The 144,179-nt window shown below is 42.3% G+C and overlaps 3 protein-coding genes and 1 long non-coding RNA gene across 12 annotated transcripts in view; 2 read left to right on the forward strand and 2 right to left on the reverse strand.

Annotated features, from left to right (window-relative positions):
* Positions 1-63,633: 63,633 nt before the first annotated feature.
* Positions 63,634-85,016, reverse strand: LOC142851546 (uncharacterized). Of its 5 annotated transcripts, none has more exons than XR_012910835.1 (5): positions 84,900-85,016; positions 77,197-77,323; positions 76,133-76,193; positions 64,292-67,510; positions 63,634-63,822 (listed from the first exon to the last, which is right to left on the reverse strand). XR_012910835.1 is itself a non-coding variant. In XM_075975285.1 (5 exons), the coding sequence occupies exons 1-5, from the start codon at positions 85,005-85,007 to the stop codon at positions 65,809-65,811; spliced, it is 1,806 nt and encodes a 601-aa protein (XP_075831400.1). In that variant the 5' UTR covers positions 85,008-85,016; the 3' UTR covers positions 63,634-65,808. The 5 variants fall into 5 exon arrangements, 4 of the variants coding, with proteins under 4 accessions (XP_075831400.1, XP_075831397.1, XP_075831398.1 ...); XM_075975285.1 differs by adding an exon at positions 67,829-67,923 and having other exon boundaries at positions 63,634-67,223; XM_075975282.1 differs by having other exon boundaries at positions 63,634-67,510.
* Positions 85,017-89,053: 4,037 nt separating this feature from the next.
* LOC142851548 (zinc finger protein 431-like) lies at positions 89,054-104,079 on the forward strand. Of its 2 annotated transcripts, XM_075975288.1 has the most exons (4): positions 89,236-89,395; positions 100,003-100,129; positions 100,333-100,393; positions 100,929-104,079. In XM_075975288.1, exons 1-4 carry the CDS (start codon positions 89,393-89,395, stop codon positions 102,328-102,330), a joined length of 1,593 nt encoding a protein of 530 aa, XP_075831403.1. In that variant the 5' UTR covers positions 89,236-89,392; the 3' UTR covers positions 102,331-104,079. The 2 variants fall into 2 exon arrangements, with proteins under 2 accessions (XP_075831404.1, XP_075831403.1); XM_075975289.1 differs by lacking the exon at positions 100,929-104,079 and having other exon boundaries at positions 89,054-89,395; positions 100,333-100,397.
* LOC142851549 (uncharacterized) lies at positions 100,643-112,992 on the reverse strand. Of its 4 annotated transcripts, none has more exons than XR_012910839.1 (3): positions 112,664-112,825; positions 101,461-102,157; positions 100,643-101,372 (listed from the first exon to the last, which is right to left on the reverse strand). It is a non-coding gene; the product is annotated as an uncharacterized LOC142851549 (long non-coding RNA). The 4 variants fall into 4 exon arrangements; XR_012910838.1 differs by having other exon boundaries at positions 102,030-102,157; positions 112,664-112,813; XR_012910837.1 differs by having other exon boundaries at positions 102,050-102,157; positions 112,664-112,812.
* Positions 112,993-134,589: 21,597 nt separating this feature from the next.
* LOC142851547 (uncharacterized) overlaps positions 134,590-144,179 on the forward strand; it is a 12,498-nt gene continuing 2,908 nt past the window's right edge. Inside the window, 3 exon segments of the mRNA XM_075975287.1 lie at positions 134,590-134,776; positions 143,658-143,784; positions 143,979-144,039. Coding sequence (XP_075831402.1) covers positions 134,774-134,776; positions 143,658-143,784; positions 143,979-144,039 — 191 coding nt within the window. The 5' untranslated portion in view covers positions 134,590-134,773.

The following is a 144,179-nucleotide window of genomic DNA, read 5'->3' on the forward strand; positions in this document are numbered from 1 at the left end:
CGTTCTCCTGTGCCAATGTGTTCAAGTGCATTTGATATTTTTATTTTTATATTCTTTTATTGTGGATGAAGTCAATTATTTGAACTCTCAAATATTTTTATTGTTATTATCTCTCTATTTGTTTGCTTATTTGTGGTTGTTCAACATAAGGTTTCGTTGTGTACCCTTGTATGCCCTGGGACTCACTTTGTAGACAAGACTGGCCTCAGACTCACAGAGAGTCATCTGCCTCTGCCTCCTAGTGCTGAGATTAAAGGCATGCACTAAACACCTTTTCTATATATTTATTTTCCTAATAATTTATTTATTTTCATTTTATTGTCATTGGTGTTTTGCCTGCATGTATGTCTATCTGAGGGTGTCCGATCTTGGAGTTACCGACAGCTGTTGACTGCCATGTGGGTGGTAAGGAATTGAACCTGGGTCCTCTGGAAGAGCAGTCAGAACTCTTAACCACAGAGCCATCTCTCTCCAGCCCTCACCTTTTTTTTTTTTTTTGAAAACGGGGTTTCTCTGTGTCACTTTGCCTGGCCTTGAATCTCAATCTGCAGAACAAGGGAGCCTTAAACTCACAGTGATCTGCCTGCCTTGGTCTCCCTGATCTTGGAGGTGTTTTTATCATCTCTCTGTCTGGCTATCTAGCTATCTATCCATTCATTTATTTATTTATTTTTTCTGAGACAGGATTTCTCTCTAGCTTTGGAGTCTGTCCTGGATCCAGACCTGGTCACAGCTGTACCTGGAAACAAACCAAAACAAAAACAAAGCAAAGCAAAGCAAAAGCCAGGCAGGACTGTCTGGTTGACCTTCCCTTTCCCCCTCCCCCATGGGCTCCTCAGAGGCGGTGAGGCCTCCTGCAGGGAATCCACAGAGCCTCTGCCCAAGGCTCTCCAGGGAACCCACTCTCTCCCTTTCCCCCAGCCCCAGGGCTGCTGGCCACATCTATCTCAGGCGTAGGTGGCGGGCATTCTGGCTATCCAGGACGTGACAGACACAGACACACAGAAGCAGGGAGGAACGGTGCCCACTCTCTCACTAGATGCAGGCATGCAGGAGGAACAATGAAAGAATGAGAACTGGAGAGATGGAATTTCTGGAATGTCCAGAAACCACATGGTGGGGATCTAGTGCCCTCTTCTGGTGACAGGGAGTACAGCACAGATTTGGGTTCTTGTGCTCCTGAGACCTACCCCAATTTAATACTGACATTATCCTATCATACCCTATATATCACATATAGGCTTGCTTGATATCACACACATACACTGCCTGCGTTTCTGCCTGACCCCTGTGAGAGAGCCTGGTACCTTCAGAAGACAGAAGATGGGGTGTGGGTCTGTCTGTCTGTCTATCTGTCCATCTATTCTTCCATAAAGTATTTATTCCTTTTTTGTTTGTTTTGTGACAGGGTTTCTCTCTAGTTCTCTCTAATTGAGTCAGTCCTGGAACTAGCTCTTGGAGACCAGAACGAGTGCTGGAATTAAAGGCGTGTACCACCATTACCCGGTTAGAAGTCTTTTTAAAAAGTAGGCAATCAGAGCTACAAATTTCCTCATAGGACTGATTTTACTGTGTGCCAGGGTTTGTGTAGGGTTTTGCTTTCATTTTCTTGAGTGAATCTCTCCCCCCCCCCCCGTCTCTCTTATTCTAGAGATCTGTTTTGTCTTCCATGAGCTCTGAGGGGCACTTGGCTTGAGTGTGATACACACACAGACTTACTATTAAGGAAAGTTCAAGATCAAGATCCTTTCCTAACTCTGTGACCTTGCAACAGAGAAGTTTCAAGGGGTGTGAAGGGTGTGCCTACTGACACTGGAATTCATTTGATCTGCTAGGCAGCAAATGCTATGGATTGTGTATGTGTGTGTCTCTGTTAGTTTAGGTGTCTTTCCAGTCAATGTTGGTGTAATTACCGTGCGTCTGTATATTCAGTGCTGTGATCCTTTCAAATGGTTGTGAAGGGAGCCCTAGCCTAGGAATGACTTCAGTGACGCGTTATTTTCCTTTCCTAACTCTGTGACTTTGCAACAGAGAAGTTTCAAAGGGTGTGAAGGGTGTGCCTACAGCTCCACTGGCCTTCCTTGACGTGTACAGCTGTTGCCTTTCCTGTCAACATTCTTGTTGGAGTTGGGAAATTGCTGATTTGAACTCAGCCAATTTCATGGAATAGCCCTGGCTGTCCCGGAACTCATTTTTATAGACCAGGCTGTCCTTTTGGTGACGTTCTATTTTTTTTTCTTCCTCTTATTTTTCTATCTGCAGTCAACATTGGTGTAAGGACTGTGCACCTGTATATTCACTGCTCTGATCCTTCTCTCCTTCGTTCCTTCGTTCCTTTCTTCCTTTCTTTCATATGTCTGCCCACTCACGAAAACCCAAAAATTTCTAGCCTCCCAACGCAATTAAAAATAACTAAAATTTTAGTAAACTGGCATTTAAAAAAGGAAGGAAGGAAGGCAGGCAGGCAGGCAGGCAGGCAGGCAGGCCTGGATGGTGGTTGTGAAGGGAGCCCTGGCCTAGTCATATCCTCTGCCATGACTGTAACTCAGGAGCTCTAAAGGGTCTGAGAAGCTGCTTTCATGCTTCTGCTGCTGGGCATTTATTTATTTATTTATTTATTTATTTATTTATTTATTTATCTGGCTTATGTTGGAGGGGAAGGGAAAGCCAAAGCCTTGTCCTATGGGCTCCACGCTCTCAGTAGTGTCTCATAAACTCGAGTGTGAGGGCCCATGTCTGTCATGTCAGCAGCACTCAGAAACTGAAAACACGAGGATCAGGAGATCATCTTCAGCAACTCAGCAAGTGCGAACCACCGTGGTGGGGAAACAGACCCTCTCCAAGAAATGACTAAAGTGACCTGTTTATTTTTTCTGTTCTAAGTGAAAATGTTCACAACACATCACTATGACGATATTATTCCCGGAAATGAAATCCGAGTGGGATTTTTGAAACACTATTTTTATTTCATTATTATTATTATTATTATAATTTTTTAAAAAAACTATTCCACGTCTGTTTTAATTTTCTCTGACTCGGTATTTAGTCTGAGAAGTGTGGGCTGAGGGCGTGGGGAGTGGGGTGAAGAAAAAGAACCACAAGCAAGCAAGCAAGCAGTGGCCATGGTGAAAGGAGACCTTAGATGGCAGGGAACTGCCGTTGCCGCCTCCCTCCCTCCCTTCCTCCCTCGGTCCCTCGGTCCCCCTCGGTCCCCCTCGGTCCCTCCCTCTCACCATGCCCTAATGGTTGCAGAAGCCCCTGGCCCATCTAGTCCTGTCACCGATCTGTCAGACACGCTCTTTGTTTCCCCGTGAGCGAGCGAGCGAGCGAGCGAGCGAGCGATCGGATCGATTCGCCTGCTTTCCTAGCTGCCTGTGGTCTCGGTCGTACTTTCGTTTTCGTGGCCCCGAATGTCCAGCCCGGCCCGCCGTTCACCGTGTTCGGGGGGGTGGGATGGGGAGGGGTGGGGGAACCGACAGGGGAGTTCCCTGTCCTGTTGTGGGCCCGTGCCACCTCCGGGCGTGAGCGTGGAAGGACGCTGTCACGCCAGAGAAGGTGAAGACGCCGCCGCCGCGGTCGCGGCCGAACGAGCGAGCGAGCGAGCGAGCGATCTATGGCGGTCGGTTGTCGGGCGCCCCCTAGCGGTGGCCTTTTTCTGCAACGCTCCTGGTCCTCGGTCGTTGACGAGGACGGGGCGAAATGGCTTTTGTGAGGCGGAAAGAATGACGAGAGTCCCGGCCCGGCAGGCGGGTGTGTCCCGGAGTCGGTGTCGTGTTTGGGGACGGTCGCTGTGTAGGAGGTTGTGCCGGAAGAGTCACCCATGGGTGTGTGCGTTGGGGATGGAACCCAGTGACGGGACCAGCTGGAGAGGGTGCTGGGAGACTTGAGCGGGTCGACCAGAAGGCTTCAGTCGTTTGCGTACTCCCGCTAGGTGTCGGGTCCACCCGGGCACAGGATCGGTGAAATACCTCGGCTTTAAAAGTTGCTTTTCCCTTGCTTTTTCTCTCTTCTAAAGAGCTCTGGGACCTGGCGACCCGAGGCCGAGAGGAGGCGATGGTTGATCCCGGCTTCCCCGCTGCCCCGTCACGGACTCGTTGGGGGTCTCAGACCTTTTTTTTTTTTTTTCCTTCCTCTTGCCAGGAACCCTCGGTCCTCAGCGGCGGGCCTTGCCATCCTGAGGCTGAGAGGAGGCCGTGGTCCCGGCTTCCTCGCCTCCCTGGTCCGGACTCTCGGAGCTTTTTTATTAATTTTCTTCCTCTTGCCAGGAACCCTCGGTCCTCAGCGGCGGGCCTTGCCATGCTGAGGCCGAGAGGAGGCCGTGGTCCCGTCTTTCTCGCCTCCCTGGTCCGGACTCGTTGGTGTCTCGGAGTTCTCCCCCGCCCCTTTCTCCTGCCCTCGGTCTTGCGAGAGCCCAGCGGCGGGCCTCGTGTTCTCGAGGCCGAGAGGAGGTGGTGGTCCCGGCTCCCGTGTTCACTGGTCCCCGGTTTCTTGGACTCGAGATCCCCCCCCCCAAGTTTTTCTTCTTGCCCTTCTCCATCCCTAGCGGCTGGTCGCAGGGTCCTCGGCCGGGAGGAGGCTGGGCGCCCGGCTTTCTGGCATGTCCACCTCGCTCTCTCGGTCCTTTCATGGTTATGAGGTCGACCAGTTGTTCCTTTGAGGGTCGGTTCTCTTGTTTATGGGGACATTTTTGGGACATTTCACCCAGCCTCACTTTCAGGAGTTCTGTGTGGTCTGTGAATGACTCCCCGTACCTGTTGCCATTCTTCTAATAATTGCTATCTGTCCTTATTGTACCTGCAGATAGGTGCTGACACGCTGTCCTTTAATTGGGTGACATTAAAGGACGCTAGGTGGCGGTCTCTCTTCCGAGCCTCACAGGGTGTGATTTTTCTCCGTCTAGCCCAGCCCGTGTCTCGCTGCTGTGCTTTCCTGTGAGGCTTTTTGAGATGACCGGCTTTCCTTGCCTTGCTTTTGCCCGTGGTGAAGCGTGTCAGGCGTCCCCGCTTCGTGGTTTGTCACCCATTCTGTTTGGATGGTGGGACCCGTCTCTCGATGCTTCTCCCTTGCCATCCCGGTGCTTTTTTGTTTTTCTTTTGCATGCGGGGACCAGGTTGTGGAGCTCCCGAGTCTCCTCCATGGTCCTCTGCTCCCGTGTGCCTCCCGAGCGCACCGGTTTTTTTTTTTTACCCCCCCCTCCCAGCTTGTGGAGCTCCCGAGTCTCCATGAGTCCTTTTTGGGTTGAGGGTGGCCCGGCCCTTCTGCTGCCTCATGTTATGTGCCTCCCGAGTGCACTCCTCTTTTATTGGATTCCCCGTTGACCCCCCCACCGCTCTTTTTTTGGTGTGGCGGTGTGAAGGGTTTTCTTTTTTTTTTCCTTTTTTTTTTTTTCCTGTGGCATGTGTTGGGTCTGTGGTGATCTCTCGCTCGATTCTTCCCGGTTCTGCTTTGTTGATCGATGTGGTGCGCTTGCCCTGTGTTCATTCGGGCCGGAGGCCTAAGCCGCGCCAGGCGAGGGACGGACATTCATGGTGAATGGCGGCCGCTCTTCTCGTTCTGCCAGCGGGCCCCTCGTCTCTCCTCCCCACCTTTACCGGTGGTGTGTGGAAGGCAGGGGTGCGGTTATCCGGCCCGAGCCCTGTGAAAGCCCCCCCGCACTCCTCGCTGTGGTTCGTGGGGGTTCCTGTGAGGCGCGCCGGGGGCTTTGTTCCCCGTCGCGCGTTTCGCTATGCCCACCGTGTGTGGGTCTGTTTGGCCCTCCTCCCTCCGAGCCGGGGGAGGGTCGGCTGATTGCCGCGTTACGTGCCCCTCCCGACCGGGCTCGTGTGCACGCGCCTTGCTTGCGATCCTCGTGGTGCTCCTGGAGCGTTCCAGGCCGATCTTCAGAGGTGCCCGGTTCTGAGCGGCGGCGGCGTTTCCCAGCTCCCTGACGTGTATGCCTCCTGTGTGCGGTACGGCCGTTAGCGGTGTTCCTCTGCGAGGTGTGTGATCCCGAGGATCAAGAAAAAAAGGGGGTCGAGGCGAGCGGGTAAGAGAGGCTCGCTGCGGTAAGATGGCTCTCTCACGGCCGTCTCGTGAGATCGGGCGAGCGGCCCACCACGCGCTGCCTTCTCCCGTAGGCGGTGAGCCATTGGGTGGTGTTGAGCGGTCGCGGCCGGCCTTTTAATTTTCTTCTCACCGTTAAAGGTGGTCCGTCGGTGACGGACTGAGAATGCCTCCCCGCCTGGTGCAGACCCGGTGGGTGTTGCCGGAGAGGCAGGCCTGGCTCTCGGGGGACCTCTTGTGTAGTATGCTTTTTCTCAGTCCGGTCCCCCCTGTCCGCGAACGCTCAAGAGTACGCCCCGGAAAGGAAGAAAAAGCCTTACCGATACCGCAGACCCCCCCCCCCCCCCCCCCCCGCCTCGCCGCGCTCGAGATCATCGAGCGGTGTGTGTGTGTCGCTTCCCCTGCTCTTGCGCTGCCGCGACCGGAGGCTCGTCGGGCCGGGTCCGTCCCGCCCGCCCTCAGTGAGAAAAAGTGCCTTCTCTAGCGATCCGATGAAGAGAGGGCGTGCTTGGGGTCGCCCCGGCACGCCCGACCGCCCGATGCACGTAGCTTCGGCCGGGTGCCCCTCGCCGCGTCCCGTCTTTGGGGGGGGAAAACCCGAGCGTTTGTGTCACCCGCTGCGGCCCGCGCCTCCTCGCTCCGAGTCCGGGGAGGAACCACGCGGGGCAAGAGAGCGTGTCGTGGATTCGGCTGGCGTGCCGTGAATCTGCAGAAAAAGCTCATAATCATTTTCATCTCAATGATGGATCTTTAAGATTTCATTTTAAGATATCTCGAGAGCAAGCCACTGATATTGTTAAAAAGTGCTCTTTGTGTACAGAACTTTTAACTGTTCCCCATTTGGGAGTTAATCCTCGTGGGCTTGCCCCTAATCATTTATGGCAAATGGATATCACCCATGTTTCTTCTTTTGGGCGCATGCAATATGTTCACGTAACCGTGGATACATATTCTCATCTCATTTTTGCCTCAGCTCACACAGGAGAAAGATTACGAGATGTTAAAAGTCATTGTCTCCAGGCTTTTGCCTACATGGGAGTTCCTAAAACTATAAAAACTGATTATGGACCAGCCTATACTAGCACTGGCTTTGCCAAATTTTGTTCTGAGTTTTCAATTTCTCACAAAACGGGTATAATTTATGATCCTCAAGGACAAGCTATAGTGGAGCGAGCGCATCGTACTCTCAAAGCCTATTTGCATAAAACAAAAAAGGGGGAATATGGTTCCACCCCCAGAGATCATTTATCTTTTATTTTATACATTTTAAATTTTTTGACTGTTGATGCTCAATCTCATACCGCCGCTGACAGGCATTGGCGGCCAGATTCTTCCGGGATGCCTCATGTCAAATGGAAGAATCTATCAGATGGCACCTGGTGTGGTCCAGATCCTGTACTGGTGTGGGGAAGAGGGGCTGTTTGTGTTTTCCCGCAGGATGCTGACAATCCAATATGGGTACCTGAGCGGCTGGTGCGTGCTGTGGATTTTCCTGTCCAGAAGCCTGAAGACAGGACAGAGCCGAGAGATCAAAGAGATTCTGGCTTGTCAACTGAAGAGTTGCGGGTTTCCTGAGGAGCTGGCTGCGGTGGTCCGAGTGCCAAGGATTGTTCCTTGCCCGTCTACCCATCTACCCATCCCATGATATCGGCAGCCACAGCTGTTGCTGCCAGAGCAGCTAAAGCTGCTGGATTTTTCATTAGTCAGTCAGTTGCTTCCTGCTAGCACAAAGGATACCTTCTCAGGACAGGTTGCAAATGCTGTAGCCATTCAAATTGAGCTAAATTTACATATGAATATTGCAGTTAATTTTGCTCTTGGTTGTGGTTAAAGACCACTGCTAAATGTTACAGTAATAAGCTTATTGCTGTTGTTTACGGACCCTGAGGTGTACAATTTACAAATTGGCTCTTAAAATTATTCTAGTTAGCTATACCAGGGTTATTTTCACCAGCGCTGAGACCTTACTTAAAGGGCTCCAATTTGGGCAGAATTATTAAGGATTGAGCAGGCACAGTCTCCTTAAGGGATGCTTACATATGCTGGAGCATCATCTTCATGGTTATGATGCCAGAGCCAAAGGCAAGCTCAGGTCAATGTTGCCACGTGGCAAGTCCTCTTAGCTATTGCCCCAGAGAATCTTTCAGCACAAATCTGGCTAAACTCGGTGATGGATGACTAGTGAGCCAAAGACGGGAAAGGCTTTTGGGGGGCTGCCTCAACCTAAGACAGGAAATGTGTTTTGACCTGGATGCTTTCCCATGACGGGTAAGGGGTATTGCCTGACGTCCAATGCCACCCAAGACAGGCCTAGTCATAATTTATACAAAAGGGGGACCTGTAGGGCCCTGGTCTCCCTTATTCCTGTGGTGCATTTATGAGGACAGTTTATGATCAACTACTAAGCTTCCTGTGTGTTTCTGTGCTACGCCTGCCCTGCCTGGTGGTTAGCTGCAGGGCATTCATTCCATTGATAATATGGTAATTTCCCACCTGCCTGGGCGGAGATCCTTGTGCTGCAGTCAGGTAGATAAAGACTCCCCCAACGCTGAATAAAGGGGCATTCGGCTGATCTCCTTTCGAATGACCCTGGTCTCTCTGTGTCTTCTTTTCAATCTCCAGGCCCTTGCCCGACTCGCGTTCGGTACAGAGGCGCGCGAACTGTACCGAGGGTGTAACACCAAATCGGGTGTTACAGTATTGCTGTGTTGTGTATTGTATTGCTGTGGTTTGTATTGCTGTATTGTGTATTGTATTGCTGTGGTTTGTATTGCTGTGGTTTGTATTGCTGTATTGTGTATTATATTGCTGTGGTTTGTATTGCTGTATTGTGTATTGTATTGCTGTGGTTTGTATTGCTGTATTGTGTATTGCATTGCTGTATTGTGTATTGTATTGCTGTGGTTTGTATTGCTGTATTGTGTATTGTATTGCTGTGGTTTGTATTGCTGTATTGTGTATTATATTGCTGTGGTTTGTATTGCTGTATTGTGTATTGTATTGCTGTGGTTTGTATTGCTGTATTGTGTATTGCATTGCTGTGGTTTGTATTGCTGTATTGTGTATTATATTGCTGTGGTTTGTATTGCTGTATTGTGTATTGTATTGCTGTGGTTTGTATTGCTGTATTGTGTATTATATTGCTGTGGTTTGTATTGCTGTATTGTGTATTGTATTGCTGTGGTTTGTATTGCTGTATTGTGTATTGCATTGCTGTGGTTTGTATTGCTGTATTGTGTATTATATTGCTGTGGTTTGTATTGCTGTATTGTGTATTGTATTGCTGTGGTTTGTATTGCTGTATTGTGTATTGCATTGCTGGGGTTGTATTAGTTACTCTCGAAATCTGGAGTCCAAACAGTGCAGTTCTTCACCGACTCTGTCCTCCCTGTTGGGAGAGCATTTCTCCACCCTAGGAGGCAATTCTGCATCTTCCCTGGGCGTGAGTAGGGTGTCAATGCAGTTGTGGGTAATGGCCTGCGGGGGGATACACGCCAGGTGTCCTCTGCCTCTTCTCTTAATTCTGCCTCCACTCTGACTGCTCTGTTCTGCTCTGCCCTGACGTGCAGATTTATATCAACTTCATCTAGGGTGAGCACAAAGAGATTTCCAAGGAGGACTGAAGGAAGGAAGGAAGATGGTGAGTACATTTGAGTCCCAGCTGCTTAGTGTCAAACTAATGAATGAGTGGGTGAATGAATAAAGAAATGAAAATCAGTGGTATTTTCAGCTATGGTAAATTGAGTTTTTAGTACATTTACTATAGATTGAATAATACGTAAAATGTTTGACTATGCTTATAGCTTTGTGACAAGTGTTTTGAATATGTTTTGCCTAATCCCTACACATACACACACACACACACACACACACACACACACACAACCATGGTCAACTTCCCACAGATTTACATTTTGTACAAAAAGAAAAGGATTTTTTTTTTCATGCAACAATCTGGGCACAAAATGGCATGTAGGATGAATGTCACCGGCCTCACACGTGGGAAGACAAGCAAACTGACAACTGCAGTTGACCTCTTTGTGGTGAGATGGCAGCATCACTTCTGTGTACTGATCTGCGGGTTACTGATCTGTCCCGTGGGTTAAGGCAATGGCATTTCGTCTCTAGAGGGTACCACCAAATCCTAGAAGACTGTGAGCAATTTTCATGATTTCTCTACAGTTGTTCCTTGTTTGCTTGTGAGTTGTATTGAAATGTGCATCTTCTTTAAAAGAGTTTTCTCTCCACCCTGTTAATCTCTTCCTCTGCGTTTTGTCATGCAGGATTTGCTTGCTTGCGGAGTTCCCAGTTTACTGGTGACAGAGATTATGGTGGCCCCTAGCAGAGCCTCTGCTTTTCAAGAGACAACCCTGAATAAGCCTGACCTCTCAGAGGTGACATCACAGTCATGCTCGAGTTGCTGTTCAGCAGGACCTTGCAAGGTCCAGGCCACTGCTCAGCTGCTGGGCTCATCCCCACTCGGAGCTCACATTACCTTTCTCATCTTGTAATTCTCTCCTAGCAGTAGAATTCCTAAACCCAAACAAAGGTGAGAGAGCAGTGAGAAGGAGTCCAGCTTTTGCTCCTTGTGGTGGGAAGTATTCCGTCTTAATGACAGATCTATGTTTTAGCAGAGATTGCCAGCAGGAAAATATGTCCCAGTTAGTAGATTTATTTTTCATTATGAGTACATTTAGTAATATCAAAATTTAGTAGTGTGGGAACAAATTTTCTGTTAAACTCAGAAAGCTGTTGACCTTTTTTACCAGGCAAATAATTTCCCAATTTACAGAATGCACAGAGTTTTGCTTTTCCTTCTGCTAAGCAGTACAGAATTGCATGGCAAGGCCTCTTCTTTGCACTCTACCTGTTGAAGGTGGTGGTTCAACTACTCCCCTTTCATTTCCTTGTCTCTCTTAGCTTAGGCATTGCCATGGTGATAGGCATCATTTGGAGATGTCTCTCATAGTAGCCCTAAAGCATTTAAGGGTGTTTGACCATTCCTCACAGGACAAGGCACAATTATTATTATTATTATTATTATTATTATTATTATTATTATTATTATTATTATTATCATCCAACCACCTTTACAGAGAAACTTTGTCTCTAACAAGTGCAAGGCACTTGATATTCTCTTCTGTATCATTTCTGCAAGTTCACAGTGGATTTCTTCTTTTATTGTTCAGGATTCTCAGCTGAATATGCTAATCTGTGTCAGGACTATAGCCCTCAAAGCATGGAGAAATTAAAGAAAACCAATGTTCTTAAATGAGTATTTGTTATAAGAAAACAAGAGTGCATTGGTTCTAACGTTTGTGATTTATGAGGATATAAGGCAGATCTCAGGGTCAACAGCTGAGTTGGGGATGCAGAAGAGGAACTCGTGTGCACACAATCCCAGGTATAATGTCCTTGGTGGCTCTGGGTTTGGCATTCCTCGGGCTTTGTCATTCCTGTGGATGATGGTAGGGTGATAACCTGAATTTCCTCCAAATGGCCAATTTGTGGATATCTTTCTTTAGAGTACTAAGGCTGCCACCTTGTGGTGATTCAAGGTATACGTTTGGAAGATGCTGCTTCCAAAATCCAAAAAAAGGCCAGGAAGAAGTTTAAGACATGAGGTCAGTTTATTTTCCCCCTAGGAGGAAGATAAGAGTGATCATGCTTTACCACAAAAGCACAGTGGTTAGGGGACGGAGGAAACTGTGACCAAAATTGACTACACTGTGGTAGACAATCATTTAGCTTCTCCTGTGAGACAAAGCCGTTAACAGGGGAGCCATCTTTCCACCCCCACACTTAGCTTCTCTAATCCAAGTCACCGCGTATGTAAAATATTACAATAGCACTTAATTCATCTCATAAGACCGTTGTGAGGAATAAGAGAATTATCACGCAGAGTCTGGAACACTCCTAGTAATATTTTAGCATGTGAAAAGCAGCCGTCTATAGGGTTCATCCTATCAGCTGCAGCACAAGTCTGTCCGTCTAATGCATATTTCTCCAGATTTTTCTGAAATACGATTTAAGCCAAAGACCAAGGAACTAAGAGATGTATCTTAATTCTGTAGAATTCTGAAGCATTTAGTCGTCTAAGGTGTGACTGCACAGTCGGTTCTGTGCGACACAGGCCCTGGGTGGTGACAGGGCAGAGGCTGATTGACACAAGTGACATTCAGACATCCCACGGTACCCCACTATCACTGCATCAGACCTCCTAGTGACATTCAGACATTCCACGGTGCCCCACTATCACTGCATCAGACCTCTTTGAATTGTGTGATTCAGACATTCCACGGTACCCCACTATCACTGCATCAGACCTCCTTGAATTGTGTGATTCAGACATTCCACGGTGCCCCACTATCACTGCATCAGACCTCCTTGAATTGTGTGATTCAGACATTCCACGGTACCCCACTATCACTGCATCAGACCTCCTTGAATTGTGTGATTCAGACATTCCACGGTACCCCACTATCACTGCATCAGACCTCCTTGAATTGTGTGATTCAGACATTCCACGGTACCCCACTATCACTGCATCAGACCTCCTTGAATTGTGTGATTCAGACATTCCACGGTGCCCCACTATCACTGCATCAGACCTCCTTGAATTGTGTGATTCAGACATTCCACGGTACCCCACTATCACTGCATCAGACCTCTTTGAATTGTGTAATTTCAGTCCTATGCCTTGGGAGTCTGCCACTGACATAATTCAGGTGTCTGTCCCAGGCAGCAGGCGTCCTTAGGAATCCAGATCAGAACCACCACCCACTGACCCGGAACAGCGTCAGCTGTAGATGTACTGCAGCAAGATGGGCCTGTGTCCAAGGCGCGTGGCTCCCTGAATATGCTCAGTCAGTCATTGTTAGACTACAGGAACTCATGGATCAAAAACCATTATATTATACTGAAACCAGCTAAACTAAAAGCCATCCAAAATCAAACATAAAATTAAAATGAGAATTAGAGCACATGTCTTCTAACAGTGATGATTGGTCCATTTTCTTACTGTCTGGAAAGTTATGAACAAAAATGAAATCAATTCCTATTCTCTGGTTTTTTTCTGTATCTTACGGGGAATAAATACAGACTGAATTTCCTTGATCTAAAATTACTACTTTTCCCCATTTGAATATTTTTTTTAGAATCTGCATGACATTTTAATTCAATAATATTCATGTCAATAGCCCTTATTTTGAAAAGTGTTGAGATGGTAAATACAGTGTATTTTGCTTTTCAGTAGAGGATTTTATTCTGTGATACTTTCTCCTTCACTTTAAGAAGAAGTATATAGATGATAGTTAACTTACATTGTTGATGATAACAATCTTGATGGTAACTCATGGATGATGTCCAAACTCATGTCACTTCTACGGTTACCTTCTAGGACCAAAGACATCCATGTATGACAATTGACCGTGATGATTCTACATGTCTAGATGCAGCAAATGGTCTTCGAGCATGTGTGCTGATGTCATTGACCTCACTTTGAAACTGAATTAGCTATGTGTTTACAAGACATAGCTGTCACTCACTACTCAGCCAGCTTCCAGCAGATCTCCACCCCAAACTTCAGATGCAAGTTATCAGTAACAGGTTTGATCAAGTGAAGAGGTTATTTCAGAGAATCTCGTCGATCCTGGGACCAACTCAATAATGATAGCCATGAAGACCCTGAAAGAAGACATAGAATCTAAAAATCTAGTCAATATCAGTGAGTGACAGATGAGGTGATGTAGAAGACAGGAAGCCTGTACGTGAGAGTATGGGAGACCAAGTAGCCAGAAACACCCCAACCAGCATGTAGGACATCAAGGAAGCTTTCTATGTGTTCTCTACTTCTCTACTGTTATCCTATATTCTGTCTTTTATATTTACCCTGAATTCTATTTTGAACTGCAAAAAAGTGCAATGATGTGATTGGAATCAACGATCTTCAGAAAAGTTGGAGTTAGGATATGATGGACAACATCTAGATATATATAAAATATAAAAAACTAATATATAAAATTTAAAAATAATAAAATCTTATTATAAATAACTACAGAACACTGAAAAATTACAATGTTAGGTATTGATTGATTCTGAGTGGTATCACCTGAACTCTATCCAGAGTCTGATGACTCCAGCAGCCACACTAATCTGCAGAAGTGAGAGTGGTAGCCACCATAAAGCTAGTTAGCCTGACCTGATGTGACCAGGGAACTATTGGTTTCCTCTCCCTCCTAGACTCTGAGAACTGCTTGATAACCTTTGGGTAAATGTTGTGCTTACATTAGCTGGGACTCTCTCTCTGATACCCACATGAAGCATCAGTTAATGTGTGTTTGTATCCCAGGAGGACTTGACAAATGGTGTAGAAACAAATAACTCATTTCTGGGAGTGTTTCTCTACTCTTCTTGGAAAGGCCAGCCAAATCTTATTGATGACAGCGTGCTGGAGGACGAATGATGGATGATTATTTCATATTGTGTTAGAGGAATGACTACGGCATCTGGATTCGCCAGATCAGCTACAAAGGGATAAGTTGGCTTCAGAGGAAGAATGTTCTTTGCTTTATATATGTGTGGATTATAGAACAAATATTTAGTTGTTGTAGCATGACAGTTCCCAAGAGATGTTTAAAAGAGCCAGTTCAAGTTCACTGGGACTTTCATTTGATTTGATTTGGTTTGATGAAGTATAGTGTCTAAGCAAGCTTGGACTGCTATAAGAAAATGCCTTATACTAAGCAATTTATAAAGAAGAGAAATCTGCTGCTCATCATTCCATAGCCTAGGACTTGCCCATTCTTGGGTGTGGCATCATCGAGTTGTGCTATTACAGCAGAATAGAAAAGAGCTCCCTCAAATTTTCCATTCAGGATAACACAATTAACAGCTTCATCTATCCACACATCCTATTGACCTCTCAATATGACAAAAATGAAAATTAGGTTCCATATGCCTTGTTGAGGGACACAGATATGAGGATAGTGGAGTGTCCTATACATATTCATGTCACGCCAGTTCCTGGAATAGAATGAGGATTTGGCTGATGCAATTAAAGAACAATCATGAGGCGTTTTGTTTGGAGGTCAGTGAGCCTTTCCTCAACAGAAATCTGTGCGTGGAATATAAGACCGAGACAGAGGGGAAGAGAATGGACAGTGGAATTTAACAAGGTCTCTACACAGCATTTATAAAGTCTGCTTTGATGGAAAATTTACTCTAAAAGCATCAGTTTCGAGCTTTTTGACCTTTGCATGGAGTTTTCTTAGCTTTCTCACTTGACCTTCACTGTGGCATTGGGTCCTCTTCTAGAATGCTCTGTGAGATTTGAGGAGGTATTTACTATTAGGGTCAAGTTTGGAGTTTATATAATGCTACTTTCCTTTTGCTTAAAATGTTGAGATTTATGTGAGTTAGACTAACACTCTGACCTTAGGCACCCAGCACTCTTTTCCCATTTGAAAATCTGCACTTCCTCGGGTTCAGCTCTTTATTGCCAGCAGTCTACCAGTCGATGTCTTATCTCTCTCCAACAAAGAGGAAACTGGTTCCATAACTACTAACAAGAGGGATTTAACTGAGAGGAACAATTTATTTTAAACTAGAGCAAGTCTAAAGAGTAAAAGAAGATACTGTATCATCAGATAAAATAGAAAATTTTAAAACTCTTACCATCACTTAGCAATGTGAGGAATCAATTGTAATACATTACATCTTCCTGCAGATCAGCCAGACCTAGAAATAAAATGGCTTGCAGTTTCTCTCCTTAGGGTCTTGACATCTCAGACACATCTCCAGGCATTATAGTTTCAAAGGACAGCATGCTACCCTGTGAGGTAGAGCACAATTAGATGGACTTCTTTTCTAATGTCTTCCCTTTTTACTACAATCTAAACACTACCTTCAATACATTGCCTGCTCCATTCTACCAGAGAGATCATTACTTCATGCCCTGGGATTGACTCCTTCATACCTGAAAAATAATATGTATTTCATGAGCAAGGCATAATGTGTAAAATCCCCTTTTGGTAAAACAGGCTGATTTCTAGGAAAACAGAGATATGAGGTTTGTTTTTCTTATGAGAAAGCAGGGTAGTAAAATCAGACACTTGGGAAATAGCTGAAGGGATGGGAAACAAGACTTACTTTTTGTGACTAATGGCATAAATTGTGGAACTCACTCCAGCACCATGGAAATGCCCCATTCTGCTGCTCTCCCTCATAGTCAGTCTATAACCAAAGGCGGGCTGGAGACCGTAGCTGTGGAGATGAGAATTTTCAGTGAACAGGGTAAATCTCGTCAATGGATTTTTTTTTTCCTTTCAGATCTTTAGATCACGGAAGGTAAAGTGTGAGCATCACATGCAGAGACAGATGAGTGGGAGGCAACTAACTGTAAATCTTACTGTCTATGAGACACTGCCCTGAAGAGCCTGCGAAGACACGGCCCATAGTGTTAAATGTCCTAGAAACAGCAAGAGGGATTCAGTTTAGAAACAGTTCAGATTGTATCATCAAAAACTGCTGTTAGTTGAGAAAGGACCTGCTGAAAGAGGAGGCTAGAGGGAAATCTAAGATAAGATGATCCTAGCACAGAAATAGCTCTTAATAATATCCATGACCATAACAAACCTTATAATTAAATGTATGAGCAAATGAGTATGGTTGAGTGGAACCAATTCCTATTCCTAACAGCTGAAATTTCCTTATGACCCTTGTTTTTTTAATCTATTATCTTTCTCGGAAAGCTTCTTGAACCTTAATCATCAAAACCTATGTGTAATAAATACATTTGAAAAATATTGATGTGATGTGACTTGCAATGTAGTGCAATTAATGTTAAAGAATAGGAGAGAGATAGAACAAATGAAACACAAAGAAGTCTTTAATTGATGTTTTGTTCTTCTGGTGGGTAAAAATAGCTAATGGGAATATGTATTATTTCTAAAGCTTAAACTAAGGACCTTATCTCTCACATCTTACCATTAACTAATATAAAATCCCTGAAATAACTAAATTAAACCATATTATAAGTACTCAGGGCTGTATAAGTTGGAGATATGCTTTTTATTTCTAAATCAGTATGTTAGAGCAAGCAATGTGTCCCACAGTTCACATTACACTTTGGGACAGTAAAAAAATTGAATTCTCCTCGCGAGTTCAGGCATATGAAGCCAGGAAACAAGGGTAAATAAATAAATAAACAAATAAATGTTGCTCCTTATTCAAAGGATAGCACAAAAAGACTTTGCAGAAGTGTGATCAAATACTGTCTGAAGAGTTGTTCCCAATGGAAAAGAAAAAGCAGTGGTTAACTCTATCTTTGAATTATCTCTTATCTATCACTCTATCTATTATCGTGTATCTATTTTCATTTTATCATCTATTTTCTGACACTCTCATTCATGTGCATCATCTATCTTCTGTCTTCCACCTACCTATCATCTCTCTAACATGACATTAAGATTTCCAGGAGTTGGTTTTAAGTGTTCTGAATTTGACGAATCCCAGTGTTGTAACACAGGTTGGTGCCACGCCAGCCTGGCAACTGTAGTTCTTCTGAGCGAGGGATATTGGGATTAACACACAATACAACTTCAGGTTCTGCAGACAAGCCTTTATTCCACTTTCTCACACAGTATAGATAGCTCTCAGCATGGGAGGCCGAGCCAGCAAAAGCAGGAAGCTCATCACCGTAACTCACATGGCTTAGGGGTAAACATCCTTAAAAACATTGTTGAAAACAACAGATTGTTCCTGTTTTCAACAAACCACAAGGGTGCAAAACAGATCAAGAGGGGATGCGAAGGCCTGTCCTCTAGGGACCCAACAGTTGGCAGTGGGACCATGAAGAGATGTTGTCATGTGTCCTCCCTGCACTCAGTTCAGATCAGGGATTCAGAAACATCATTCTTTCTCACTGGCACATTCTTCAGACGCCGTTAGGTTCACTCCATTGTGAAACATAATTCACTTTGCTTATAACACATGAACTTAAGGTTACATCTAAAGAGGACCTTCAGAGAAACATCTGGACCAGCGTTTAACAATTACTGGGTACCTTAGCTTAACCAAGTTGATACATAAAATCAATCCTCATTTTGCAAGAAAGTGGTAAATTACACACTGAAAGGAATTAAATGATCGACTTTCCATGCTGTCAGAGCTTGGATTCCTGGTTTTAAGCCTTAGCCTTCAATGGCCAAGTCATCTCTCTAGCCTCATTATTAGACCTTAATACTTGTAAATATCCCAGTGCTTATCATTACATAGGATAATGTACCTATTCCTCAAGCACATAAACATATGCAACATATCAAAATGTAGTTAGTCCATGACATGAACAATCCCAGGCTCTGGTGTCAGAAGAGAACAGTATATAGGGCTATTCCAGGTGAGGGGAGCAAAAGCAGGATATTCTAAAAAATACTTAGACCTTTTCCTAATTTGCTTCAAGGAATCACAACACAATGTTTGTTTTTATCAAAGAATTTTAGGCAGTGAGTTGATAAAGGTGAAAGCCATTCTTCCTATAATGTCTTTTTATTGTGGATAATTCCTAGCACACAAAAAGGACTATAACCAAAGCCTCAAATGAGGGATTGAGAGCTTATTGGAAATATAGTAAAATCATATTAGAAAAGGGGGCAATAAAAATAAAACCTGTATAGATTTAAGTAAATGCTGTCAATGGAAACTCCAACTAATCATTCAGTTTTTCAGATACCCAAATATCACCTGGTACTGCATGAAGGGAAGAGAATGGCTGTGTACAGCAAATTCAATCAGTCTTGTTGGTTGTTCAAAAAGAAATCAGGTGTTTTTTTTTTCAGACATTAATTCAGTGGTCTTCTATCACTAGGATTTGTGAGCTTAAATAAGCTATTTGCATTGTGGAGTTCTGTTTATTTTCATTGGTCATTAAATAAATTGGTTTTCACAGTTTCCTTAAGGATTAGACATGATTATATATGTAAGAGATTCAGATCTCAGAAAAACACAGACAATAATAGGTCCTTGCCTGAGAGGCTGTGAGACTATTGCTATACTTACCATTTTATGTCCTTCACTTGCCCATATGTTCCAGTTTTCTCCACTGGTATGATGAAACACTGAGCAAAGGCAACTCAGGAAGGAAAGTGTGTATTTTATCTTGTAGCTTAGTCTATCATCTAGAGAAACTAAGAACTCAAGAGAAGCTGAGGCAAACACCATTGGGGAATGCTGTTTACTAGTTTGCTCTGCCCTCTCATACTGAGTCAGGAATCTTATACAACCCAGGAACATCTGTCCAGTAGTGATGGAGGAAGGTCATTAGTTAAATAAAAAGAAACTGCTTGGCTCTCATTGGTTAGGAGATAGGTGGGAGGAGTAAACAGAACAAAATGCCGGGAGGAAGAGGAAGTGAGGTCAGACTCGACAGCTCTCTCCTCTCGGGAGCAGACACCTCAGAGAGAGACGCCATGACCCGCTCCCGGGCAGACACACGCGATGAAGGTCTGACCCAGAATGGACATAGGCTAGAATCTTCCCGGTAAGCACACCTTGGGGTGCTACACACAGATGATTAGAAATGGGCTAAATTAATATGTGAGAATTAGCCTAGAAGAGAATGGGCCAAGCAGTGTTTAAATGAATACAGTTTGTGTGTTATTTCGGGGCAAAAGCTAGCCGAGCAAGCGGCTGGGGTGTTGGGGACGCAGCCCCGCCGCCGCTCCACCAATTTCTACACAGTAGTGGCATCACACACAGTAGGTTTGGTACTCTCTCATCTGTCATCAATATAGACTCTGCTCCACAAACATGACCACAGGTCAAAATCACATGGTACTGCACAGACATAAGAGTATGGCTATGCACAGAAAAACCAGTCTTGTTAGTTGTTCAAATAAGGCATCATCACTATAGATATAGTCTCTCTCTCTCTCTCTCTCTCTCTCTCTCTCTCTCACACACACACACACACACACACACACACACACCATTAATAATGAAACTTAATATAACAGTTCAGTTTACATAGTTGTCTTGATTGAGAAATCTCATGATGATGATTTATTCTTTAAGTTGGTTCACCTATCCAAAAAGCAAAGTACACCTGAAATGTAGAATTGCATAGGAACAAATAGGCTCACTGAAAACTACAGAAGATACTGTTGGACATGCCAGATTAACAACAAGAGAAGACTCCAGCAGAGATGACCTGTGCACTGTTCACTTTGTCCCCTTTCTCTAGTTATGGGTTTGAAATAATTGTGTCACTATGAGTGATTACTAGAGAACATTGCCTTCTCTGAAGCTGAGCAGCAATAGAGTTTCATGCCTTTCTGGAAAGGAGAGATCAAATTTGGATAAATGTTACTAGAACACTATGTAAAAATGAAGAGATGAAAAGAGGGTGAGAAACTGAACAGCCAACTCAGAGCTTTGTCAGCTGATACCTTAAACCTTTGGAGATGGATGAGCTCATTAAGGCTTTTTCCTTCCAGAACTCAGTAACATTAGCTGTTCACATCGGATTAACCTGATTTCAGAGTTAAAGGCTCAAAGGCTGTTTTCTCTAAGTCTAGGGATTGTTTCATTAAATATTCACCTTCATAGTTTGGAAAAATTAAGTGAAAGCTTTTTGAGGTAGAAACTATTAGGAAAATAAAAATGCAGTAGTATATATATAGTATTTTTATTTTAAAATTATTACATGTGTAAATAATGAGAAATTAAGATTTTACTTTCTCTTATAAAAAGAATAGGCATCTTAATAAAAAAAAAGATCAAGTCAGATGAACTTTTGGAAGTCCAAAAATTAAAAGGTTCTCTGTCAAAACAGTTTTCTTTAACTATCTTTCATTTATTGTAATGTTCAATGGTATATTTATGAAATATTTAAAATATACATAATAGTGAAGTAAACATATGCAGAATAAGAATTTATGCACACAGGTATATCTATGTGGGTGTCAATTATTGTATAAAGTGATTGATGAAGAATAAACATCGTTGGAGTATAAAATCAGCCATTGAATACCTTTAGAATACAAAGTAATAATCAAACATTGAAAACAGTTGTTGTGGACCACATCTGGCTTCAGCAGAAGCAGCCATGATTACTCACAAATGACCTTTCAGAGCCAACCTGATGACATTTTGTCAAGGAAGGAAGGGGTGGTCAAGTACACTAAATCCTGAGCTGAGATTTTTACCTCTCCCTACTATGGCTTCTGGCCACCTCTGTGTAATTGTTCCCCATCTGTACATGATCAGGATGACTGTGAGCTGTCAGTGTATAAACACCACGGAAGGCTGAATGAAGGGAGAGCACCTTCTATAAAGCTATCAGGAAGTTGTCATCCATGCTGGGGTGAGACTTTTCAGGGGTGCAACTGTTTGGAGCTATATGCTTTAGTGATTTCACCCCTTCACCTATGCAATAGAAGGAAGCCCAATAAATTCACTGTTAGATTTTGAAAGACTTGGGTGGAATCATTCCCTGGTCCCATCGTTGGCTCTTTCCATGATCAGCAGATTTCTGTTCTCTTGTCCCAGGAAACATTTATAGAACCACAACTTTCTGACTCTCTAAAGTCAGTACTATCCTTCAGGTGTGCTCCTGATACTATGCACCACTCTCTCTCCTTCAAGACGTAATTGCAGCTCTGAATTAACTGATTAATATAGAAGAGTGCAGGGTACAGGAGACCGCAGCAAGAGTGACAGGATGGATGGCCATGCAGACCTGCCGTGCTCAGTTCAGGTTATAAGATATGTTAAAGGCACTTTGCAAATTTCTAAGTGCTATATTTCGTTTCAGATAATTTGAGTCAATGCTTTTATGCTTTCACATTTTAGAATTATTTTATTTTAAGCAAGTACACTGTGTATTCATAAAAGGTAAAGGTAAGAACTGAGTCAATATAAAAATCAATTGATCCAAGAAAGTTTTTTTACTGGAAAACAAGGGAAATTTGAAGCATAAATATGGTTTAACATTCATTTAAAATCCTCACTGTGTGTCTGCATGATACCCCACTACCCAAGTCTCATTTCCACCAACACTTTACTCCGCATGACACACTCAATATCCTCATTGCCTTCGGGAGCCACACACTGTTACAGAAACTGCAAATAAGTAATTAAGAAAGATGACTATTGATTGACTTTGTCAGAAATTGAATAGATATTGGTCTACTGAGGTTTCACTGGGATTTGAAGTTTTCAACTTCAGCTTTTCTGAAAGTGAATAAAGATATTCTAAAGTTTGAGTGTCAGCCTTGAAACATATTATATAGTATAAACTTATTAGGTAATTGCTATGTTTGCATCATTTTAATATATCTTCTTGGAAATAAATGTGACTTTATAAACAAGGGAGTATTGTGATGAGGGTGAAGGGCAGGTTCTGCAGTGGAAACTTGTTTGGAGATAAATCTTAGACACATTTCTCTTAACATGAGTAACCCGGTTCAGACTCCAAAACTAAATATAAGCAACTTATTTAGTAAGGAAAATTAACTGACCTTCCTTTCTGACTTTATGTAATGATATTAAACCTTCCTTATACAATATCATATATTTGTATATCATACTCTCCTTATTTATAATCACATGCAGTGTACACAGCAATCACTTTCAGATTAGCCCCACCACATCCCATGTGTCCTTGTAGTTCCATGTAAAGAAACTGTAATATCCCCAGATCTTTCTACTTTACTGCGTAATGAGATCATCTCAAACATGTGCTATTCTTAATAACCCTAGATTTTGTGTCCAACCCAAAATTTGTGGAAGAGAGAAGAAACAGACTGAACTGCTTATAAGGGGAATTACACTGCCTTATCCTTCTAATAGGTCAGTAAATGGCTGGGGCACAAAAAATTCCAGGTGATTGAGAAGAGCAATTCTGACATGAAGCCAGTCTAACAGAGCCAGGTCAGTGCCAGGCTTACATATAAAGCCTGCTGCAAGTCAGCTCAGTTCAGGGACAGTGTATGTGCTTGAGGTTCCGCAGGCTGGAAGAATGTCTAAAGAGAATGACAGTTCTGAGAAGGGTCCTAAATAGATCCCTGCTAAAAATTGTTTCTCTAAGTAATAAATGTGACATTTGAAGTGGCTAACTACCAATAGAACTACTACCACCAAACACTTTTATACTGCTCAGTAGTCATCTTAGCATCAACAAAATAAGAAGGTTCTAATATTCAGAATGTTAAAATTCTACCACACCATTGCTAATTTTTACCCCATAGCTCTAATCTACAAGCAGTCAGCACTACTGCAAAGTTATAAAGAAATAAACACAATTGGTGTGTTTACTTCCTGGAGCTGACTTCATTGATATCACCCATCTTTTATCTCCGAGTCACATGCCCTGTGTCAAATCCGTGGGTGTCTTGTCATTTACAACCAGCCAGCTTCCCATGCTCACTTGCTTTTCCAAATTCTATGTTAGTTCTACTTCGGCCCTCATCATCTTCACTTTTGCATTTGTAAAGGTGCCATTTTCTGAAAATCTTAATTTGTATTGTTCATTATAGAATTCCTGATTCTATAATCCCACTCCATTCCCCCTCTCTCTTGAGACTGAAGAGCTGTCCAGATTCCCTGCCCTGTGGGAAGTCCAGGTCCTCCCACTTCTATCCAGGTCCAGGAAGGTGAGCATCCAAACAGGCTAGATGCCCAGAAGCCAGTTCATGCATTAGGATCGAAACCTAAAGACATTGTCCTTGGATTCTCATCAGCCCTCATTGTCCGCCATGTTCAGGGAGTCTGGTCTCATCCCATGCTTATTCAGTTGCAGTCCTGCTGGCCTTGGTGAGCTCCCAATAGATCAGCTCCACTGTCTCAGTGGGTGGGTGCACCCCTCGTGGTCCCAACTTCCTTGCTCATGTTCTCCCTCCTTCTGCTCCTCATTTGGACCTTAGGAGCTCAGTCCGGTACTCCAATTTGGGTCTCTGTCTCTATCTCCATCCATCGCCAGATGAAGGTTCTAAGGTGATATGCAAGATATTCATCAGTATGGCTATAGGATAGAGTCATTTTAGGTTCCCTATCCTCAGTTGCCCAAGGTACTATCTGGGGACATTTCCCTGGACACCTGCGAGCCCCTTTAGAGTCAAGTCTCTCGTAATTAGGATATATATTTCTCTGCTCCCATATCCACCCTTCCTTTAGCCTAACCATCCCCTTCCCCCAAGCTCCCCCCATTCTCCCCTTCTAACATTTCTCACCCCATTTCCCCTTACCTCCATACCACCTCACCCCTAAGTTCCCAGTTTTTGCCCGGCAATCTTGTCTACTTCCCATATCCAGGCGGATGACTATATGTTTTTCTTTGGGTTCACCTTCTTATTTAGCTTATCTAGGATCACAAATTATATGCTCAATGTCCTTTATTTATGGCTAGAAACCAATTATGAGTGAGTACATCCCATGTTCATCTTTTGGGGTCTGGGTTACCTCACTCAGGATAGTGTTTTCTATTTCCATCCATTTGCATGCAAAATTCAAGATGTCATTTTTTTTTTACCGCTGAGTAGTACTCTAATACGTATATATTCCACACTTTCTTCATCCATTCTTCCATTGAAGGACATCTAGGTTGTTTCCAGGTTCTGGCTATTACAAATAATGCTGCTATGAACATAGTTGAACAAATGCTTTTGTCATATGATAGGTCATCTCTTGGGTATATTCCCAAGAGTGGTATTACTGGATCTTGGGGTGGGTTGATCATGAATTTCCCGAGAAATCGCCACTCTGATTTCCAACATGGTTGCACAAGTTTGCATTCCCACCAGCAATGGATGAGTGTACCCCTTACTCCACAACCTCTCCAGAAAAGGCTAATATTGTTGTTTTTGAATTTAGCCATTCTGACAGGTGTAAGATGATATTTCATAGTTGTTTTGATTTGCATTTCCCTGATCGCTACGGAGACTGAGCATGACCTTAAGTGTCTTCTGACCATTTGAACTTCTGTTGAGATTTCTCTGTTCAGTTCGGTGCCCCAGTTTTTAATCAGGTTAATTAGCATTTTAAAGTCTAGTTTCTTGAGTTCTTTTTATATTTTGGAGATCAGACCTTTGTCTGTTGCAGGGTTGGTGAAGATCTTCTCCCAGTCAGTGGGTTGCCTTTTTGTCTTAGTGACAGTGTCCTTTGCTTTACAGAAGCTTCTCAGTTTCAGGAGGTCCCATTTATTCAAAGTTGTCCTTAATGTCTGTGCTACTGGGAAAATACGTAGGGAGTGATCTCATGTGCCCATATGTGGTAGAGTACTTCCCACTTTCTCTTCTATCAGGTTCAGTGTGTTCAGATTGATATTGAGGTCTTTGATCCATTTGGACTTGAGTTTTGTGCATGGTGATAGATATGGGTCTATTTTCATTCTTCTACAGGTTGATATCCAGTTGTGCCAGCACCATTTGTTGAAGATGTTTTCTTTCTTCCATTGAATACTTTTAGCTCCTTTATCAAAAATCAGGTGTTCATAGGTTTGTGGGTTAAAATCCGGGTCTTCTACTTGATTCCATTGGTCGACTTCTCTGTTTTTATGACAATATCAAGCTGTTTTCAATACTGAAGCTCTGTAATAGAGTTTGAAGTCAGGGATGGTAATGCCTCCAGACAATCCTTTATTGTATAAGACTGTTTTGGCTATCTTGGGTTTTTTGTTTTTCCATATAAAGTTGATTACTATCCTCTGAAGATCTGTAAAGAATTTTGATGGGATTTTAATGGGGATTGCATTGAATCTATAAATTGCCCTAGGTAGAATTGCCATTTTTACTATGTTGATCCTCCCAATCCAAGAGCAAGGGAGATCCTTCCATTTTCTGGTATCCTCTTCAATTTCTTTCTTCAAAGATTTAAAGTTCTTGTCAAATAGATCTTTCACTTCCTTGGTTAGAGTTACCCCAAGATATTTTATGCTATTTGTGGATATCTTGAAAGGTGATGCTTCTCTGATTTCCCTCTATGCTTCCTTATCTTTTGTGTATAGGAGGGCAACTGATTTTTTGGAATTGATCTTGTATCCTGCCATGCTACTAAAGGTGTTTATCAGCTGTAGGAGTTCTTTGGTGGAGTTTATGGGGTCGCTTATGTACACTGTCATATCATCTGCAAATAATGAAAGTTTAACTTTTTCCTTTCCAATTCGAATCCCCTTGATCCCATTATGCTGTCTTATTGCTATTGCTAGAACTTCAAGCACTATATTGAAGAGGAATGGAGAGAGTGTACATCCTTGTAGTGTTCCTGATTTTAGTGGGATGGTTTTGAGTTTCTCTCCATTTAATTTGATGTTAGCTGTTGGCTTGCTATAAATAGCTTTTATTATATTTAGGTATGACCCTTGTATCCCTAATCTCTCCAATACTTTTATCATAAAGGGATGTTGAATTTTGTCAAATGCTTTTTCAGCATATAATGAAATGATCATATGGTTTTTTCTTTCAATTTATTTATATGATGGATTACATTGATATATTTTTGTATGTTGAACCAGCCCTGCATCCCTGGGATGAAGCCTACTTAATCACAATGGATAATTTTTCTAATGTGTTCTTGGATTCGGTTTGCCAGTATTTTATTGAGGATTTGCACATGGAGTTCATGAGTGAGATTGGCCTGTAATTCTCTTTCTTGGTTGAGTCTTTGTGTGGTTTTGGTATCAGCATAACTGTAGCTTCATAAAAGGAATTTGGCAATGACTTTTCTGTTTCTATATTGTGAAATACATTAAGGAGTATAGGTATTAGGTATTCTTAAAAGTTCTGGTAGAATTCCACATTGAAACCGTCTGGACCCGGGGGTTTTTTGGTAGGGAGTTTTTTTATAACAACTTCTAATTCATCGTGACTAACAGATCTATGTAGATTGTTCACCTGATCCTGGTTTAACTTTGGTATATGGTACTTATCTAAAAAAGTGTCCATTTCTTTTGCATTTTCCAATTTTGTGGCATACAGGCTTTGTAGTAAAATTGAATGATTCTCTGAATTTCCTCTGTGTCTGTGGTTATGTCTCCCTTTTCATTTCTGATCTTGTTAATTTGTGTATTCTCCCTCCACCGTTTCATTAGTTTGGATAGGGGGTTTGTCAATCTTGTTGATTTTCTCCAGGAACCAGCTTTTTGTTTCATTGATTCTTTGGATTGTTTTCTGTGTTTCTATTTTGTTGATTTAGTTTGATTATTTCCAGTCTTCTACTCCTCCTAGGTGAGTCTGCTTCTTTTTTTTTTCTAGAGCTTTCAGGTGGGCTGTTAAGTCTCCAATGTGTGCTTTTTCCGTTTTCTTAAATGAGCACTTCTATAATTTTATTTTTTTCTTCTATAATTTTATTAAATATATTTTCTGGATCGTCGAGCTGTACTTCTTCTCCTTCTTCTACCCCTATAATTCTTAGGTTTGGTCTTTTTATTGTGTCCCAGATTTCCTGAATGTTTTGTGATGAGAATTTGTTGGTTTTGCTGTTTTCTTTGATCAGTGTGTTTATTTTCTCTGTGGTATCTTCAGTGTCTGAGATTCTTCTATCTCTTGTAATCTGTTGGTAGTACTTGTCTCTGTAGTTCCTGTTCGTTTACCCAGATTTTCCATCTCCATCCTTCCCTCGGTTTGTGTTTTCTTCATTACTTCCATTTCATTCTTCAAGTCTTGAACTGTTTCCCTTACCTGTTTGATTGCTTTTTCTTGTTTCTCTTGGTTTTCTTGGGTATCTTTGAGAGATTTATTCATTTCCTCTACCTTTTTGTTTGTAATCTCCAATTGTTTATGGCAGTTTTTCACCTCCTGTTTAAGGTCTTCTATTATTTTCATATAATTCACTTTTGAGTCGATTTCTTCTAATTCTTCTGGAGTAGGGTGTACAATTCTTCTTATTTTGGGATCCCTGGATTCTGGTGATGTCATGTTGCCTTTCAGGTTGTTGGAGGAATTTTTGCATTGGCACCTGACCATCTCTTCCTACAAACAGAGCCAGGAGAGGCTTGGTGTCTTGGTCCAGTCTTTGCTGTGACTGACTCTCTAGGTGTATCTCCTCAGTGTAGAAGCATGATCCATTCCCGTCCAGATGGAACTCCTCAACACCTAAAGAGGGACGCCTGGTAGCCCAATGATCCGGGGACAAAAGGAAGAACGTGGCAGGCAGGACAGGGTCCAGTAGAACACAGGAGACCCTGCAGCACAAGCTGAAGGTGCCCGTGCTCCCTTGTGGGGGACCTTGAGGCCTGCCCGATAGGCAGGCACTCACCCTTCCGGGTGGGTAGCCTTAGTGTAGGAGCGGAACATATAACTGTTTCATTATATGTAATTTTGCTATGTTAAAATTAAAGCCTTTTTTTTTAACCAAAAAAGGGGAAATGATGGAGGAAGGTCATTGGTTAAATAAAAAGAAACTTTTTGGCCCTCATTGGTTAGAAGATAGGTGGGAGGAATAAACAGAACAGAACACTGGGAGGAAGAGGAAGTGAACTCAGACTCCACAGCTCTCCTCTCGGGAGCAGATGCCTCAGAGAGATGCCATGCTCCCAGCTCCCAGGCAGATGCAAGCAATGAAGCTCTGACCCAGGATGGACATAGGCTAGAATCTTCCCGGTAAGCGCACCTAGGGGCGCTACACAGATGATTAGAAATGGGCTAAATTAATATGTGAGAATTAGCCTAGAAGAGGCTAGATAGAAATGGGCCAAGCAGTGATTAAATGAATACAGTTTGTGTGTTGTTATTTAGGGCATAAGCTAGCCGAGCAGGCAGCCAGGGTGCTGGGGACGCAGCCCCGCCGCTTCATATTACTACAGGACAGGCTGCAGCTGTGAGAGATGCTGTGATAAACATGGACATGCAAGTTTCTCTCATAGCAATGGATCTGGTATATGGGTGGACACCTAGGAGTTGTGACTGGCCCATATGGTAGCTCTATTTTTCATTTTGGAGAAACCTCTGTACTGATTTCTTTCATGTTGGGACAAATTTCTTTCCCAAAATTGTGTACAAGGGTCTTTATTCTATGCACCTTGGCCAACACTTGTTTTGTTTTTTGTTTGTTTGCTAGCAGTGCAGAATGTAGAGAGAGAATATAACTGTGGGTTCAGTTTATATCTCTCTGATTGCTGGAGATGATAAATAATGTCATATTTTTTATTGGCCTTTTCACTTTATTCAAAGTGCCTGTTCGTTTGACTGTGTTTTTGTTGGATTGTTTACTATTTGGCATTTAACTTTTTTTGGTTCTTCTGGATGTAAGTCTCTGCCTGATGAGTAGCTGGCAAAAACTTTCTGCCATTCTGTCTCTGCAATTGTTTGAGTTTCCTTTGCTATGTGAAGATTCTCAATTTGATGTCACCCCATTTGCCAATTACTATTGCAGTCACATAGATTATCACTTCCTATCCATATATTTCTCCTATATGCCTTGAAATTTTTAGGATTTTTTCTTTAACTGGGTTTGAATGAAGTGATAGATAAAGACCTAGTTTCATTCTTCTTCATTCTTCATATATATATATATATATATATATATATATATATATATATATATGCCCAGTTTTTTCATCATCAATTTTTTTAAAGCTAAAATGAAGTTGTGAAAAAATAAACGCACATTTTTGGTACTTTTCTAACATTTCAATTGCTCTGGATGTGTGGCTTTTTCCAAATCATCTATTCCACCATCTTCTTGATCACTCTTGTGATAGTGAAATGTTGTATGTTTGTATGACTAAAATACAATTCCAAATTAGATATTTCAACACCCTCTTCTTTCCTGATTGCTCAGAATTGCATTGACTATTTAAGTCTTTTGAATGTCAAAAGCTTTGGTTTTTTTTATTCCTATTTCTATAGATGATGTGGTTGTGATTTCTTATTAATAAAGAAACTGCCTAGACCCATTTGATAGGCCAACCCTTAGGTAGGCAGAGAAAACAGAACAGAATGTTGGGAGAAAGAAGCTGAATCAGGAGTCACCATGGTTCTCCCACTCCAGGCAGATGCAGGTTAAGATCATTCCTGGTAAGCCAGCTCGTGGGCTACAGCAGATTATTAGAAATGGGCTAGTCCAGGTGCGAGAGCTAGCCTAGAAGAGGCTAGATAGAAATGGGCCAAGCGGTGTTTAAAAGAATACAGTTTCTGTGTAATTATTTTGGGTAAAGCTAGCCATGCGGGTGGTGGGGTGCTGGGGACGCAGCCCCGCCGCTTCTTATTTCAACAGATGGTGCCCGACGTGATGGACTAAACCCACTTAAAAAACTTGAGAAGGCTTAAAAATAAGGGAGAGAGAGTTTAACACATATTTTTGCTGTTTGTTGGTGGTGTGCTGTAGAGAGATTTCCTGATTCGGCAACAGCAGCAGAAAAAAAGCTGTGTCATTTTAAAGTGTGGTTTCTGGGCTGTGCCGCCATTGTGATCTCTGTCTGGCCCCTGTGGGAGACAGAGCTTTTAAATGGAACATTTGGAGTAAAGCTCTACGGCTTCCTTGATGGCAATGTGGACTGCTGTGTGCCTGGAACTGTGTGTGGCTCAGGGGCACCAAATGGCTCTGAGGCAGGAGCAGCTTGGCTCAGCTCTGCCATGCTGAACTTTGCTGGTCTCAGGCACGAACTACCGTAATTACCATAAAAACAGCGCAGTTAAGGTTTCGACTGGGCAGGACACAGGCAGTACCGTATTACTTGTACATGGTGCAACTTAACTTTTTAAGAAGTGCTTAACATTTTAAGAAATGCTCCTGGATATTAAAAAAATGTTACAGATTCACAATAAAACAGATTCAGACATAAAAGACCACACTGTTGGATGAATGTACATAGGCTTGAGAGAGAGAAGAAAAAAAATATAGAGAATAAAGTTAATGGTTTAAAAAAAAAGGTAAAGTCTTTAAAGAGACAGAGTACAGATAGCTAAGAGATTAAAAGAAATAAAGAAAAATAAGCCACGTAAAAATGGAAAATTCACAGAGAGTCTGGATTATGTACATTGTGTTTTCTTTAAAATTTTTTACTGTGAAGGAGCTAAGTACAGAGAGACATTTCATTATATGGGCTGCTAAGCTGAACCTACACATATGTTCTAAAGGTATCTTGACTTCGGAATTTGGGTCTAAGGATATGATGCTTTGGAAAGGGTCTTCTTTTGTTTTCACAGAGGACCAGACCCTGTGGATTGCATCTATCCCAATTTGGTATGATAGACCACGACCTCCTGAAAAGTTGCTGTGAACATCTTCAGAAAATTAATTCACTCAACTGCCAACTGAGATGAACCTGACACACAGGTTACACCCTAAAAGATTTGATTAACAGCGCCCCCATTCAGCAGGAAGCAGTTTGGAGAGAAAAAACTGCGCCCATGTTCCCAAATATTGTTTATAAATGTTCTTTTACATTTAAAGGGGGAAATTATATAGGTATGAATAATTTGCATTGGTGTGGATTTTAAGGTCAATTTTGTTATATGTATATGTATTTCTGATCTTGATTAAGGTATTGTGATTGTGTAATTCATTTAAAAATGTAATGTATAATTAAGAAATATAGCTTAATGGATAATCATCAATAATAGTCAAGATTGTAGTCATGTTAGTTAGATTTTCTAGATATATAGAGATACATTTCAGTTAGATAGACATTCTTCATATCTTTCAAAGACTGCAGAATATGGCATTTAATGTTTTAATAACTTAGGACTTTTCATGACAATGAGACATATCTGCTCCTGGCAGCACCAATCTACTTCAAGAGGAAGATGGGCATTGAAGAGGATCCTTATGGAGTTTGATAGCCATTTGGGAAAGAAACTGTTCTTGCCTGGACTGTTGCATAAACTGGACAAAGAGAACCCGCAGAGAGAGGACTGCTAAACTTGCCTAAAGGTGAGATGGTCTTTTGGGGTTCCTGACTCATGAAAGAGTCTGCGAGACATTCTGCAGGACACAGCAGAAAGTGACTGAACTGTCTTTGGAATTTCCTGCTTGATGAAAATGTCTGCTGGATACTATGGGGTGAAGGCTGAAGATGGATGCCCCAACGGTATAAAAGAACTTTGGGGCGAGCTGCCCACCAGCACAGAGGCCTGATCTCTCGGCCCCAGGAGAACCAGTGTTGGGGTGAGTTTCTGGCCCGCGGCGCCAGCTGGGGACTGGGACCTCAGGGGTTCCTCGGCCCCCTGTCCTTCTTGGGCTCTCTGCAGGGCCTCTACTTCCTGGGTGCTGCCTCTTTCTTCCTGGCCCACCCAGCTTCCGTCCAGAGCCCCCCCCAATTCAGCCCCACCACCCTCTTTTGGCGCAGTGGCATTGCCCAGCCCAGCCTGTCTGGGCGCTAGGTCCCAGTCCTCGGGGCGCCCAGGCGGGCTCCAGTTCCTTTGTTTCTGTGGCCTGCCTGCACCAAGCAGGGTAGGCGCTTTGTTTGCGAGCTGCCCAACCAGCACAGAGGCCTGATCTCTCGGCCCCAGGAGAACCAGCATTGGGGTGAGTTTCTGGCTTGCAGCGCCAGCCGGGGACGGGGAGCTTGGGGGTTCCTTGGCCCCCTGTCCTTCTTGGGCTCTCTGCAGGGCCTTTACTCCCTGGGTACTTCCTCTTTCTTCCTGGCCCACCCAGCTTCCATCCAGAGCCCTCCCCACTTCGGCCCCACCGCCGTCTTTCGGTGCGTGGCATTGACCAGCAAAGCCTGTCTGGGAGCTAGGTCCCAGTCCTAGGGGCGCCGGGGCGGGCTGCAGTTCCTTTGTTTCTGTGGCCTGCCTGCACCAAGCAGGGTAGGCGCTTTGTTTGCGAGCTGCCCAACCAGCACAGAGGCCTGATCTCTTGGCCCCAGGAGAACCAGCGTTGGGATGAGTTTCTGGCCCGCAGCGCCAGCCGGGGACGGGGAGCTCGGGGGTTCCTCGGCCCCCTGTCCTTCTTGGGCTCTCTGCAGGGCCTCTACTCCCTGGGTGCTGCCTCCTTCTTCCTGGCCTACCCAGCTTCCGTCCAGAGGCCTCCCCACTTTGGCCCCACCGCCCTCTTTAGGCGAGTGGCATCACCCTGCCCAGCCTGTCTGGGCGCTGGGTCCGAGTCCTCGGGGAGCCAGGGCGGGCTGCAGTTCCTTTGTTTCTGTGGCCTACCAGCACCAAGCAGGGTAGGCGCTTTGTTTGCGAGCTGCCCAACCTGCACAGAGGCCTGATCTCTCGGCCCCAGGAGAACCAGCGTTGGGGTGAGTTTCTGGCCCGCGGCGCCAGCCTGGGATGGGGAGCTCGGGGGTTCCTCAGCCCCCTGTCCTTCTTGGGCTCTCTGCAGGGCCTTTACTCCCTGGGTGCTGCCTCCTTCTTCCTGTCCTACCCAGCTTCCGTCCAGAGGCCTCCCCACTTCGGCCCCACCGCCCTCTTTCGGTGCGTGGCATCGCCCTGCCCAGCCTGTCTGGGCGCTGGGTCCGAGTCCTCGGGGAGCCCGGGCGGGCTGCAGTTCCTTTGTTTCTGTGGCCTGCCAGCACCAAACAGGGTAGGCGCTTTGTTTGCGAGCTGCCCAACCAGCACGGAGGCCTGATCTCTCCGCGCCAGAAGAGCCAGTGTTGGGCACGGAGACCTGATCCCTTGGTGCCAGGAGAGCCAACATTGGGGAGGCCGCGTTGGGTAGGCAAGGAGACCTGATCCAGTAAAAGAAGATCCATAAGGGAGCAATTGGAAGAAGACATGGGTAGACGCCAAAGCAAGAATTCGCCCAACAAACTGAAAAGCAACATGAAGCCACCAGAAACCAGCGACCTCACAACAGAAGGACATGAACACCTTAATCAAGAAGGAGAAAAGATTGACTTCATGAAAGTGATTGACGCCCTTAAACAGCATGTAAAAAACGCCCTTATAGAAATGGATGAGAAATATAACAGAAAGTTTGAAGAATTGAATAAATCAGTGAATAATACCCTAGAAAACCAAGGAAAAACAATCAAACAGATAATGGAAACAGTTCAAGACTTGAAAACTGAAATGGAGGCAAAGAAGAAAACACAAACAGAGGGCCGGCTGGACTTGGAAAATCTAGGTAAACGGATAGAGACTACAGAAACAAGCATAACCAGCAGAATACAAGAGATAGAAGAAAGACTCTCAGATTCTGAAGATACCATAGAGAAAATAAACACTAAGAATCAAAGAAAACAGCAAGTCCAACAAACTCTCATCACAAAACATTCAGGAAATATGGGACACAATAAAAAGACCAAACCTAAGAATAATAGGAGTAGAAGAAGGAGAAGTGCAGCTTAATGGTCCAGAAAATATATTTAATAAAATTATAGAAGAAAACTTTCCCAACCTAAAGAAAGATATACCTATGAAGGTGCAAGAAGCATACAGAACACCGAATAGGCTGGATCAAAAAAAAAAAAAACATCCCCTCGTCATATAATTATCAAAACACAAAGCATACAGATAAGGAAAAAATATTAAGAGTGGCAAAGGAAAAAGGCCAAATTACTTACAAAGGTAAACCTATCAGACTTACACCTGACTTTTCCATGGAAACCATGAAAGCCAGAAGTTCCTGGATAGATGTACTGCAGAAACTGAGAGACCATGGATGCAAGCCCAGATTACTATACCCAGCCAACTTTCATTCACTATAAATGGAGAAAATAAAATTTTCCAGGATAAAAACAAATTCAAACAATATGCAGCCACAAATCCAGCCTTAAAGAAAGTAATAGAAGGAAAATCACTAACCAAGGAGTCCAACAATGACCACAATAACTCAGACATCTAGAGACCCTTCATCAACACAAACCAAAGAAGGGAAACACACAAACTCTACGACTAAAAAAAAAATGACCGGAGTTAACAACCACTGGTCATTAATATCACTTAATGTCAATGGACTCGACTCACCTATAAAAAGGCACAGGCTAAGAGATTGGATAAGAAAACAGGATCAAACATTCTGCTGTTTACAAGAAACAAACCTCAACCACAAAGACAAGCACCTACTCAGAGTAAAGGGTTGGGAAAAGGCCTATCAAGCAAATGGACCTAAGAAACAAGCAGGTGTGGCCATACTAATCTCTAACAAAGTTGACTTCAAACTTAAATCAATCAGAAGAGATGGAGAGGGGCATTTTATATTCATAACAGGAACAGTTCATCAGGATGAAGTCTCAATCCTGAACATCTATGCCCCTGATATAAAAGCACCCACGTACATAAAAGAAACATTGCTAAAATTCAAGGCAGCCATCAAACCGCACACACTAATAGTAGGAGACTTCAACATTCCTCTCTCACCAATGGACAGGTCAATCAAAGAGAAACCTAACAGAGAAATAAGACAATTAATGGAGGTAATGAAGCAAATGGACTTAACAGACATCTATAGAAAATTACACCCAAATAGGAAAGAATATACCTTCTTCTCTGCAGCTCATGGAACCTTCTCGAAAATCGACCACATAGTCGGTAACAAAGCAAACATCCACAGTTACAAAAAAATATCACCAACCACCTGTGTCTTATCAGATCACCATGGATTAAAGTTAGAATTCAACAACAATGCTACCCCCAGAAAGCCTACAAACTCATGGAAACTGAACAGCCAACTACTGAACCATACCTGGATTAAGGAAGAAATAAAGAAAGAAATTAAAGTCTTCCGGGAATTCAATGAAAATAAAGAAACAACATACTCAAACTTATGGGACACTATGAAAGCAGTCCTAAGAGGAAAGTTCATAGCACTAAGTGCCCACTTAAAGAAAACAGAGAAAGCTCACATTGGAGACTTAACAGCCCACCTGAAAGCTCTAGAAAAAAAAGAAGCAGACTCACCTAGGAGGAGTAGGAGACTGGAAATAATCAAACTGAGGGCTGAAATCAATAAAATAGAAACACAGAAAACAATCCAAAGAATCAATGAAACAAAAAGCTGGTTCCTGGAGAAAATCAACAAGATTGATAAACCCCTATCCAAACTAATCAAACAGCAGAGAGCGAATTTGCAAATTAATAAGATCAGAAATGAAAAGGGGTACATAACCACAGACACAGAGGAAATTCAGAGAATCATTAGATCTTACTACAAAAGCCTATATGCCACAAAACTGGAAAATGTAAAGGAAATGGATACTTTCTTAGATAAATATCATTTACAAAGTTAAATCAGGAGCAGGTGAACAATCTAAATAGACCTGTTAGTCGCGAAGAATTAGACGAGGTTATCAAAAACCTCCCTACCAAAAAAAGCCCAGGACCAGATGGTTTCAATGCAGAATTCTACCAGAACTTCCAAGAAGACCTAATACCTATACTCCTTAATGTATTTCACAATATAGAAACAGAAGAGGCACTGCCAAATTCCTTTTATGAAGCTACAGTTACTGTGATACCAAAACCGCACAAAGACTCAACCAAGAAAGAGAATTATAGACCAATCTCACTCATGAACATTGATGCAAAAATCCTCAACAAAATACTGGCAAACCGAATCCAAGAACACATTAGAAAAATTATCCATTATGATCAAGTAGGCTTCATCCCAGGGATGCAGGGCTGGTTCAACATACGAAAATCTATCAATGTAATCCATCATATAAATAAACTGAAAGAAAAAGACCATATGATCATCTCATTAGATGCTGAAAAAGCATTTGACAAAATTCAACATCACTTTATGATAAAAGTATTGGAGAGATTAGGGATACAAGGGTCATACCTAAATATAATAAAAGCTATATACAGCAAGCCGACAGCTAACATCAAATTAAACGGAGAGAAACTCAAAGCCATCCCATTAAACTCAGGAACACGACATGGCTGTCCACTCTCGCCATACCTCTTCAATATAGTGCTTGAAGTTCTAGCAATAGCAATAAGACAACATACGGGGATCAAGGGGATTCGAATTGGAAAGGAAGAAGTTAAACTTTCGTTATTCGCAGATGATATGATAGTGTACATAAGCGACCCCCAAAACTCCACCAAAGAACTTTTACAGCTGATAAACAGCTTTAGTAATGTGGCAGGATACAAGATCAACTCCAAAAAATCAGTCGCCCTCTTGTACACAAAGGATATGGAAGCAGAGAGGGAAATCAGAGAAGCTTCACCTTTCACAATAGCCACAAACAGCATAAAATATCTTGGGGTAACTCTAACCAAGGAAGTGAAAGATCTATTTGACAAGAACTTTAAGGCATTGAAGAAAGAAACTGAGGAGTATACCAGAAAATGGAAGGACCTCCCTTGCTCTTGGATTGGGAGGATCAACATAGTAAAAATGGCAATTCTACCAAAGGCATTTTATAGATTCAATGCAATCCCCATCAAGGTCCCATCAAAATTATTCACAGATCTTGAGAGGACAATAATCAACTTTATATGGAAAAACAAAAAACCAAGGATAGCCAAAACAATCCTATACAATAAAGGATTGTCTGGAGGCATTACCATCCCTGACTTCAAACTCTATTACAGAGCTACAGTGATGAAAACAGTGTGGTACTGGCATAAAAACAGAGAAGTCGACCAATGGAATCATATAGAAGACCCGAATTTTAACCCACAAACCTATGAACACCTGATTTTTGATAAAGGAGGCAAAAGTATACAATGGAAGAAAGAAAACATCTTCAACAAATGGTGCTGGCATAACTGGACGTCAACCTGTAGAAGAATGAAAATAGACCCATATCTATCACCATGCACAAAACTCAAGTCCAAATGGATTAAAGACTTCACTATCAGTCAGAACACATTGAACCTGATAGAAGAGAAAGTGGGAAGTACCCTACATCAGATGGGCACAGGAGATCCCTTCCTATGTGTAACCCCAACAGCTCAGACATTAAGGGCAACATTGAATAAATGGGACCTATCAAAACTGAGAAGCTTCTGTAAAGCAAAAGACACTGTCACCAAGACAAAAAGGCAACCTACTGACTGGGAGAAGATCTTCACCAACCCCACAACAGACAAAGGTCTGATCTCCAAAATATATAGAGAACTCAGGAAACTAGACTTTAAAATGCTAATTAACCCAATTAAAAAATGGGGCTCTGATCTGAACAGAGAATTCTCAGCAGAGGAAGTTCAAATGGCCAAAAGACACTTAAGGTCATGCTCAACCTCCTTAGCGATCAGGGAAATGCAAATCAAAACAACTTTGAGATATCATCTTACACCTGTCAGAATGGCTAAAATAAAAAACTCCAATGATAGCCTTTGCTGGAGAGGCTGTGGAGGACAGGGTACCCTCATCCATTGTTGGTGGGAATGCAATCTTGTGCAACCACTTTGGAAATCAGTGTTTCGGTTTCTCAGGAAATTTGGGATCAACCTACCCCTGGACCCAGCAATACCACTCCTGGGAATATACCCAAGAGATGCCCTATCATATGACAAGAGCATTTGTTCAACTATGTTCATAGCAGTATTATTTGTAATAGCCAGAACCTGGAAACAACCTAGATGCCCTTCAATGGAAGAATGGATGAAGAAAGTGTGGAATATCTACACATTAGAGTACTATGCTGCGGTAAAAAACAATGACTTCTCGAATTTTGCATGCAAATGGATGGAAATAGAAAACACTATCCTGAGTGAGGTAACCCAGACCCAAAAAGATGAAAATGGGATGTACTCACTCATAATTGGTTTCTAGCCATAAATAAGGGACACGGAGCCTACATTTGGTGATCCTAAAGAAGCTAAGTAAGAAGGTGAACCAAAGGAAAAACATATAGTTATCCTCTTGGCTATGGGAAGTAGACAAAGTTGCCGGGGAGAAAATTGAGATCTTGGGGGTGGGGTGGGATGGGGATAAAGGAAGGTTGGATAGGGGAGCACGGAAGCACAATTCTTAGTTAAGGGAGCCACCTTAGGGTTGGCAAGAGATTTGAACCTAGAATGGCTCCCAGGTGCCCAAGCCGAGGTCCCTAGTTAATTCCTTGGGCAGCTGGGGATAGGGAACCTGAAATGACCCTATCCTATAGCAATACTGACGAATATCTTGCATATCATCATCGAACCTTCATCTGGTGATGGATGGAGATAGAGACAGAGACCCACACTGGAGCACTGAACTGAGCTCCCAAGGTCCCAATGAGGAGCAGAAGGAGGGAGAACAAGAGCAAAGAAGTCGGGACCACAAGGGGTGCACCCACCCACTGAGACAGCGGAGCTGATGTATTGGGAGCTCACCAAGGCCAGCTGGACTGTGACTGAAAAAGCATGGGATAAAACTGGACTCTATGAACATGGCGAACAATGAGAGCTGATGAGACACCAAGGACAATGGCAAGGGGATTTGATCCTACGTAGTGTGCTGGCTTTGTGGGAGCCTACCCAGTTTGGATGTTCACCTTCCTAGATATGGACGGAGGGGGGAGGACCTAGGACTTACCACAGGGCAGGGAACCCTGACAGCTCTTTGGACTGGAGAGGGAGGGGGAAAGGAGTGGGGGGAGGGGGAGAAGGGTGGTAGGAGGGGGAGAAGAGTGGGAGGAGGGGGAGGGAAATGGGAGGCTGGGAGGAGGTGGAAACTTGTTGTTTTTCTCATTTTCTCAATAATAAAAAAGAGGGGAAAAAAATAACTTTGGGTGACTGCCAGGCAGCGAGATGTCTTTGTCATTTATAGAGTTTGAAGTTTCTTAGTTCTTGTTTACTTAGGTAATATTATATCCTTCTGGAGTCTTTGATGTAATTGAAGAATGGACAGGTAGTTATAGTTTTCCATTGTTATAATAAAAGATTGATATAAATATTGTAACTGTAATTCTTACTTGATAACTGTTTTGTTATATGTAATTTTACTATGTTAAAGTTAAAGCCTTTTTTGTTTAAACAGAAACAGGGGAAATGATGTGGGAGTGATTTCTTATTAATAAAGAAACTGCCTAGACCCATTTGATAGGCCAACCCTTAGGTAGGCGGAGAAAACAGAACAGAATGTTGGGAGAAAGAAGCTGAATCAGGAGTCGCCATGGTTCTCCCACTCCAGGCAGATGCAGGTTAAGATCATTCCTGGTAAGCCAGCTCATGGGCTACAGCAGATTATTAGAAATGGGCTAGTCCAGGTGCGAGAGCTAGCCTAGAAGAGGCTAGATAGAAATGGGCCAAGCGGTGTTTAAAAGAATACAGTTTCTGTGTAATTATTTTGGGTAAAGCTAGCCATGCGGGTGGCGGGGTGCTGGGGACGCAGCCCCGTCGCTCCTTATTTCAACATATAGAGAATGTTACCAGACTCTTAATGCAGACCATGCTATCTCTAGATGGTTCTTGGTAATATGTGAATTTTTCTACATTAATTCTGCTGAGAAGAATTTAATGTGGAGCTAGAAAGTAAACAGCTGTGCTAAAGCTTTGCTTGCCTTGGACATTCGTTTAGTCAGAGTATTGAAACCAGTGACCAAAGGGAAGGTATAAGTTATGAGCATTCTGCTTGACAGCCTCGTTCTGCTCCACTACCTCAAAATTGCAAGACTGGCTTGAGTCAAGTCCAATAGTCTTACTTAAATTATTCTAAACTGAATAATTCCTAGATTGTTAATAACCATCAAAAGCTTTTAACTCATTCTGTTATTATTTCATATAACACACATACACATACTATAATTTGAATTTCCAGTTATCCTTCTATCCAGTTGGTTCTATCATTCTTGTGAATAGTGAAGTCTGCTGGTGAGGAATTCCTTCTTTAAAAAAAAAAAAACATTGTATTTGCTGACAACCCATGCACAGCCTCCTTCTGTATCCCTCAAATCACGTGGAAACTGCTCATATATAATACAGTATAAATTCTAGGTTTATGGTTGTTACACTGTATTCTTTAGGGAATAATACTTGTGGAAAATTCTTTTTTTTAGACACAATTTTATTTCTTTTTTCTGAATCAATGGATGAAGACAAAGATATGGAGATCTGACCATATAAAAAATGTTTGTTCAATCTTTCCTCCCTGCAAAGCTATGAGTTATTAAAAGAATCACCAGCATCCTTAAATAAAATGTTTTCTAAGGCAATCTGAAGCTGTGGAAAATAATTTCTTTGGGCAAGTCCTCCCGTGTTTCATGCAGATAAACTAATCATTCAGAACCAGGCCTTGTAATTACAAGTGCTCATCTTATTACCCGAGGCTAATCACATGCAGAAAATCAGACTCAATGAAGGAGTGTGCCTGTGTCTCCTGTCCACAGATAGCTGAAAAACACATAAGTCTCTAGCCCTGTTGTTGGCATCTAGCCTTTCCCACCACGCTGATGACCATCTTGTCCTTTGTTTTCTACTGTCTTTCTCTACCTTGGCCACATATGAAATCATTCCTGCTGAAATGTTTCTGGAAAGAAGAACAAAACCAGACACACCACAGAGTGCTGTTTCAAGAATTCCTTCAGGATTTCAGATTACGTAGACTTCACCTTTACATTTAGAGTTTTACAGTCATAATTATTTTGGTGTGTGAAATTTTATTTCTTTGTTGTTATTGTATTTTGTTGCTATTTTTAAATCTTCTGCTCATTGCACTCCCTATTGTTCAATTTCTTCCTGTTCTTTTTGTGAGAGGGGAAAGTATTGAGCATTTCTACTAATATAGCATACCTGGACAGTTTTATAATCCAGAGCAAAAAATTCTAAAGATGCATATATTTCTAGCCTATTGATTTATTTTCAGATCATACACTCTTTTCATTAAAGAATAAAAGGCATAATTAAAAATGTGGTGTATTTCTATGTATAACTTGCTCTAGCAACTCCTAAGGTGCTTTTATTTCTAAAAGATCTGTGTTTGAACACATGGTAGAGCTACTGAGATTTTTTAGCACAGGGTCATGGTGGTCACCAGAGAATACTTTGACTATGATATGCACTTTACATGGTATACTAATCAAATGCTGAATCTTGGATCATCTCTATTTCTTTCATTTAAAATTCAGTCCAATTTCATTATATCAAAGACTTTCCAAGGAATTAGTCCAGAAGTAAACAGTCTTCGGAGTGAATGAAAAACTCTGTCACTTAAACCTTGAAAGTTTCAAACATGGAATTAGTATGGTAATAAAAAGCAGACGAAAGAATACTTTAGGGAATATATCTAGCCCATATATAATTCAAGGTACAGAATCATAATGAGTCAAATTGGGAGTATAATAGATATCATAGTGTCTCATAAAAATAGGTCAATTTAATACATAACTTTTGAGATACACACAGAAAAAATATATGTACATATTGTGTCCTCCACCATTTGTAGTAAGCATCAATATTAACTAGGAGTGTCTTAAATATAAAGGGTCCTCCACTAATGAATTAGCCAATTTAAATATTAATCTAACCAATCTTGAGCTCTTGGCAGTTCCTCAGTAACTGGTAGAAAAACACGACACCTAGGCAAAGTGGGTAGAAGAACATGGACATACCAAACACGAAACCATAGAAGCACAGTCAAAAAAGAAAACAACCTTAGGTCAGGACTTTTATGTCTTCTTAAGTTTTAGCCTTGGAAGTCTCATGTTTTAGAGACTACTGGAAGATTTTATTATAGAAAAAAACTATACATTTACAGAACTGCTTAGCTCATTTATATTGTAAAACAAAGTAGTATTTTATTAAAGATAAGTCAGAAGCTATATTTGGTTTCTTGCACCCTGAAGACAGGAAACAAGAACTATAAGTTATACATAGAGAGTAGAAATCCTGATCTAAATACAGAAAATAAGATCTCCCGGCTGAGGAGTTCCATCAAAGGGGTGAGTGTGTGCTATCCCAGGGCGGACTGTCCCAGAAGAGAACACAGCCCCTCCTCCCCAGCAACTGCTGCAGGGTCTTCTGTGTTCCAATCCACCCTGCCCTGCCCCCACGTTCTCCCTTTTGTCTGCAGTGTCCTTGGACTACCAGGAGAGCCTGTGTCTGTGTTGAGGAGTTCCATCCAGACAGGAAGAGTTCCTGCTCCACCCAGAGAGTCAGTCACAGAAAAGACTGGACCAAGACACCAAGACTCTCCTGGTTCCATTTGAAGGAAGAGATGGACATGCACCAGTGCAAGAATTCCTCCAACAACCTGAAAGGCAACATGACATCACCAGAATCCAGGGATCACGAAACAAGAAGAATTGAACACCCTACTCCAGAAGAAATAGAAGAAATTGACATTAAATGGAACATTATGAAAATAATAGAGGAACTTAAACAGGAGGTGAAAAATTGCCATAAAGAAATAGAGATAAAAAACAAAAAGGTAGACGAAATGAATAAATCTCTCAAAGATTCCCAAGAAAAATAAGAAAAAGCAATCAAACAGGTAAGGGAAACAGTTCAAGACTTGAAAAATGAAATGGAGGTAATGAAGAAAACACAAACTGAGGGAAGGCTGGATATGGAAAATTTCAATAAATGAACAGGAACTACTGAGACAAGTATTACCAACAGAATACAAGAGATAGAAGGAAGAATCTCAAACACTGAAGATACTATAGAGGAAATAAACTCACTGATTAAAGAATAAAACAAATCCAACAAATTCTTAACACAAAACATCCAGGAAATCTGGGACACCAGGAAAAGACAAAACCTAAGACTACTAGGGGTAGAAGAAGGAGAAGAATTACAGCTCAAAGGCCCAGAAAATATATTCAACAAAATTATAGAAGAAAACTTTCCCAACCTAAAGGAAGATATTTCTATGAAGGTACAAGAAGCATACAGAACACCAAATAGAATGGATCAAAAAAAAAAAGCCTCCCCTCGTCATATAATAATCAAAAAACAAAACATACAGAATAAAGAACAAATATTAAGAGCTGCAAAGGGAAAAGGTCAAGTAACATATAAAGGGAAATCTATCAGAATTACACCTGACTTCGCAATGGAAACCATGAAAGTCAGAAGGTCTTGGATAGATGTGCTGCAGACACTAAGAGACCATGGATGCAAGCCATGACTACTATACCCAGCAAAGCCTGCATTCACCATCAATGGAGAAAACAAGATATTCCAGGACAAAAACAAATTTAAACAATATGATGCCACAAACCCAGCCTTACAGAAAATACTAGAAGGAAAATCACAAACCAAGGAAGCCAACAACACCCATAATAACAAAAGCATCTGACAACCCTCCACTAGCACAGCTCAAATAAGGGAAACACACAAACTCTACACCAGAAAAATAACTAGAGTTAACAACCACTGGTCATCAATATCAGTTAATATCAATGGACTCAATTCACCTATAAAAAGGCACAGGTTAAGAGAATGGATACGAAATCAGGATCCAACATTCTGCTGTCTACAAGAAACACAACTCAAACTCAAAGACAGACACTACCTCAGAGTAAAGGGTTGGGAAAAGGTTTTCCAATCAAATGGTCCAAAGATAAAAATGGGTGTGGCTATACAAATATCTAACAAAATTGATTTCAAACTAAAATCAATCAGAAGACATGAAGATGGACACTTTATAATCATAACAGGAACAATTCATCAGGAGAAAGTTTCTATCCTGAATATCTATGCCCCTAATATAAAAGCACCCATATATGTAAAAGAAACATTAATAAACCTCAAAGGATGCATCAAACCCCACACTCTAAAAGGAGGAGATTTCAACACTCTGCTCTCACCAATGAACAGGTCAATCAGACAGAAACCTAACAGAGAAATAAGACAATTAATGGAGGTAATGAATCAAATGGACTTAACAGACATCTATAGAAAATTACACCCAAATAGGAAAGAATATACCTTCTTCTCTGCAGCTCATGGAACCTTCTCGAAAATCGACCACATAGTCGGTAACAAAGCAAACTTCCACAGTTACAAAAAATATTCGTAACCTCCTGTGTCTTATCAGATCACCATGGATTAAAGTTAGAATTCAACAACAATGCTACCCCCAGAAAGCCTACAAACTCATGGAAACTGAACAGTCAACTACTGAACCATACCTGGATTAAGGAAGAAATAAAGAAAGAAATTAAAGTCTTCCTGGAATTCAATGAAAATAAAGAAACAACATACTCAAACTTATGGGACACTATGAAAGCAGTCCTAAGAGGAAAGTTCATAGCACTAAGTGCTCACTTAAGAAAACGGAGAAAGCACACGTTGGAGACTTAACAGCACACCTGAAAGCTCTAGAAAAAAAAAGAAGCAGACTCACCTAGGAGGAGTAGAAGACTGGAAATAATCAAACTGAGGGCTGAAATCAACAAAATAGAAACACAGAAAACAATCCAAAGAATCAATGAAAAAAAAAAAAGCTGGTTCCTGGAGAAAATCAACAAGATTGACAAACCCCTATCCAAACTAATCAAATGGAAGAGAAAGAACATGCAAATTAATAAGATCAGAAAAGAAAAGAGGGACATAACCACAGACACGGAGGAAATTCAGAGAATCATTAGATCTTACTACAAAAGCCTATATGCCACAAAACTGGAAAATGTAAAAAAATGGGCACTTTTTTAGATAAATATCACATACCAAAGTTAAACCAGGATCAGGTGAACAATCTAAATAGACCTGTTACTCGCGAAGAATTGGAAGCTATTATCAAAAATATCCCTACCAAAAAAAGCCCAGGACCAGATGGTTTCAATGCAGAATTCTACCAGAACTTCCAAGAAGACCTAATACCTATACTCCTTAATGTATTTCACAATATAGAAACAGAAGAGTCATTGCCAAATTCCTTTTATGAAGCTACAGTTACACTGCTACCAAAACCACACAGAGACTCAACCAAGAAAGAGATACAGGCCAATCTCACTCATGAACATCGAAGTAAAAATCCTCAATAAAATACTGGCAAACCGAATCCAAGAACACATTAGAAAAATTATCCATTATGATCAAGTAGGCTTCATCCCAGAGATGCAAGGCTGGTTCCACATATGAAAATCCATCAATGTAATCTATCATATAAATAAACTGAAAGAAAAAAAATATGATCATTTCATTAGATGCTGGAAAAGCATTTGACAAAATTCAACACCCCTTTATGATAAAGGTCTTGGAGAGATTAGGGATACAAAGGTCATACCTAAATATAATAAAAGCTATTTATAGCAAGCCAAAAGCTAACATCAAATTAAATGGAGAGAAACTCAAAGCCATCCCACTAAAATCAGGAACACGACAAGGCTGTCCACTCTCTCCATACCTCTTCAATATAGTGCTTGAAGTTCTAGCAATAGCAATAAGACAACATACGGGGATCAAGGGGATTCGAATTGGAAAGGAAGAAGTCAGCTTTTGTTATTTGCAGATGATATGATAGTATACATAAGCAATCCCAAAAGCTCCACCAAAGAACTCCTACAGCTGATAAACACCTTTAGTAATGTGGCAGGATACAAGATCAACTCCAAAAATCAGTTGCCCTCCTATACACAAAGAACAAAGAAGCAGAGAGGGAAATCAGAGAGGCATCACCTTTCACGAAAGCCACAAACAGCATAAAATATCTTGGGGTAACTCTAACCAAGAAAGTGAAAGATCTATTTGACAAAAACTTTAAGGCATTGAAGAAAGAAATTGAAGAGGATACCAGAAAGTGGAAGGATCTCCTTTGCTCTTGGATTGGGAGCATCAAAATGGCAATTCTACCAAAGGCAATTTATAGATTCAATGCAATCCCCATCAAGGTCCCATCAAAATTCTTCACAGATCTTGAGAGGACAATAATCAACTTTATATGGAAAAACAAAAAACTCAGGATAGCCAAAACAATCTTATACAATAAAGGAACTTCTGGAGGCATTACCACCCCTGACTTCAAACTCTATTACAAAGCTACAGTAATGAAAACAGCATGGTATTGGCATAAAAACAGAGAAGTCGACCAGTGGAATCAAGTAGAAGACCCGGATTTTAACCCACAAACCTATGAACACCTCATTTTTGATAAAGGAGCTAAAAGATTTCAATGGAAGAAAGAAAGCATCTTCAACAAATGGTGCTGGCACAACTGGATATCAACCTGTAGAAGAATGAAAAATAGACCCATATCTACCACCATGAACAAAACTCAAGTCCAAATGGATCAAAGACCTCAATATCAATCTGAACACAGTGAATCTGATAGAAGAGAAAGTGGGAAGTACCCTACAACATATGGGCACAGGAGATTGCTTCCTATGTATAACCGCAGCAGCACAGACATTAAGGGCAACATTGAATAAATGGGACCTCCTGAAACTGAGAAGCTTCTGTAAAGCAAAGGACACTGTCACTAAGACAAAAAGGCAACCCACTGACTGGGAGAAGATCTTCACCAATCCCGCAAGAGACAAAATATATAGAGAACTCAAGAAACTAGACTTGGCGTGGTGGCGCACGCCTTTAATCCCAGCACTCGGGAGGCAGAGACAGGCGAATCTCTGTAAGTTCGAGGCCAGCCTTGGCTACAAGAGCTAGTTCCAGGACAAGAATCAAAAGCTACGGTGAAACCCTGTCTCGAAAAAAAAAAAAAGAACTCAAGAAACTAGACTTTAAAATGCTAATTAACCCAATGTAAAAATGGGGCACTGAACTGAACAGAGAATTCTCAACAGAAGAAGTTCAAATGGCCAAAAGACACTTAAGGTCATGCTCAACCTCCTTAGCCATCAGGGAAATGCAAATCAAGACAACTTTAAGATACCATCTTATACCTGTCAGAATGGCTAAAATAAAAAACACCAATGACAGCCCATGGGGCGTGGTCTCTCTCCCTTTAAAAAAGTGGCCACTTCCCTCTTCTCTCTGAACAGGACAGACAATGAGGGCTGATGAGAAGCCAAGGACAATGTCACTGGGTTTTGATCCTACTTCATGTTCTGGCTTTGTGGGAGCCTAGCCAGTTTGGATGCTCACCTTCCTAGACCTGGATGGAGGGGGGAGGATCTTGGAATTTCCACAGGGCAGGGAACCCTGACTGCTCTTCAGACTGGAGAGGGAGGGGGAGGGGAGTTGTGGGAGCGGGAGAGGAACGGGAGGAGGGGGAGGGAAATGGGAAGCTGGGAGGAGGCGGAAATTTTTTTTCCAATAAAAAATATATAAACAAAAAGACACTTAGGAAAGCAAGATCATTGGAAGGAATACTCAAATTATATAATAATAATTGCTGCGGCCAGATAGCCAATACTGGTGGGGGGGGGGTGCCGGGATTAAGACACAGTGGTTTCTTTTCAGGTGGAAGAACAGCAGCCTTTATTTTGCCCAGCAACCTTTTATACCTCTACTCCTTCTGTGGAGATCCACCAGCCAGAAAGAACACAAATATCCTTGTCAATTACAGACCGCAAGGAAGTTCCCCTGCATGTCAGGGGGAGAGAGGGCAGGTGAATCACAACAACTCACCCTGTTTTATTTTATAATACCTTGCCTGTTATGGGGAATAGCCCTCTAATATTCGCTGTCTTAGGTAGCATCCTGCCCCCAAAGTATTGCCCGTACATGGCTAACCAGACACATAGCCCTAAACCAAGTGTCCCCAGGACTGACAGTTTCAAGGTGCCAGACCAGCACTGCAACCATCTAGCATGCACTAACCGGTTGGTAAATTAACAAAAGCAATATTCCAAAGCCCTCTCATGTGACGGTTGAGTTCCATAACAGTAGCAGAATCGTGCAATACAGTGCCATGAGTAACACATATAACATGATTAACTGTTAAAGTCCAAAGATAGTCCACTTGCTCCTGAATCAGAGCTACTTGTTGGTTCAAGGTCAATGTGCCCAATTAAAATTTGAATGTCCAAAGCATGCTGACTCTTTTAGCCTGCTGGTTGACAGTCTCAGCCGTCTCCACAGTCTATGAGATAGTTAGTCTGGCAGCCGGAGCTGTGGTGGCAAAGCTCTGCTCCAGCTGCCTTCTGGCCCCAGGCGCACTCACTCTGGATCCAAACTGCTGCATGGAGTGGAGCAGAACTCAGGGAAGCAGGCTCACTGTTCCTGCTCTGGAACCACTGAAGGGGCCCCATTTTAAACATCTTTTAGGGAGTGTGGGTGTTGTCAACCTGTCTGGCTACTTCCTGCTGAGCGGGGGTGCTGCACTAAAAAGAAGAACAGATCTTTAAATTTTCTGCTTCACTGAAAAGTCTGTCAGATACTATGGGCCTGTAAGCTAAAAATGAATGCCACATTACAGAAGAAATTTGGGTGACTGTCCGGGCAGCGAGATGTCTCTGTCAATTCTAGAGTTGTGGAAGTTGCTTACACTGTACTTTCTATTTACTTAGGTAATATTATATCATTCTGTGGTCTTTGAGGAGTTGATAACAGTTATAGTTTTCCTTAGTTATGATAAAAGATAAATTAGAGGGGCTGGAGAGATGGCTCAGAGGGTTAAGGGCATTGCTTGCTCTTCCAGAGGTCCTGAGTTCAATTCCCAGCAACCACATGGTGGCTCACAACCATGTGTAATGAGGTTTAGTGCCCTCTTCTGGCCTGCAGACAGAAACACAGACAGAACATTGCATACATAATAAATAAATAAATTTTAAAAAAAGATAAATTAGATATAAAACTTTAAACTCACAAAGATAAGAAAAAGTATTTTTCTTAATTTGCCAAATGTAAATGGACTCAGTGTTGTAACTGTAATTCTTGCTTGATATCTGTTTTGTTATATGTAATTTTACTATATTTACTTATTCAGAAGAGGGGAAATGATGAGGGAGGTCCTTCTGTATATTTGTTGCTTTTATTGGTCGATGAATCATGAACCTGTTTTGACCTACGGCAGGGCAGAATATAGCCACGCTGGAATGAATATATATAGAGAGAGAGAATAGGTGGAGTCAAAGAGTTGCCATGTAGCTTCTGAAGGAGAAAGATGCTGAAAAAGCATATCCATAGCCTACAGCATCATGGCAGTACATAGGTTAATAGAAATAGGTTAATTTAAGATATAAGAGTTAGCAGGAATATGCCTAAGTTATTGGCCAAGCAGTGTTGTAATTACTATAGTTTCTGTGTGATTATTTGGATCTGTGCAGTCAGCAATGAAAGAACAGCCTCTGTCTACAGAATATAGCTACTGAGGACAGAGATTTGGGGGGGGGGCTGTCCCTGAAAGGAACCCTAGTAGAGAGCCCATTGTCTGAAGCTATAAAGTTGAAGCCTATATTGCGTTGGAGAACCCAAGATATTAGTGATGCCAGAGTCCTGAGGAACTTGCCAAGGAGACTTGCTAACATGGAGTGGAAACAGTCCGAGATAAAGAAGTGAGTTGCAGTCAATAAAGCTGAATACAATCATCTGAAGAGCATTTTCACATCAGACATGAGATGCATTGTTTTGAGTTTGCCAAGATGGTTATCAGTCTTGCTTTGGTCTAGTATTTCCTCACTATGCTTCCCTCCCTACAGGAATGGTAATATATAACCTGTGCCATTATATGTTGGAAGTACATGATCTCTCTTTTTATTTTTATTTTATAGGAGAATACAGTTAAGAGATTTATGAATCTCATAAGAAATTTTAAACTTTGGATTTTTAAACATGGTCAAGACTGTGATAGAGTATGGGGACTTTTGAAGTTGGGCTAAATGCATTTTACATTGTTACATGCTTATAAGTGCCAGGGAGTGTAATGTGGTAGTTTGAATGTAATTGGTTCCATAATCTCATAGAGAGTGGCACTATTAGAAGGTGTGTCTTTGCTGGAGTGTATATGGGGTTTTTTGGAATAATTAATTATACAACAGCAATCATTTAGGTAAATACAAAGACCCCTTCAGTAAAGACAGTGAATTAGGTCTATGAGGAACTTTAAAATTGATATAAATAATAAAAACACATTACCCCAGGGGACAATAACATTGTGCCTATCTTAGGGCTTCTATTGCTGTGAACAGACAATCATGATTACAACTCTTATCCAGGGAATCATTTAATTGAGGTGGCAGCTTACAGCTCCAGAGATTCAGTACATTATCATCTTGGTGGGACACATGGCAACTGGAAGAAAGATGGTGTACAGGCAAACATGTTTCTAGCTACATTTTGATCAGAAGGCAACAGGAAATTGACTGACAGTAATACTGAGTGGTACTTGAAAAAAAGAGAACTCAAAGCCCATCCCCACAGTGACACACTTCCTCCAACAAGGTCACACCTCCTAATAATGTCACTCCCTTAGGAGGCCATTTTCTTTCATACCAACGCAGTAACTAAACTCATTCATTAATTATATCCTCATGCAACCAATAACAACTGATTTACAAGGAAAGAGCTAAGGGTACATTGACCACTGAATATAGGCAGTTGTCAGAGAATAGTGAGGGAACAAAATATGTAATCTGAAAGCTCAGAAGAATAAGGCAAGTCATCAGAAACAGAATGAGAGATGTCTGTATATCCTAATGCTTGCATGCACATCTTTAAGAATTCTCAAACCTCACCTCTCCCCGTTTTCTTATGCCCCTCTGTTCAGAGGGATGTAACACTTAAACTCACTATCATCACTTAGGTTTGACTTTTAATTGGCTCTTAAAAGCTTATTACATTTTAATATTACGGACTGAGCCTTTTTTATAGTCAGCATTTTGAAGTTTTGGGATGGTGATTTTTGATTGAAGGGCCAGTGATGACCACTTCCAATAACTATCCTTGTGTATTTTGTCTATATCCTTCTGATCTGCTGGGGCCCTGGGCTATATGCTTCATTTATTTAATTTTTTTCATCTCAACAAAATATCTTCATGGGTTTTCTTTTCGATCAGTGAGAATTTATCCCACCTCTATCAACACATCCATCCTCATATAAACTCCGCTCCCAAATATGGGTTTAATCTTCAGTCTGATTACCATCTTGGGACAAAGGAATTAATGGGGAAAGAGAAGTACTGCCTCTATGTTTCTGTTCATTAAACACTGGAAAGTCAGGGGAAAAAAGTAAGTTGTAATGTAAACTGATAAAATAACATAAAACATCTTAAAATATTAAAAGCATCTTTTTTAATTTTTGGTTTTTCAAGACATGGTTTCTGTCTTACAATTCTAGCTGTCCTGTAACTAGATTTTGTAGACTAGGTTGTCCTCAAACTCACAGCAATATGCCTGCCTCTGCCTCCCAAGTGCTGGGATTAAAGGCATGTGCTGCCATGGCCCAGAAAAAATACTAAAACCATTTTTATGAGACTACAGATGAGACAAGGTTTTTCCTTGCCTTTTATAGTAGTGAAAGAAATTATTTTTTAAATTGAAGAAGTAGAATGTGTTATGTGGCAAAACTTTTCCTGGTGAGATGCAACATACATGCCGACTCAGCTCAGGGAGGAAGCCCATGACATAGACACAACTAAAGTCCTACTTGGTGAACTGTAATGATGAGAGCAGTGGGCTGCTTTCCACCACATGGTTAGCTTTACCCGAAATAATTACACGGAAACTGTATCCTTTTAAACACTGCCTGGCCCATTAGCTTCAGCCTCTTACTGGCTAATTTTCCCATCTTGATTAAACCATTTCTAATAATCTATGTAGCACCACGAGGTGGTGCCTTACCGGGAAGGATCTTAACCTGCATCCATCTTGGAGAGGAGAGGCATGTCATCTCCCTGACTCGGCTTTCTTTTTCCCAGAATTCTGTTCTGTCTACTCCACCCACCTAAGGGCTGGCCTATCAAAGGCTAGCAGTTTCTTTATTAATTAACCAATGAAAGCAACAGATAGATAGATGATGCTCCCACATCATTTCCCCTTTTTCTGTTTAAACAAAAAAAGAAGGCTTTAACTTTAACATAGTAAAATTACATATAACAAAACAGTTATCGAGTAAGAATTACAGTTACAATATTTATATCTATTTTATCTTTTATCATAACTAAGGAAAACTATAACTATAACTAACCATTCTTTAATTCCATCAAAGACTCCAGAAGGATATAATATTACCTAAGCAAACAAGAAGTCCAAAACTCTAGAAATGACAGAGACATCTTGCTGTCTGGACAGTCACCCAAAGTTCTTTTGTACCGTTGGGGCATCCATCTTCAGCCTACAGGCCCATAGTATCCAGCAGACTTTTCCATGAAGCAGGAAATTTCAAAGACAGTTCAGTCACTATGTGCTGTGTCCTGCAGAATATCTCGCAGACTCTTTCATGAATCAGGAACCCCGAAAGAACATCTCACCTTTAGGCAAGTTCAGCAGTCCTCTCTCTGCAGGTTCCTTGTGTCCAGTTTATGCAACAATCCAGGCAAGGGCAGTTTCTTGCCCAAATGGCTATCAAACTCCATAAGGATCCTCTTCAATGCCCATCTTCCTCTTGAAGTAGATTGGTGCTGCCAGGAGCAGATGTGTCTCATTGTCATGAAAAGTCATAAGTTATTAAAACATTTAAATGCCATATTTTGTAGTGTTTTTAAGATATGAAGAATGCCTATCTAACTGAAATATATCTCTATATATCTAGAAAATCTAACATGACTACAAGCTTGACTATTATTTATGATTATTCATTCATTACCTATATTTTCTAATTATACATTACATTTTAAATAAACTACACAATCACAATACCTTAATCAAGATCAGAAATATATATACATATAACAAAATTGACCTTAAAATCCATACCAATGCAAATTATTCATATCTATATCATATCCCCCTTTAAATGTAAAAGAAGATTTATAAACAATATTTGGGAACATGGGCACAGTTTTTTCTCTCCAAACTGTTTTCTGCTGAATGGGGGCGCTGTTATTCCGGTTTTTTTATGGTATAACCGGTGTGCAGGTTTATCTCAGTCATCAGTTGAGTGAAATAATTTTCTGAAGGTGTTCACAGCAACCTTTCAGGAGGATGTGGTCTATCATACCATATTGGGATAGAAGCAATCCACAGGGTCTCATCCTCTGTAAAAACAAAAGAAGACCCTCTCCAAAGCTTCATATTCTTAGACCCAAATTTTGAAGTCATACCCTTGTGATATCCATTTTGGTTTAGCTTGGCAGCCCATATAATGAAATGTCTCTCTGTACTTAGCTCCTTTACAGTTAAAATTTTCAAAGAAAACACAATATATAGAATCCAGACTCTCTGTGAATTTTCCATTTTTATGTGGCTTATTTTTTTATTTCTTTTTTAATCTATAACTATCTGTACTCTGTCTCTTTAAAGACTTTACCCTTTTCTTAAGACATTAACTTTATTTCTATATTTTTTTCTCTCCCCAAGCCTATGTCTGAATCTGTTCTATTGTGAATCTGTAATTCTTTAATATCCAGGATCACTTCTTAAAATTCTAAGCACTTCTTAAAAATTTAAGTTGCACCAGGTAGAGGTAATACGGTATTGCCTGTTTACTGCCAGTCTAAACCTTAATTGTGCTGTTGTTATGGTAATTACTATAGTTCCCACCTGAGGTCAGCACAGTTCAGCATGGCAGAACCTCTCCGCTCATGCCTCTGAGCCATGTGCATGGCACAGCTAATATGGCAGAGCTGCTTGTGCCTCTGAGTCATTTGTGCCTCTGAGCTGGGCATAGTGCTCCCCTTTCAGGCACACAGCGAGTCTAGTTGCCATCAAACAAATCATAGCACTTTACTCAAAATGCTGCATTCAAAAGCTGTCTCCCGCAGGAACCAGACAGAGATGGCGATGGCAGCACAGCCCAGAAAGCTGGCATTTTAAAACAGCCGGTTTTTACCTGCTGCTGAGTCAGGAAAATTTCTTTGTGGCAAGCCACCCATAAACAGCCAAAAGCTGTCTTAAACACTCTCAGGTTTTTGAGTGGATTTAGTCCATCACATCGGGCGCCACTCAGTGGTGAGGAGCAGTGGGCCTCTTCCCGCCACCCAGCTCCCGCAAGGCTAGCTTTACCCGAAATAATTACATGGAAACTGTATTCTTTTAATAACTGCCTGGCACATTAGCTCTAGCCTCTTATTGGCTAATTCTCACATCTTAATTAACCCATTTCTAATAATCTGTGTAGCACTACGAGGTGTGGCTTACCAGGAAAGATCTTAACCTGCATCTGTCTTGGAGAGGAGAGTCATGGTGACTGACTTCACTGCCTTCTTCCTCCCAGCATTCTGTTCTGTTTACTCCACCTACCTAATTTTCTGTCCTATTAAAGGGCCAAGGCAGTTTTATTAATTAACCAATGAAAGCAACAGATCGATAGATGACACTCCCACATCAGCTCTGGAGGCTGGAGCTTCAATAGGACAACACAGCCCTTGTGGAAAGGTGTCTTTACTAATGGGAAGCCAGGCTACCTGAAGCTGGGGTGCAGTGGGGGATGGTCTCCCTGCCCTTCTCCTGGAGAGCCACTACAGCTGAGTTCTGCTCTGTTCCCTTAAGGGAGCATCCTAGCAAAGCTATCTGCTTCTTCTACACCCAAGATGTTTCCTCTTGCTAACACTCTGCTAAAGGGGAAGCCCCTGCAGAAATGTAGCAATCTCCTCAGGCTTCAACAAAAAGTTGTTCCTTTTTTCTACTCAGCCTTGCTCAGGTCCCCTAGGGAGCATCTCAACAAGGTTTTGCAGCTCAGTCCCCAAAGGGGCACCCCAGCCAGGTTCTACTAGGTGAATAAAGGTCATCACCAAAGACTCTTGAGAAAGAGATTTATTTGGGAAGGAGGAATCCAGGAGAGTGGCTACTCTCCCAGGTATGGGTAAACTGAACGGGCAGAGAGGCTTATATAGGACTTCTTAGGGGCAGATTATTCCCAGGGAGACAGGAATTGGTTAGTTTATCCCTGTTCAGGGATTGGTTTGTTTATTTGATCAGGGGCAGAGATGGCTCTGACTTCATGGCCAAACTGTCTCTTTCACTGGTCCTTTTTAGCTTTTTGACTCTAATCTTAAGACCAGGGAATATTTCTTTCACCGGCTCTGATTCTAGGGACAAAGTGTGTCTTTGACACTAGTTTCAGAGCCGGGCACATGTCTTCAGCCCTGGGTTCATGGATAAAGATGTTTGTCTCCCTGACCCAGGTCTCAAATACAGGGTGTTTCTTTCTCTGGCTCTGGGTTCAGAGTCAGGGTGCTCAGTAATTGGTTGGTTTCCTGCTCCAGTAGTCCCTTTTACCCTACACACATGGCACGTACCCTTTACCCTTAGCAAAGATGACTACCAGCCATATGGTATCTAAAATATTAGATTAAAATTTCTATGTATTAGATCTATTTTAAACAAGAGTTGAATCACATACATAGTAAGTTGTAGCAAACCAAGATTATCCGTGTATAGATTTTTAACTAGATTCAATAATTTGATGAATCTTGAGATAGAGTTCACAGCATACTCTTAAGAGATTTTTTATGGGTGGAGCACAGAGAAATTATACAAGTAAGATATATTTAAAAGTGGGAAGTAGAGGAAGTGCATATCAGTGTTTGAGAGCATATGAGAGTTGGGGATTATGTGTTTTTGTAGAGGCAGTTATGATTTGTGAAAATCTGGAAATCACGGGGGCCAGTTTGGCACAATTGAACTGTATTGAGGCCAAGACATTTATAGTCTGAGGAGGAAAGACAGAGCATTAAAAAATGAAACTCCTCTAGAGGACATTTCTATGTTCCAAGAGGAAGCTGAGAGGCATTGTGTAGTGAACGAGAACTGAAGGATGGTCTCTGCCTGGGGGAGGAGAGGCCTAGGAGGGCTTAAGGAAGAGACAAAGGAGGCAGTTGTGATGGGAAGAGAAATTGTAGGAGTGAGGTGAGAGCAGAAGCTGTAGGACTATACCTGGGAGCCAAGAAATAGCAGTCAGGTTTGCAGTTCCCAGGAGGAGAAGAGAGAGTAGAGAAACCCAGATGGGCATAGCAGGCAAGAGCCAAAAGATGTTGAGTGACTGCAGGGCAGGATATCCAAAGTAGTTTTGGCTAGAGATGTAGATAAATGTGGGAACTGCAGCCCCGAATTGATATCCCTGCCCCCATTTGAGGTGCTTATCTGCAAGGAAAACATAATAAATTCCCTCTGCTCCTGGAGCGGGGAAGGAAGGAATTTTGAGTACATGGTGACCGTTCCTTGATCCCTGCCAGGGTCAGGTTACAGTCCCTTCGCAGCCCCCTCCTCATTTGGTGCCATGGTATAAAGCCACCCCCAGCAAGACAATAAAGAGAAACTGTTCCACCTCAACCTCGTGCTCTGTGTATTCATTCAACCTGGACACCCTCCGCTGAGACTCTTGGTTCCAGCCTGCACTGGTGAAGCAGATAAATTTGTTATTTGATGCGTGAGTATTCTATAAACACAAATGTTATAACCATAATGAATATTATGTTATAGCATTGTGAGTGACACTCTCCCATCAAGAACAGGAATCCAAACTATTTTGACTACTATTAGTCACATTATCATATTGATCAAGAAAAATCTAGAGAAAACTTGAAAAGAGTCCCATATGATTAGCAGTTTTGGGTAACAAGCTGGGCTTGTTGGGGTTTCTGTCCTGCCCAGTTCCCACATCCAGTAAGCCCAGTTCCCGCAGCTGGTAAGCCCCCAAAGAAAAATCACAGAGAGTCTGTATTAGGTTATAAACTGATTGGCCCATTAGCTCAGGCTTCTTATTAACTCTTTTAACTTATACCAAACCATTACTCTTATCTATGTTAGCCACATGGCTCAGTACCTTTTTCAGTGGGGCAGGTCACATCCTGCTTCTTTGGTGGTCTTGACAGGACTGGGAGAAATGGGCTTCCTCTTCCCTAGAATTCTCCTGTTCTCATCGTCCTGCCTCTGCTTCTTGTCTGGTTGACCCACCTATACTTCCTGCCTGGCCAATCAGTGTTTATTTAAAACATGATTGACAGAATACAAACAATTCTCCCACACCACCTCCCCCTCTTTAAAAAAAAGGGAAATATCCATAGTCCATTTTGGGGGAATGTGGGTAGTATTCCAGGCTACTTCTGGCTGGTTGGGGGCACTGATAATCTTAGGGGCACCTAAAGAAAATTTAGATTTATGATCAAGTCCTGACTGGAGTCTCCTGTGAGTCTTGGTCATCTCAGGCAGCAGTCTTGAGCCTATTCTGGATGTAGAACTCTGACATCTGGGTCATCTGTTCCTGCCACAGATTTCTCAGGTGGTTTTCCTTGATCAAACCTAATTTTTCTTAACTCTGAATAAATCCAGAACCTCTCATTTTCTGTGGAAACAAAAGCAAAACCTCTTCTCCAAGGTAACATACCTTTTGACTAGAAATTTGAAGTCAAGATATTTTCAAAATACCTATCTTGGATTAATTCAGCAGCATTTATAAGCAAATACCTTTTAGCAGCTGTTGCTCCTTCCTCAGCATTCAAAAAATTCAAAGAGAGCATAATAATGTACAGCATCTAGATACTCTGTGTTTTCCATCTTTATGTGGCTTTACTTTTACCTCTATTTCTTTTATTTTTACTTTTACTGTTTGAGACAGGTTCTCTGTACATCTTTGGCTGTCCTGGAATTTCCTCTGTAGGCCAGGCTGTCCTTGAACTCACAGAAATCCTCCTGTCTCTATCTGCCAAATTCTGGGATTAAAGGTGTGTGCTACCTCAACTTGAAGCCACAGAAGTCTGTCTGCCTCTGCCTCTGCTTCTGCCTCTCAGGCATTGGGAATAAAGGTGTGTGCCACCACTCCTTGAACTCACAGAGATCCTCCTGTCTCTGCCTATTTCATAGAATATAAGCTTATATTTGCCTTTAGTAGGAATACTAATGTAATGATGTCTTATGCAAATGGAAAGAAATTTGAATCCAAAGAATTATTTAAATACAGTCTCTTTTCAGATGGATGAGGCTATTATTGTCCCAAGATCCAGTCATAAACACAGAGACACGAGTAAAGATGACAGGAGTTGGATCCATTCAACCTACAAGTTGAAGTAAAGGAGGATGAGGAACATAAGACAATACCCCTGTTCAGAGGCACTCACCACAGATGCACAGGTCGAAGCAGGTCATACCACCAGAAAAAGATTCTCAGGTGACACATGGTCCCCCATATTCCTCAGAACAACTACTGTCTTCACTTATAGGGCCTTAACTTGGACCCTGGTGGGCAGACATAAAAACTGATGGTACACTCAATATTGGGTTTTGCTCTTAGCTGAAGGTTAACTATCTACCTGGTGACTTCCACTATCTTTTCACCCTCTACCACTGTCCTTGATGGCCAGGAGCCAGAGGAGCTGAAAAGGAATCTGTAATGACTCAGTGCATAAATTGGTAATGACAGATGTATCCACTTCCCAATTTTCTTCAGTGAACCAGGATTCCACATCTCAAATTGTTTAAACCACACAGGCTAATTTAAAGGCAGTTCAGAATGTTCTGTAGAGAAATGATCTTTAGCTCATATATATATATATATATATATATATATATATATATATATATATATATATATAATCAACCTGGAGAATTTTAAAAATCAAGAGTAAGTGAAAGAATGCCCTTTTGTGCTTCCCTTTTTGTTTTTGTTCTTTTTTTCAGTTTTTTGAGAGTATTGCTCTGTGCAGCCCAGGCAGTCCTGAAGCTTGCTCTGTGGACCAGGCTGGCCTCAAACTCACAGGAATGCATTTGACTCTGCCTCTTTAGTGTTGGGATTAAAGGCAAGCACCACTGGTGTGGGAGGTCCTTCTGTCTATGTGTTGCTTTTATTGGTTAATGAATAAAAAAGTCTTGTCCGGTGGTAGCACAATAGAATAGAGCTAGGCAAGAAAAACTAAAGTGAATGCTGGGAGAAAGGAGGCAGGGTCAAAGAAATGCCATGTAGCCCCCGGAGACAGAAGCCAGAACTTTAGCGGGTAAGCCACAGCCACATGGTCATACACAGATTAATAGAAATGGGTTAAATTTATATATAAGAGTTAGCCAATAAGAAGCTAGAGCTAATGGGCCAAACAGGACTTAATTACTACAGTATCTGTGTTGTTATTTCTGGGTTAAGCAGTCAGGAAGCAACAAGTGGCCTCCTCCCACTATACACCACCACCACCCAGCTCCCCCCCCCCTTTTCATTTATAATATTTTCATGTTCTATATGCTCTTTCCATTGTAAACTGGCCTGGAGGACTATAAGGAATGCCTGTAATATGATTAACATTCCATTCCTTACAGAAGTTCTTCGATTTATGTACATAGGCTGGTCCACAATTAGATTTTATAGAAGTAGGGACTCACACAACAGCAAAAGATTGTAGAAGAGCAAAATGCAGAAGCATTCCCTGAGGATTGAAGAATTGTACAAAAAATTTTGGGATAAGTATCACTGTATGCAAATTTGGCATGTGAGGGACAAGAACAAAGTGGATGACATTCATTTATCATGATTCATTAGTATTTTTAACTCTGGGAATACCATAAGCCACATGGCCACAGCAGTGTAAGAGAGCACAAATAGGGCATTCCTGTACAAACCGTCTCACTTGTTTCAGCAGGGTATGATACTATACATGAAGTCAATTAGTATCAGTGCAGTGTTGATGTTTGTTATGGAGAAGTGAAAATCAGGCAGGTTCATTCATAAGCTTGCTTCTTTATTTCTGCAATAAAGACACGGAGGTTAAAATGTGCATGAGTATGAATAATAAAGAAAGGATGTGTGAAGATTTTGAACCTGATGTAGTTCCTGTAGTGATGGGAGCATAGCAGGATGTGAAGACAAAACTGAAGCAGGTTCTATTGTTGGGAACAACCCAACTATATAAGCAGAATCCGAAATGACACTTAAGAGTTAATGAATTAATCATAACAGATGAATCAAAATACCACTTGCACCCATTGAACAGAGGAATGAGAAATATTAATAAATTGATGAGTTATGAGGACTGAATTCCTCCTATACCATTAGATAAGACATCAATAAAGTAAGTATCTGACTGTGGAATGAGAGGTTGGCAATTTTTGTAATCACAAATTCAGCTCATAAAAAATGAATAATTTTCTACCCTTCCATAATAATCTACAAACAAAATCTGAAAGTCCATAGAATTGTATTACACTCTTAAACACTGATTTTTAGGGGTTAATATAATATAGCAAGAAGAGTAAGGAAAGCACTTAGTATTTTGAGACGATTGTGGTGTAAACTTTCCATCGTCTGGTACTATAATATCTATAGGAGATAAGTTACTGAGGAAAATAAGTTTAAAGGCAGCAAAGTACCTTTGTAATACACAAATGCCTCTTCTAGTCTGGTTTCAAATCACTATACTTGTTTTCTTGCCTCATGAGATACTATTCAAGGACCGTGCAAGGAAACCTTCTAAAGTTTTTAAATAGTATGGGTAGTGCATAATTTGGCGTTCCTAAAGTGGAATGTATCCAACTAAATAACTTCTGGAAGTTAATTGTTTTTTTACATTGTTTTTTTGTATGGATATTTTTGTGGTGTAAAAGTTGCTCTAGTAACCAGTTGTCCCAAACGTTGCACAGTATCTGATCTTTCTACCATTTTAGTGTAATAATTAGCCTGTTTTGACATACTATGTCCTGAGTCATGTAATAGATAGGTTGTAAGTCTTCTTCTTTGGAGGTGACTAAGATCATCCTTATTGAATAACAGAGCCTAAAAGGCTTTTCATCTAGTTCATGTTCCTTTCAATATTATTTTGGATTCTGTCCCATACTTCATCCAAAGTTTCTTCTTCTGAAAGTCAGGGATTATATTCATAAGCAACTTGCAGACAGTTGAAGAGTTAAGGTTTTAATGCTTGTGCATTAAAAAAAAAAAAGCCGGGTGGTGGTGGCGCACGCCTTTAATCCCAGCACTTGGGAGGCAGAGGCAGGCGGATCTCTGTGAGTTCGAGACCAGCCTGGTCTGACAAAGTGAAAGCCTTTCTTGGTGTCTGCCCCATTATTGTCCCTTATGATGGAGGAAGATCATTGGTTAATAAAGAAACTGCCTTGGCTCTTTTGCTAGGACAGCAGCTTAGATAGGCAGAGTAGACAGAACAGAATGATGTGCCCATGTTCCCAAATATTGTTTATAAATGTTCTTTTACATTTAAAGGGGGATATGATATAGATATGAATAATTTGCATTGATATGGATTTTGCTTTAGTGATTTAAAATTAAGGCCAATTTTGTTATATGTAAATGTATTTCTGACCTTGACTAAGGTATTGTGATTGTGTAGTTCATTATTAAAATGTAATGTATATAGGTTGTTAATAGATAATCATTAATAATAGTCAAGTTTATAGTCATGTTAGATTTTCTAGATATATAGAGATATATTTCAGTTAGATAGGCATTCTTCATATCTTTCAAAGACTGCAGAATATGGCATTTAAAATGTTTTAATAACTTAGGGCTTTTCAGGACAATGAGACACATCTGCTCCTGGCAGCACCAATCTACTTCAAGAGGAAGATGGGTATCAAAGAGCCTCCTTATGGAGTAGGTTAGCCATTTGGACAAGAAACTGCCCTTGCCTGGACTGTTGCACTGGACACAAAGAACCCGCAGAGAGAGGACTGCTAAACTTGCCTAAAGGTGAGATATTCTTTCGGGGTTCCTGATTCATGAAAGAGTCTGCGAGATATTCTGCAGGACACAGCAGATAGTGACTAAATTGTCTTTGAAATTTCCTGCTTCATGGAAAAGTCTGCTGGATACTATGGGCCTGTAGGCTGAAGATGGATGCCCCAACGGTACAAAAGAACTTTGGGTGACTGTCCAGACAGCAAGATGTCTCTGTCATTTCTAGAGTTTTGGACTTCTTGTTTGCTTAGGTAATATTATATCCTTCTGGACTCTTTGATGGAGTTAAAGAATATATAGATAGTTCCTGATTCATGAAAGAGTCTGCGAGACATTCTGCAGGACACAGCAGATAGTGACTAATTGCCTTTGAAATTTCCTGCTTCATGGAAATGTCTGCTGGAAACTACTATGGGCCTGTAGGCCAAAGATGGATGCCCCAAAGGTACAGAGGAACTTTGAGTGACTGTCCAGGCATAGAGATGTCTCTATGATTTCTAGAGTTTTGTAAGTTGCTTACTTATCATTTACTTAGGTAATATTATATCCTTCGGGAGTCTTTGATGGAGTTAAAGAATAGATAGATAGTTATAGTTGTTTTCCTTTGTTATGACAAAGATAAAATAGATGTAAATATTGTAACTGTAATTCTTGCTTGATAACTGTTTTGTTATATGTAATCTTACTATGTTAAAGTGAAAGCCTTTCTTTTTTGTTTAAAGAGAAAAAGGGGAAATGATGGAGGAAGATCATTGGTTAATTAAGAAACCGCCTTGGCCCTTTTGATAGGACAGCAGCTTAGATAGGCGGAGTAGACAGAACAGAATGCTGGGAGAAAGAAGCCGAGTCAGGCAGTCGCCATGATTCTCCCACTCCAGACAGACGCAAGTTAAGATCTTTCCTGGTAAGCCAGCTCATGGTGCTACACAGAATATTAGAAGTGGGTTAGATCAATATGTAAGAGCTAGCCAATAAGAGGTTAAAACTAATGGGCCAAGCAGTGTTTAAAAGAATATTTTCCATGTAATTATTTTGGGTAAAGCTAGCCGTGCAGAGCTGGGTGGCAGAACGCAGCCCGCCGTTCCTCACTACACCCTTACCTCCTTCTGCAAGGGCCTACACTCACCTTTTGCACCTGATGTCTAGTCCTTGCTCAGCCTCTACTCATTGTTGTTCTAGAGATATGGAAGAATGGAGCCAATAAATCAGGCAGACTAAAGTCTCTCACAACAGACAACTTTATTCAGGGCCCAACACACTTTATGCATGGTAATTAAGACAGTCATATAAGGTCTCATGACTTCAAACTGTATACAACAACAAGGACAAGCCAGACAAATAACTATTAAGCTATTTTTATTTAAATTTGTAAAAAACGCCAGGCGGTGGTTGCGCACACCTTTAATACCAGCACTAGGGAGGCAGAGGCAGGCAGATCTCTGTGAGTTCAAGGCCAGCCTGGTCTACAAGAGCTAGTGCCAGGACAGGCTCCAAAGCTACAGAGAAACCCTGTCTCGAAAAACTAAAATAAATAAATAAATAAATAAAATAAAATTTGTAAAAAAATACATAAAGCCCTTTTAACAATATGTAGTATCTTTTATGCATATATTTAAACACTATATATTTATTTATTTATATACACACGCATGACTCCATTAATTTTAAAGGGGCTTTCTTTAAGTTTTTATTTTTATACTTGAACAATTATATTAAAAAATATGCCTTTACATCATTTTCATATCTCATATAAAAAGAAGACAGAAGAATGCATCAGATTTCCTGGAGCTGTAATACAGGTAGTTTTGAGCCATCTGATGAGGGCACTAAGAATCAAAATTGGGAGCCGGGCGGTGGTGGCGCACGCCTTTAATCCCAGCACTCGGGAGGCAGAGGCAGGCGGATCTCTGTGAGTTCAAGACCAGCCTGGTCTAGAAGAGCTAGTTCCAGGACAGGAACCAAAAAGCTACAGAGAAACCCTGTCTTGAAAATCAAAAAAAAAAAAAAAAGAATCAAAATTGGGTACCTATAGCATAAGTACTGAGACAACTGTCTATTATTCAAATATGTCATTATAATTCAGAAGATGAAGATGTCCCATGACTCCTTTTATCTCCTCTCACTTGGAGGTGATGAAAATTCCTTCTACATGGTCTACCAAGGATTGAACAGATTCCTTTCCCTCTGTGAGTGGGCTCTGCACATTTCTTCTTATTGCCATTAACACAGTTCTTTGATGTGAGTGAACACAATGAAAGGTTTAGCTGATTAGAGATGAGTCCAGATTAAGCTAGGAAAAATTCCATACTGTGATATACGCTATAGTTACCTAAATGTTCTTTTTGGTTGAGACAGGATCTCTCCAGATAGCCATGAGTATCCTGGAACTCACAATGTAAACCATAATAGCCTCAAACTCAGAAAGATCCATTTGCCTGTCTCCAAAATAAACCACTATTACCAGTTGAGATATGTTTATAAAATGACCTATCTTTGAATCAGAGACAAATAGTGGAAGATTTAAACAGTAACTCTCATTTTTGTTGACTTGTGATGTGATAGAATCCTACAATGTATTTGTTTCAATTGGTAATCATTTCCTGTGTTCTTAATATTTTGGCTATTTTCTTTGCTTTGTTAATTTCACCTCTTTAGATATTCTTAACAGTTTGTAAACACCTGTGCCATGCTGTGCATTTAGCAGGCAGAGGACATCTTACAGATGAGTATTCTTTGCTTTTTCAGTACTACAGAACAAACTGAGGTAGTCAAGCTAGGGAGCAATTGCATTAAACAAGCGAGTAACCTCACTGGTCATCATTTTAGTTACAAAAACATCCATGTGTGTGGGTGTGTGGTGTGCATATGACAAAGCCCAAATGTAGTAATCATAGAAAAACTGGTATGAGTAATGTGTGTATCCCAGAGACTGAACTCAGGTATTCAGGTTTAGTAGCAACCACTTTTACCCACTGAGACAATTCTCTGCCATTCATATTTCTGAGAAAGTGTTAGGAAAAAGCATTTAGAGCTCAGAATAAACTAACAAAAAAATTTTTAAAGGGATGGCAGGATAAATAACATTGTCATTTGCAAATAGGTTGTATTATTCAAAATATTCTGTGCTCCTCTATTCTTGGGTGACAATTTGTTTATAATTTCAAAAGAAGACAATATTTGACCAATGGAAGGGTTCTACTAATCCTATTTGGGCATCAGTGAGACGGCTCAGTGGGAATAATGTGTGGTGTGCAAAGTTTTACTGAATTTACTAGATTCATAATGCTTCTCTCCAGACAGTAACTCTTTCATGCTTTTGAAGAAGACTCTCCCATGAAGAGGCATTATCACATTGTCATTTCTTTGGCTTTCTTCACTATTCTTTGATGTCTTTGAGGACTACACTGACCTGCAAAGTTTTAGTGCATCAATTACATTCACAGGGGCTTTTTCGGTATGACTCCTTTCATGTGTTTGGAGGTTTCGGTGAAGGGTGAAGGCTTTACCACACTGATTACATTCATACGGTTTGTCTCCACTATGACTTCTTTCATGCCTTTGAAGATAAATGCTATGTGCAAAGGCTTTGCCACATAGATTACATCCATAAGGTTTTAGTCCTATATGACTACTTTCATGTATTTTAAGATTACTGCGACTTACAAAGCTTTTACCACACTGATCACATACGTAGGGTTTTTCTCCGGTATGACTCCTTTCATGTGTTTGAAGATTACGACGACTGGTAAAGGCTTTACCACATTGACTACATACAAAGGGCTTGTCTCCAGTATGAGTTCTTTCATGTGTTTGAAGATTACTTCGACTTGCAAAGGCTTTACCACACTGACTGCATTCATAGGGTTTCTCTCCAGTATGACTTCTGAAATGTTTCTGAAGACGACAGAACTGTGTAAAGCTTTTCCCACATTGATTACACTCAAATGGTTTGTCTGCACTATGACTTCTTTCATGCCTTTGAAGATAAATTATGTGTGCGAAGGCTTTACCACATTGATTACATTCATAAGGTTTAACTCCTGTATGAGTACTTTCATGTACTTGAAGATTACTACGACATGCAAAGGCTTTACCACACTGATTACATATATAAGGCTTCTCTCCAGTATGAATTTTTTCATGATTTCTCAGACTGGTGAAATGTGCAAAGGCTTTGCCACATTGATGACATATATAGGGCTTTTCTCCAGTATGAATTCTTTCATGTATTTGAAGATTACGGCGACTTAAAAAGGCTTTACCACATTGAACACATACATAGGGCTTGTCTGCAGTATGAATTCTTTCATGTGCTTGAAGATTACTGAGACTTGCAAAGACTTTACCACACTGACTGCATTTATAGGGTTTCTCTCCAGTATGGCTTTTATAATGTTTTCGAAGACTAGTTAAACATACAAAAGCTTTATCACATTGATTACATTCATACGGTTTGTCTCCACTATGACTTCTTTCATGCCTTTGAAGATAAATGATGTTTGCAAAGGCTTTGCCACATTGACTACATTCATAGGGTTTGACTCCTGTATGAATACTTTCATGTATTTGAAGATTACTACGACAGGTAAAGGCTTTACCACATTGATTACATTCAAAAGGTTTCTCCCCAGTATGAGTTTTTTCATGATTTCGAAGACTAGTTAAATGCACAAAGGCTTGACCACATTGAACACATACATAGGGTTTCTCTCCAGTATGAATTCTTCCATGTATTTTAAGATTATGGCGACTTACAAAGGCTTTACCACATTGAACACATACATAGGGTTTCTCTCCAGGATGGATTCTTTCATGTATTTTAAGATTATGGTGTGTAACGTGGACAGTCCTGTTTGTTGTTGCCATGACTATACCACACTGATTACATTTACATGATTGCTCATTAGTATGAGTTCGATGTACTTGAAAGCAACTGTGATGTGCAAAGTCTTTTCCACATTGATTGTATTTATAGGGATCTACTTCCACATGAGTTCTCTGGTGTAGCTGTAAAGAGGAATCAGATCTAAAGTCTTTATCATGCTGATTATATTCATAGAGATCTTCTTCATTATGGATTCCTTTGTGTATTTGAAGATACCTGTGAAGGTTAAAGACTTTAGTAGATAGTTCATATTTCTCACTTACATTTCTCATATGAGTTTATCACATTTTTCAACAGAACTGGAAGAACTCAGAATTTTACCACACTGGTTGCATGCATAACATTTTTCTATACTGTGAGTCACACGACAAGTGCAAAGTGAACCAGAGCAGACAAAAGAATTCTTACACTCCTTGTACTCATAAGATTTTTTTACAGTATGAGTTTGTTGTATTCCCAGTGTAGTTGGAAAACCAATTAATTGTAAATTTATATCACATTCACCAAATCTGCTCATAGTGGGGACTACTACATATCTTCTAAGTGTTGTAGGAGAAAAAGAGGTACATTGCTTCTTTCCATATCTCTTATGTTCAAATAGTTTGTATCCAGAGGGACACATGAGATATCTATTAAGGGAAGAATAACAAAAAAAAAAAAAAGATTTTCACATTGCATTCACACAGTTTAACTTTTGCTCCACATAAAGATGTGGTATAGGGATTAACGTTTCTCCACAACACCCTTCTTGATATTCATAAAGTGACCTTCCCTCACTAAACCATGGAAAGCCTCTGTATGAGCAACACTAGATTTGCTTAGAATATGTCTTGCACAGACATTGATCCCCTTATCAATGTATGTGCCCATATGATACAAAGGTACAAAATTAAAGGAATGGACAGTTCTACAAAATGGATCCCATGGAGCTATTAAAATACTGTCATGTGGCAGCATTCCCAGTGGGCTACACCTGGCCTGGCTCCAGAGTGTTGGCACCTAACCTTAATCCATCTTTGATTTAGTAGATAACCTTTGTTTGTCTTGTCACCTTATGTGAATCTTGTAAGAGTTTCTCAAGGATAGAAAGTCTAAGCATAGCTCAGTTCAGGAAACCTGGAAAACTGTGGCACCTGATGAATGGAGAATTTGCACTTGGCATTGTATTTTTGGAGGCTTCATTCCTGTTGTTTTGAGCATATGGAAATCAACTGGCTAGAGTGTAAATGTAGAGAAAAATAAAAATGCCCTTGGTAAAGGCAAAGTGCTTCATTTCTGAGAATATTAGGCGAAATCCCCCTGCAGCCAGGAAAGGCTAAATTCATTCCTAAGGTGTCTCTGAGTCTTTTTTCCACAGACCACAGTTTACCCAACACTGTGCTGCAACATTTGGTGCCCAATAGGAGGCTTGAAGAAGGACAATGGACCTGTGAAGGACAGAGAAGCTGGCTATCTTAAGAACTGGAAGAAGTGCCCTCAGGGTAAAGAGACTCCAGGATTGGCAGGGTCATGGGAAACTTCCCATCACTGGAACAATGATACTTGCAGTTATTAAAATGTCTGTTATCTGTTATAAGAAGATGGAGTGAAAGTGAAGGGAAAACAACTTACAGAGCTTTTTCTATTAATTAAACGGCACTGCCATTGATTTCAGGCAACTCCTCAAGTTCAATTGAAACTAAAGATGGAAGCGAGCTAGAGAGATTTGAGGAGGGCTCATAAGAAAGGAGAGCCAACACCATAAAAAAATTGGTCTTTATGTAACTTAATATCAAATGCTCTAGAGCCATTGCAGAGTGAGGAGTCACTTAAAGTTGTATCTGAAGTAGAACAGAAAAAAGGGAAGACATTCGGTTAGCAGAGGAGAATGTTCCTTCACAGGTTGCTAGGAAAGCTGTTTCAGAGGACAGCAGAAGTGAGGAAAGTCAAGATACTGGAGGTGACTCTCTTCCTTCTTCATCAGATGAAACAAACTTAGAAATCAGAAAGGCTGAAAGGTTAACTGCATGTTTAAAAAATATAAGAGTTCCAGAGACAAAAAAGGAAACTTTCCAGTAAAGAAAAGAGAAAGCAAGGAGATTAAAAAAAAAAAGATAAAATTATCAACAGTCTCAGGGCTATGTTCAGACTGACTGGAGACACAGAGGCATGAAAGATCAAATTATCAACAGTCTCAGGGCTATGTTCAGACTGACTGGAGACACAGAGGCATGAAAGATCAAATTATCAACAGTCTCAGGGCTATGTTCAGACTGACTGGAGACACAGAGGCATGAAAGATCAAATTATCAACAGTCTCAGGGCTATGTTCAGACTGACTGGAGACACAGAGGCATGAAAGATCAAATTATCAACAGTCTCAGGGCTATGTTCAGACTGACTGGAGACACAGAGGCATGAAAGATCAAATTATCAACAGTCTCAGGGCTATGTTCAGACTGACTGGAGACACAGAAGCATGAAAGATCAAATTATCAACAGTCTCAGGGCTATGTTCAGACTGACTGGAGACACAGAGGCATGAAAGATCAAATTATCAACAGTCTCAGGGCTATGTTCAGACTGACTGGAGACACAGAGGCATGAAAGATCAAATTATCAACAGTCTCAGGGCTATGTTCAGACTGACTGGAGACACAGAGGCACGAAAGATCTGAAAAGGTTAAAAGAAGCAGTGGTAGCATATGGGATGCATTTGCTCTACGTAAGACAGGTTTTAAACAACTGGACTACTGGGAACAGTTATTCCACACGACTGGAAGGACCTAATGGCAGTTATACTAGAAGCTAGTTCTCAATTACAATGGCTTACTTGGTGGGGAGAGGATGCAGCAGCCATGGAACAGGGTAATTCAGACCACAGAAATGAATATAGCAAAGGACCAATTATTAGGAGAGACCGGTATGCCAATCTGCGAACACAAAAGCACTTTGATGATGCTACTATGGAGATGTATCATCTAGTGCTTTCAAGTGCCTGGGATAAGGTTGAGGAGCCAGGGATCCTTCAAAAAAGGATCTATCTCCTTCACAAAAATCACACAAAGTACACGAGAAGTTTTCACTGACTTTCAGTAAAGACTAACTTCAGCATTACATACACAATAGCTGGTCCAGATGTTAGAAAGTTCTAATTGACCCTCTGGATTTTGAGAATGCTACTACAGAATACCAAAAGGCCAAACGGCCCTTGAAGGCTCAGGGAGCTCCTTCAGAGGAATGGGTTAAAGCTACTGCTGATATTGGTTAGAACTAATGGGCCAGGCATTGTTTAAATGAATAGTTTCTGTGTAATTATGTCAGGGGCTAAGCTAGCCAGGAGGACGGGAGCTGGGCAGGACGCGGCCCCCTGCTCCTTTCACAACACATCATTATGTGGATGATATTTTATTGGCTGCTTCTTCTGACATAGATACCTTAGAAAGAATGTTCAATATAATCCATAAAATTTACCCTGTTGGAGACTACAAATGTCTCCTGAAAAAATAAGGCGAGGGGCCGGGCGGTGGTGGCGCACGCCTTTAATCCCAGCACTCGGGAGGCAGAGACAGGCGGATCTCTGTGAGTTCGAGACCAGCCTGGTCTACAAGAGCTAGTTCCAGGACAGGCTCCAAAACCACAGAGAAACCCTGTCTCGAAAAACCAAAAAAAAAAAAAAAAAAAATAAGGCGAGGATATTCTCTTAGCTATTTAGGCTATTAAGTAAGTAAACAGAGAATTCAACTGCAAAAAGTACAGATTAGGAGAGATTGACTGCATAATCTTAATGATTTCCAAAAATTATTGGGTGGTATTAACTGATTGCAGCCGACAATTGGATTGTCTAGTCAAGAATTAACTAATTTGTTCCAAATTTTGCAAGGTGAACTTATTCCTGATAATTCAAAATTAACTTTATTATTGTCCACCTACAACAGACAATCCAAGAAAGAAACTGCCCACTTTATATCCCAGATTCAACCCCATGTTGGGTTGCCTGGGCCATTAGCAGAAGGAAATACAGAAATTGATCAATTGTTGATAGGAAATGTGTTAGAAACCTTAGAATTACATAACACACACCATGTTAATAGTAAGGCTTAAAGAAAAAGTTTCTATTACCTGGCAACAAGATAACAAAATGGAGGATTCTATAATTACACATTTATTAGAAACAGTGGCTGTAATGGGCATACCAGCACAAATTAAGACTGATAATGGCCCAGCTTATGTTTCCAGTAAAATGCAACCATTTTTTGCACATTACAACATAAAACATGTTACAGGGATGCCATACACTCCTACAGTATAAAAGGAGTGGCAGGCAGGCTTGCCTTTCGTCCCACCCAGCTACCGTCCCGCCCAGCTACCGCACGGCTAGCTTTACACCCGAAATAATAACACACAAATTGTATTCATTTAAATACTGCCTGGCCCATTAGCTCTAGCCTCTTACTGGCTAACTCTCATATCTTGATTAACCCATTTCTATTAATGTGTATCACCACTTGACTGTGGCTTAATGGCATGAATCTAACCACCGTCTGTCTTGGGTAGGAGAAGCATGGCGTCTGCCTGACTCTGCTTTCTTTCTCCCAGCATTCTGTTCAGTCTACTCCACCTATCTAAACTGCTGTCCTATCAAAAAGCCAAGGCAGTCTCTTTATTTAGCCAATAAAAGAAACACATAGAAAGAAGACCCTCCTACATCACTACAGGACAATCAATTATTGAGAGATCTAACTGCACCTGAAAGAGATGCCTGCTAAACAGAAAGAGGATATGAAGACACCCTTAAATTTTCTAAATGTTAATGAAACAGAACAACAGCAAACACTGGAACACAGAAAAGAACTGTTGATTTAAATCTATCCTGTATACTACAAGAATGCCATGACATCTGCTTGGAGAAAGGGCGAGTGTCATGACGGGGCCAGGGTTCTGCTGATGTTCCCACAGGAGATAATAGACTATGGTCCCATTCGAAACTGATAAGAATCCCGCATGAGCAAGTGACATACCCCAGATGCTGCAGATGCAGAGATGCCTCCACCAAAGTCAAGACACAGGAGACCTCTGCAACAAACAACTACTCCTCTCACCTGGGGACAGCTTAAGAATTTGTGTGACAAAGGAGAGGTGACACTTCCCATGACTCACAAGTCTGTAAATTCTACTAACTACTAAGTTATAAGAAATATATTAGCATGCTTTCCATGGTAACAGTACAGGTAAAGGGGATGGATCATAATTATTGGGTTTTATCCCCAATTCTCCAATTAACTGAGCAGTAAGTAGAGGAGATATGGATATTCCTGAAGTGGTTAATGAATCTTCATGGTTACCTGGTCCTTATGACAACTGAGGTCCTGCTCAGTCAATTAAGGAGGGTAGAGTGATTGACAGTTACACTGTGGGAGTACGAGGAATTCCTATTTGCATGGGAAATGGAATTCGATGCTTAAATATAACCTCTCAAGTATGGCTACCCAAAGACAAAACTACCCAAGATTATCTTAATAAGTTTTATATGCTTCAAGCATCTGGTTTTAAAGGACAGGAGATTAATGCCATTCGCTCCATTAATCTACTGTTCTGTGAGATGTGGGTTACCAACAGAGAATCTGAATGGGTGAGTTAGCAACAATGCCAGAGTGAGAGACCTTGAGTGCTAATTAGCATCTCCCAAGGAGATGCCATGAATTGGAGTCCTTCTGGCTCCCCTCAAGGAAAATCTTCTCACTCAAAGTTAAGATGGAAATGGACTAGTTTGAATGGAACTGTAGAAATCAGTGCTTCTGTTAATAAACCTATCCAATGGCATGGAGTTGGAATGTCAAATCCCTTCCTACAATTTGGCAATTCAATTCAGACAAACTCGTGGAAACTGGAAAGTGCCTTCTTGATAGAGGCCACAGATTTATGCAGTAAGAGTTCAGCAGACAGTTCAGAGGTCAACCCACCAGAGACACACTTCTGATGGAGATAAGTCTTCTTCACAAGGTGATAAGGAATACTGCCTTTTGAATGTATTAGCCGTCCTCCTTGTAGACTTCTTATGTGAAGCAATAGCTCTTTCCCTCACATTACAGCTTGCGGATTTTTCCCACAGCAACACAGGTGTTGTTTATTGGGCACAATTTCCCTTACACATTGGATGACTCTTCCTAGCAATGTGTGATTCTGGTGAGAAACTAATCACAGTCAATACCCTTACTCTCAGCCAGATCTCTGTATACACTTAGAAGTCTGCCCCTCTGCATGGATCTCCTTTGGCAGGCAGTTCGTCAGGATTAGTGTCACGGTAGAGACCTGACTAGAAGCATGCACGGATGCCCAACAACAAGAATTATGGCATGTCTGAAATTGTTGATGCTTAGCCCAGCCCTCAGCGAGATAGGAAGCGAGTGCACCCGGGATTCACCCTCTACAGACATGGGAAGTGTTATTCCAATTAACAGTGTTCTAATCCTAAACAGGTTACTAACACTCTATTTTTCATCTCAGTTTATCAATATAAGATCTTAACTTAGAAGATTAATTGATTGGGTCTTAAGTAAACAGAAACAAGCTATTAACCATTTTCACAGCCCCAAAGGCAATTCTTTTCCACAGATGCCATGGGAACAAGCCACAGTAGCCCGGGAGGCTGAGAAGAGTCCAGCTCCAGATTTTGTACTATGTTACTAACAGGCCTCCTACTGCTTAGGTGTAAATGTAATTCTTAGATCTGAAAGGCCCTCCCCCTTTTCTAGCCTGCTAAACATTTGGCAAATATGCTAAGGCAGACCAAATGCCACAGGCGCCCTTCCATAGTGCATGCTGGCGCTGTCTTCAGAGCTAGTTCTGGTGAGCCAGCCAGGAGAAGGCACCATGTGTACTTCCCGCTTTCACATTTATCAATTGTAAACTTTTAACATATCACCTAACCGTGCTTAGAAATGTGGTCCAGCACACAAACCCCTTCTTTCCTCTTAGATTCTATTTAAAGTTCCCTCCTTAACTGATTCCTGTGAGGCTGTCAAGTCCACAGTAAGACTCTCCTGTGATGATCCTGAACAGAAGTTTGCTGAGAGAATATTAAAGAGAACACATCAAATAGTTGGATTGGCTATTGCACTTATTATGGGAATCATTGTAGCAACAGCAGGAACAGCAGCAACAGCTGGAGTGGTGCTTCATAAAGAAATCCAAACTGCTGAATGCCTTACAGACTGACACAAACATTCAACAGAACTTTGGGCTGAACAAAATACAACTGATAATAAGATAATGAATTAATTTGCTGAGTTAAAGCCAACTGTTTTATTGTTAGAGGATAGAAATTTTGAAGGAGCAGGTAACATTAAAATGTGATTGCAGTGTCTCTTCTTATTGTATGTATCACATCCTTAAGATTTAATGAAGGCAAGTATGATTGAGATAAGGCTAAGATGCACTTGATGGGTCACCCTAAGTATTCTCAAATGACTTCATTTACAAAAAGGAACTTTTGCAAATAAAGCTACCTGATACAACAGGAATAGCTATTATGGAAGGTCTTGCAAATACAATAGCATTATTCAACCCTATGAATCACCTGAAACAGATTTCTTATCCTAGCAAGTATTGCTTTTGTTCTAGCAATATTAACTTTATTGGCTTTAAAATGTGTTTTAGTGAACTTACATGCGACTGTAAGACAAATAGCTAGAAAAAAAAAAGCTGTATATACTGTAAGACTGCATTCAAGATAAGCAATTTTTGTATAAAGAAAAAAGGGATCTGTGGCAGCATTCCTGCTGGGCTATACCTGACCCTAATCCCCACTGGCTACACCTGGCCTACCTCCAGAATGCTAGCACCTACCTAGCCCTGATCCATCTTTTATTTAGCAGATACCCTTTGTTTCTCTTGCTGACCTATGTGAATCTTATCTGAGAGTTTTCCAAGGGACAAAGCCTACGCGAAACTTGGTTCCGAAAAACTGTGGTACCTGATGAATTGAAAATCTGCACTTGGCACTATATTTTTGGAAGCTTCAATGCCATTGTTTTGAGTATATGGGAATCAACTGGCTAAAATGTAAATATGGAGAAAAATAAATATGCCCTGGGTGAAGGGAAAGGGCTTCAGTCCTTAGAGACTGGCCCCCTGCAGCCACAATCGGACCTGCATGAACATCTATCCTGTGACGGTGTCACGTGTTAACACATTGTTTCCGGAGAATCCAGTCACGATAAACAGATCACCCAAAGGAAGTTCTTTACTTCCAACCATTATCATCTGGCAGAGTAGAACTCAGCCATCCATAAATTTAATAAGAGGCCTGAGTCTCAGTAGTTCACCTGGCTGCAGGAAGAACCACAGGTGGAGATTACCTGACCTCCATCCAAGAGCAGACCATCCAAAGGAAATTCCTAATGTTCCAACCACTGTAGATATGACCACCTGCCAGCACACTCACTAGGACACTCCTAGACAAATGTCAGCCAATCAGGGGTCCTGAACCTCAGGACCTCACCCCCACCTTTACTACCATAAAACCCTACTCTAACTGAGCTCAGGGACTTCAGTTTATTCCAATATACTGGACGTGCGGAGAGACCGAGTTTGTAAACTTCTATAAAATAAGGGTTCTTTGATTTTACATACGGGACTCGGTCTCCTTGTTGGCTTTCGAAAAACTTTGCAGATTTGGGCATAACAGTTTCATTGTCTTCTTTCTTAGAGACACCTCCCTGACACTGAGGCACACTAGTTTGTGAGAATTTCACAATCATCATAAAGCTGTGCTTATTTAATGTTGTCTTTCCTTAAAGTTTCAGATCATACTGAAATTTCTTCAGATGTATGTATTAGCTTGCATACATAAATTACCTTTCATGTCTTCTAGAACTTTGACAATGTTCTTCAATATTCTGGTTTTCCCATTTGTAGCCTAAAATACAGTACCAGAAAATGTACATTACAAATTACTAGAAATTATGCAAAATTCAAGTCACTATCTTTATTGAACCTAAAAACTGAAATTATTCAGCCACAGATAAGGCTGCACTTTCAGGATCTAAAAGCAGGCATATGCGAATGGGTCCTCAAGCACAAAGGGCCTCGTGTGACCCACATGCGCGCGTGTCTGGTTACATCCACATATGACTCAGCTAAAACCCTTGCACACATGCGTGAGTCGCCCATCTGCGTCATCAGTGTATAACATAGTCACGCCAACCCCTGTGCACCTGTGCTAGGCAGCTTTTAAAAGCTGGAGGCGCCATTTCCCTCCCTCCCTCCCTCGCTCTCACGCTCTCTCTCTCTCTGCACACCAATCCCCCCCTCTAATAAACTCCTAAGCGGGTTCGTTTGTGTTCCATGTTTCCTTCTCACTCACGCCAGGTAATTTCAAGAACCATGCCTGATTAATTTACCACATTCTTCCTACATTCTTCCTTTTTCACAACTGAAATCCCAGGAGAGAACCAATGACTAAGAAATGCTTGTCCCAGTTTGTGGAAACTGATGAACTCTAGACCGACAGTTGTGGAGCCTGCATGGGACCAAACTAGGTCCTCTGCATGTGAGTGACAATTGTGTACCCTGGTGTTTGAGGGGCCCCTGGCAGTGGGACCATGATCTATCCCTGGTGCATGAGCTGGCTCTTTGGAGCCCATTCCCTATGGTGCTGGGATGCCTTGCTTAGCCTTGATATAGGGAGAGGGGTTTGGTCCTGCCTCAACTTCATTTGCCAGGCTTTGTTGACTCCCCATGGGAGGCCTTACACTTTTGGAGTGGATGAGGGGGAGGTTTGGAGAAGCCAGGTTCAGGAGTTGGAGGAGGGGTAGGAAGGGAACTGTGGTTGGTATGCAAAATAAATTTAAAAAATTAAAAAGGAAAAAAGTGTGTGTCCCCTTATTGCAAAAAACTGACAAAAAATTGAGCAGTCCTACCTACAGCAGTGAGGTTCTCACAGGTCTCCAGCATCACATCTCTGTAGAGACTCTTCTGGGAAGGATCCAGCAAAGCCCACTCTTCATGAGTGAAGTTCACATGCACATCCTCATAGGTCACTGCGTCCTGAAATATGCCACATAAGTACACCATAGAAATGGTGAGACTGGCTGCATTGAGAATGACTCAATATACACTTCATTGAGAATATGTTGACATGATTCTGCGTGTTCCACACATATATTCCATGGCACGGAATTTCAAATGCAGTCACAAAGACATTTTAGAAGGAAACAGAAAAGGAGGATGACACATCTCATTTCTGTGCCCACTGAAAGGGACCTGACAAGGAATTTTGGGGAGGATTGTGAAAGGCAGATTTTAACAGCCCTCTTATGTGAAGAATCTGTGCTGTCTGGTCCACTGGAGCCGAAGAATCAACCGTGATTAACAAGAAACCAGAACCACTGAAGTAAAACTTTTGACTGACTGGGACAATTGATACTGCTCAGCTCGAACTGAGAAATTTGCAGTAATTAAGAAAAGACAAGCATCATTGAGGCGAAATCTGGGCAGTGTCTCCTCAGAATCAGCACAGAAGCTGTGTTCAGAGGTGGCTGTCTTAGTTAGGGTTCTACTGCTGTGAAGAGCCATCATGATCAGGGCATCTCTTATAGAGGGAAACATTTAATTGGGTGGTTTATAATTCAGAGATTCAGTTCATTATCTCCATGGTGGGAAGCACGGAAGGATGCAGGCAGACATGAGGCTGGAGAAATAGCAGAGAGACCTACATGTTGCAGGCAACAGGAAACAGTCTGTGTATTACACTGAGCAAGGCCTGAATATATATCACAACTCAAAGCCTGCCTCCACAGTGACATACTTCCTTCATAACGGCCGTACCTACACCAACAACGCCACAGCTCCCAATAGCAATAGTGCTACTGTCTTTCACACCACCACAGTGGCCAAGGTTGCACCTTGCACTGGCAGGTGAACTTAGGAGTGTTAGAGTCATCCAGGTGGCACTGGTTTTGAAGGCATGAAGGAGTCGTGAAGGGCACCTGAGGCTTGGCTAGTGAGAGGCCATTGGTGAAGATGCAGTCTTAGTAGCAGCTGAAGGCTCAGGATTGAGCAGAGCTATGCAGGGAAGTTGAGGTTTAGCACCAGGAAGTAAGCCAGGAGAGGCTACTGGTGAAAGTGGAATTGCAGCAACAAGCCTGAGCACAGTGGAGAGACCGGTACCATGAGATGACACAAGAAGAGCAGTGGAGGAGCGGAGGCAGTCGGAGCCTGGAAGACAGGATGTGTGCGCTGCAGAGGGCGGGGCTGGAGAAGTGAGCAGAGTCCCTTGGAGGAGCCCAGAAGACTATGAATCCCAGATAGATGGACAGTGAGCTATTTATACTGCTGGTGTTTGTTTCTGCGTTGTTCAGACTGTGACGATGACCTAGTTCTTCCCGACAACTGGGCTGACAGTGGCTCCACACCTCTCCTGTTCTCCAGATCCAATTTCCCCAGACTCATGCCCAGCTGTGTAGCAGAACACCTGCTGCTGTCTCCCTTTCCTCCCTGACCCCATCCCTAATGGATCACAAAGCTTTCCAACCTTCCTTCCCCCAACGCATCCCAGTACCCCAGCCTCCAACACCAGCAGGCAGTCACTGTAATACACCAGCCGAGCAGGCTGGGGAAACAGGTAAATTAACCGAAGACCTTCACCTTCCTTCCTCTCTGCACAACCCAATACCCAGTCTCGTCTCAACCTCTGCAACAGAACGCCAGGTGAAGACTTCGCATCTGTGCACATGTGCTGTGCATCCCACGGACTTCCCCCTTAGCCGCCCTCTCACACCTGTTGCTTTATCCCAGTCCCCAATTCCAGCAGGCACATCCCATTAAGCAACAGACCACTTCTGCCAAGGAAGCAAGTAGGCTGTCTGTTTATCTTACCCTCTCCTTTTGTTATTCTATATCCAATCCATGAGTCTCATCCCCAGTCCTATAACAGACTCTCTAGAGCAGGCTCTTTTCACTCTCTCCCTCCATTCCAAGGAGATGCCATAAGCAGATCCTCATTGTACACTCTACTCTGCTCCATGCTAATCCCTTCAGATCCCTAGTCTGTTCCCATTCCTAAATGTCAGCTCCCAATACCCAGCAACATATTTTACCTGGGACCACCATTGGCCAAAACTATCAAGTCCACAGAAAATGTCCTACCAGGCAACACACAGCCATTACACTCCCGTAAAATGCAGAGAAAAAACAGAAGTAATGGAGGAAGGTCATTGGCTAATAAAGGAACTGCCTTGGCCCATTTTATTGGTTAGGACATAGGTAGGTGGAGTAAACAGAACAGAACGCTGGAATGGATATCATGAGGGTATGATTTCAGAATTTGGATCTAAGGATATGATACTTTGGAAAAGAGATTCTTCTTTTGTTTTCACAGAGGATCAGACCTTGTGGATTGCATTTATCCCGATATGGTATGATAGACCACGCCCTCCTGAAGAGTTGGTGTGAACACCTTCAGAAAATTGCTTCGCTCAACTGCCAACTGAGATGAAACTAGCACACAGGTTACACCATGAAAGACCTAATTAACGACGCCCCCATTCAGCAGGAAGCAGTTTGGAGAGAAAAAACTGCACCCATGTTCCCAAATATGGTTTATAAACGTTCTTTTACATTTAAAGGGGGATATGATATAGACATGAATAATTTGCATTAGTATAGATTTTGCTTTATTGATAGAGATTTACGGTCAATTTTGTTATATGTATAAGTGTTTCTGATTTTGATTAAGGTATTGTGATTGTGTAGTTCATTTAAATATGTAATGTGTAATTAGGAAATATAGGTTGTTGATGGATAATCATAAATAATAGTCAAGTTTGTAGTCATGTTAGTTAATATTTTCTAGATGTGCATAGATATATTTTAGATAGGCATTCTTCATATCTCTCAAAGGCTACAGAATATGGCATTTAAAATACTTTAATAACTTAGGACTTTTCATGACAATGAGACACTCTGCTCCTGGCAGCACCAATCTACTTCAAGAGGAAGATGGGCATCGAAGAGGATCCTTATGGAGTTTGATAGCCATTTGGGCAAGAAACTGCTCTTGCCTGGACTATTGCATAAACTGGACACAGAGAACCCGCAGAGAGAGGACTACTGAACTTGCCTAAGGTGAGATGATCTTTCGGGGTTCCTGATTCATGAAAGAGTCTGCGAGACATTCTGAAGGACACAACAGATAGTGACTGAACTGACTTTGAATTTTCCTGCTTTATGGAAATGTCTGCTGGAAACTATGGGCCTGAAAGCTGAAGATGGATGCCCCAACGGTACAGAGGAACTTTGGGTGACTGTCCAGGCAGCGAGATGTCTCTGTCATTTCTAGAGTTTTAAAAGTTGCTTTTTTCTTGTTTGCGTAGGTAGTATTGTATCTTTCTGGAGTCTTTGATGGAGTTAAGAATAGTTAGTTATAGTTATAGTTTTCCTTAGTTATGATAAAGATTATTGTAACTTTTACTTGATAACTGTTTCGTTATATGTAATTTTGCTATGTTAAAGTTAAAGCCTTTTTTTTTTAAACCGAAAAAGGGGAAATGATGGAGGAAGGTCATTGGCTAATAAAGGAACTGCTTGGCCCATTTTATTGGTTAGGACATAGGTAGGTGGAGTAAACAGAACAGAACGCTGGGAGGAAGAGGAAGTGAGCTCAGACTCGACAGCTCTCCTCTCGGGAGCAGACGCCTAGAGAGACGCCATGCTCCCGGCTCCTGGGCAGACACACGCAATGAAGCTCCAACCCAGGATGTAGAGTTTATTTAGTGGGTTATGGAGGGGGAAAGGGAGGAGAGAAGGGGGGAGAAGAGAGAGAGAAGCAGAAGATGCCTCTCCAGAACAAAGGCAGATAGAGATGGGGGAGGGAAGGAGAGAGAGAAAGGGAGAAAGAGAGGGGAGGGAGAGAGGACTGAAGAGGAGGTTGGACAGCAGACAGGGGAGACTGGAAGTGGGCAGGGATTGTCTCTAAAAGGGACAGGATACCCAGGTGACAGACCAGGCCAGCAGATTACAACAATCCCTCCAAAGTGAATGGGCTCCAAAAAGGCAGGCAGTTCAAGCACAATGGATAAATCCTGTTTCCACTGCCAGCGGCCCCACAGACGGCCTAAGTCACACGACTGTCACCCACAGAGGGCCTAGTCTAGTTCTGTGTAGGCTACTGTGCTGTCGGTCCAGAGTCAGTGAGCTCCCCATCACAGTCTTTACCCCTCCGCTCCTTCTATCACTCTGTTCAACTGGTCTCCAGTAACTCAATCCAGTGATTGGGTGTGGCTCTCTGGTTCTGCTTCCCACAGTTGCTGGATAAGGTTCTATGATGATAATTAAGATAGTCATCAATCTGATTACAGGAGAAGGCCAGATGAGGCACCTTCCCCACTAGTGCTTAGGATCTTAGCTGGGGTCATCCTTGTAGATTCCTGGGAATTTCCCTAATATCGGGTTTCTCCTAGCACCTAGGTTTCAGTTCTTCCTCCAGGTGCCAGAATGGCAGTGTATCTGTTCATTGTCCTTGTGTTGTTATTAGACTGACATGGATGGTATGAGACAGACTAAGAGAACTCTCACTCCCCTAATTGTAATTCTGGAAGACTTTCAGACTTTAGAAATAAGGCAAAAAGAGACAAACTGGAGACTAAAGGGGTAAACTTAGCATCTTTTGCAAGAATAAATGGCCAACATTTGGAACCAGGTAGTCAATAGAGAGAACCTTTGACCCATGTTATCATTTCTAAGACAAAAGACATGATCTTCAGCAAACCTGAACACCCAGACCAGATTCCTTACTTGGGAGGACTTTGTAGCACACCGTCCCCCTTGGTTAAAATCCTTTATCTCCACAGGGCTGATTAAGAAAACCATCTTTGCCTTACAGAAAGACAAAGGCTACATGACACCTTGCTCTCAAAATAAATTAATGAATAACAAATTGGGAAACATCAAATGAAGTTCTTATTTCTTCCTTGTTTTGAAATTTTTAGAGGAGGGGGTTTCTCTGTGTATCCCTGGCTGTGGTGGAACTCGCTCTGTAGACCTGGCTGGTCTCAAACTCAGAGAGATCTGGTGTAAGAGGTTCTTCTGTTCATGTCTTGCTTTCATTGGTTAATGAATAAAGAAACTGCTTTGGGCCTGATAGGGCAGAAATTAGGTAGGTGGAGAAGACAGAACTGAATGCTGGGAAGAAAGGGAGAGAGACAGAGAAGCCATGGATCCTCTGCCTGAGATGGATGCCAGTTAAAATCTCTGGTAAGCCACAGCCACATAGCGATACACAGATTAATGGTGATAGGTTAATCTAATATGTAAGATTCAGCAAAAAAGAAGTTAAAGCTAATGGCCAAGTAGTGTTTTAATTAATACAGTTTCTGTGTGGTAATTTGGGATGTAAGCTAGCCATGCGGCTGGCCCCTCCTCTTGTAACAGAGATCTGCCTGCTCTGCCTCCTGAGTGCTGGGATTAAAGGCCTGCAGTGGCACCAGCAGGAATAAAGCTCTTGATAACTGGCAGTCACTGGAGAACAGAAGTGATGCTGTGGTGGTTTGAATGAGAATGGCCTCCACAGGCCTTTATGACTGAATACTCAGTCACCAGAGAGTGGCACTGTTTGACAGGGATTAGGAGGTGTGGCCAATCCCTCCTAATAGGTGTGGGCTTGTTGGAGGAAGTGTCTCATTGCAGGTGGGCTTTGAGTTTCAAGGGCCCAAGCATGGCCCAGTGGCCTTCTTGCTGCCTGTGGATCCAAGGTAGAACCCTCAAGTACTTTCTCCAGGACCATGTCTGCCTGCCTGCCACCATGTTCCTCACTATGATGACAATAAACTAAACCTTTGAAACTATAAGCCAGGCCCAATTAAATGTTTTCCTTTATAACACTTGCCATGGCCAAGGTTTCTCTTCACAGCAACAGAACACTGACACAGGCACCAACAACCGGTGTGTAAAAGTCTTAAAAATAAGCAGAAAGAACACTTACCTATACTGACTGAACCAGAGCAGGTCCTTTCCTGGTAGAGGGAATGTCATTACTGCGTGTATGGCCTTCTCTGTGTAAAATGTTAGCTGCTGAGTGCTGGATGCGGACACACAAGGCACAGCCAAATGCCTGTGTCTCAGTCCTCTCGGCACGTCTGCTCATACCAACATGAGAGAGTCGCCCAGTTGGAAACTTCAGAGGCTCGAGGTAAGCTCCCCAATTTGTACACCCATCAATTTGGTTTGCACTCCTTCATATGGTGCGAATGAACACACGCTGGAAAAGTGCAGACGTTCACTCGCCATGCCCCATCAGGTTCCTCTCCCAACGGAGGCCCCTGCAGCTCACTGTCTTAGAATTAACTTGAAATCCAGCCATTGCCTAGCCTGCTGACCCCTGCAGTGGACAACTGGCCATACTCTTCTGTTCTCCATGGAGAAGCCATGCTCCAAATACCATGCTCCTGTTCCTGAAATGCACAGCCCACTCGGAGTCAAATGGGGAGATCTAGCGCTGTGCGGTGCTACAAACATGTAATCCAAGAATCGAGGAGCAGATTCAGGGGGACAGCCACGTTAATGGGCTGCGGGGCTGTACACTGGGATCCAGGCAACCTTGGAGCACACTGAGACCTTAATAAAGAAAAATCTCTTCAATAATAAGTCTCCGACTCTGGCTGACACCCCAAGAGGATGGGTCCAGGGACAGATCTGCTAACTCACACACACCACAGGCTTGTGTACCCCACATGTGCTGTCAACCTGGAGAAATGCAGATGACTGCCCCGCTAGCATGGCCTGTTCAGTTTGCTTCCTTACACAACTCAGGATCACCTGCCCAGGGTAGGCCCTATTATATCAACCACTAATCAAGAAAACACCCTATAGCTTTGTCTACAGGCCAGCGTGACTCTAGCTTGTGGCAAGCTGACTAAATTTAACCAGCAAACCTCTTCTGAGTCATCCCCCAAACATGGGCGGTGGTGGCGCATATCTTTAATCCCAGCACTCGGGAGGCAGAGGCTGGCGGATCTCTGTGAGTTCGAGACCAGCCTGGTCTAAATAACTAGTTCCAGGACAGGCTCCAAAGCCACAGAGAAACATTATCTAGAAAAACCGGGGGTAGGGGCGCAAACTTAGAAACAAAATCACAATTAAAACACCGATATTTTAACACATGAGGTCCGGTAATCCAGTAGGTCTGGCCTTATTGACAACTGAACCACCCTGGCATCTCCAAACAGATGTGTTCATGACACAGACTTTACGCCCTGCACAGAACTAACTGCAGACGGATCCTGCATCTGAATGTTCAGTGCCAAGTGCAGAACTTCTAGAAGACGCTAGAGGAAACCAGGTATCTGCCAGTTAACAAGTCTGCCTCCCACTGCAGAGATGAAAGTTGCGCATGCGCGGCATGGTGGCTTCATCCTCGCGCAATCTCTCCGCCCCCCACCCCCCCACCCCAAATCTCCATCCCCGTGTTCTGCGCAGCCGCAGCCTTAGATGAGTCATTCCGGGGCCAGGGGACCCGGGAGCTGCAGGGAATGCAAGGACCTCTCCGCCGCCGGTTCCCACAGCCCCGGGAGGACCCCACACCGGCTCCCGCGGCTCCTCCCGCGTGGGGACTGCGGCCCTCGCTCACCATGGCGGATTCCGAGCTCGCCGCGCTCTCCCCACAGCTCCCGACCGCGGGTGACAGCGCAGAACACGGAACACAAGACTCTGCTTCAGGCCCGGGGCCTCGGAGCATGGCGGACCGGAAGTGCCCGCCCCATTCTGACGGGTAGTCCGGCTGGGAGCCCTGATTGGCTACTGAGGCCTTAGTCACGGGAGTAGCGTCCTTAGGAACAAAGTGTTGTGAAGGAACGCAGCCCAATAGTTCCCAGCTCTGTCTTCCAGCCCAGGCACACAACTGCCCCAGACCTGCAGAGACTGGCATTGCAGCAGAACTTGGGGCTGGACTGCAAAGTCTTCCCTGAACATCTCTGCACTCAGTAGGACCCTTTTCTGGGGCTTTAGTGAGGTCTTACTAAGAAACTGAGAGAGGACTAAGGAAACCGGACACTTTCTGGATAGTCATACACTGTGGAAAATGTGCTATTTTCATTTTTGTAAATAGAAAGTTTGATTTAAAGGACTATGCACCAAAAATCTCTTAAACTATCCTGTAGAAATGGCCCATACAAAATTTTGGTGAACTAAACTGATGGGGTCAAAGTATATTTACTTAATCACTCCATATTTACCTCTTAATATTTTGACTAAATTATGCTTATTTTACTACCCACTTGATATATAAATCTACAGATTTATTTTTCTCTCAGTTCTGCACCATTTATGAAAAGCCACATTAAGAATACTTATATATACGTCACGATCCTAGAGTTTCATTTTCTTTGTAGAGTCTCACTCTGTAGCCCTTGCTAAACAGGACCTCACTATGCAGACCAGGCTAGCCCTAAAATCATAAAGATCAGTTTGCCTCTGCTGCAGAGAGCTCGGATTAAAGGTCTGCACCACCATGCCCGACTTTTATTAGTGAAATAAACAGAAGCCTGGTGTTTTGCACAACTGAACTCTGGACTGAACATTGTATCAGGGAGAGCACTCTGAGAGTTAGGCAAGCCTGGGTTATAAGTGAGACCCTTTCTCAAAAGACCAAAGGTAAACACCCCAGCATTTTGAGCCTGGAGTCCTGGAGTCTACATGGGACTATGGAACCCTGACCTTTTCCCCCAAGTCTACAATCCACTTTTGATCTCTCTGTGGGGAACCCGTGATGGTGCTGAAGCAGCGGCTAACAGCAATGACAATGGCAGGAAGAGCCCGTGTCCAGCTGCTTTACTGCTGTGCTCCACTGCTGTGGGGAGGAATTCCATCCCGTGTCCTGCTTGCAGGCCTTCCACTGAGGAGTCCTTAAAGCCATGCTAATGGGTGACTGCCGTGTTCAGTCTGGCACACTACATGATTCCTGGCTCAGGTAATCAAGTTTCCCAGGGCTACTCATTTGTACATGAACTTAGAAACTGAAGGCAGTTACAGAAAGTGGTTGGACAGTCCTTGACAGCCCACCGGATGGATTAGAGGTACATGTGGTATTTTGTCAGAACTTATAAACAATTGTTAAAAAGACAGAAAGCAGTGGGTGACCGGTGGCTGAAGATAGCTCTCCCTTCCCAGGCGACCATGCTGGGGCCAGGTTCTTCCCATTCCACCTCATCGAGTATCTGGCCATGTCAAAGCAGAAGCTCATGTTTGTTTGCACCATCTTACTGTGGACATGGAGACAGCCATGACAACCAAGACCAGGAGTTCTACAGTGACTCCTGCTATTTCTGAGTGTACATTGAATGAGCACACGTTGGCCAGCGAGTTTTTCTCTTTAGAAAAGTAAAGTTAGGTAAAACCATCTTTTACTTAAGTCAGTTGGTACTGACTCACCAACTTCAGAAACCTGCAGTGCCAGTCGAAAACGCACAGCTGTGCTCTTGCAGAGGACCTGAGCCTGGATCCAAACACACAACATGGTTGGTTCACATGCCTATGACCCCAACTCTAAGGGGTCTGACCCCTTTTCTCTCCTCTGAGAGAATTAGTCAGGCGGGTATGCAGGAAACAAAGATAAACAAATAAACCTCAACAAAGAAATTGAAATAAACCCTATGAAGTAAGGCGCAGGCAGTGTTTTTAAAAAGCATGCTATGAACAAGTTACATATCCTTGCAGTCTAGAAAGCATTTTTCTTGTTTACCTCACAGCTTGTGATATATTGTATAGATGTTACATAAAGATTATAAATATGGTCTGTATGGTGCCTTATGCCTTTAATCCTCAACCCATGTGGGGCCGAGGTGGTTGGATCTGTGACTTAGATGCCAGTTAGGACCACACAGTGACACCTGGGCTCAAAACTAAAAATGAATAAGCAAAGAGTGGAGGTGACAAATAGAAACTCTTTGTCTGGGGAGACTACACTCTTGAATGTAGTTCTTGAACATCACCAGTCTATCGTGTGAATTGATTTATCTCATATAAATGATCCTCATAATTATTTGAATGCTTTTATGATGATAAAAGAATCAACTTTTAGGGGGCTGGAGAGATGGCTCAGTGGTTAAGAGCATTGCCTGCTCCTCCAAAGGTCCTGAGTTCAACTCCCAGCAACCACATAGTGGCTCACAATCATCTGCAATGAGGTCTGGTGCCCTCTTCTGGCCTGCAGGCACACACGTACAAAGAATATTGTGTACATAATAAATAAATAAATATCTTTTTAAAAAAAGAAGAATCAACTTTTAAACATCTACAAAAGTAAACTTGTTGATTTAAAACTGCAGAGGTTTAATACTTGTCATTTTGGCTGGATGGTGGCTCAGCTGTTAGGAGCACACACTGCTGTTACAGAGAACTCAAGCTGCACTCAGCGCCTGTGTCGGGCAGATGTGAAAAGACCTTGAATCCAGTTTTTTAAAGTAAGCATTTATTTATTTAAAGCTTTTTCTCTTTTTTGAGACAGGGTCTCTTTTCCATATGTAGCCTTGAACAACTTCAAACTTGCTTTGTAGACCAGGATGGCCTTGAACTAACAGAGATCAAACTCCTTTACCTATTAACTTCTGGGTTTAAAGGCTAGAGCCACTACCACCCACCCAGGTTCTTGAAGGGTTTTTGGTGTTATTGTTTCTTTTTTTTTTTTGAGAAAAGCTTTCACTGTGGATACCCAGGCGGCCTGGAACTCACTATGTGGGTCAGGTTGGCCTCAGACTCACAGATGTGTCCTCCCTGAAAGAGCGGGCAAGCAAATACCAACGGAAACAGTGGACAAGCGAATACCAACGGAAACAGTGAACAAGCGAATACCAATGGAAACAGTGGACAAGCGAATACCAATGGACACTGTGGTCGACCATGAGCAGACACGGAGGTGCTGTTTGTCAGCGCTGCTGTTAGCCAGCTTCATTGGTTCCCGTGTCCCCGAGTGTGAAGACAAACACAGCCAAGACACAAGGCCTGAGAAGTCATCCCTGCAGAGGAGGGGGACAGCCTGGAACTCACTCCCAACGCTATGCTTTCCTCAGCAAAGGAGTCATGGACACATTCATGTGGAGATCTGCCTATACCTAAGGATGCTCTCATAGCAGGTCCACCTCTGGACATGGCCACATTGTAAAAGCAGAGAGGGTTCGGGCAGTCTTAGCTCAACGCCATGCAGAAACGAATGCATAATATAAAAATCAAGAACAGAAATGCTTTCACAATGTGCAGCCTGAACCATAAAATCTTTTTTTTTTTTTTTTTTTTTTTTCCGAGACAGGGTTTCTCTGTGATTTTGGAGCCTGTCCTGGAACTAGCTCTTGTAGACCAGGCTGGTCTCGAACTCACAGAGATCCGCCTGCCTCTGCCTCCCGAGTGCTGGGATTAAAGGCGTGAGCCACCACCGCCCGGCTGAACCATAAAATCTTAAGTGAACATCTAGTAAAGGATTCTGGGAAAGGAGGCTGCTTAGGAGTCAAGGCTACCTGTTAATCACAGTACACGATATAGAGATTGAGATAGCAATGCCCGGATCCTCACAAATACAAAGGACAAAGAGCAGAACACAGAAAGCATCAAGACAAAGTCACCGCCAATCACTGTGGATGCCATTCTGAGATGAACGTCTCTGTTGTGTTAGTCTAACCTCAGAACAGACTGGCTCGGAGGAAACATATTTGTGTTTTGATTTTACAAGACGCCACATTCAAGGCATTGCCTTGATTTTCCCAAGAAACTTTAGACACTGTAACAGCGTTGGGACTGTTTCATAATACGAAGATCTTTTCAGTTCTGCTGCAACGCCAATGTCTGGAGGCCCGGGGCAGTACTGTGCCAGGGGTGGACGCCAGGGCTGGGAAACACTGTGCTGAGCCCCTTTTCAGTACCAGGTCCCTAAGGGAGCTGCTCCTGTCACTCAGATCACACTAGCCAATCAGGGCTCCCAGGCGCACTGCCAGTCAGAAACGGGGTGGGCACTTCCGGTCCGCCATGCTGTAGGCTCGCGACTCCGGGACTGAGGGAGACTCCTGTGTTCTTTGTGCCGTGCTGTGACCCGCGGTCCGGAGCTGTGGGGAGAGCGCGGCGAGCTCGGAACCCGCCATGGTGAGCGAGGGCCGCCGTCCCCACGCGGGAGGAGCCGCGGGAGCCGGTGTGGGGTCCTCCCGGGGCTGTGGGAACCGCGTGAGGTCACCTGAGGTCCCTGAGGTCCCCGCTGTGCCCGCAGCTCCGGGGTCCTGTGGACTCCGAATATCTGCCGTCTGCGGCTGCACAGAACAGGGGACAGGTCCATTGTGTGATGATTTTTTTTCTTATCGCTGACGTCACCATGCTGCGCACGCGTCTGAGCATCTGTCATCTCTGCTGTGCAATGGCAGATTCGCTAACTGGCAGAGCCCAGAAGTTCTGCACTTGGCACCGAACATTCCGGTTTGGGATCCGTCTGCAGTTCATCTGTGCTGAGTGTAAAGTCTGTGTCATTAACGTATTTGCATGTGGATTCCAGGGTGGTTCAGTCACTTGTGTTAATAAGGCCAGACTCGCTGGCCTCATGTGTCGAACTTGATTATATTAATTGTCTTTATTTCTAAGTTTTCTCTTAGGTTCTCTTGATCTCTTTATTCTTTCCAAACAGTTGTTAGAATGTTCTAAAACAGCTAGTGTTGCATAGTGAGAGTCCATCTCAAAAAACCTGTAAGATAGGTATGTCTGTGTACCTTTTTTATTTTTATTTTTGAGACAAGTTCTCTCTGCCTGATATAGGTCATGAAACTAAAATTGAGTTCCCTGCAAAAGCAGTATGTGCCCTTAACAGCTGAGCCATTTCTGCAGCCAGAGATCCAAGCATTGAATCTCTGTAAATTTAAAACAACAGGTGTACTTTTTCAAACATTTAAAAGTTGATCCTTTTATCAATATCAAAACATTTAAATAAGTATGTGGATTATCTTAATGAGAAAAATAAATTCTCATGATACACTTGTAATCTTTAAAAATTATGTTGAAAAGAGTAGTTTTCCTAAAACAAAACCTTTTCTGTTTGTCACCATTCTTTATATATAATTTTTTGAGACTAGGTCTCGCTGTGTAGTCCTAGCTGGTCTTGAAGTCACAGATTTATATGCCTCTGCCTCCCAAGGGTTAGGATTAAATAAAAAACCACCATGCCTGTTTACGTTTATAATCTCTATTTACATTTATATAAAATATAATGGGTTAATAAGAAAAAGTTGCCTTTTAGACATCAAGTAAATATCATGCTTCATTTTAACATTGACCGGGACTTTGACTATAGGTTTTATTTCTATTTCTGTTGAGCTTTATTTGTTTGGTTTTTCTTTTTTCTTTTCTTTTTTTTTTTTTTTTGATTTTCGAGACAGGGTTTCTCTGTAGCTTTTTGGTTCCTGTCCTGTCCTGGAACTAGCTCTTGTAGTCCAGGCTGGCCTTGAACTCACAGAGATCTGCCTGCCTCTGCCTCCCAAGTGCTGGGATTAAAGGCGCGCCTGGCTTGTTTTATTATTTTTTGTGCATGCCTGCATGAGTGAATATGCTTGCCTTCTTTCTCTATGAGGCTAGAATAGGGTCAGATTTGTTGGAGTTACAGGCATGTGAGCCAACTCATCTTTGTGTTGGGAAATCAGGCTCGGGTCCTCTGCAAGAGCAGCACATGGTCTTGACAGCTGAGCTGTCTCTGCAGGCACTGCAGGTTTCTGAAGCTGGTGAGCCACTGCCATTGGAAGATGGTCTTACTTTTCTAATAATGAAAACTTGGCAACCAACACACACCCACTCAGTTCGCCCTCAAAAAAGAGCAGGAGTCACTGTAGAATTCCTGGTCATGGTTGTCGTGGCTGTCTTTATGTTCACATGTAAATAAAAAGCTTATGCTTTGAAATTGATGTGCTGGAATGTGAAGATACTTGACTCCAGCAGAATCATGAGGGAAGGGAAAGGCATCTTCATCCACCCATCACCTTCTGCTTTCTGGTGTTTCTATCAATTGTTTACACGTTATGACAATAGTACCACATGCACCTAGGGCCCAGCCATGAGCTGTCAGTAACTGTCCAGACATTATACAATCACCAGGATCATGCGCAGAAATACATGTATCTTAGTCTGGATTAAATGGCTCTCGTTTTTTTCTTCCTCTGAAGATAATGCGCAAGGACTGTTCAATTTCATCCCTCCTTCTAGAGTGTTAAACAGATTGGTTAGGGCATAGTCCTTCTTAAGAGCTTCAAACATTCTCTTGAAGTTATTGTTTAGGTCATTTTCTTCTGCTTCATCTGTATTTGGTTGTTCAGGTCTTGCTGTTGTAGGGTCTTTAGGTTTTATTAGTGTTGTGTTGTTCTTTGTGGTGTTGCGTGTGTTCTTACCTTTTCTACTCATCTTTTTCTCTAATAGGTGTGGTTGGGGCTGTCTGAGATTCTGTTGATTAATCTAGGTGCCAGTGAATCCAAAGGTCAGATGGTTGTTCCTCATGGTATAGTCAATGTCACAGTTATAGTTATCCCGTTGGTTACTTCTGTTCCTGGAGATAGCTCAAGTGTTCCTGTGCTTTGCTCTGCTCCCTTGGAGTTTGCTGTCTCAGGCCTACTTTGGCCTAGGTTACTGGCTATGACCTGTTTCTGTAAATCCCGGTCTGTATCCCCTCCTGCAGAAGTCCCTGGCTTGGAGTTGGTCCTGGAAAGGTTTCTGGCTCTGATCTACTACCTCAGAGTTCCCAGGCTCAGGTGTGCCCAGAAATTCAGTGAACCTGGCTCAGGCTTACTCTCTCACAGGTTGCAGACTCATGCTTGGACCCACAGAGTTTTCATGTTTCTGCCTATTCCTTTTGATGTCCCAGACCAATATCCAGACCCACAGAGGTCCTGGCTCAGGCCTACTCCCTCTGAGGTCCCAGATTCATGCCTGGCCCAGCAGAGATCTCTGGTTCCTGCTTACTCCTTCGGAGGTCCCAGATTTACGCCCAGACTGTCAGAGGTTCTGGTTCCAGCCTAGTACCTGGGAGGTCCTAGACTCTCTCCCAGACACACAGGGGTCCTGGCTTAGGTCTACTCCTTTCAAGGTCCCAGATTCATGTCCAGACCCTCAGCGGACTCTGGCTCACTCACTCAGCGGTTACTCTCCTGTATCTTTTCTGGTAGAGATTGCTGACTCTGGATCAGGTTGCTGGCTCAATCTTGGTCTGCCAGTGTCCTGGGACTGGATTGGCTCCTGGCTTCTGGTCCCATGGAGCTTGCTTCCTCAGGCCCACTCTGTCCTAGGTAGCTGGTTCAGTCCCACTCCTGTGGGATTTGTCGAAGTTAGCATTTTCTTGTGTTTCATAGTCCTCATCAGGAAATGGAAGGAGCTTATGCTAGACAGATTATTGAGTCCTTACCCCATACTTCAGGGTCATTTTCAGGCAAGGGAGGACATGTATTTGAAGGCGGTCCCAGTAAGGGCTCTTCGGGAACTGTCACCAGCTTAGTTGTCAGTGGCACTGGTTTTCCTTGACCTCTGCTGTTCTCTCTTTAGTTGTAATAATATTTGTTGTTATACCCTGTCCATCAATCATGTGGCTCTGCTTTCAGGAGAGCAAAATGATATAGGGGGTGGGAGACGGTATGAGAAAATGCAGGCATGCCCTGGGGATCAACCTACCTGGCACACTGCACTTTTAAGTAACAAGAGTGACCCACCATGCTCCTGAATATTCCCAGAAGTCAGAATATTGAGTTATAAAGTAGCGCGGGCAGTCAGTAGCCAGCCTGCTGATGTGTCTACACTCTCCACATCTCCTTTTCCTCTCCCTCCTCTCCTCCCACCCAGTCATCCTCCCCACTCAGTCTCTGTTCCCACTTGCCAATCCATTCCTCTGTTTCTGTTTAGGAAAGGTAGGTCTCCCATGAGTATCAACAAAACATGGCATATCAAGTTGCAGTAAGACCAAGCACCTCCACATGCATTAAGGCCGGGCAAGGCTACCTAGTATGAGTAGTTGGATCCTCAAAACCTGTAAAATAGGGGCTGGAGAGATGGCTCAGTGGTTAAGAGCATTGCCTGCTTTTCCAAAGGTCCTGAGTTCAATTCCCGGCAACCACATGGTGGCTCACAACCATCTGTAATGGGGTCTGGTGCCCTCTTCTGGCCTGCAGGGATACGCACAGACAGAATATTGTATACATAATAAATAAATATTAAAAAAAAAAAAAAACCTGTAAAATAGTTGGGGATAGCTCCTGTTCCTGCTTTTAGGAGTCCCAGAAGAGGACCAAGCTACACAACTGTAATATATATGCAGAGTGCCTAGGTCAGTCCCATGCAGGCTCCCTGGTAGTTGGTTCATTCTTGTGAGCCTCTATGAGTCTAGGTTAGTTGATTCTGTGAGTTTTCTTGTGATGTCCTTGACTCCTCTGGTTCCTACAATTCTCTCTCTCCCTCTTCTTCCAGGTTCCCCAAACTCCACCTAATGCTTGTCTCTGGGTCTGCACCTGTTTCCATCAGTTGCTGGATGATGCCTCTCTGAAAGTTGGCTTAGGACTATTCTGGTCACAGGAAATGACTAGTCCAGTTTAAGTATCCACTATTACGAGGTGCCTTAGCTGGGATCATCCTTGTAGATTCCTGGGAGGTTTCCTTGCACCAGGTTTTTAATCTGACTCCAAAATGATCCCCCTTTCCAGTAGTCTCTTTCAGTACTCTTCCCCACTGTCCCTGCCTAACTTGGTATGTGCTCACTTTTCAACCCAAGGTGATGTGCTAAGCCATTCTTGTGGATAGACTTCCACTATGTATGTCACTGTGTTGACTATTAAAATGTCACTACGGGGAGAATGTACCTTGGTATGGAAAAAATGCAAGACTAACGTCTGCTGTTTACTGAACTTGAGGCCAACCTGAACTACTTGAGACAGTGTCCTCTCCAAAAAAAAAGCAGCTGTGTGTGGTAGTGCACAGTGTAATTGCAGGACTCAGGACAGAGGCAGAAGGAGGAAAGCAAATTTAAACTAGTGTTTGTATAGTCAGGTCTACATAGAGAAACCTTGTCCCTCAGCAGAACAGCAATAGATGTCTTAACCCATGAAAATAGAATGCCTACAAGTGGTTCAGGTGCTTGCTTCTGAACCTGTTGACTTGAGTTCAATCCCCAGGGTCCACATGATGGAAAAAATGACTCTCACATGTTGTTCTCTGACTTCCGCATGTGTGCAACACTTAAGTCAGCATGCATGGAAAACGGTGCTGTGGCTGTAGATCACTGTTAGAACATCTGACCAAATCCATGAAAGCTCTGGGCCCCATCCTAGCACCTCAGAAAAACATCTTACTTGACCCAGAATTTCTCTCTGCTGTCTCTGATCTCCTGAACCTTCTTGTGCAGCCTGTGCTAGTTTGGATGCTGGGATTACAGGCATGTGCTACATAGTCAGCTTCATATATTGTTTAAGTCTCCTGAGGAGTTGGGATAAAGACACCCTAAACATACAGAAGTACTAAGAGCAGAATGCATTTACACTCCTCTAGCCCTAGGCATCAAATCTGGCAGGACATAGGCTCTGGCAGCTCCTTTCTGTTCTCTCCACTTCAGAGGTCACTCATCCAAGTTTCTGTTTAGTCCCATTAAGGTGAATGAATCATTAGTGTCTGGATAGTATTATGTTCACATGGCACATCTAGATTCATCTGAGAAGGAAGTGTCAATGAAGACAGTACATCCGTAGGATCTAGCTCTAGGCAAGCCTGTATGGACATTTTCTTAATTAGTGATTGATGGGGGAAGTGCCCAGTCCATTGTAGATGGTGCCATCATTAGGCAGTGGATCTGGGTTCTATAAGAAAGCAGGTGAGCAAGCCAGGGGGAGAAAACCAGTAAGAAGCACCTTGCATGGCCTCTGCATCAGCTCCTGCTTCCAGGTTCCTGATGTGCTTGAGTTCCTGTCAAGCCTTCCTTCCTGACCAAGGGGAGCAGGAGCTCTTGTGTGGAAACATGCTCTTTGTTGACCTCGCCATGCAGTAAGCACACATCAGCTGATTTTGCTGTTACAATGGAAGGCAGATTTGCTAATTAGCAAGCCCTGGTTTCTCCAGAATCTCACAGTTCTGAACTTGCCACTTAACATGCAGGTGTAAGATCCCTCAGGAGTTAATTTTGTACAGATCTTAAAATCTGTTAGTAATACATTTGCATATAAATGCCACCATGTTCTAGTCACGTGTTACGGAGCCCATACTCACTGGGTTTTCTAGTCTGGTTGGTCAACACCAAGTATGTTTTAATTGTGTTCTTATGTCTATTTGTCCTGATGTTCTGTTGATCCCTTTATTCTTCCCCAGATGGGGCAGTTCATGGTAGTTGTGTGTGAAGTTTTGAGGTTGGATGATGTCACTGGTGTGGTAAATATTCAATCTTATGTTGATCATTATTTCATTTAGGATGACCTTTTGCCATCGGTTTTCTGTTGTTGATAGCATAAATTATTAGAGTTTTTATTGGACTCAAATTATGAATTTTGGTAGTATACTATTGACATAATAGCCAAGATAGCAGCAAACTACAAGGTTGCTTTCTTTTCAAGGTTGGTTCAGCTCACTGCTAAGATTAGCCCATCTCCATCAGACACAAGTCCCAGTGGGACCCACAGTTCTCAAAGCTTAAGTGTGCACTGTTACACCAGTTCTTTAAAAAGGCATTTCAGCCGGGCGGTGGTGGTGCACGCCTTTAATCCCAGCACTCGGGAGGCAGAGGCAGGCGGATCTCTGTGAGTTCGAGACCAGCCGGGTCTACAAGAGCTAGTTCCAGGACAGGCTCCAAAGCCACTGAGAAACCCTGTCTCGAAAAACCAAAAAAAAAAAAAGGCATTTTAATTAGGTTATCATGAATATAGGTGGAGATGATACCTATGGCCTAGGTATGTAGGCTCCACACAGCAAAGAAATAGAGGAAAGAATTCTGTGGCCTCAAGCAGAGAAAGTTGAGTCCATCCATGTGTCTTATCAACAGATTATAACTGGAAGCCAAGTGTTATCGTCCAGGTGGTTCGTTTCTCTTCAGTCCAGACACAACATGTTGTTTGGCTGCATTTTATCCCAGTAGAGTGTGGTCTGGGCTGTGCTCAGACAGATCTGTGACTCTCCATGTTGGCTGGAATTTGAGACTTTGGAATCCAACTTGCTATAACAGTGAAACCGAATATAAAACCTTAGTAGCCTTTTGAGGCACTTCTACTCAGTTAGAAATACACTGACCAGATGACATCATCTACAAAAGTCACATTGAAGACACCAAGGAATTGCCTTCCTTGCGTCTACCTGACTTAATGTAAGGTTTCCCAGGTCCCCTGAGAGAACTGGATAGGGAGGGAAACAAAGGATAATGCTGTGTATGCACTCAAAGAAAAGAGGGATTTACATTTTACTTTGGATGTCTTGTACGTTTAATCTCTTCTTAGGTGAGCTAGGGAAGGTTATTTTGATGAAGTCTGCAACCCAGCAAGAAGTACTGATTCCCCCTATGTGGGGTGAATTGTTTCTCCCTCCTTCCTTTCTTTCTGCCTCTCATTTGTTCTTACTCCGTTTTCCCTCAGTTTCTTTCACTCTTCTCCTTTAGAGCTCTTTCTACTTTTTTATTTTATTTACTTTCTAAATAAAATAAAATTTCTAAATAAAATAATATTAAAATAAATAATTTAAAAATTTTATTTACTTTCTACTATATTTTTTTTCATTGTTTATTTTTGCTCAAGACCATCAAGCTCCTATCTTTGAATGCTAGGTTCCCAATTAGTGGAACTAATTGTGTAAAATTAGGAGGTATGCCCAAGTGGGAATAGGTAGGTGTGTCTTGTTTGTTAAGGTGTCACTTTGAGATTTAAAAAACCCAAGCCGAGACACCTGTTTCTTTCTCTTTGCCTGTCTGTGTATCAGGTTGTTAGTATGCCTACTTTGATGCCACCATTCATGATGACAGTGAAGTAATCCTCTGTATTCAAGCCACAAATTAAAAGCCTTGCATTATAAGTCACCTTGGTCATAATGTTTCTTCACAGCCATAGGGTAGTAATTAAGACAGATGTTTGTGTAATATTTTGCATATTTTCTGTATATATTCATCCCATGTCCTGTGAAAATGTCTTGACAAAACATTTAGTCTGTGGTTTGGTTATTACTGATGACTTGTGCCGATCCATAGAGGAAAAGAGCAACAATAGGGGCAGATATTAATGAAACCTGTGTGGTTTGGCAAGGAAAACAGCGCTAGGTAGTTTCAGAGGGCAGTCATGAGCTGAAACAGAGACAGTCATTATCAGGGAGATTAGGGCCATTAAAGAGAGGGCACCTACCTGCTCCTCTTTGGAACCAGCCAAGCATTTAAATAGTGAAGGAAAAGGCAACAAGATTCCTAGTCCCGGCAAGCTGTGCTCCAGTGGGGCAGAGCCAATACAAATCTAGAACCCCGTGTAGATGCATCATTGATGTGTCACATTTTCTTGAAAGAAGAAAGATGCACAATTTAAAGGTCATGGGTTCTTCCTCTGTGCTTCAGTTCAGCACTGTTGCAGGCACCTGTTTGGCAGAGCACAGCAACAGGGAGGAGACTGTGATAGGTCACTGTATGAAGGTGTGGAAATGAAGACCTGGTTGTACTTTGAGTCTACTAGATGTTGAGATACCCAAGCTTTGAGACACCTGCTGTCAATAGCTGCACGTAGGGAGTGGAAGCCGCCAAAGAGAGAGATGTGTGAAAAGTTCAGAGGGAAAGAGCCACCTCAGCCCCAAGTGCCTGACACAGAGCTGCCGGCTTGGTGTTTGCCCAGCAGGGTTCAGGCTTGCCTTGGTGCAGTCTTTCTTACTGCTTTGAAAAGGAAATATGTATTCTGTACCTTTGTGTGTTGTGTAGATGTAATTTATTTTTTTATTTCACAAGATATCACTGTTAAGAGACTGCCTTCAGTGTGAGAAGAAACTTTGTACATTCTAACGTTGTTGGGACTGTACAGAACATGGAGATCTTGTGGTTAGAGTAATTGCATTTTGCATCATGGGTTGAGTGTGAGCCTATCATGACCCGTGTCAAAATGTGGTGGGTTGAATGAAACATTTTCCAAGTACAGAGATATATTTGAGACTCTGTCTCAGGTTTGTGGTTTTCTTCGGGTACATGGGGTACTACTAGTATGAGGGGCCCCACGTTAGCCTGTGGGGATGGGCTTTGAGTGTTTATTCCCTGACCACACTTGCCTTTTTCTGTGGTTGAAACCGAACAGCCCCCTTCATTTTCATGCAGCCACACCATTCGTACCATAACAGACTCCATCCCTAAACAGCATAAGGTAAAACAGAAACAATTGCTTTTCCTTGCTAAGCCATTTTTTTTCTGCCCTTATATTCTTCATATCTTTTTGCCTGGAAGAATTAGGTTTTTGTACACGTGAAGCATTTGCTCTTGTGCTGAGCTATGCCCACTTTTTTACTTTTAAACTTTGGCAGAAAGTATCATTTCTTCCACCAGGATGGCATACATTTATGAAATTAATACTGATCTCCTGAGTCATCACATTGCAAATATGTAACTTTCTACATATCTCTATGCATGTTTTAATATATTTTTTTAAATTTTCAAAATGTGCGTGAGAATGTTTTGCCCATCTCCATGCATGTGTACCATGTACGTGCCTGGTGTTCACTGAAGTCAGAAGAGAGCACTGGATTCTCTTGAACTAGTATTACAAATTGTTGGGAGCTCCAAGTGAGTGTTGGGCATTGATGCAGCTTCTCTGGAAAAGCAACAGATGATTTTAACTCTTGCCCTGTCTTTATATACTCTTGGGCTTTTGTTTGTTCGTTTGTTTTATTTTTTAGCATAAGCCTTTAGTCATTAATGGTTTTGATAATCCTTTAATCTATCAGGCAATAACTTATTAAAATGCATTCCTTCTTAAGAATATCATATTAGCCTTATAGTTTGAGGCACTCCAGTTTTCTGAAAGACAGTTACATATGTTGAGTGGATTTTTAACTCATTGATGGAATTTAGAGTGAGCCCCTGAGTGCTCTCTCTCTCTTTTTTTTTTTTCCTGTTTGAGACGGTTTCAGTATATACCTTTGGCTATCCTGGAAATCAATACACAGAAGACTAGGCTGGTCTGGAAATCATAGAGATTTACTTGTCTCTGCCTCCTGAGTTTTGGGATTAAAGGTGTGTACCATCATGCCCATCCTCTCCTTCCTTTTTTTTTTAAAAAAAATATTTATTTATTTATTTATTATGTATACAGTATTCTGTCTGCTTGTATGCCTACAGGCCAGAAGAGGGCACCATACATCATTACAGATGGTTGTGAGCCACCACGTGGTTGCTGGGAATTGAACTCTGGACCTTTGGAAGAGCAGGCAATGCTCTCCAGCCCCTCTCCTTTCTTTTTTGATGTCAGTAATTTCGATAAGGTTTTGCTGATGTTTGTTCAATACTATGGCTCAGTTTACCTGTCTCTATGTGTAAGTCAGCATTTCTCATGCAATGCCATGTACTTTTCAGATGGCCAGAAATGAGAATCATAATTCTCCTTTTCTGTTTCTTTCTAAAATGACTTGGTGATTGCATTTGAAATTCTGTGATGTTAAATGAATTTGTGGAACACACAGAATTGTAAATATGTTCACAATGAAGTGTGCCTTTTTAGTGCAGTCTCAACATTTCTGTTATGTACTCATATGGGATATTGTAGGACGCAGTGACCTATGAGGATGTGCATGTGAACTTCACCCATGAAGAGTGGGCTTTGCTGGATCCTTCCCAGAAGAGTCTCTACAAAGATGTGATGCTGGAAACCTACTGGAACCTCACTGCTGTAGGTAAGAATGTGAGTTTCCTTCACTTTGAAACTTAAGGAGAAAAGCCTTTAATGGAGATTGGTGATCCATTGTGATTTCGACTGGGAAAGTATAAAAATGTGGTGAGTAAGTAAGGCCTGGTTCTAAGGTTCACTGAAGATAATAACTCAAATTTTGCATAATTTCTAATAATATATCATACATTTTCTGATAATATATTTTAGGCTACAAATGGGAAGACCAGAATATTGAAGAACATTGTCAAAGTTCTAGAAGACATGGAAGGTAATTAATTTTCTTGTGCAAGGTGATAGATTTGTATCTCTGAAGAAATTTTAATGTGCCCTGATATTTAATGAAAAGCAACAGTGTAAATACTTATAGCTTTGTGATGATTATTAAATTTTTACAGTATCAAGTACCTCAATTTCAGGTACCTGATCGTGTTTGCAAGGTGGTCCTCTAAGAAATAAGACAAGGAAGCAATGCCTTAGTAGATGTCACCATATTAATCACAGTCCTCTGAGATCCATATTGTAGAGCTATCCATTTATTTTTATTCCACTCAAGTACTGTAAAGGCATTCACATTCATGAGGGGATTAGGGTGTGTCCAAGATCTTTTTAAAGCAAAGTTACCCTAGGCAAGCTAATGTTACTCTTGAAGTGACCCACCATAGTTTAGTGAGAGAGGCAGTTTATGGCAGTCAAGAAGGGTGTTGTGGTAGAGAGACCTTAATCCCTGTACCATCTTTATGAAGAACAAATGTTCAACTGTGTGAATAGAATGTGAAATCCTTTTGTTCTTGTTCCCTAAATAGGTATATGATGTGTCACTCTGGATCCAACTCATGTGATCCTAAGGGATATGGAAAGAAGCAATGTACCTCTCTCTCTCCCCCCCAAAATAGGAGATATGTAGTGGTTCCTGCTATGAGAAGATATAGTGATTGTGATACAAGTGTTCAATTAATTGGATTTCCAAGTTCACTGGGAACACATCCACAAACACACGATGGAAAAGAACCTTGTGAGTACAGGGAATATGGAAATTCTTCTGTCTGCACTGATTCATGTTGCACATGTAATGTGACTGACACTGCTTGCAGTCAGTGTCCCAAAACTCTCAATCCTTCCAGTTCTCTTCAAAGTGGTGAAAAGACTCATTCTGGAAAAGGCTGCTGTAAATGTGAGCCTTGTACAAAAGGCTTCACCCATCACAGGTGTCTTCACACACACAGAAGGTCCCATACCGAAGAGGAGCCCTGTGAGGGTGAACAATGTGACAAAACGTTTAGATCTGATTCTTCTTTACATTTACACCAGAGAACACATTTGAAAATGGAATCTTACGAGTATAATCAAGGTGATCAAGACTTTGCATGTCACAGTTATCTTCAAGTGCCCAGAATTTATACTGGAAAGAAACCGTATGAATGCCATCAATGTGGAAAAGCCTTTGCACGTCCCAGTGAACGTAAAATACATGAAAGAAGTCACACTGGAGAGAAACCCTATGAATGTAGTCAATGTGGTAAAACCTTTGCATATCCCAGTAGCCTTCAAAGGCATGAAAGAAATCATACTGTTGAGAAGCCCTTTGAATGTCATCAGTGTGGTAAGGCCTTTACACATAACAATCATCTTCAAAGGCATGAAAGAAGTCATTCTGGAGGGAAACGCTATGAATGTCACCAGTGTGGTAAAGTCTTTGCACATAACAGTCATCTTCAAAGGCATGAAAGAAGCCACACTGGAGAGAGACCCTTTGAATGTAATCAGTGTGGAATTGCATTTTCATCTCGCAGTAATCTTCTCAGTCATGAAAGAAGTCATGCTGGAGTGAAACCCTATGAATGTAATCATTGTGGTAAAGCCTTTGCACGTAAGAGTCATCTTCAATATCATGAAAAAATACATACTAGAGAAAAATCCTATGTACCTCGCAGAAGAGGTAAAGCTTTGCACAGACGCCTTCGTGTTGGAGGTCCCAGTCCCATGGGGTGTGCATCCAGACCGTCCGCAGTGGTGACGTGGAACCAGTCAGAGCCTAGAAGAGAAGTTTGTACTTCAGATGGCAGAGCCAGTGAAGTGACCCAAGCTCTTTGGAGAGGCCCTGAAGATTGTGAGTGGGTCCCAGCCATTAGTAGTGGAGTTATTTATGCTGTCGGAGTTTCTTTTTCCTTCTTTCAGAATGTGACTGCTCTGATTCTTCCCTCTTGAAGGGGAGGGTATTTAATTTAAGTTTGATTTTTTAAAAAGCCATAGTTGGAAGACTTTGAACTTTTAAAAGAGATCTTGGATTTTTAGTGAGATTGGATATTTTTTAAAAAAATTTTTAATGCATTTGAATTTGTAAAGATTATGGGACTTTTATTAAAGTTATTTATGTTTTCAATATGAGACTTTGGGAATGAATAGAAAAGGGAAGGTTGTGGCTCAATAGTGATGTGTTTGCATGTGAAGCTGAGAACTGACCCACTGCACTGACTGATCTTATGTCAACTTCACGTACAAACTGGACTTATCTGACAGGAAGGACACTCAATTGAGAAAATGCCTCTGTAAGATATGGCTGTAAGGCATTTTTTAAATGATTCATGGGGAAAAGGTCCTGGGATCTATAAGAAAGCAGTCTGAACAAGCCATAGGGAGCAAGTCAGTAAGCAGCACCTCCTCCATGGCCTTTGCATAAGCTCCTGCATCTAGATTCCTGCCCCAGTTAGGTTTCTGTCCTGACATCTTTTAAGATGAACAGCAATATTGAAGAGTAGACTAAATAATCCTTCCCATATTGCTTTTTCATCATGGTGTTTCATTGCCAACATTCTTACTAAGAAATCCTGTCTCAAAAAATAAAAAAAACAGGGTTGTGGTCAGACAGGGCAGCAATTAAACACACTGGACATTCTTCCAGATGACAAAGTTTCAATTCCCAACACCCAGATGGAAGTTTATAACTTTCTGTAAGTCCTGTTCCACGGTATCCAACACACTCATAGAGACATACATACAAACAAAACACCTATACATGTAAAATATAAACTATTCTTTTAAAAAAGAATATATCACATTGTGGAACTTTCTCTAACATAATCTGGACTCATATCTACTCGAGTAAATCTTTTGTTGTCTTCTTTTACATCAGGAGAATGGTATTGACAATTATAATTCGAAGCCATGTCCAGAGTCCATTTACAGAGGGATAGAAATCATTTAATCCTTCAATGCTCAAACAGGGAATTTCATCACTATGAAGTGAGAGAAAGCAGGAGTACTGGCACATCTTCATCTTCTACACTATAACGACATATTTGGGAGTCAGGGATCTGCCTCAGTAGTAAAGCTGCTGTTGGGTACCCACGTTTGAATACTAGCACCCGCATCAGATGGCTTAAAACTACTTCTAAAGCCTTGTCCTGGAGATCTGTTGCACTCTTCTGGCTTCCTTGGGCACCAGGTATGCAAATGGTGCAAAGATAGATATGTATGTATTTGTGTATGTATATTTTCCATAGTTTAAAAAAAACTTCATTTATGTGTTTTGTTTTTTCCTAAATTAAAATAAATTTGGGTGTATTTTTGGAACATGGTTCTGGGAAGGGGTCTTTTGAAGAGAAGAGAATTTCACATGCTTATGTTAACAATTCAAGAAAAGACAAGAGTCTTGAGACCTTGGTTTCTTCAAGACATGAAATTGTTCTTGGCATGTGTTTCTGTGTTCCTCCCAGGTGTAGTAGGTAGGAGTGAGTTGACTTCAGGTTGTACATTATTGCTTGCTGTTGTTACTCATTAAATGCTTAAACTATCATTGATATGCCCATATGGAAAGACATGTTTTGGCCCAGGTTGCTTGTTTTTATCATTGTATACAGTTTGAACTCATGAGACCTTTCTTCCTCATGTGACTTTTCTTAACCTGCCAAATATAAATTGTCTCGGGCTCTGAATAAAGTTGGCTATTGTATGAGACTTTAGTCTTCCACATCTTTTGGCTTCATTCTCCCAGGTCCCACCATCTCTAGAGTGGTGAAAAGCTGTGCTTGCCGAGGAAACAGACGTCGGCTATGAGATAAGAGAGTGAAGACCCTCAAAAAGGAAGTGAGTGAGAACAAGGTAGCATAAACCAGGGAAGGCTTTGCCTTATATCTAACCAGTCCATCAGTTTTTAGAGTAAGGAAGAGCACAAATGTTAAAACTGCAACCGTTAAATCGCTTGCAAATGTTTATGATTGTTATTCCTATTTACACAAGAAGGAATTTTAGATGAAGCAAAATGGGACAGAGTCCAAAAGTTCATTGAAAAGGCATATTAATAAGTGGGAAAGATCCCTGTGCAATTTTTAGTCGCTTGATTATTAACTGGGGCTGACATCAAAATGATTAAGAAAGAATGGGAGAATATTGTACATGAAAGAGTAATGGTGAATTACTTGAATGAATATAATCTTTATGATCAAACCTTAAAAGTGGTAAAAGAAGCAAAAAGCTGATTTTCCTTGTTCAGGGAAAATCAAGAGTAAAAATAGCATCACCAACATCTGTGTAGGCGACAGCTCCTTTAGCTCCCTTACTGGAGCCATCTTTACATCCATGCCGTCCATTTTCTGAAAATGACCTGTAGCATGGGGTGCGTTATTTGCTCATTAACCAAATTTTGAATTATCCATTTTGATGAGGACTTAGGAGCATATGTGGGAAAGCTTAACTTCCTTCACCAATTCCTTCCTGGCCTCATGAGTTGTAATTGGTATGTCCAGTGCAACTTCAGCAAAATCTAAAAGTTACAACTGTTAAATTCAGACCAAAAAGGCATTATGTAACATATGGCTCCTTTGTTGACTTTAAACATACTCATTTCTCCACTAAATTGTCATCTACAGATAATATAGCTTAAGATAAACCTGTGAAATAGATTTATTTACATAATAAAGGCCATAAAGCTAACTGGCCAATAGGAGATTTACAGCCAGGTTTCCTCATGCCCACAGGTATTCCTAAATATTGGCCTTCAATAGTTTTGCATTTAAAAAATTGCTTTTATACTATATGTATTCTTTCTGATGATAACATGCATTTTGCCTTTTCCCTTCACTCAATCGTAAAGAGCAGGTGCTCCAATGTCAATAGACTCTATTACCTCAAGGCATGACAAACTCCCTTACTATGAATGAATACTATATAGGAAAGGTGTTGGAGCCCATGAGGAAGGCCTTACTTTGCCTAATGTCACTCAATATATAGATGATATCCTGTTTGTCTGCTCCAAAGAGGAAGAGCTATAATTCATAGATGACATGACTCAGGATATGCCAAAATGGACTTATTATTGCACTGAAATGGTACAAAGATCAGACACTGTACAATATTTGGGGAAATTAGTTACTAGAATAACTGTTAAACCAAAACAAAAATGCCATCCATTGGACAAGACTATTTATTTGTTTGTTTTGTTTTTCGAGACAGGGTTTCTCCATAGCTTTGGAGCCTGTCCTGGAACTAGCTCTTGTAGACCAGACTGGCCTTGAACTCACAGAGATCCGCCTGCCTCTGCCTCCCGATTGCTGGGATTAAAGGCGTGTGCCACCCAGACAAGATAATTTAAAAGCACTCAATGACTTTCAGAAATTATTAGGGCACATCAATTGACTGTGTTATCCTTTAGGAGCACCCAATGATGCACTGACTATTCTATTTAAAGCTAGAGGAGAGGCAGCAGTAGATAGTCCTTACACATTCTCTTCCGAGGCAGGAAGAACTACAGATACCTGAATCTGGAATAACAGAGACGTTGTTTGTCATGTGGACTTTCACTCCCTTTAAAATTACTTATTCTCCCCACTAATTTGTCTCCTACAGGTTTATAGCACCAGAGATGAGCCTTTAGAATGGATTTGTTTACACCAAAAGGGGTAAAAACATACTACCAGCTTTCCTTACTCTTCTTGATTAGGACCTGATACTACCTGATATTATATGGATTTGATCTTTGCAGTATTATATTATTTTTAACTAACAATCAGTCCATAGACATGTTAGAGAACTCTATGGACTTTCACATTATCTGCAGATTACTGTGGGAGGCTAGGAAATTATTATCCAGCTGTCAAGCTATAATATTTTTTTCACATGACCTGAATTTGTGATTACAAAAAATGTCCAAACCTCTTCCATTCTAGAGGCAGAACCATTTTATTGATGGCTCATCTAATGGATTAGCAAGGATTCATAGTCCAGAAATTCATCAGTCTATTAATACTTCTAGAGCTCAACATGTGGAACCAGCTGTTTTGATTGATGTATTCCAGTTCATTTATAAACCTTTAAATATTGTTTCAGATTCTGCTTATGTTGTAGGATTATTTCCAGCAATAGGAGCTGCTTTAATTCTATCTTCATTTGCTGTTATTCTCCCATTACTACAGGAGCTACAACTTCTGGTTAAAACCAGTACATATCCTTTGTTACTCATACTCTAACCTCCCTGTGTTTTTATTGCTAAGGAAATAAGTGAGCAGATGCGTGAACCTGCCTTGTTTTTCTTCTCCAGAACAGGTATATAAGCACCTACACACTAAAGCTAATTGACTTCATATACAGTGCCCTATCCCATGTATAGAAGTGAGATAAATTGTGCAGGAATATCTGATTGAGGTTTTTTTTACACTAGTAGAGTTATATAGCTTGAATTAAGTTAAAACCACTAATGAATTATAATAAATGACTGTCTTGAATCCTTTGCTCTTGAACCTTGGATGCCCTACCTGCATGTATTTGTTTATATCTATTTTAAATTTCTTTGGACTGTACATCAATCCTCAAGAGAATGCTTCTGTAGTAGGCTCTACTCTTATCAAAACCTTCACTATTATGGGAGTTTCTACTTCTAGACAACTTGCAATGGAATAGCTTATACTAATAAAGTATTTTAATAACTGTAAAGTATTAATCATATTACAGGCATTCCTTAAAATTCTCAAGGCCAGAATATAATTAAAAGAGCAAATAGCATGTTAAAACAATTCACTAAAAATTTTTTTTAAAAGGGAAAGTATCAAGAGGTACTTTTAAGTTTTAAAATTAACCTACAGGTTATATATGTTTCAGAGCTCAAAATCATTTCTGTGCAGAGCACTCTGAACTGTTTTGAGCTAGGTCTGTGTGGTTTAAACAGTTTGAGACTTGGAAGTCCAGTTGGCTGAAAAATTGGGAAGAGACATGCATCTGTCATTGCAGACAGATCCACGGAAACATTATGGATTTCTGTTCAGCTCCTCTTTTCAGGGACCATCAAGGACAGCTGCACAAGGTGACAAGAGCACGGAAGTCACAGGAAAGATAGCAACCCTTCAGCTCATGGGGAAAAGGAGATATGAACCATATCATCAGAACTCTATTCAACCCACCTGGGGCCAAGGTAAGACTCTATACACCAAGGTAGAAGCTGTTCTACAAACATGCAGTGGCTCTGCTCTATGTGACCTGCAAACCTTTTTCTGGCACTGTAGTTGATTTGACCCATGCATTTGCAGTGAGTACCGCTGAGTACATGTATTGATCTAATATTACTCATCCTTTTTAGCTTCACACTGGATTGTTTTGTTTGGATCCAGCTCCTGTTATCAATACCAATGGCTCTGTGCTGATGACTATGTGGGCCTTGGGACCATAAGAGACTCATTCATTCATCTGAGGAAAGAACTGTATTTAATTTTTTCCTTGGGATTTTAATCACTTCCCATTTGCATAAGATGTCATAACATTAGCATTACAATTAAAAGCAAACGTGGGCTTATGTTCTATGAGATACCAGGACTACTCATCATATGGATCTCTTCAAGCTATTTGCTAGATTTTTTTTGATCAATATGCTAATATAACCAATACTCCTTGAAATAGTTTGGATTTCTGTTCTTGGTGATAGACAATTCTTTCACAACTTCAATATTATTTATTACATTTATAATTTGCTTGTGATAGGACACTTATGTATCAAATGACAGTTACATTTATATACATCATCTTGAAACTACTCTGGATATCCTGTGTTTAAAAACCTAAAAAAAGGGGGGGGGGGAATCTGTTGGAACACAGTCTAAGAATGAAATCCTATGAGGAGATTTCTCAGTGCTTATGAGAAAACCCCAAGAAAACAAGACAAGACAAGATTCTGTTTGTTTGTTTGTTTTGGTTTTTGAGACAGGGTTTCACTGTAGTTTTGGAGCCTGTCCTGGAACTAGCTCTTGTAGACCAGGCCGGCCTTGAACTCACAGCAATCCGCTGGTCTCTGCCTCCCAAGTGCTGGGATTAAAGGCGTGCGCTACCACCGCCTGGCTTAAGACAAGATTCTTATGACCTCAGTTTCTTAAAAAACTTGGACTTGTTCTTAGAATGTGTTTTCATTCTCCTCTTGTTTGTAGCATACAAGAGTTAATTTACTTCAGATTACTCATTGCTTGTTCATATCATTCAATTAAATGTTTAAACTATACTTTACATGCCTCTATGGGGGCCAGGCTGTGATGGCTCACACCTTTAGTCTCAGTACTTGGGAGGCAGAGGCGGGCAGATATCTGTGAGTTCAAAGTCAGCCTGTTCTGAATTTTGCAGGAAAATGGATGGAGCTCCAGTGCTGAGGGGACCCGAGAGGTGAGTCAGTGGCCACAAGCCCGGACAGCCAGGCGCCCCACTCTCTGGGACCTTACCAGAGGGACAGAACCTGGGGCCCCTCCCCAACTTCCTGGCTTTTCTGACCAACCAGCGGGGAGTGTTCCTGCTGCTGGATTTTCTTTCCCCAAACCCACCCTGCCTCCAAGCCCGCCTTTTCACCTGCAAGGTCTTTGGAACCATGCAACAGAGCTTGCTCCAATACTGAAGGGACCTAAAAGAGGGCGGATCAAGAAAAACTCCTAAGTACTCAGACAGCCACAGAAAGACTGGACCAAGATGCCAAAACACTTGCTGGCGTCATTTGAAGAAATAGATGGGTAGGTGCCAATGCAAGAATTCTTCCAACATCCTAAAAAGCAATATGGTAACACCAGAACCTAGTGGACACACAACAGGAAGACTTGATCATCCTAACCCAGCAGAAGTAAAGAAAACAAATTAAACGTAACTTTATGAAAATGATGGAGACCTTTAGAGAGGAAGTGAAAAACTCCCTTAAAGAAATGGAAGAGAAGACAAACAAAAGAATATACCATCTCCTCAGCACCTCATGGAACCTTCTTGAAAATTGATCACATACTTGGTAACAAAGCAAACATCCGCAGATACAAAAAAAAAATTGGAGTAACCACCTGTGTCTTATTGGATCACCATGGAGTAAAGTTAGAATTTAAGAACAATACTACCCCCAGAAAGCCCACAAACTCATGGAATCTGAACAGTCAACTACAGAAACACCCCTGGGTCAAGGAAGAAATAAAGAAATAAATCAAAGTCTTCCTTGAATTCAATGAAAATGAAGACATACCATATCCAAACCTATGGGACACTATGAAAGCAGTGCTAAGAGGAAAGTTTATAGCACTAAGTGCCCACATCAAGAAAACGGAGAAAACTCACACTAGTGATTTAACAGCACACCTGAAAGCTCTAGGAAAAATAAGAAGCAAATGTACCAAAATTAAATCAAGACTGGGTGAGCTATTTAAATAGACTTATAAATCACGAGGAGATAGAAGCTGTCATCAAAAATCTCCCAACCACAAAAAGCCCAGGGCCGGATGGTTTTAGTGCAGAATTCTACCAGAACTTCCAAGAGGAGTTAATACCTATACTCCTTAATGTGTTCCATATAATAGGAACAGAAGAGTCATTGCCGAACTCTTTTTATGAAGCTACATTTACCCTGATACCAAAACCATACAAAGACGCAACCAAGAAAGAGTATTATAGACCAATCTCACTCATGAACATCGATGCAAAAATTCTCAATAAAATACTGGCAAACCGAATCCAAGGGCATATCAAAAAAAAATCATCCATTACGATCAAGAAGGCTTCATCCCAGACATGCAGGGCTGGTTCAACATATGAAAATCTATCAATGTAATCCACCATATAACTATACTGAAAGAAAAAAACCATATGATCATTTCATTAGATGCTGAAAAAGCATTTGACAAAATTCAACACCCCTTTATGATAAAGATCTTGGAGAGATTAGGGATACAAGGGTCATACCTAAATATAATAAAAGCTATTTACAGCAAGCCAACAACTAACATCAAATTAAACAGAAATTCAAAGCCATCCCACTAAAATCAGGAACACGACAAGGCTGTCTGCTCTCTCCATACCTCTTCAATATAGTGCTTGAAGTTCTAGCAATAGCAATAAGACAACATAAGGTGATCAAGGGAATTCGAATTGGAAAGGAAGAAGTTAAACTTTCATTATTTGCAGATGATATGATAGTATACATAAGCGACCCCAAAAACTCTACCAAAGAACTCCTATAGCTGATAAACACCTTTAGTGATGTGGCAGGTTACAAGATCAACTCAAAAAAATCAGTAGCCCTCCTATACACAAAGGATAAAGAAGCTGAGAGGGAAATCAGAGAAACATCACCTTTCACAATAGCTACAAATCACATAAAATATCTGGGGGTAATACTAAGAAAGGTGAAAGACATATTTGATAAGAACTTTGAAGAAAGAAATTGAAGAAGATACCAGCAAATGGAAAGATCGCCCATGCTCTTGGATAGGAAGGATCAACATAATAAAAATGGCAATCTTACTGAAGAGAGTCTATAGATTCAATGCAATCCCCATCAAAATCCCAACACAATTCTTCACAGACCTTGAAAGAACAATAATCAACTTCATATGGAAAAACAAAAAAACCCAGGATACCCAAAACAATCCTGTACAATAAAGGAACTGCCAGAAGCATTACCATCCCTAACATCAAGCTCTATTACAGAGCTACAGTAATGAAAACAGCTTGGTATTGGCATACAAACAGAGATGTTGACAATGGAATCAAATCGAAGACCCGGATATTAATCCACACACCTATGAACACCTGATATTTGACAAAGAAGCAAAAAAGATACAATGGAAAAAAGAATGCGTCTTTAACAAATTGTGCTGGCATAACTGGATGTCAACATGTAGAAGAATGAAAATAGATCCATTTCTGTTGCCATGCACAAAACTCGAGTCCAAATGGATTAAACACCTCAATATAACTCTGACCACACTGAACCTGATAAAAGAGAAAGTGGGAAGTAATCTTAAATGCATGGGCACAGGAGACCACTTCCTAAATGTAACCCCAGTAGCACAGACAATAAGAGCAATAATAAAGAAATGGGACCTCCTGAAACTGAGAAGCTTCTGTAAAGCAAAGGACACAGTCCATAAGACAAAAAAAGGCAGCCTACTGAATGGGAAAAGATTTTCACCAACCCCATATCAGAAAAAGAACTGATCTCCAACATATACAAAGAACACAAGAAATTAAACATTTAAAATCCTAAATAATCCAATTAAAACGTGGTGTACTGAACTAAACAGAATTCTCAACAGAAGAATTTCAAATGGCCATAAGATACCTAAGGACATGTTCAACTTCCTTAGCTATTAGAGAAATGCAAATCAAAACAACTCTGAGATACCATCTTATACCTGTCAGAATGGCTAAGATCAAAAACACTAATGATAGCTTATGTTGGAGAGAATGTGGAGCAAGGGAACACTCATCCATTGCTGGTGAGAATGTTTTGATATTGATAAAAGGATCAACTTTTAAATGTTTGAAAAAGTACACCTGTTGTTTTAAATTTACAGAGATTCAATGCTTGGATCTCTGGCTGCAGAAATGGCTCAGCTGTTAAGGGCACATACTGCTTTTGCAGGGAACTCAATTTTAGTTTCATGACCTATATCAGGCAGAGAGAACTTGTCTCAAAAATAAAAATAAAAAAGGTACACAGACATACCTATCTTACAGGTTTTTTGAGATGGACTCTCACTATGCAACACTAGCTGTTTTAGAACATTCTAACAACTGTTTGGAAAGAATAAAGAGATCAAGAGAACCTAAGAGAAAACTTAGAAATAAAGACAATTAATATAATCAAGTTCGACACATGAGGCCAGCGAGTCTGGCCTTATTAACACAAGTGACTGAACCACCCTGGAATCCACATGCAAATACGTTAATGACACAGACTTTACACTCAGCACAGATGAACTGCAGACGGATCCCAAACCGGAATGTTCGGTGCCAAGTGCAGAACTTCTGGGCTCTGCCAGTTAGCGAATCTGCCATTGCACAGCAGAGATGACAGATGCTCAGACGCGTGCGCAGCATGGTGACGTCAGCGATAAGAAAAAAAATCATCACACAATGGACCTGTCCCCTGTTCTGTGCAGCCGCAGACGGCAGATATTCGGAGTCCACAGGACCCCGGAGCTGCGGGCACAGCGGGGACCTCAGGGACCTCAGGTGACCTCACGCGGTTCCCACAGCCCCGGGAGGACCCCACACCGGCTCCCGCGGCTCCTCCCGCGTGGGGACGGCGGCCCTCGCTCACCATGGCGGGTTCCGAGCTCGCCGCGCTCTCCCCACAGCTCCGGACCGCGGGTCACAGCACGGCACAAAGAACACAGGAGTCTCCCTCAGTCCCGGAGTCGCGAGCCTACAGCATGGCGGACCGGAAGTGCCCACCCCGTTTCTGACTGGCAGTGCGCCTGGGAGCCCTGATTGGCTAGTGTGATCTGAGTGACAGGAGCAGCTCCCTTAGGGACCTGGTACTGAAAAGGGGCTCAGCACAGTGTTTCCCAGCCCTGGCGTCCACCCCTGGCACAGTACTGCCCCGGGCCTCCAGACATTGGCGTTGCAGCAGAACTGAAAAGATCTTCGTATTATGAAACAGTCCCAACGCTGTTACAGTGTCTAAAGTTTCTTGGGAAAATCAAGGCAATGCCTTGAATGTGGCGTCTTGTAAAATCAAAACACAAAGTAAATATGTCCTGTGAGCTGTCCCCTGATTGCACACTGCACACTGTGGTGTGTGCAGGTGAGCACATGCATATACCCCACTCGCCGACCTATAACTTCTGCAAGCTATCCTGATTTGAGACATATGCACTGAGACACAAGAGCACACACACACACAAATAAAGGAATGTCAGTTAGAATACGAAGATAAACAGAAGAAGCAGTGCTATCATATAAGCTGTAGCCCACTCACAGTGAGGCTAGACTGTAGATAAAAACTTTCTACAGTACGTCTGTCGGAGAGGGCACCAGGGCCTTGTACTCATGGGAAAATACTAAGAGAAGCGGGAAAGTTAATTACAGAGAGGTTCTCCTCAATGGAGGAGATAAATCAAATACCTGCAGTCTTCAGAAGACAGAAAGTGGATTTTGTTAATGCCCTGGTGGCAAATCTCGCCCATCTTTTGCTATAGAGAGAGTCCTCACCCAGATTCCCCAGAATGATTATTCCAGACACATCTGTCCCTGAACCACCATTAGTCTTTAAGGGAGATGTCACATGTGCTCTGGCCTGCTACCACGCTTGGGCAGAGACCATGGTGGATTCTGGGCCTTATGAGCTACAGATCCTACCCTCGTGGTCACATGTACTTTATCAAGGAGTTTCTGTAGTGACAGTGTAAAGTTTACTGTGCACCTGTGTTGGACATTTTTTCCAAAAATGTATTTTCAAATATGGTGATGAAGATCTGCTGGCATTAAACTCGGCACATTGAACTCGCAGACATCCTCCTGCCTCTGCCTCTGGAGTGGTTGGAGTAAAGATATGGAGTTCCATGCCCATCTGGAAAAAGATTTGTCGTTTGAGTTGACTCTATTTTCTTTTTCTAAAATGATTATTTCATCTATAGTGATCTTCACCTCTACACAGGTCTACGTACCAGGTACAAGCTCAGTGTCCCGGGAGGCCTGGTCAGTAGTCACAGACCCTGGAACTGGAGTTACACCACGGCTGAAAGCTGCCATGTCATCCTGGGCATCAAACCTGGGTCCTCTGGGAGAGCAGCTTGTGCTCCTAACTGCTGGGCTATCACTCCAGACCAAGTTCTCCATTCTCGACAATGTTCCCTGTCCTAGATCACTAGGGGTCAGACTCCTGTTGGCCATTAAACAAAGGACTCCTCCTGCCTTCAGCATGGATGAGCTCCCTACTTGGTTATTGTATAAAACAAAGTGGTCAGCCAGAAATAAAGCAGGCACACTGCAAAAGCAGGGTTAGCAGGCTGCATTGATAATTGTGCATATTTATTCATACATATGTAACAAAATAAAGAAAAAGAGACAATCAATTTGAAATTTGGGAGGCAGAGAAGGAGATGGAGGGAGGGAACAAAGAATGAGATGGATGGAGAAAAGGGAAGGAGAAAAATGACACAGTTACATTTTAATGAAGATGAATAAAAATAAAATTCAAATTAAATAAAAGAATGGAATTCTCTATAACGATGTCATTATCCCAAGCCAGCCAGCAGTCAGAGCTAAGTAGAATGATCTCTTTCTGATATGGCAGGGAAGTCATGCAGGTTTCCTCCGAGCCAGTCTGTTCTGAGGTTAGACTAGCACAACAGAGACGTTCATCTCAGAATGGCATCCACAGTGATTGGCGGTGACTTTGTCTTGATGCTTTCTGTGTTCTGCTCTTTGTCCTTTGTATTTGTGAGAATCCAGGCATTGCTACCTCAATCTCTGTGTACTGTGTACTGTGTACTGTGTACTGTGATTAGCAGGTAGCCTTGGTTCCTCAGCAGCCTCCTTTCCCAGAATCCTTTACGAGATGTTCACTTAAGATTTTATGGTTTTCCTTCTGCAGGGCTGTCTTTATTACACACGACCCCCCCCCCCCCAAGCCTGCATGGTCTGCAAGGTCCTTTGCTCAGGAACAGGTTTCTGCTCCTACACTAAGGCTACCCACCCAGAGAGGTGAGTACCTGCCTACCGGGCAGGCCTCAAGGACCACCAAAGGGAGCGCGGGCACCTTCAGCTTGCCCAGCAGGGTCTCCTGTGCTCTACTGGACCCCGCCCAGCCTGCCACTTTCTTCCTTTTGTCCCCGGCTCATTGGGCTACCAGCCGTCCCAGTTTAGGTGCTGAGGAGCTCCATCTGAACAGGTGAGTGTGTGCTAACCAGGGGCGGATTGTCCCGGAAGAGAGCACAAACTCCCCACCCCCAGCTCCTTCTGCAGGGCTGTCTTTCTTGCACACGACAACCCCCCCCCCAGCCTGCGTGATCTGCAAGGTCCTTTGCTCAGGAACAGTTTTCTGCTCCTACACTAAGGCTACCCACCCAGAGAGGTGAGTGCCTGCCTACCAAGCAGGCCTCAAGGACCCCCAAAGGGAGCTCGGGCACCTTCAGCTTGCGCGGCAGGGTGTCCTGTGTTCTACTCGACCATGCCCTGCCCCCCAAGTTTGCCCGTTTGTCTGCGGGTCATTGGATTACCAGGCGTCCATGTTTAGGTGCTGAGGAGTTTCATCTGGACTGGAACGGATCCTGCGTCTACACTGAGGAGATACACCCAGAGAGTCAGTCAGAGCAAAGTCTGCACCAAGACACCAGGACTCTACTGGCTCCATTTGAAGGAAGAGATGGGAAGGCACCAATGCAAGAATTCCTCCAACAACCTGAAAGGCAACATGACATCACCAGAATCCAGGGATCCCAAAATAAGAAGAATTGTACACCCTACTCCAGAAGAATTAGAAGAAATAAGACTCAAAAGTGAATTATATGAAAATAATAGAAGACCTTAAACAGGAGGTGAAAAACTGCCATAAACAATTAGAGATTACAAACATAAAGGTAGAGGAAATGAATAAATCACTCAGAGATACCCAAGAAAACCAAGAGAAACAAGAAAAAACAATCAAACAGGTAAGGGAAACAGTTCAAGACTTGAAGAATGAAATGGAAGTAATGAAGAAAACACAAACTGAGGGAAGGATGGAGATGGAAAATCTGGGTAAACGAACAGGAACTACAAAGACAAGTACTACCAACAGATTACAAGAGATAGAAGAAAGAATCTCAGACACTGAAGATACCATAGAGAAAATAAACACACTGGTCAAAGAAAACAGCAAAACCAACAAATTCTCATCACAAAACATTCAGGAAATCTGGGACACAATAAAAAGACCAAACCTAAGAATTATAGGGGTAGAAGAAGGAGAAGAAGTACAGCTCGATGATCCAGAAAATATATTTAATAAAATTATAGAAAAAAAACTTTCCCAACCTAAAGAAAGATATTCCTTTGAAGGTTCAAGAAGCATACAGAACACCGAATAGACTGGACCAAAAAAAAAAATCTCCTCGCCATATAATAATCAAAACACAAAACATACAGAATAAAGAAAGAATATTAAGAGCTGCAAAGGAAAAAGGCCAAGTTACTTATAAAGGTAAACCTATCAGACTTACACCTGACTTCTCTATGGAAACCATGAAAACCAAAAGGTCCTGATTAGATGTACTGCAGAAACTAAGAGATCATGGATGCAAGCCCAGACTACTATACCCAGCGAAGCTTTCATTCACTATAAATGGAGAAAAGAAAATTTTCCAGGATAAAAACAAATTTAAACAATACATAGCCACAAATCCAGCCTTACAGAAAGTAATAGAAGGAAAATCACAACCCAAGGAGTCCAACAATGCCCACAATAACTCAGACATCTAATGACCCTTCATCAGCACAACTTGAAGAAGGGAAACACACAAACTCTACTACCAAAAAAAAAGAAAAGAAAAAATAACTGGAGTTAACAACCACTGGTCATTAATATCACTTAATATCAATGGACTCAACTCACCTATAAAGAGGCACAGTCTAAGAGATTGGATACGAAAACAGGATCCAACATTCTGCTGTTTACAAGAAACACACATCAACCACAAACACAGACATCTACTCAGAGTAAAGGGCTGGGAAAAGGTTTATCAAGCAAATGGACCTAAGAAACAAGCAGGTGTGGCCATACTGATTTCTAACAAAGTTGACTTCAAACTAAAATCAATCAGAAGAGATGGAGAGGGACATTTTTTACTCATAACAGGAACAATTCATCAGGACAAAGTCTCAATCCTGAATATCTATGCCCCTAATATAAAAGCACCCACATACGTAAAAGAAACATTACTAAAACTCAAGGCAGTCATCAAACCACATACACTAATAGTAGGAGACTTCAACAATCCTCTCTCACCAATGGACAGGTCAATCAGACAGAAACCTAACAGAGAAATAAGAGGATTAAGGGAGGTAATGAATCAAATGGACTTAACAGACATCTATAGATCATTCCACCCAAATAGGAAAGAATATACCTTCTTCTCTGCAGCTCATGGAACCTTCTCGAAAATTGACCACATACTCAGTAACAAAGCAAACTTACACAGTTAAAAAAAAATATTAGTAACCACCTGAGTCTTATCGGATCACCATGGATTAAAGTTAGAATTCAACAACAGTGCTACCCCTAGAAAGCATACGAACTCATGGAAACTGGACAGTCAACTACTGAACCACACCTGGATCAAGGAAAAAATAAAGAAAGAAATTAAAGTCTTTCTTGAATTCAGTGAAAATAAAGACTCAACATACTCAAACCTATGGGACACCATGAAGCAGTGCTAAGAGGAAAGTTCATAGCACTAAGTGCCCACTTAAAGAAAACGGAGAAAGCACACATTGGAGACTTAACAGCACACCTGAAAGCTCTAGAAAAAAAAAGAAGCAGACTCACCTAGGAGGAGTAGAAGACTGGAAATAATGAAACTAAGGGCTGAAATCAACAAAATAGAAAAACAGAAAACAATCCAAAGAATCAATGAAACAAAAAGCTGGTGCTGGTTCTTGGAGAAAATCAACAAGATTGATAAGCCCCTATCCAATCTAATCATACAGCTGAGAGAGAATACGCAAATTAACAAGATCAGAAATGAAAAGGGAGACAACCACAGACACAGAGGAAATTCAGAAAAGCATTAGATCTTACTACAAAAGCTTATATGCCACAAAATTGGAAAATGTTAAATAAATGGACAATTATTTTAGATAAGTACCATATACCAAAGTTAGACCAGGACCAGGGGAACAATCTAAATAGACCTGTTAGTCGCGACGAATTAGAAGTTGTTATAAAAAACCTCCCTACCAAAAAAAGCCAAGGTCCAGACAGTTTCAATGCAGAATTCTACCAGAACTTCCAAGAAGACCTAATACCTATACTCCTTAATGCAGGGCTGGTTCAAAATACGAAAATCTATCAATGTAATCCAGCATATAAATAAACTGAAAGAAAAAAACCATATGATCATTTCATTAGATGCTGAAAAAGCATTCGACAAAATTCAACATCCATTTATGTTAAAAGTCTTGGAGAGATTAGGGATACAAGGGTCATACCTAAATATAATAGAAGCTATATACAGCAAGCCGACAGCTAACATCAAATTAAACGGAGAGAAACTCAAAGCCATCCCGCTTAACTCAGGAACACGACAAGGCTGTCCACTCTCGCCATACCTCTTCAATATAGTGCTTGAAGTTCTAGCAATAGCAATAAGACAACATACGGGGATCAAGGGGATTCGAATTGGAAAGGAAGAAGTTAAACTTTCGTTATTCGCAGATGATATGATAGTGTACTTAAGCAACCCCCAAAACTCCACCAAAGAACTTTTACAGCTGATAAACAGCTTTAGTAATGTGGCAGGATACAAGATCAACTCCAAAAAATCAGTCGCCCTCTTATACACAAAGGATATGGAAGCAGAGAGGGAAATCAGAGAAGCTTCACCTTTCACAATAGCCACAAACAGCATAAAATATCTTGGGGTAACTCTAACCAAGGAAGTGAAAGATCTATTTGACAAGAACTTTAAGGCATTGAAGAAAGAAACTGAGGAGTATACCAGAAAATGGAAGGACCTCCCTTGCTCTTGGATTGGGAGGATCAACATAGTAAAAATGGCAATTCTACCAAGGGCAATTTATAGATTCAATGCAATCCCCATTAAAATCCCATCGAAATTCTTCACAGATCTTGAGAGGACATTAATTAACTTTATATGGAAAAACAAAAACCCAGGATAGCCAAAACAATCTTATACAATAAAGGAACTTCTGGAGGCATTACCATCCCTGACTTCAAACTCTATTACAGAGCTTCAGTATTGAAAACGGCTTGGTATTGGCATAAAAACAGAGAAGTCGATCAATAGAATAGAGTAGAAGACCCAGATTTTATCCCACAAACCTATGAACACCTGATTTTTGATAAAGGAGCTAAATGTATTCAATGGAAGAAAGATAGCATCTTCAACAAATGATGCTGGCAGAACTGGTTGTCAACCTGTAGAAGAATGAAAATAGATCCATATCTATTGCCGTGCACAAAAATCAAGTCCAAATGGATTAAAGACCTCAAAATCAGGCTAAACACACTGAACCTGATAGAAGAGTAAGTGGGAAGTACTCTACAACATATGGGCACAGGAGACCACTTCCTACGCATATCCCCAGCAGCACAGACATTAAGGACAACATTGAATAAATGGGACCTCTTGAAACTGAGAAGCTTCTGTAAAGCAAAGGACACTGTCACTAAGACAAAAAGGCAACCCACTGACTGGGAGAAGATCTTCACCAACCCTGCAAAAGACAAAGGTCTGATCTCCAAAATATATAAAGAACTAAAGAGGGCTGGAGAGATGGCTCAGTGGTTAAGAGCACTGACTGCTCTTCCAGAGGTCCTGAGTTCAATTCCCAGCAACCACAGGGTGGCTTATAGCCAGCTATAATGAGATCTGGCGCCCCCTTCTGGCTTGCAGGCACACATGGAAGGGATGCTGTACACATAATAAATAAATATTTTTTAAAAAAAACAACAACAAAAAAAAAGAACTCAAGAAACTAGACTTTAAAATGCTAATTAACCCAAAAAAAATGGGGCACTAAACTGAACAGAGAATTCTCAACAGAAGAACTTCAAATGGCCAAAAGACACTTAAGGTCATGCTCATCCTCCTTGGTGATCAGGGAAATGCAAATTAAAACAACTTTGAGATACCATCTTACACCTGTCAGAATGGCTAAAATCAAAAACACCAATGATAGCCTTTGCTGGAGAGGTTGTGGAGAAAGGGGTACACTCATCCATTGCTGGTGGGAATGCAATCTTGTGCAACCACTTTGAAAATCAGTGTGGCGATTTCTCAGGAAATTCGGGATCAACCTACCCCAAGATCCAGTAATACCACTCTTGGGAATATACCCAATAGATGCCCTATCATATGACAAAAGCATTTGTTCAACTATGTTCATAGCAGCATTGTTTGTAATAGCCAGAACCTGGAAACAACCTAGATGCCCTTCAATGGAAGAATGGATGAAGAAAGTGTGGAATATATACACATTAGAGTACTACTCAGCGGTAAAAAACAATGACTTCTCGAATTTTGCATGCAAATGGATGGAAATAGAAAACACTATCCTGAGTGAGGTAACCCAGACCCAAAAAGATGAACATGGGATGTACTCACTCATAATTGGTTTCTAGCCATAAATAAAGGAAATTGAGCATATAATTTGTGATCCTAGATAAGCTAAATAAGAAGGTGAACCCAAAGAAAAACATATAGTCATCCGCCTGGATATGGGAAGTAGACAAGATTGCCGGGCAAAAACTGGGAACTTAGGGGTGAGGTGGTATGGAGCTAAGGGGAAATGGGGTGAGAAACGTTAGAAGGGGAGAATGGGGGGAGCTTAGGGGAAGGGGATGGTTAGGCTAAAGGAAGGGTGGATATGGGAGCAGAGAAATATATATCCTAATTACGGGAGACTTGACTCTAAAGGGGCTCGCAGGTGTCCAGGGAGATGTCCCCAGATAGTACCTTGGGCAACTGAGGATAGGGAACCTAAAATGACCCTATCCTATAGCCATACTGATGAATATCTTGCATATCACCTTAGAACCTTCATCTGGCGATGGATGGAGATAGAGACAGAGACCCAAATTGGAGTACCGGACTGAGCTCCTAAGGTCCAAATGAGGAGCAGAAGGAGGGAGAACATGAGCAAGGAAGTCAGGACCACAAGGGGTGCACCCACCCACTGAGACAGTGGAGCTGATCTATTGGGAGCTCACCAAGGCCAGCAGGACTGCGACTGAATAAGCATGGGATGAGACCGGACTCCCTGAACATGGCGGACAATGAGGGCTGATGAGAAGCCAAGGACAATGGCACTAGGTTTCGATCCTAATGCATGAACTGGCTTCTGGGCATCTAGCCTGTTTGGATGCTCACCTTCCTGGACCTGGATAGAAGTGGGAGGACCTGGACTTCCCACAGGGCAGGGAATCTGGACAGCTCTTCAGTCTCAAGAGGGAGGGGGAATGGAGTGGGAAGAAGGGGGAGAGGGGGAGGGGAATACGGGGAGGGGGTGATGTGTGAGAGGAGGGGGAGGGAAATGGGAAACAGGGAGGAGGCAGAAATTTTTTTTGCAACAACTAAAAAAAATTAACAAAAAAAAAAGATTTTATGGTTCAGGCTGCACATTGTAAAAGCATTTCTGTCCTTGATTTTTATATTATGCATTCGTTCCTGCATGGCATTGAGCTAAAACTGCCCGAACCCTCTCTGCTTTTACAATGTTGCCATGTCCAGAGGTGGACCTGCTATGAGAGCATCCTTAGGTATAGGCAGATCTCCACATGAATGTGTCCATGACTCCTTTGCTGAGGAAAGCATAGCGTTGGGAGTGAGTTCCAGGCTGTCCCCCTCCTCTGCAGGGATGACTTCTCAGGCCTTGTGTCTTGGCTGTGTTTGTCTTCACACTCGGGGACACGGGAACCAATGAAGCTGGCTAACAGCAGCGCTGACAAACAGCACCTCCGTGTCTGCTCATGGTCGACCACAGTGTCCATTGGTATTCGCTTGTCCACTGTTTCCATTGGTATTGGCTTGTCCACTGTTTCCATTGGTATTCGCTTGTCCACTGTTTCCATTGGTATTCGCTTGTCCACTGTTTCCATTGGTATTGGCTTGTTCACTGTTTCCATTGGTATTGGCTTGTCCACTGTTTCCATTGGTATTGGCTTGTCCACTGTTTCCATTGGTATTCGCTTGTCCACTGTTTCCATTGGTATTCGCTTGTCCACTGTTTCCATTGGTATTGGCTTGTCCACTGTTTCCATTGGTATTCGCTTGTCCACTGTTTCCATTGGTATTCACTTGTCCGCTGTTTCCATTGGTATTCGCTTGCCCGCTGTTTCCGTTGGTATTCGCTTGCCCGCTCTTTCAGGGAGGACACATCTGTGAGTCTGAGGCCAACCTGACCCACATAGTGAGTTCCAGGCCGCCTGGGTATCCACAGTGAAAGCTTTTCTCAAAAAAAAGAAACAATAACACCAAAAACCCTTCAAGAACCTGGGTGGTAGTGGCTTAAGCCTTTAATCCCAGCATTTAATACGTAAAGGAGTTTGATCTCTGTTAGTTCAAGGCCAGCCTGGTCTACAAAGCAGGTGCAACATCAGCCAAGGCTACACACGGAAAAAGACCCTGTGTCAAAAAAAAATCTTGAATTAATAGATATGCTTACCTTATTTTTTTTTTTGATTCAAGTCTCTCCATGTCTGCCCGACACAGGCGCTGAGTGCAGCTTGAGTTCTCTGTAACAGCAGTGTGTGCTCCTTACAACTGAGCCACCTTCCAGCCAAAATGACAAGTATTAAACCTCTGCAGTTTTAAATTAACAAGTTTATCTTTGCAGATGTTTAAAAGTTGATTCTTTTATCATCATAAAAGCATTCAAATAATTATGAGGATCATTTATACGAGAAAAATAAATTCACATGATATACAGGTGATGTTTAAGAACTACATTCAAAAGAGTAAATTCCCTATGACAAGGAATTCCTATTTGTCACCTACATTCCTTACATATTTATTTTTACTTTTAAGAACAGGTCTCACTGTGCGGCCCTCTCTGCACTCATAGTCACTGATTCATTTGCCTCTGCCCCATAAGGGCTGAGATAAAATCATAAGTCATCATACCAGGCCATCTTTATAAACTTTATGTAGCATCTGCACTAAATATCACAAGCTGATTGATAGGTAAATAGAACACAATGTCTTCTAGACCTCAAGTAAATGTATCTCATTCACAACATGCTTCTTTTTAATATTGTCTCAACAGTCCTTCATAGGTTTTCTTCGATTTCTTTATTGAAATTTATTTTCTTATTTTATGTTTGTTTGTACATTCCTGCATGAATGTATACACTGGCTTCCATCTCTGCGACCAGAAAGGCTCAGGTCTGTTGGAGTTATAGGCATGTGAGCCAAACAAACAGTATGCTGGGAGCCAGGATGGGTCCTCTGCAAGAGCAGCAACTCACCGAGATCCATCTGCCTCTGCCTCTGCCTCTGCCTCTGCCTCTGCCTCTGCCTCTGCCTCTGCCTCTGCCTCTGCCTCTGCCTCTGCCTCTGCCTCTGCCTCTGCCTCTGCCTCTGCCTCGAGTGCTGGGATTAAAGGCGTAAGCCACCATCACCCATTCAACTTTACTTTTCTAATGTTGAAAACATGGCAGCCAAAGCACCCCTACTCAATGCACCCTTAAAAAGGACAAGAGTCACTATAGAATTCCTGGTCTTGGTCATCATGGCTGTCTTTGTGTTCACAAGTAAGATAATGTAAACAAACATAAGCTGTTGACAGATGTTTCTCTCCTGCCTGGTCCTGCAGCTGTTCAGTCCCAAAGAAACACACAGAGGTCTATATTAATTATAAACTGGTGGTCCCCATAGCCCGCCTGCAGCAAGCAGGGTGGGCCCTTTGTCTGTGAGCGAACCAAGCAGCACGGAGCTTCATCAGGGCACCTAGTGAGACATCATTGTGGTGAGCGAGTGCTGCGGCACCCGGGAACAGCCCGCCTACACTTCCTGATCAACCTACAGGGCTACACTGCCCGGTACCTCCTCTCTCTTCCTATCCCATCCAGCTTACATCCAGATCCCCCCACCCTCTGTTTCTCTCCCCCCTCCCTTCCCTGGTGGCAGAGAGCCTCCCTGCTCTGCCTGCCTGGGCGCTGGGTCCTAACCCCAAGCGTAGGGTAAAGGGGAGCTCGGGGGCTTCTTTATCCCCATAGCCCGCCTGCAGCAAGCAGGGTGGGCCCTTTGTCTGCGAGCGAACCAAGCAGCACGGAGCTTCATCAGGGCACCTAGTGAGACATCATTGTGGTGAGTGAGTGCTGCGGCACCCGGGAACAGCCCGCCTACACTTCCTGATCAACCTACAGGGCTACACTGCCCGGTACCTCCTCTCTCTTCCTATCCCATCCAGCTTACATCCAGATCCCCCTACCCCCTGTCTCTCTCCATCCCTCCCTTCTTGGAGCAGAGTGCCTCCCTGTTCAGCCTGCCTGGGCGCTGGGACTGAACCCGAAGGTGAGTGCAAAGGGGAAGGTGGTAGCTCCTTTGTCTCCATAACCTGCCTGCAGCAAGCAGGGTGGGCCTTTGTTTGCAAGCTAACCAAGCAGCAAGGAGATCGGAACTGGACTCCAGGAGAAACATCACGGGGGAGTGACATCACTTGGAAGGTACATCAGTTGGCAAGAAGACCTGATCCTGTAAAAGAAGATCCATAGGAGAATATTGGAAGGAAGAGATGGGGAGACGCCAATGCAAGAATTCACCCAACAATCTGAAGAACAACACGAAACCACCAGAAGCCAGCGACCTCACAACAGGAGGACATGAACACCTTAATCATGAAGAAGGAGAAAAAACTGACTTCATGACAGTGATTGACACCCTTAAACAGCATATAAAAAACGCCCTTATAGAAATGGATGAGAAGTATAACAGAAAGTTCGAGGAATTGAGTAAATCAGTGAATGATACCCTAGGAAAGCAAGGAAAAACAATCAAGCAGATAATGGAAACAGTTCATGATTTGAAAAATGAAATGGAGGCAAAGAAGAAAACACAAACAGAGGGCCGGCTGGACATGGAAAATCTAGGTAAACGAATAGAGACTACAGAAACAAGCATAACCAGCAGAATACAAGAGATAGAAGAAAGAATCTCAGAGTCTGAGGATAACATAGAGAAAATAAACGCACTGATCAAAGAAAACAGCAAGTCCAACAAACTCTCATCACAAAACATTCAGGAAATATGGGACACAATAAAAAGACCAAACCTAAGAATAATTGGAGTAGAAGAAGGAGAAGAAGTGCAGCTCAACGGTCCAGAAAATATACTTAACAAAATTATAGAAGAAAACTTTCCCAACCTGAAGAAGGATGTACCTATGAAGGTTCAAGAGGCATACAGAACCCCAAATAGGCTGGATCAAAAAAAAAACATCCCCTCGCCATATAATAATCAAAACACAAAATATACAGAATAAAGAAAGAATATTAAGAGCCGCAAAGGTAAAAGGCCAACTTACTTATAAAGGTAAACCTATCAGACTTACACCTGACTTCTCTATGGAAACCATGAAAGCCAGAAGGTCCTGGATAGATGTACTGCAAAAACTAAGAGACCATGGATGCAAGCCCAGACTACTATATCCAGCCAAGCTTTCGTTCACCATAAATGGAGAAAACAAAATTTTCCAGGATAAAAACAAATTTAAGCAATACGTAGCCACAAATCCAGCCTTACAGAAAATAATAGAAGGAAAATCACTAACCAAGGAGTCCAACAAAGACCTCAATAACTCAGACATCTAGAGACCCTTCACCAGCGCAACTCAAAGAAGGGAAACACACAAACCCTACTACTTAAAAAGTGACCGGAGTTAACAACCACTGGTCATTAATATCACTTAATGTCAATGGACTCAACTCACCTATAAAAAGGCACAGGCTAAGAGACTGGATACGAAAACAGGATCCAACATTCTGCTGTCTACAAGAAACACACCTCAACCACAAAGACAGGCACCTACTCAGAGTAAAGGGCTGGGAAAAGGCTTATCAAGCAAATGGACCTAAGAAACAAGCAGGTGTGGCCATACTAATTTCTAACAAAGTTGACTTCAAACTTAAATCAATCAAAAGAGATGGAGAGGGACATTTTATACTCATAACAGGAACAATTCATCAGGAAGAAATCTCAATCCTGAATATCTATGCCCCTAATATAAAAGCACCCACGTATGTAAAAGAAACATTGCTAAAATTCAAGGCAGCCATCAAACCGCACACACTAATAGTAGGAGACTTCAACACTCCTCTTTCACCAATGGAAAGGTCAATCAGACAGAAACCTAACAGAGAAATTAGAGAATTAATGGAGGTAATGAAGCAAATGGACATAACAGACATCTATAGAATATTCCACCCAAATAGGAAAGAATAAACCTTTTTCTCTGCAGCTCATGGAACCTTCTCGAAAATTGACCACATACTTGGTAACAAAGCTAACTTACACAGCTACAAAAAAATATTACTAACCACCTGTGTCTTATCAGACCACCATGGATTAAAGTTAGAATTCAACAACAATGCTACCCCTAGAAAGCCTACAAACTCATGGAAACTGAACAGTCAACTACTGAACCATACCTGGATTAAGGAGGAAATAAAGAAAGAAATTAAAGTCTTCCTTGAATTCAATGAAAATAAAGAAACAACATACTCGAACTTATGGGACACTATGAAAGCAGTCCTGAGAGGAAAGTTCATAGCACTAAGTGCCCACTTAAAGAAAACAGAGAAAGCACATATTGGAGACTTAACAGCCCACCTGAAAGCTCTAGAAAAAAAAAGAAGCAGACTCACCTAGGAGGAGTAGAAGACTGGAAATAATCAAACTGAGGGCTGAAATCAACAAAATAGAAACACAAAAAACAATCCAAAGAATCAATGAATCAAGAAGCTGGTTCCTGGAAAAAATCAACAAGATTGACAAACCCCTATCCAAACTAATCAAACGGCAGAGAGAAAATTTGCAAATTAATAAGATCAGAAATGAAAAGGGGGACATAACCACAAACACAGAGGAAATTCAGAGAGTCATTAGATCTTACTACAAAAGCTTGTATGCCACTAAACTGGAAAATGTAAAAGAAATGGACACTTTCTTAGATAAATACGATTTACCAAAATTAAATCAGGACCAGGTGAACAAGCTAAACAGACCTGTCAGTCGCGAAGAACTAGAAGCTGTTATCAAAAACCTCCCTACCAAAAAAAGCCCAGGGCCAGATGGTTTCAATGCGGAATTCTACCAGAACTTCCAAGAAGACCTAATACCTATACTCCTCAATGTATTCCACAATATAGAAACAGAAGGGTCATTACCAAATTCCTTTTATGAAGCTACAGTTACTCTGATACCAAAACCACACAAAGACTCAACCAGGAAAGAGAATTACAGGCCGATCTCACTCATGAATATCGACGCAAAAATCCTCAACAAAATACTGGCAAACCGAATCCAAGAACACATCCGAAAAATTATCCATTATGATCAAGTAGGCTTCATTCCTGAGATGCAGGGCTGGTTCAACATACGAAAATCTATCAATGTAATCCATCATATAAATAAACTGAAAGAAAAAAACCATATGATCATTTCATTAGATGCTGAAAAAGCATTTGACAAAATTCAACATCCATTTATGTTAAAAGTCTTGGAGAGATTAGGGATACAAGGGTCATACCTAAATATAATAAAACCTATATACAGCAAGCCGACAGCCAACATCAAATTAAATGGAGAGAAACTCAAAGCCATCCCGCTTAACTCAGGAACACGACAAGGCTGCCCACTTTCGCCATACCTCTTCAATATAGTGCTGGAAGTTCTAGCAATAGCAATAAGACAGCATAATGGGATCAAGGGGATTCGAATTGGAAATGAAGAAGTTAAACTTTCGTTATTCGCAGATGATATGATAGTGTACATAAGCGACCCCCAAAATTCCACCAAAGAACTTTTACAGCTGATAAACAGCTTTAGTAATGTGGCAGGATACAAGATCAACTCCAAAAAATCAGTCGCCCTCCTATACTCAAAGGATATGGAAGCAGAGAGGGAAATCAGAGAAGCTTCTCCATTCACGATAGCCACAAACAGCATAAAATATCTTGGGGTAAATCTAACCAAGGAAGTGAAAGATCTATTTGACAAGAACTTTAAGGCATTGAAGAAAGAAATTGAAGAGGATACCAAAAAATGGATGGACATCCCTTGCTCTTGGATCGGGAGGATCAACATAGTAAAAATGGCAATTCTACCAAAGGCAATTTATAGATTCAATGCAATCCCCATCAAGATCCCATCAAAATTCTTCACAGATCTGGAGAGGACAATAATCAACTTTATATGGAAAAACAAAAAACCCAGGATAGCCAAAACAATCCTATACAATAAAGGATCTTCTGGAGGCATTACCATCCCTGACTTCAAACTCTATTACCGAGCTACAGTAATGAAAACAGGGTGGTACTGGCATAAAAACAGAGAAGTCGACCAATGGAATCGTATAGAAGACCCGGACTTTATCCCACAAACCTATGAACACCTCATTTTCGATAAAGGAGCTAAAAGTTTACATTGGAAGAAAGAAAGCATCTTCAACAAATGGTGCTGGCACAACTGGATGTCAACCTGTAGAAGAATGAAAATAGACCCATATCTATCACCGTGCACAAAACTCAAGTCCAAATGGATTAAAGACCTCAATATCAGCCCGAAAACACTGAATCTGATAGAAGAGAAAGTGGGCAATACCCTACAACAGATGGGCACAGGCGATCGCTTCTTAGGTATAACCCCAGAAGCACAGACATTAAGGGCAACATTGAATAAATGGGACCTACTAAAACTGAGAAGCTTCTGTAAAGCAAAGGACACTGTCACTAAGACACAAAGGCAACCTACTGACTGGGAGAAGATCTTCACCAACCCCGCAACAGACAAAGGTCTGATCTCCAAAATATATAGAGAACTCAAGAAACTAGACTTTAAAATGCTAATTAACCCAATTAAAAAATGGGGCGCTGAACTGAACAGAGAATTCTCAACAGAAGAAGTTCAAATGACCAAAAGACACTTAAGGTCATGCTCAACCTCCTTAGCGATCAGGGAAATGCAAATCAAAACAACTTTGAGATATCATCTTACACCTGTAAGATTGGCTAAAGTCAAAAACACCAAGGATAGCCTTTGCTGGAGAGGCTGTGGAGGAAGGGGTACCCTCATCCATTGCTGGTGGGAATGCAATCTTGTGCAACCACTGTGGAAGTCAGTGTTTCGGTTTCTCCGGAAATTCGGAATCAACCTACCCCTGGACCCAGCAATACCACTCTTGGGAATTTACCCAAGAGATGCTCTATCACATGTCAAAAGCATTTGTTCAACTATGTTCATAGCAGTATTATTTGTAATAGCCAGAACCTGGAAACAACCTAGATGCCCTTCAATGGAAGAATGGATGAAGAAAGTATGGAATATATACACACTAGAGTACTACGCTGCGGTAAAAAACAATGACTTCTCGAATTTTGCATGCAAATGGATGGAAATAGAAAACACTATCCTGAGTGAGGTATCCCAGGCCCAAAAAGACGAACATGGGATGTACTCACTCATAATTGGTTTCTAGCCATAAATAGGGTTCACGGAGTCTACAATAGGCGAATCTAAAGAAGCTAAGTAAGAAGGTGAACCCAAGGAAAAACATATAGTTATCCTCTTGGATAAGGGAAGTAGACAAAATTGCCGGGGGGAAAAGTGGGATCTTGGGGGTGGGGTGGGATGGGGGTTAGGGGAGATGGGGAGAGAAAAGGTAGAAGGGAAGGAGGGTGGACTTGGGGAAACAGGAGGATCGGGACAAAGGAAGGTTGGATAGGGGAGCACGGAACCACAATTCTTAGTTAAGGGACCCACTTTAGGGTGGGCAGGAGACTTGACCCTAGAGGGGCTCCCAGGTGCCCAAGCTGAGGTCCCCAGTTAGTTCCCTGGGCAGCTGAGGATAGGGAACCTGAAATGACCCTACCCTAGAGCAATACTGACGAACATATTGCATATCATCCTAGAACTTGCATCTGGCGATGGATGGAGATAGAGACAGAGACCCACACTGGAGCACTGGACTGAGCTCCCAAGGTCCCAATGAGGAGCAGAAGGAGTGAGAACATGAGCAAAGATGTCGGGACCACGAGGAGTGCACCCACCCACTGAGACAGTGGAGATGATCTACTGGGAGCTCACCAAGGCCAGCTGGACTGTTATCAGAAAAAGCATGGGATAAAACTGGACTCTCGGAACATGGCGAACAATGAGGGCTGATGAGACGCCAAGGACAATGGCACGCGGTTTTGATCCTATGCAATGTGCTGGCTTGGTGGGAGTCTAGCCAGTCTGGATGTTCACCTTCCTAGATATGGATGGAGGGGGGAGGACCTAGGACGTGCCACAGGGCAGGGAACCCTGACAGCTCTTTGGACTGGAAAGGGAGGGGGAGAGGAGTGGGGGGAAGGGGAGAGGGGTGGGAGGAGGGGGAGAAGAGTGGGAGGAGGGGGAGAAGAGTGGGAGGAGGGGGAGGGAAATGGGAGGCTGGTGGGAGGAGGTGGAAATTTGTTTTTTTTTTCTTTTCTTTATCCTCCTTTTATCAATAAAAAAATTTAAAAAAAAATTATAAACTGGTTGTCCTATTAGCTCAGGCTTCTTATTAACTCTTACATCTTTTTTTAAATATTTATTTATTATGTATACAATATTCTGTCTGTGTGTATGCCTGCAGGCTAGAAGAGGGCACAAGACCCCTCTCTATGTGGTTGCTGGGAATTGAACTCAGGACCTTTGGAAGAGCAGGCAATGCTCTTAACCTCTGAGCCATCTCTCCAGCCCCCTAACTCTTACATCTTACATCAGCCCATAATTCTTATCTGTGTTAGGCTCTCTTAAGTGAGACACACTTGCCTGTAGCAAATAGAGCCCACCTGAGAAAATGCTGCTACCAAGAAGCCATGTTTAACTCTGTTCTTTTGTATCTAGAATTATTTCCCCAGTTTCTCGGGTTTTATGTGGATGCAGTTGTTCACGTTGGTGCCAGTTGTAGACGGAGGTTTCTGTCCTACCTAATCCCGCAGCCATTCATCTCCAAAGAAACACACAGAGGTCTTGTTTTGAAAACAAAAAACAAAAAAAAACCAGGGGGGAAGTGCTGTGGGGCAATGTTCTTGTACCCTGTAAGGATTTGTCAGTTATATTGTTTTAATAAAATGCTGGAAGCAGAGGCGGGGCGATGAGAACAGGAGAATTCTGGGAAAAGGAAAGAGTCTGCAGGCCTCACCCAGACACAGAGGAAACAAGAATGCCTCACTGATAAAACGTGCCAAGCCACATGGCTAAGGCAGACAAGAAATATGGGTGAATGTAGGCTGTAAGAGTTAGTAAGAAGCCTGAACTAATAGACCAACCAGTTTATAATTAAAGTAGAATTCTGTGTGTTTCTTTGGGGACAAATGGCTGTAGGGTTGGGCAGAACAGAAACCTCTGTCAAGAATAAGATTATGCTTTAAAGCTGCCAGCTGCTCAGAGTTGAAAGTGAAGATTTTTGGCCCCATCAGGGTCATCTGGGAAGGGGAAGCTATCTTCAGTCACCTATCACCTTCTGCATTCCAATCTTTTAAAGAATTGTTTACATGCTGTGACAACATACCACATGCACTTCTAACCCATCCAGGGGCTGTCAATGACTGTTCAAGCACTTCTGTAATTAGCACTAGCATGTGACTGCACCTGCCATTTTCCAAGTTCAGGTGCAAATGAGATTCCCTTGGAAAACTAGATTACCCGGGTGTCAGAGCCCACTCAGACAGGAATCAGCAAGGGATACCTGGGAGGGGGCACAAGGTCATAGGAAATGGCAGATTAAGAGAAATGAAGACAGAAACGTAGGTCTATCCTAGGTAGAGGACCGAAGGTAAATACCAATCAGCCCCGAGTTTGTTTCTCAACCAGCATCCATACTAAATACAGTCAGAAGGCAGAAGAAAGGGCAGTCCAGTCAGCTGACCACCTCCCTGCACTGTCCTTGGTAGGCAGCTCAAGCAGATGAGTTATCTGTTCAGCTAAACAACTTCTAATCTCCAGCGAGGAGTACCTCTGGCTGGCATAATAGAAAAACGTGCTGCTTCATCTGGGCAAAAATACTCTTTCTAAGGACAAACGCGGACATTACTCACAGCCCTTAAGGTTACTGGAAAAAGCAGAGCAGGAAAACTTTGACTTCTTTAAGTCAGAAATTACTCCAGATGGAAACATTCACACATGGGCTCCCCCACCTGAGCCAGGAATCATGCAGTGTGCCAGACTGAATACGGCAGTCACCCATTAGCATGACTCCTCAGTGGAAGGCCTGCAAGCAGGACATGGGATGGAATTCCTCCCCACAGCAGTGGAGCACAGCAGTAAAGCAGCTGGACACGGGCTCTTCCTGCCATTGTCATTGCTGTTAGCCGCTGCTTCAGCACCATCACGGGTTCCCCACAGAGAGATCAAAAGTGGATTGTAGACTTGGGGGAAAAGGTCAGGGTTCCATAGTCCCATGTAGACTCCAGGACTCCAGGCTCAAAATGCTGGGGTGTTTACCTTTGGTCTTTTGAGAAAGGGTCTCACTTATAACCCAAGCTTGCCTAACTCTCAGAGTGCTCTCCCTGATACAATGTTCAGTCCAGAGTTCAGTTGTGCAAAACACCAGGCTTCTGTTTATTTCACTAATAAAAGTCGGGCATGGTGGTGCAGACCTTTAATCCGAGCTCTCTGCAGCAGAGGCAAACTGATCTTTATGATTTTTAGGGCTAGCCTGGTCTGCATAGTGAGGTCCTGTACAGCCAAGGCTGCAGAGTGAGACCCTGACAAAGAAAATGAAACACTAGGAACATAATGTAAAAATTCTTTTTCTAATGTGGCTTACTTAATTTTCACTAGAAATGCAGAATTGAAAGAAATATAAACCTGTAGACTCACATGTAAAGCAGGAAGCAAAATATGTATAATTTGGTTATCAGACTATTATAAGATTCTATATTAAGTATGGTGTTATTAAGTAAAAAACTAACTTTGACCCCATAGGGTGCAGTTGACTAAAATCCTGTTTTTACATTGATTTGTCTTTTCTACAAAATAATAGTTTAAGAGACTTCATATTTCTGGTGCATTTTTAAATCACCCCGCTCTCCCCACAGCTCCCGACCACGGGTCGCAGCGCAGAACACGGAACACAAGACTCTGCCTCACATCAGCTGCTCCATTGCGCGCCGCATGGCAGACCGGAAGTGCCCACCCCATTTTCGATTTTGACTGGCAGTCCGCCTGGGAGCCCTGATTAGCTAGTGTGATCTGAGCTGGGGGGGCGGACAGAGAAACAGAAAGGGGGGTAGGAGGTGGGAGGTGGGGGGGGAGGGAGGGAGGGAGAGAGAGAGAGAGAGAGAGAGAGAGAGAGAGAGAGAGAGAGAGAGAGAGAGAGAGAGAGAGAGAGAGAGAGAAGGGAGGGAGAGGAGGGGAAGAGGTTTGTATTTACAAAAATGAAAATAATAGCATGTTTCCACAGCTGGCCTGAAGTAAGGCTAGCCCAGAAACAGGCAGGTTTCCTTTGTCCTTTCTCATTTTCTTTTTTTTTTAATATTTATTTATTATGTGTACAATATTCTGTCTGCGTGTATGTCTGCAGGCCAGAAGAAGGCACCAGACTTCATTACAGATGGTTGTGAGCCACCATGTGGTTGCCGGGAATTGAACTCAGGACCTTTGGAAGAGCAGGCTCTTAACCACTGAGCCATCTCTCCAGCCACCATCCTTTCTCATTTTCATAGCAAAACCTCACTAATGCCCCCAAAATGGGTCCTCACCCCCAGAAGGTGATCAGAATTGAGGGCAGGTGGCTGGTCCTTCAGAGGTTCAAGGTACCACACTTCTCTGTCTAGCAAGGATGGTGGGAGTCCTGCACCTTACTCAGCAGGCTGCCATGGCCCTACAAGGGATAGGGCTGGACTTGCCAGACCAGACACTTAACTCTGGCCCTACTGAGTTCATGTACATTCTCATAAAACTGCTTCAGTACCTTAAAAACGCACATCTGTCTTCTCTGTCTCTGTCTCTGTCTTTCTCTCTTTCCTCTCCCTCCCTCCACCCCTCCCCCTCCTCAATCTCTTCCCCTCCTCCCCCCCTTCCCCCCCCCACCTCCTCCCTCCCTCTCTTTCCCCTCCTCCCCCTCCCTTTCCCTCCTTCTCTCTCTCTCTCTCTCTCTCTCTCTCTCTCTCTCTCTCTCTCTCTCTCTCTCTCTCTCTCTCTCTCTCTCTCTCTCTCTCTCTCTCTCTCTCTCTCTCTCTCTCTCTCTCTCTCTCTCTCTCTCTCTCTCTCTCTCTCTCTCTCTCTCTCTCTCCCTCCCCCCCTTTCTGTTTCTCTGTCCGCCCCCCCAGCTCAGATCACACTAGCTAATCAGGGCTCCCAGGCGGACTGCCAGTCAAAATCGAAAATGGGGTGGGCACTTCCGGTCCGCCATGCGGCGCGCAATGGAGCAGCTGATGTGAGGCAGAGTCTGTGTTCCGTGTTCTGCGCTGTGACCCGTGGTCGGGAGCTGTGGGGAGAGCGGGGCGAGCTCGGAACCCGCCATGGTGAGCGAGGGCCGCCGTCCCCACGCGGGAGGAGCCGTGGGAGCCGGTGTGGGGTCCTCCCGGGGCTGTGGGAACCGCGTGTGGTCACGTGAGGTCCCCGCTGTGCCCGCAGCTCCGGGGTCCGGAGTATCTGCCGTCTGCGGCTGCGCGGAACACGGAGACGTGCGAATAGTTTCTTATTGTGACTTCAGCATGCAAGGCCCGTGCACGCGCCACTTTCGTTGTCGCCTGGAGAGGCAGATTCGCTAACTCGCAGAGCCCTGGTCCTCTAGCGTCTTCTAAAAGTTCTGCACTTGGCACTGAACGTTCAGGTGTAGGATCCTTCTGCAGTTAGTTCTGTGCAGGGCGTAAAGTCTGTGTCATGAACACATCTGCGTGCTCCAGTCACGTGTGTCGGTAAGGCCAGACTGAAAGCCCCTGCCGCGGGATATAAGGATGATTGTGTGTGCCATTATGCTAGTGGTGGGAACCAAACCCAGGTCTTCTGCAAGAACAAGAAGTGACGGTAACTGCTGGGTCATCTCTCCTGTTCAAAACCTGCTGTGTGCTTGTGCACAAGTACACGCTGAAAAGCCAGTGTCAGGAGAGTTGAGGTTTGCTTAAAAATCTGTGTTTGGGGCTTGGGAGATGACGCAGTAGGTTTGTTGGTCAGATTTGGTCAGCTAGAGTCAGACTGGCCTGTAGGCAAAGCTATATATAGGGTGTTTTTGATTAATAGTTGATACAGTAGGGCCCATCCCACTGTGGGTGGGGCCGCCCTGGGCAGCTGCTCCCAAGTTGTACAAGGAAGCAAACTGAGCAGGCCATGCTAGTGGGGCAGTCATCTGCATTTCTCCAGGTTGACAGCACATGTGGGGTACACAAGCCTGTGGTGTGTGTGAGTTAGCAGATCTGTCCCTGGACCCATCCTCTTGGGGTGTCAGCCAGAGTCGGAGACTTATTATTGAAGAGATTTTTCTTTATTAAGGTCTCAGTGTGCTCCAAGGTTGCCTGGATCCCAGTGTACAGCCCCGCAGCCCATTAACGTGGCTGTCCCCCTGAATCTGCTCCTCGATTCTGACTCCGAGTGGGCTGTGCATTTCAGGAACAGGAGCATGGTATTTGGAGCATGGCTTCTCCATGGAGAACAGAAGAGTATGGCCAGTTGTCCACTGCAGGGGTCAGCAGGCTAGGCAATGGCTGGATTTCAAGTTAATTCTAAGACAGTGAGCTGCAGGGGCCTCCGTTGGGAGAGGAACCTGATGGGGCATGGCGAGTGAACGTCTGCACTTTTCCAGCATGTGTTCATTCGCACCATATGAAGGAGTGCAAACCAAATTGATGGGTGTACAAATTGGGGAGCTTACCTCGAGCCTCTGAAGTTTCCAACTGGGCGACTCTCTCATGTTGGTATGAGCAGACGTGCCGAGAGGACTGAGACACAGGCATTTGGCTGTGCCTTGTGAGTCCGCATCCAGCACTCAGCAGCTAACATTTTACACAGAGAAGGCCATACACGCAGTAATGACATTCCCTCTACCAGGAAAGGACCTGCTCTGGTTCAGTCAGTATAGGTAAGTGTTCTTTCTGCTTATTTTTAAGACTTTTACACACCGGTTGTTGGTGCCTGTGTTAGTGTTCTGTTGCTGTGAAGAGAAACCTTGGCCATGGCAAGTGTTATAAAGGAAAACATTTAATTGGGCCTGGCTTATAGTTTCAAAGGTTTAGTTTATTGTCATCATAGTGAGGAACATGGTGGCAGGCAGGCAGACATGGTCCTGGAGAAAGTACTTGAGGGTTCTACCTTGGATCCACAGGCAGCAAGAAGGCCACTGGGCCATGCTTGGGCCCTTGAAACTCAAAGCCCACCTGCAATGAGACACTTCCTCCAACAAGCCCACACCTATTAGGAGGGATTGGCCACACCTCCTAATCCCTGTCAAACAGTGCCACTCTCTGGTGACTGAGTATTCAGTCATAAAGGCCTGTGGAGGCCATTCTCATTCAAACCACCACAGCATCACTTCTGTTCTCCAGTGACTGCCAGTTATCAAGAGCTTTATTCCTGCTGGTGCCACTGCAGGCCTTTAATCCCAGCACTCAGGAGGCAGAGCAGGCAGATCTCTGTTACAAGAGGAGGGGGCCAGCCTGGTCTACAGAGCAAGTTGTATCACAGCCAGGGATACGAAATAAGAACTTGTGATGTTTCTCAATTGGTTATTCATTCATTTTAAGAGCAAGGTGCCATGTAGCCCAGGCTTTCCTAATACTATGCCATTGAGACCTGCCTTGAATATCTAAACCTGCCTCTACCACCCAGTACTGGGAATACGGGTGTGCAGGTCAGTGAGAAGGAAAAAGACAAGGGAATGAGTGTCTTCATAGCACCCAGACTTTTATTAGGGATTTGCTAATGCAGAGGAACCTGTAAGAATCTGAGTCCATTGCCAACCTGCAAGCTGGTGTAGTCACAACAGAAAAGTGGAGGTGACAGGAAGGAGGTTGAAAGGGTTCTGGTTTTGTCTGCAGAGTGGATTAACTGAGTTAACTGTGAGTGCTTCTGTCATCAATTTTAGGTGATTGTTAAGCCAGAAAAATCACAGGCCAGTTAGGCAGGACCACATAAATTTGTCCAGTTCTTCTGCTCTGGTTGAACTAGTCTAACTATGGTAATTTGGTTTCTAGAAGGAAATTCACTTCTCTATCCAAATTCTTGATTGCCCTGGTCTGTGGGCCCCAATAAACGTTTATCAGGACATTTATCACTTAAGGTATCTTTGGTATGTTCCAACATAGATTGTCAGTCCCTTCAGCACATGGGGCCATGAGCTGGTTTAGAAGCTTTAAAGTAATTTTGTGAAGCAATACTTCCATCATCTGGCCTTTCCCTTTCCTTGCTCCCAGCCCGCCATAAAGCCCTCCTTGCCTTCAAAGTCATAGCCTTCTTTTGTTTTGGTGATCCTATTTGAATTTGACCTATCATTTTTAATTTATTTAAATTTATTTTATATGCATTGGCGTCAGACCCCTGGAACTAGAGTTACAAACAACTATGAGCTGCCTTGTGGGTGCTGGGAATTGAACCTGGGTCCTCGGGAAGAGCAGCCAGTTCTCAACTGCCGTCAGTCTCTCCAGTCCCCTGACCTATGTTTTTTAAAAATACCTTTTTCTTCAAACTCTCAGTTGTTTGCACTGTCCTATATTTGAATAAGAAATTGCAATAGGAAGGGAGTATCCAGTTTAATTTTTGGTTGTGAGCCTAGCAGTTAAAGGCTGAGCCACCTCACCAGTCTGCTGTCCCTGTTTGGTATTAATTTGATTGAACAATACCAAGACAAGCACCTAGCACATAAGAATTAATTACTGCATCTGTTTTATTGGTGTGGCTTAAGGTGAGTCTCCTGCCTTTTAGGCGTGGTTTCTAGGTGGGGGCATCGGCTTGTCTTCATTTGATTTTAGACCTCTATGCAGGCAGAGTTTCTGTTCTCTGTATCGTGGGGCTTTATCTGTTAGCAGGCCTTCACCACTACTTCTAATTTTACTCCTTCATAAAGCCCCTAGAATCACTTAGCTCAGAAATCCAGAACTCCCAAACGCTGTTGGCTTTGTTGACCTCTGGTAAGGACGAAACTGCTAAGAGCTTCAGTGACACCTCTGGGTTTTTGTCAAGAACACAACTGATTCTTTTGTGTGAGGACTTTTTACCCTACGTGGCCTAGCCAGTTTCTACCTCTTTTTTGTCTCTCTCCCTCTCTGAAGAAGTACTCATACTGGGATTGGAGCAACAACTGGTCTGGCTTCTTCCAGCTATTTGGGGTGTCAGGTGGCAGCATTTGGGCACTACACCAGAGGTCCTCTTTATAAGACCCATCTGTCAGATGTAGATAGGAAAGTAGGTCCTTGACTGGTGTTTTGAGGGATTAAAATGCCCAGAGTACATTAGGCTGTCCTGATCCGGTCACAGGAGCCCTTCCTGGTTTTCTTGTGTCGCTAAGGTTGTTCTCCAGAGCAGTGAACCCGCCGTCAGCTCTCATTCCTGTAACAGCTGTTGCATGAGCTAAAGTCAGCATGGTGCCCTTCTCATATGGCTTCTAAATAGGAAGAGAAAAGATATTGATCATCATTTCATGTTTGTATTAAAACAATACTGGCTGGTCTCCCTTCGCTGTGCTTCAGTGAGCCAAAGTCTAATGTTGTATATCTGAAGAACATATTTTTATCAAAAAAAAAAAATTAGTGAGATATATTTGTGTAAGTACTATCTCCTGTAGACTTAGACTTCATATCTGCCGAGTGTGATCCCTTGAGTTGTTACCAAGTCTTTTAGTTTTTGGTTAAACTTTCCTGCTGAGTGCTAAAGACTATGCAGGTGAGCAAAAGTATTTTTTTCTCTCCTGTCAAGGCCAGTTGTGCAGCTGATCCTCCGGTGTCACATGGACTTGAGAGAATTCTCAGGCTGCTGTGACCTTTTTTGTACTTCTTGTCCATCAATATGAGGATAAGTCAAAGTCTTGCTTGACAAACTGGTTCCCTTTGAAACCTGGATTGACCCTTTTTGTAGACCTGACAATATTTTGAATTCATTGAATGGGGTCTGTTTGCTCTCCAAATTTACTACCTATCAACCCTGTCGTCTTCTCAATCTAAGTAGAAGTCGAGCATGACATGACTCAGAATTTCCCTTTAGAGATGGCCTCTATAGTCAAGTTGCCTGTGTTAGGAAAGGCACAGGATAGTTTATCATGTGCAATGTGGGATTAATAACTCATAATTTAAAGACTATAGGACACAGAAAATATCTAAAATAACTGAGAAAGAAACAATATTAGGATATTCTTTTTCCATGTCTTGTTTATTTCAATGCAAACAGAAAATTCATGTAAAAGCATGGGTTCCCAGGGCATGCTTAGGGCGATACAAAGATACAAAGATGGAAATCAATGTGGGCCAGAAAAGTCCCAAGTGTCTTTGGGAAAAACTATGTGGATGTTCCAGGACGGAGTTGGGAGCATGAGGTGCGGTTAAGACCCAGCGTAGCCTGCTCACTGGCAGCATGTTGTCTAGCAACCTGCCATCTATTCTCTTGATTCTCTTGGGTGTGTACTTTCCCAAGTCTGGCTCTGCGCTAATACAAATTCACATAAGCCTTCCAATTCTAACGGTTGTAGAAGATTAGGAAGTTAGTTAATGTTAGTCCTGTTAATCTAGTCCTAGATAACATTAGAGGTGAGATCTGGGCAGTGTTTCCTCAGCTGGCGTTCTGTTGCAGAGGTTGAGACGAGACTGGGTATTGGGTTGTGCAGAGAGGAAGGAAGGTGAAGGTCTTCGGTTAATTTACCTGTTTCCCCAGCCTGCTCGGCTGGTGTATTACAGTGACTGCCTGCTGGTGTTGGAGGCTGGGGTACTGGGATGCATTGGGGGAAGGAAGGTTGGAAAGCTTTGTGATCCATTAGGGATGGGGTCAGGGAGGAAAGGGAGACAGCAGCAGGTGTTCTGCTACACAGCTGGGCATGAGTCTGGGGAAATTGGATCTGGAGAACAGGAGAGGTGTGGAGCCACTGTCAGCCCAGTTGTCGGGAAGAACTAGGTCATCGTCACAGTCTGAACAACGCAGAAACAAACACCAGCAGTATAAATAGCTCACTGTCCATCTATCTGGGATTCATAGTCTTCTGGGCTCCTCCAAGGGACTCTGCTCACTTCTCCAGCCCCGCCCTCTGCAGCGCACACATCCTGTCTTCCAGGCTCCGACTGCCTCCGCTCCTCCAAGGCTCTTCTTGTGTCATCTCATGGTACCGGTCTCTCCACTGTGCTCAGGCTTGTTGCTGCAATTCCACTTTCACCAGTAGCCTCTCCTGGCTTACTTCCTGGTGCTAAACCTCAACTTCCCTGCATAGCTCTGCTCAATCCTGAGCCTTCAGCTGCTACTAAGACTGCATCTTCACCAATGGCCTCTCACTAGCCAAGCCTCAGGTGCCCTTCACGACTCCTTCATGCCTTCAAAACCAGTGCCACCTGGATGACTCTAACACTCCTAAGTTCACCTGCCAGTGCAAGGTGCAACCTTGGCCACTGTGGTGGTGTGAAAGACAGTAGCACTATTGCTATTGGGAGCTGTGGCGTTGTTGGTGTAGGTACGGCCGTTATGAAGGAAGTATGTCACTGTGGAGGCAGGCTTTGAGTTGTGATATATATTCAGGCCTCGCTCAGTGTGATACACAAACTGTTATCATTCATAAATGCAGGTGACTCGAGGCTTCTGCTGGTCTCTTTGCAGGTGAGAGACAGACAGTGTTAACATTTATAAAATGGGATGACCCGAGGCCAGCCCCATGAGAGGCAACAGCAGGTTCCCTTGGCCCTGGAGAGACCGCAGTGAGTGAAAGACAGATACACCATGCAGAGAGAGCTTGGGTATTGAGTTTAGTGGGATATGGAGGGAAAAGAGAGAGGGAAGTGAGAAAGATTAGAGAGGGAGAGACAGATTCTTCACACAAAGGGGCTGGTAGAATCTTTACTTCTTCTGAAACATCACAAACCAGACCTCCACCTTCTGCACTGCTCTCAGTGTTCTGTCTTCCAAGTTCCTGCAGAACTGTTCACTTGAGCTCTCAACGCTCAAAGTTCCAAAGTCCTTTGACAATCCTCCCGAAACAACATTGCCAGATTTGTAAGCAATACCCCATGATACTGGTACCAACTTGTCTTATTTAGGTTTTCTATTGCTGTGATAAAGCACCATGACTAAAAAGGAACTTGCAAAGGAAGGGGTTTATTTGGCTTACACTTTATTATCAGTGTACATCAATGGAGACCAGGTCAGGAAACCTGGAGGCAGGAACTGATGCAGAGCCCATGGAGGGGTACTGTTTACTGACTTGCTCCCCATGGCTGCTCAGCCTGCTTTCTGTAGAACCCAGGACCACCAGCCCATGGATGGAACTGTTCACCATTGACTGGGCCCTCTTTGATAATCAGTAATTAAGAAAATGTCCTACTGATTTCCAAAGTGGTTGCACAAGTTTGCATTCCCACCAGCAATGGATGAGTGTTCCCCTTACTCCACATCCTCTCCAGCATAAGCTATCGTTAGTGTTTTTGATCTTAGCCATTCTGACAGGTGTAAGATGGTATCTCAGAGTTGTTTTGATTTGCATTTTCCTGATAGCATTTTCCTGAAGTGAAAGGCCATTTGAAATTCTTCTGTTGAGAATTCTCTGTTTAGTTCAGTACTCCATTTTTGAATTGATTTATTTAGAATTTTAATGTCTAACTTCTTGAGTTCTTCATATATTTTGGAGGTCAGACATTTGTCTGATGTGGGGTTGGTGAAGATCTTTTCCCATTCAGTAGGCTGCCTTTTTATCCTATTGAATGTGTCCCTTGCTTTACAGAAGCTTATCAGTTTCAGGAGGTCCCATTCATTTATTGTTGCTTTTAGTGTCTGTGCTACTGGGCTTATATTTAGGAAGTGGTCTCCTGTGCCCATGCATTGAAAGCTACTTCCCACTTTCTCCTCTATCATGTTCAGTGTGGTTGGAGTTATATTGAGTTCTTTAATCCATTTAGACTTGAGTTTTGTGCATAATGATAGATATGGACCTATTTTCATTCTTCTACACGTTGACATCCAATTATGCCAGCACCCTTTATTAAAGATGCTTTCTATCTTCCATTGTATACTTTTAGCTCCTTTATTGAAAATGAGGTGTTCATAGGTTTGTGGATTAAAATCCGGGTCTTCTATATGATTCCATTGGTCGACTTCTCTGTTTTCTAGATTGCTTTTTTAAATTTTTGCTGTTGTTTTGTTTTTGTGTTTTTGTTTTTTTGGGGGGGCTTTTTTGTTTGTTTGTTTTTCAGATAGAATCTCACTATATAACAGCTTTGACTGTCCTGGAACTTGCTCTGAAGACCAGACTGGACTCAAACTCTCAAAGATATGCCTGGTTCTGTCTCCTGAGAGCTGGGGTTTAAAGACAAGCACCATGAGCCCCTGGCAAGATTTTTGATTTTTTTAAAAATATGCTTATGTCTTTTGCCTATGTATATACACACACAAACATACACACATACACATGTGAGCCCTGTGTTACTGAAGTCAGAAGAATATATTGTCTTCTCTTGATTTGAAGTTACAAATGGTTGTAAACCTCTGAGTACTGGGGATTGATTGAGGTCCTCTGCAAAAACAACACATTATCTGTTTAACTGTTGAGCCATATGTATGCTCTAATTTTTTTATTCAACATTTCCCTTGCTAATGCTTTTGAGAACTTTTTGATCTACCAGTCAGTAACTTATTAAAATTTCATTCAGGAATATATTAGTCTTAAAGTTTAAACTAGGCCTCTCCAGTTTTCTGGAAAACAAGTATGGAACTGGAATGCATGTTTAAGTCTTTGGAGGAATTCTGTTTGATCCCCTAAGTGCTTTCTATTCTTGTTTGTTTGTTTGTTTGTGACAGCGTCTTACTATGTACCTCTGTCTGTCTTGGAAATCTCTACATAGACCAGGCTGGCCTCAAATCTCAGAGAGTCACCTATCTCTGCCTCCTTAGTTTGGGAATTAAAGGTTTACACCACCATGTGTACCTTATTCATTCTTTTTTAAGTTAGGATTTTTGATACAATTTTGCTATTGTCTCCTCATCATCCTGTTTGAATGTCTCTCTGTATATCTGCTAATAGTCATTTCTCTTGCAATGCTATAACCTATTCAGCTGGCATAGAAACGAGAGGCATGATCTTCCTTTTATATTTCCTTCTAAAACATCTTCATAACTACAATTCTGTGACATGGAATAAGTGTATGGATCATACAGAATCATGTAAATATATTCTCAATTTGCAATGCAGTCAGTCTCACCATTTCTATTATGTATATATTTGGGATACTTTAGGATGCAGTGACCTATGAGGATGTGCATGTGAACTTCACTCATGAAGAGTGGGCTTTGCTGGATCCTTCCCAGAAGAGTCTCTACAAAGATGTGATGCTGGAGACCTGTGAGAACCTCACTGCTGTAGGTAAGACTGCTGGGTTTTTTGTAACTTTTTAACAATAAGTGGACAAGCATTTCTTGATTGTTGATGCTTTCCTGGGATTGAAGGAAGTATGTGATGAATAAATTAGGCATGGTTCTCAGGTTCAACAAAGATAGTGACTTAAATTTTGTAGTTTGCTGTAGTTGTATCATACATTTTCTGGTACTGTGTTTTAGGCTACAAATGGGAAACCCAGAATATTGAAGAACATTGTCAAAGTTCTAGAAGACATGAAAGGTAATTTTCATATGCAAACTGATATATGTGTACCTCTGAAGAAATCTCAGTTTTCCCTGAAACTTTAAGGCAAGACAACACTAAATAAGTCCAGCTTTATGATGATTATGAAATTCTCACAAACCAGTGTACCTCAGTGT

Source organism: Microtus pennsylvanicus, chromosome 6, assembly GCF_037038515.1.
Source record: "Microtus pennsylvanicus isolate mMicPen1 chromosome 6, mMicPen1.hap1, whole genome shotgun sequence".
Lineage (NCBI taxonomy): Eukaryota > Metazoa > Chordata > Mammalia > Rodentia > Cricetidae > Microtus > Microtus pennsylvanicus.

Coding starts and splice junctions, on each gene's coding strand:
- LOC142851546 (XM_075975282.1), bottom strand. CDS start 85,007: ATGCTCCGAGGCCCCGGGCCTGAAGCAGAGTCTTGTGTTCCGTGTTCT. Junction 77,324..84,899: donor CGAGCTCGGAATCCGCCATG/GTGAGCGAGGGC, acceptor GGCATATTTCAG/GACGCAGTGACCTATGAGGA. Junction 76,194..77,196: donor TGAGAACCTCACTGCTGTAG/GTAGGACTGCTC, acceptor ACTGTATTTTAG/GCTACAAATGGGAAAACCAG.
- LOC142851548 (XM_075975288.1), top strand. Junction 100,130..100,332: donor CTGGAACCTCACTGCTGTAG/GTAAGAATGTGA, acceptor AATATATTTTAG/GCTACAAATGGGAAGACCAG. Junction 100,394..100,928: donor AGTTCTAGAAGACATGGAAG/GTAATTAATTTT, acceptor TTCCCTAAATAG/GTATATGATGTGTCACTCTG.